This window comes from Caretta caretta, chromosome 3 (genome assembly GCF_965140235.1).
Source record: "Caretta caretta isolate rCarCar2 chromosome 3, rCarCar1.hap1, whole genome shotgun sequence".
In the NCBI taxonomy this organism is placed as follows: Eukaryota; Metazoa; Chordata; order Testudines; family Cheloniidae; genus Caretta; species Caretta caretta.
In genome coordinates, this window is record NC_134208.1 from 20,720,906 (window position 1) to 20,865,084 (window position 144,179).

The window sequence follows — 144,179 nt, forward strand, 5'->3', positions numbered from 1 at the left end:
AGAAGCATGGTATGTGGCGACTGGGAGATCATGGTGGCGTTGAGCCAGGTTCATGCCATGGAACGCTGATTTTGGGCCCAGGAAACAAGCACAGACTGGTGGGACTGCATTGTGTTGCAGGTCTGGGATGATTCCCAGTGGCTGCGAAACTTTCGTATGCGTAGGGCCACTTTCATGGAACTTTGTGACTTGCTGTCCCCTGCCCTGAAGCGCAAAGACACCAAAATGAGAGCAGCCCTCACAGTTGAGAAGCAAGTGGCCATAGCCCTGTGGAAGCTTGCAACGCCCGACAGCTACCAGTCAGTCGGGAATCAGTTTGGAGTGGGCAAATGTACTGTGAGGGCTGCTGTGCTGCAAGTAGCCAACACAATCATTGACCAGCTGCTATCAAGGGTAGTGACTATGGGAAATGTGCAGACCATTCTGGATGGCTTTGATGTGCTTGGGTTCCCTAACTGCGGTGGGGCGATAGACAGAATGCATTTCTCTATCTTGGCCCTGGAGTACCGGGGTGGGCAGTATGTAAACCGCAAGGGGTACTTTTCCATGGTGCTGCAATCCATCCATGGTGGTGGATCACAAGTGATGTTTCACCGATATCAACGTGGGATGGCCGGGAAAGGTGCACGATGCTTGCATCTTCAGGAACTCTGGTCTGTTTGAACAGCTGCAGAAAGGGACTTCCCAGATCAGAAAATTACTGTTGGGGATGTTGAAATGCCTATAGTTATCCTTGGGGACCCAGCCTACCACTTAATGCCATGGCTCATGAAGCCATACACAGACACCCTGGACAGTAGTAAGGAGCTGTTCACCTATAGGCTGAGCAAGTGCAGAATGGAGGTAGAATGTGCTTTTGGACGTTTGAAAGCACGCTAGTGCAGTTTACTGACTCAGTCAGATCTCAGCACAACCAATATTCCAATTGTAATTGCTGCTTCTTGTGTGCTCCACAATATCTGTGAGAGTAAGGGGGAGACATTTATGGTGGGGTGGGAGGGTGAGGCAACTTGTCTGGTGGTCAATTTCACTAAGCCAGACAACAGGGCAATTAGGAGAGCACAGCAGGGCATGCTGCGCATCAGAGAAGCTTTGAAAGCCAGTTTCGTGACTGGCCAGGGTACGGTGTGGTAGTTGTGTTTGTTTCTCTTGAAGTTACCCACCCCCTATACATACGAAAGCAAATAAAGTCACAGTTGTTTAAAAACTGTTCTTTATTATTTTTTGCACAACACATTGAGAGAAATGAGAAGCTAGACCGGGGAGGGTTGGGTTAGGGGGGTGGAGGAGGAGGGAAGGACAAGTCCAGAAATCAAATGAAAATTTCATATATGCCAGCCTTCTGGTGCTTGTGCAATCCTCTGCGGTTGAGTGTGTGGATCCCCGTAGCCTCCCCCGGCATGTCCTTGGGCATCTGGGTGAGGACACTATGGAACTTGGGGAGGAGGGTGGGAGGTTATACAGGGGTTGCAGTGGCGGTCTGTGGTCTTGCAGCCTTTTCCGCATTAGATCCACAATGCAGCAGAGCATGTCAGTTTGCTCCCCCATGAGCTTGAGCATAGCATCCTGCCTGCTCTTATCGCGTGCGTCTCTCCTCTCTTCATGTTCATTGAACGCTTTACAGGACTCCGCAATTGTTTGCCTCCACACATTCAGCTGGGTCCTATCAGTGCAGGAGGACTGCATGAGCTTGGCGAACATGTCCTCCGTAGTTCGTTTTTTCCACCTTCTAATCTGGACCAGCCTGTGGGATGGAGTAGATAGGGGCCACGCTGAAATATTTGCATTTGCGGGAGGAGGAAAAGGGAGGGTAGTATTTTAAAAGACACATTTTAGAGAACAAAGGGGACACTCTTTCTCAGTGAAACAGGTAATTCATAGTACACAGCACATGTTCTGTGTGTACAAGGTCACATATTGCCTCTTATACTGAAGTGCCTGCCACTTTGGTGTGAGTAAGCCATCACACATGGCCGGACAACAGAATTCAGCTTGCAGGCAGCCATGGTGTGCCCTAGGGGCATGCGGCGTTCTGCCTCTTCCGCATTCATTTCAATGCTTTCAAAATGCCGGGCTCCCTTTCCCATAGCAAGCAATGCCTTTTGGGTTTGCCATATAAAAGGAAGGCCTGCGGGCTCTCTGGGATGATCACTTCACACAACCCCCACCCCCACTGTGTGGCTCTGATGAGGAACTGAGCAGGGATTAGCCCTTTAAACTAAATGCGAACAGCCCAGCATGGCTGGGTTTCCCCCCACCCACACCGCATGGTTGCGATCAGGCTCTCACTCACCAGAAGTGCCTTCTTCATGGTCCGGGAGCCCCCGTTGGGAGTGGGGGGGAGGCTATTGGCTCCAGAGTTAAGAATAGTTCCTGGTGGGGGGAAAATGGATTCCCCACTTGCCACCTGTGCACTGTCCTCCTCCTCCTCCTCCTCTTCGTCTTCCAATAATTTATCCTCCTTGCTCTGTGCAACTCCCCCCTTGCAGGCGTCCACGGACAGTAGTGGGGTTGTGGTGTCGTTGCCCCTCATAATCGCATGCAGCTCACGGTAGAAGCGGAACATGGCTGCTACTCTGAAACATGTATGGAGCTGTGACCCAGAGTGCCCATTCGCCTCCCTGGCTTTTTGGTATGTTTGCCTGAGCTCCTTGATTTTTGTACGACACTGCTCTGTGTCTCTGGAGTAGCCTCTTTCCGTCATGGCCCTGGAGACTTTAGCGTATGTATTTGTGTTTCTTTTTTTGGAACGTAGTTCTGCCATAACAGATTCATCTCCCCAACATGCAATGAGATCCAGTACCTTCCATTCAGACCATGCCGGAGCTCGTCTGTGAATATGGGACTGCGTGGTCTCTTGTGATGGTGGACTCTGCATGGTCGCCTGTGATGATGGACTGCGCTGATGGTCACCTGTGCTGATGAGCTCGTCACGGTGACCAAACAGGAAATGAAATTGAAAAGTTCCCAGGGCTTTCACTGCCTACCTGGCTAGTGCATCGGAGTTGACAGTGTTGTTCAGAGCGGTCACAAGGGAGCATTCTGGGGTAGCTCCCAGAGGCCAATATTGTTGAATTGCATCCACAGTACCTGTAACTGCGGTCTTGATTTTAGTGCTACTCCACTTGTCAAGGTGGAGTACAGAAACCAGATTAAAGAGCCCTTTAAATTGAAAAAAATAGTTTGGTCATGTGGACAGAATCAGTTTTATTTTGAATTAACTCAGCTAATTCCAAAATAAACGCATACTGTAGACCAAGCCTCAGGGTGGAATTGGACTCAAGGGTGTAAAAACAATATAGAGATAGACAATACAGATGTGTGTGTACACAGTTATGTAAGGTGTGCATGTGCATACCTATATATACAAACAAGATGCCTCAGTACATTCACACATAATTTTAATAATCTTTGTTATTCCCCCATAACAATTAAGAGTTATTTTAAGCATTGCAAGTAACTATTCAGGGTTGATAATACAAGTAAGTTAAATTAAGTGTCAAATGATTGACTAAAAGCTCTCAAAGTTAATGAATATGTATGAGATAAATCAGCCTGGTTGCCAAGTGCTGTATGAAAAGATACAGAAGATTTACATTTTCAATTGGATTCTCTTGCCTCCTAAAATTACACAGAACATTATGGGTTAGATTGTGGCTCTAAGGCATGTAACAGGACAGTGCAGAGGTCCATTGATCAAGAGGGAGTTACTGGAGCTCCCTGGTGTACAGTGGGAGTGCATGACAGCTACTACAGCCAATTAAAGCTTACTTCCTGACCTGTGCCAGCCCTGCTCCATGGGCAACCCCAAGGGGGTAGATACGTAGGCCTGACTCCTTCCATCCCTATCCCCGATTCAGGTACTGAGCTCCCCAAGAAGATTAAGGAGGGAACTGTTCCACTGCTCTCACCAGGGCAAGGATTGCAGTTCTGTCTGGCCCTTATGAGTCATCCAAGGGGCTGAGGAGGTTCTTTGCCCTCTCCTCAGCACTGTGCATCCACATGAGGCCTAACAGAATTTATCTCTCAGAAAAGCAATATTTAGGAAAAAATCTGAGCATGGCACTATCAAAGCAATGTTAGCATGGGACAGCTCACCTGGCGAACAAATTTTCAAGGGTAGGGCAAGTTTTCATTAAGTTCAATTGCAAATTTTAAAATCTGTATCTCCCCCCCCACACACACATACAGAATAACTAGAACTTACAACTACTTGAACTTGAATTTGTGCAGGGAAATAAGTAAAGAAATGTATAATGAACAGTGTTAGATATAGATATACATTTAATAGTGTTATAAGAAATACAAACAGGATTTTTTTTTTACTTTCTGTATGTGTCCTGTTGACACAGCCCTCAACATTCTGCAAAATGACTTCAAAGGCTGGTAAAATCAGAAATCTGACTTGTGTCTTGGATGGATTCTTGGTCTGTGTAGGTAAAAGGGAAAGCAAAGCTGACAAATGTGTGTGTGACACTACGCCCCATATTCTTCATAGAGATATTGTTATGATATGATTATGGCATAACTATGATGTATTTTATGCAAGACAGGTCATGTGAGATATCAGTGGAAAGGTTATTATTTACTGAATATTATTATCCTATTTGTATGCATGTAACATTTTTGTATCTGAAGTTAGGAATATTGTTAAGCATCTATTACAAATGTGTTTACACCTGGGGAACGCCCACTAGGCAGAATTAAATCAGTCTAGAAGACTGGCTGGGAAAGGCCATAAAGGAGAACAATAGGTCTTAGAAGATGCTAATCTCCCACCCGGAAGTCTTCCTGGGAAGCCTTCCTGAGGACATTACAGACAGCCTCTGTCTCATGACTGTTGTAGCCCTACAGAAGCATGTGACCAAGTCACCTGGTACTAGACTCCATCATAATACTAGTATGAATACTACTGACCGGGCATGGGAACCAAACTGGGAGACAAAGGGTTCCTGCCATATGCTAAAGCAGGGGTCGGCAACCTTTGGCACGTGGCCCACCAGGGTAGGCCGAACATCCTGCTGTGGTTGATAAAATGATTATTCCCATTTTACAGGTGGGTAAATTGAGGTACAGGCATTCTGTTATTTTCTTTGTTGGGCCTGTCTTGTAATAGGTGACTTCTGGGTACCCTTCTGGCTCTGTCAATCTGTTTCTTCACTTCACCAGGTGGGTATTGTAGTTTTAAGAATGCTTGATAGAGATCCTGTAGGTGTTTGTCTCTGTCTGAGTGAAGAAACAGATTGACAGCACCAGAAGGGTACCCAGGCCCAACAAAGAAAGTAACAGAACACTGCTAGCCATCACCTACAGCCCCCAACTAAAACCTCTCCAGCGCATTATCAAGGATCTGCAACCTATCCTGAAGGATGATCCCTCTCTCTCACAGACCTTGGGGAACAGGCCAGTCCTCGCTTACAGACAACCCCCCAACCTGAAGCAAATACTCACCAGCAACTACACACCACACAACAAAAACACCAACCCAGGAACCAAACCCTGCAACAAACCCCAGTGCCAACTCTGTCCACATATCTATTCAAGGGACACCGTCATAGGACCTAACTACATCAGCCACACCATGAGGGGCTTGTTCACCTGCACATCTACCAATGTGATATATGCCATTATGTGCCAGCAATACTCCTCTGCCATGTACATTGGCCAAACCGGATAGTCTCTACACAAAGGAATAAATTGAAACAAATCTGACATCAGGAATCATAACATTCAAAAACCAGTAGGAGAACACTTCAATCTCCTGGATCACTCAATAACAGACCTAAAAGTGGCAATTCTTCAGCAAAAAAACATCAAAAACAGACTCCAACGTGAAACTGCAGAACTGGAATTAATTTGCAAACTGGACACCATAAGATTAGGCCTGAATAAAGACTGGGAGTTGTTGGGTCATTACAAAACCTAAACCTAATTTCCCCAATACTAATTTCCCGCTACTGTTACTCACACCTTCTTGTCAACTGTCTGAAATGGGCCACTCTCATTACCACTTCAAAAGTTATTTTTCCTCCCTTGGTACCCTGCTGTCACTTGAATTGTCTCATTAGACTGACCTCACACTTGGTAAAGCAGCTCACATCTTTTCATGTATTTATACCTGCTCCTGTATTTGCCACTCCATGCATCTGATGAAGTAGGTTCTAGCCCACAAAAGCTTATGCCCAAATAAATTTGTTAGTCTCTAAGGTGCCACAAGGACTCCTTGTTGTTTGAACTTCTAAGGGGTTTCTTGTTCCTGATTGCAGAGAAGTGTGTGATCAGAGTCATTTCTGCAGAGAACCCGACTAGAGTAAGGTGGGGTGAATTGTGCCTCTCTGTGTTTGGGAGCAGCCTGCTTTGTCTCTCTCTCAATTTTGGTGTTCTTGTGTGTTATCATTCTGAATGTTAAGAAATAAAGCTGTGTTACATTGCAACACTCAAGCAACAGTATTTTAAGATTTGTCTAAGTTCTCTGTTTATATGCTGTGAACATAACAATTACTAAGATGAGTGAGAAGTCAAAGAGGAAAACTTAGGCACTATAAGAACTGTGGTATAAAAATAGTCTCTATGTGAGGTTGGGTATGTGTGCTGGGAACCTGCAGTGTGAAAGTATCTCTGATATAAATGAACTAGAAACATTAAAAAAATCATAGAAGTTTGAAGTTTGCTACCATACAATTGACAAAATAACTTCAGCATTCACAAATTAGTACCAGTTTTGCTAGATTCAGAGAAAATGAGAAATCTTACACTGCAGAATTTTTGGCTAATTTCAGGAATGTTTGGCTATGTTACACCTTTGCCATAAGTATTTTGCAAAGTGATGTTTTGTCCAGCTCTCTCCTCTTATCTCTGATTTTTTGTCCCCTTCACATATGGAAGTTTGTCACATGAGTGATGCTATGAGAAGCATAAACAATATGTCACCTGCAGTGTACTGTAATTACAGATCATTTGGGTTGCTTAGCTATCGCCACAGCTTGCAGTGTGCTGGCATTTGGGTGGAGCTCATCCAAAATCAGAACTACCTAGCTGAACCTTTACCCCTGAGAACTGTAGGGGAAGTTGTCAAGTAAAATGGAAGGTGGATGTTAATTCCCCTCCGTCCTAAAGTTAGGGTGTAGGATAAATATGAATTAAAGAATTTGGGTTATCTTAGATTTGGTTAAGAAAATATATGTGTTGTAAAGAAAGGCCCTGATGAGCAAGTAAAAGGAAGGCTTTGAAAATAATAAGTTATAAGGCCAGAAGAAATGTAGGGAGGAAGGCTGGTTCAATGAATAACTAATGACTTAAGAGGAAGTTTCTAAAATGAAGGCCTCGGACCAATAGGGGTGACTGCAGATGTTTTTAAATAAGACAAAAAGAATCTGTCTTACAATGAGACAGCATTGCCCTTCCCAATCCACACACCAATGTCAAAGGCTACATCAACCCAGGTGCAATGGAAAAATCACTGGGCAGCAAGAAGGAGGGGAGGAAAGACCTTGGGAAGAAAGGTTGTAACTTTTATGTGGATTAAGACTGGAAATAAGGGGGAGCTGCCTCAGATTTTTTTTAGCTGAAGTCAGTAATTGACAATGACACCACACTTATTTGTTAAAGGGTAATAGAAAGTAAATTCTTAAAGGGTTCATTGCTAATACCAGTCTGACAATATTGGGCCTAAGCACCCCTGGGTTTAGCCAATTTGTAAGTATCTTGATCAAATGCTTATATTTTCTTACTGTTTTGATTTAATAAATTGCTTATTATTTAGGCTTCTTAAGCATATTTAGAGCAATTGTATAAGTACCATTTGGCCTTTGGATTTAATAAAGGAATTTATAGTTAAATTAGTCTTTGGTAGTTTCCCATATTAATATTAACAATTTCAAATATTATTAATAATTTAAACAGAGGGGTATTTAAACAACATGGAATGTGGATCAGAACCATCATTCAGTTTGGTTTCAAAAAGAAAAATCCAAGCAGTGAAGTTCTTTCTATAGGCTAAAGCCACTCTACCATCTCCTTTTTGCCCATCTCTACGTGTGGGCTGCTCAGTAAGTGGCAGCATAGTCCATGTACTTTAGATAATCTCAGGAAGTATTACATCCAATACCAATTTTTCCCTAGGAAATTAGCATGTCCTGAAATGCCACTCAGATTCCCACATCAACTTGTTGGAAGAATGAGTTAGTTACCCAGGGGTAATCTATCCCTTTAAATGTTCCTAAAATAAGGTATAAGTTTCATGCTCTGTAACCATCCTCAAATGATTTGTCTTATTAAGCACATGAGATAAATCACCTCATTTGTTCATGAATTGTTCATAAATTCTATGCCACAATTCACACATACGTATTCCTTGAAACCAAGACAGCTTGACAGTATGTTTGGTTTTTGTTTCCTTTAATTAACAGGATCCATCCTTGAGTGGCTGTCAAGCACTGCAAGTGTTTTAGGTTCCTGTGTCCATATATTTATATAATCATGAAGCTCAGACAACTAGGTATTCAAGGAGTTCTACAACCTTCCTCTGCATTGTAGGGCATGGGTCACTTGCTGGTTTGAACTGAGTAAATGGTGGATTCTCTGTAACTTGAAATCCTTAAAACAAGATTTGAGGATTTCAGTAACTCAGCCAGATGTTAGAGGTTTATTGCAGGAGTGGATGAGTGAGGTGCTATGGCCTGTGATGTGCAGGAGGTGAGACTAGATGATCATGATGATCACTTCTGGCTTTAAAATGCATGAGACAGATTTTTAAGAATAAAGTGAACCACCATTAAAAATTCATCCAATAATATATTGGAAAACTTTTAGAATCGTTAATTATATACTACTTCACACTGATGTACAATGTTTTTATCCTTCCAATCCTTCCACATTACTTATATGCATCCTATCAATGTAGAATCTAAACATCTCACCATCTTCAGTGTATTTATCTTCACACGGCCTGCATGAGATAGGGCAGTTCAATTATCCCTGTACTTTGTGTTTGCTTTAAAGAATTCCATGTCCCACAATCACAGGTTCATTGCTTGTGAGTACTAGTTGTAAAAAACTGAATTTGCAGTTACCATAGGACAAATGACCTGACCCAAAACTGAGCAGGTTTATCTGAGAGATCATGTCTTGTTACAAAATGTAGTTACATGTAACCTGTTTATTTCACATCCCCAAATTAGAGACATTTCTTTGGGCTTCCAGATTCCAAGCTGGAAGTGCTGAAATTCCACAATAAAGGCTCTATGTGCATCAGTATTCCTGGCCTGACTTAAGACGGAAGCCAGCAGAATTCTCACAAGAAATCATAGAATCATAGAATATCAGGGTTGGGAGGTCATCTAGTCCAACCCCCCTGCTCAAAGCAGGACCGATCCCCAACTAAATCATCCCAGCCAGGGCTTTGTCAAGCCTGACCTTAAAAATATCTAAGGAAGGAGATTCCACCACCTCCCTCGGTAACGCATTCCAGTGTTTCACCACCCTCCTAGTGAAAAAGTTTTTCCTAATATCCAACCTAACCAGCCCCCACTGCAACTTGAGGCCATTACTCCTTGTTCTGTCATCTGCTACCACTGAGAACAGTCTAGAGCCATCCTCTTTGGAACCCCCTTTCAGGTAGTTGAAAGCAGCGATCAAATCCCCCCTCATTCTTCTCTTCCGTAGACTAAACATCCCCAGTTCCCTCAGCCTCTCCTCATAAGTCATGTGTTCCAGTCCCCTAATCATTTTTGTTGCCCTCCGCTGGATTTTTCCACATTTTTCCACATCCAATTTTTCCACATCCTTCTTGTAGTGCGGGGCCCAAAACTGGACACAGTACTCCAGATGAGGCCTCACCAGTGTTGAATAGAGGGGAACGATCACGTCCCTCGATCTGCTGGCAATGCCCCTACTTATACATCCCAAAATGCCTGTTCTCATAAGTTTTCTACCAAATTTTACAAATTTAAGAGGTTCAAATAATGTGGATAATGATCATTTAAGTATCCCAAATTTGGGGTATTTATCTGAACAGAACCCAGACTTTGAATGTTTTGTTCACCTGTATTAAAACAAAATCATATTAACTATTTGAACTATGATGAGATAACATATGGGCCAATAATCTGTGGTGTTGCCAGATTAGTATGCCTGGGGATGTGTATTTGCATCTAATATGTGCTGCATAAGGTTATAGGCTTTCTAATGGTTGGCTACTATATCCAGCTTTCTAAATGTGGGAATGTTATTGTCTAATAATCTTGGTGTTGCTGAATCAAGCCGACTAACACTGTAGTTACTTCCTCACAGGGTTTCTGCTCAAACTGATCCCCTGACAATTTTGGATAGGAATAATACTCCACAAGCTAATATTTTCCTGATCAGCTACAGTTAGGGATACTGCATTAGAAGTGTTTCTGTGAGTTGAAAAGAGGGAATTTAGAAAAACGTGAGATAATTGAAGTATTGATTGTCCATGATGGATTGCAATATGTCTGGTAAAAGCAGAAAACAGGGTGGTTTGTGTTTGTTTCCCATGGTATGGCAGCTTCCAGAAGACACATTTTTGCAATAGATGAGCACCATTCAAACAGCACCATGTGCTTATACGTGCTGCTGGCACACAAGGTTTGCATACACTAATTTCTCATAGCTCAGCAAAGTGCCATCAGATGGCAGTTAGTGACTGCTGCATAGGGCTGGATTTCAACTGGCACTATCCAAATGAAAGCCTCCAAGGCTCTGTTTCCATCTAAGGTAATACTATAATATTTGTACTTCCTTCTCCCCCTGCAGGTTTTCCTGTGGTCTGCAACCCAGAAAGTAGGGCAGGGGAATAGAAAGGTTTACTCCATTAGGTGGAGAGAAGCAGCAGTCTAAGGGTCACCTTTCTTCCTGGGGAAGGAATGGAAGCCTTTAATGTGTAACTCCTCAAACAAAAGTGGGAAGATTGGGGAGGTGGTTGGGAGCATCAACAAAGAGGAAAATGATTGGGGGGAATATGTCCCAACCAGGCCTTCCAGTGGTTACACCTTTGCCCAGGACTGTGTCTTGGACACACAACTAAGTCCTAAATCTTTAATGGATACAGTTCTGCAACCCTGATGCCTTATGATATTTACAGATGTCAGAACTCCTATTGAAATCAATGGGAGTATTTGTGTGTGCACGTGCTTCTTGGCAGGCATAAGAGTTACAGAATCAGGCCATTAGACCCAGATGGTCAAAGCTTTTTAGGTGCCAATGGGAATTAGCGACCTGTATACCTTTGAGGATCTGGGCCTTAGTGTTTGTAAAGCAGCCACGTTTTGGGGCTCAGTGTAGGGTTTGGATGAAATTCTATGTCCCGTGTTATGTGGGAGGTCAGACTAGATGATCTAATATCCCTTCTGGCCTTAAAAATCTAAAAATCTATGAAAAAGCCCTCTGAGATCATCTGATGAATGTTTCAATAAAAGTGGTAAATGATACCATGATGATCCCATTACCAATCCCCTAAGCAATCTAGTCTCTGCCGGTCTATCACCACCTCCGCCATTCGATTCTATGAGACTATACACTCTGTTGAAGTCACTACTGCTAAAGCCATTTTGATAGCTGGCTCCACACAGTCGCCTGCTAAATCCAGGGCTCCAGGACCTGGGAATGCTCACTTCTTAAATGAGGGCACATTTCTCCAAGGTATATTGCATGCTCTCATTCTTTCATTTTGTTCAGCTAAAGGCTTTTTTCGGTCTTTATCAGTTATTAATAATTTTGACGATTCATGGTTTATTCATAACCATTAGCTATTGCCATATGTTGCCTGAGCCCTCATACTGCTCTTTGAACAATGTGAATGTGGAGCTGTGCTTCTGCAATTCACATCCAATAAAACAGGTTATAGAGAAAGATTAATGAAATGAGAAACACAATAAAACATCTTGCAATAGCTTCCATTTTGAACTTTTGAATTAAATATGGCATAGTAATTGCCTTAATTGGTTTTCAAAGAGGCATAATCTAGCAAAGTAACTCTTACGATCTTTTACAGCCCAATTTTGCTACCCTTCTTCAGACTGAGCAGTGCCTTACTCTGTGAGTAGTGACATTGAACAGTCAATGGAATGACTCATATAGTAAGACACTCAGTGCAATAAGAGGTGGTCTGTAAACTTTATGTAGTCTCTCTCCAAGCTTTCATATTAAATCTGTCTACTTTCATTCTAAGCGTGAAACAGAGTAACAGCTATTTTGGTGGTAAATCATTCTTGTAGGTGACATTCTGATAATGACTGACACTGACAACGTAAAAATAGAATGTCACTACTTGAAGTTTATAAATACGGATCTTTCTCCTGATTTTGTTAGCCAAGTGTTCAGTTTTCATAAATGAGGTGAAATTTGACACCTTCTACAACATGCTACATTATTATAAATATGAAATCACCTGGATTTTTATGAAATGATAATTGTTTTTATTTTGAGTTTTTTTTTTTTGAGTTTACAGGTCTAGGTATTCATTAGCACAAAGGATGTATGCTGCAGGGGAGAATGTTCAATGCACTTCAGAAAATGGTCTCAAGGCAGATGGGCAAACTCTTCTTTGAGCTGCAACCTGTCCAGTCCCAATTGCTATTGCATTTTAACTTCACCCTTTGGAAGTCAATTTTTGATTCATTGCTAATTGCACACAATTGACAGCTGTGTATCAATTATATGGATTCACAACTGCCATTCCAAAGGATAAGTTAAAATACATTGGCATCTGTCTATTTACCATGGTATTTGGAAATTATTTTTATTGTTAATGTCTTAAATAGTGCTTATGGGCTGCTTCTTTGGAGTTACTGAGAATCAGTGGGCCCAAACCAAAACTTCAGCTCAGATTGACGCTGTACTTTGAGTGTGTTCATGCTGATGTGAATCTTGCAAACAACCCCTTTAATTAAAACAGGCCTGTGATGGGGGACACTCACTGACCATGCTGCCTAGCAGTTAGTCAGGGTTGTTGCAGGTTGTCTTTCTCCTAGGCATTCTCCTTTCTTACCACAACTCTGCCCTGTGGTGGTCTGTCTTTTCAGTGACTCTGCCATATAGTGAGGTCAGACTTTCAGGTCCACCCCTTTTGGTGTGTATACACAGAGTCCAATAATGGGGAAGTCTTCAGAATTCAACAAGGAATTCAGGGCTTCCCTCAGGGCTTCACTCACGGTGGGGGCCTTGTCATCTGTACCCTTGTACCTACAGAGTCTTCCTCCAACTAGGTTCCCAGCTGAGGGATAGATTCCATCATTTTCCTTCCTTAGGGTTTGGTAGGGGGAACCTGGGCCCACCCTCTCCACTGGACTCCAATCCAGGGCCCAATGGTAAGGAGCGCAGTCCTGCACACGGGGGTGCTACTTGGCTGCCTCCCTGTATCACTTTCTACCAGTCCCATCTCTTCTCACAGGGTACAAATAAATAACTAAACCAAAAAGATACAATCTGTACCCTCGCAAAGTCACAGGTCCCTCCTTTGCAGGCTTGGTCAGGCCACTATTGCCAGGCCTCAAGTAGCTAGTGTTTCTGTGGTGCTCCTTCTCAGGAGCTCAGAGCACAGGTCAGCTCACCTCCACCTGCCACTGAGCTACTCTGCTTCCTTTTTTACGGTATTTCTCCAGCCTGGGCAACTTTGAAGATGCAGTGGAGCAGGGCCGCATGGGCCCAGAACAGCTCCTTACCCCTCTTCTGTCCTGTGTGGGGTTTGTACACCCCACCACGAGGCCAAACAAAAACCCTGATCTAAACTTCCATGATATGTGAGCTATTCAAAGTCAGCAGACGAATGCTATTTACACAAGAAGAAAACTAACTGAAAAAGTCCCCTATGAAGACAAGGAAAGTACTGAACACACAAATAATCAACACAGAGAAAATCTCAGACAGGGAAACTCTGAGTACAGAAAATCCATTAACCAAAGGCCAGATCCTCATCTGGTGTAAACCAGTGTAGTGCCATAGGCCCTTAAACACCTCCATTTAAAAACCTGTGGACTCATCTTTTCATTGGTTCTCAGAGATTGATGCTTAGTTAAGAAAAGAAAAACAAAATAACTTGTTCCCTCCCAAAAAAGAAAACAAAAAAACAAAAAACCCTGCTCCTTCTCCCTGCTCCACTGAAAAGGAAATATTAATGCTTACGGTTAGATAAATGTTCATGTCAAGACTAATCTGTGCGGGGAAAAAAATAAAAAGAATCCTTGACATGACTAATTTAAACACATCAGAAATAGATCATATGCATATGGGTGGGAAAATGCTAATTCATTATTATTTATGACATATATAATTATCATTTCATAAATTCAAGTTAATTCTCATTAATCATGCTGTACCATAATGAATTCTCATATTTTAGCTTACAAATACTGGAGCGAGGAGGGTTCATGCAGAATGTGTATTTTGTGGTATCATTTTATACCCTGTGAGTTAGATCTTATTCGAAAGATATTTTAACAATGGCACTGGCACAATCAGAGAAAATGGACACGCTGCCATTGGACACTAATTGGATATTTTGCTAAGTTATTTCTTGATGGTTTTAGAGACACAAGCAATCTGAATTTTCAGGCCAATTGTCTTTCATTGTCCACGCGAACCAGGACTCCATAGCATCCTGGAACTTGCATTTAATGGAGTATTCAGGCTGAAAAAATTGTCCCCTTTTTCAACAGAAAATTTTAACCAAGCTGGAGCCAGACAAATTCAGAGGAGAAATAAGGTGCACATTTTTAATAATGAAGTTAATTAACTGTTGGAACAACTTGCCTAAGGATGTTGTGGATTCTCCATTTGAAGTCCTTAAGTTTGAATATCTTTCTAAAATATATGCACTAGCTCAAACAGAAGTTATGGGCTTGATGCAGTAATTATTTGGTGAGGTCTGTGTTAAGGAGAAGGTCAAACTAGATTAACATAGTGGTAAATTTTGGCCTTAAAATCTATTAGCTCCCTAAGAAACTCACTGGGTTCGCCATTGACTAAATTAGCAAAAACCTGGATATTACATCTTGCTTAGCACAACTCTCTTGTTTGTCAGCAATATCACACATATGACACAGCTTTTCCTCAGCCATCTCTAGTCTATGCATTCTTAGGAATAATTCCACACAGGAGCTCACTTTTGGGGGAAAGGAAAGAGGAAAGGGTCTATTTACTGCTGTATTCTACAGGGAACAGATAGAAAATTGCCTTGTAAGCTGCCTCTGAAAGTACTGCAGTGCTGTTACTGAAGGGGAAATCAAGTCAGCTTGTGATTTGTGAATCTACATAACAGGGCCAGCCTAAGATCTCATTTACACCAGAGTAACTCACTTGAAGTTAATGGAGGTGCACCACTGTAAATGTGAGCAAAAATTGATCTATTGCCTCTAATGGCACACAGTCCCAAGAGCCATTTGATTTACTTGTGTGTAGGGCTGGCTATGCATGACTGTGTATTATTCATGTCCCCATAAGTTATGTAACATTCCTGGTTTAATGATGCACAGTCTGCAAATATGCTGGAAAGATGCCAGCAGCCCACATCCAAGCACTACTACATATTTGCTTTGTTGACCTATGTATACATTCAGCCGCATGAAGTAGTTGCAGCTGGAACTCCAATAAGAATTTCCAGCTTCCAAAATGTTCCCACTGCCATTGCGTTAATGCCAGCCGAGAGCCTGTAGGTTGTAATTAGCCTAGATTTCCTTACAATATCCAGTTTCACAGGAGTAATCCATGAATATTCATGGACAATCCATTTGAATTACAAACATTCATGAATAAATCATTTGGCTGAAAACAGGGTAGGTTGTGTTTCATGGCTTCTGTGATTTATTCCATGGTGTTACAATTTGTAATATTAGTTGCTATCATAAAGTTTATTTTTCAAGCCTTCCTTTCCAGCTGGGGCAGAGACACTCGGGAGAAAAGCGAAGCCTTTCCTAATATCCCTGTAAGGACAGATCCCTATCTGGATACATGATGTAGATTTACTGCCTGCTATGATACACACTCATTAGTGATTTTGAAAGGTGTCTTTATGTTTTTTTAGTATTTTTTTAGTATGTTTTTTTAGACCTCAAACAAAGGGGGAGCAAAGCAATTTTACAAGACTGCCAGTCAGGAGAAGGAGAACGTGGCTCTGTGATAAGAAGAAATATGCTTGCATCAAAAGACTCTGGAAAAGACACAAAAAAGAGCATTTAGTACTGACTGACAAAAGTCAGGAGATTTGGCCAGTTCCTTCTGACATCCAACCCACACCCTCAAGGTTCCAGAAGCAAGTTATATTGCTACTGTAAACCCAATAAAAACTGCAATATTCAGCTATATGCTGTGCCAAATCGCTTCCTAATTCCAATATTGTGAAGCTCACACTGATGTTCAGCCCTTCCGCCCAATTGATGCAATTTATATTGCCTTTAGTATTTGGAACTACATATGAGCTTTTAGAAATGGGTAAATGACACAAAACCATGAATAGGAGCATCCTTGTGAATGAAACCTGTTAATAGTGTTCTGTTATTAGCAGCTCCTTTTATTCACTTGCTCTTGGACATTGGGGAGAGGTTTTATGTGCAAGGATGCTTGCAGAAAGCAGAAGCAATGTGGCTACTCAGCAAACAAAAACACTTCTGAGAATACATACACTAGAAGTGCTTCCATGGCCATTCCTAAAACCCTATGTGGCTCTAAAAGTGGAAACAGAAGGAGGGAAAGAAGATTGTACAGAAGAGGTCAAAGAAACAGGAGGTCGTGTGGCACCACCACAGGCGAGTATCTAACTTGGCAGAAGGTCACAGTCAAAGATGAAGTTCGACATCCAGCTATCTGCCTGTATATGTGGCCAGACACTGACGTGGGGAATGAACTCCATAGAACAGTTTCCCTGCGATAACAGCTAGGAAGGTGGAATCCAGAGGCATGTGATGTGTTGGGCTTGGATGGGTCATCTCCCAGTCATCAGAGAAAGGTGGAACCAATGCAATGGAGTCACAGGGAGAAGTGGGGAAGGCAAGAATCAATACCGGGAAAAAGCTATTAAGTGCCAGCACTAGAAAAGGTTACTGATGGTACTACGATACCTATCCTAGCTAATGCCATGATAGAGCATTGTTAGCCAATAAATATCATGTCTTTGTCTCTCCCTCTGTTTTGGGGGAATCCAGCCATTTTCAGACAGGCAAATGCAATGCTTTTTCCTGTACAAAAGAGGACAGGAAAAGAGATTTAAATTCCCTTGGACCTCATAATCTCCTGATTTCTCTCTGCCTCTGTCTCCAAGTTACTGCTTTTCCCAGCCTGCCCTCTCCCTGAGCTAATCAAAGTCACAATTTCTTTGGGCACCCTGTTTATAACCTCTGTTCAAGGAGCAGAAACAATATTTTTGATTTACATGCCCAACTGGTGTTTGAATAGCAAAACTCTTGTCGTGGACAGTGCATATGGATATCTTTCTAACAAAGGCTTCCTCTAAAACTAATGAACAGTGAACAGATGCATGGATTACAAGTTTTGTTGATAAAGGTAATTTTTGTTGATGTAATATACGTAGACTTCTGTAAGGCATTTGACTTGGTACAGTATGACATTTTGATTAAAAAACTAGAACGATATAAAATTAACATGATTCACCTTAAATGGATTAAAAGCTGACAAACTGATAGGTCTCAAAATCTAATTGTATACAGGGAATCATCATTGAACGGGCATGTGTCTAGCGGTGTCCCATAGGGTTTGGTTCTTGGCACTGTGCTATTTAACATTTTTATTAATAACCTGGAAGAAAACATGAAATCATCACTGATAAAGTTTGCAGATGACATCACTGATAAAGTTTGCAGATGATACCTGGGGGAGTGGTAAATCATGAAGAGCTCAAATCACTGTTACAGAGCGATCTGGATCACTTGGTAAGCTGGGCACCAGCAAACAATATGCATTTTAATATGGCTAAATGTAAATGTATATATGGAGGAACAAAGAATGTAGACCATACTTAGGGTATGTCTACACTATGAAATTAGGTACAATTTATAGAAGTCGGTTTTTTAGAAATCGTTTTTATACAGTAAATTGTGTGTGTCCCCACACAAAATGCTCTAAGTGCATTAAGTGCATTAACTTGGCGGAGTGCTTCCACAGTACCGAGGCTCGCATCGACTTCCAGAGTGCTGCACTGTGGGTAGCTATCCCACAGTTCCCGCAGTATCTGCCGCCCATTGGAATTCTGGGTTGAGATCCCAATGCCTGATGGGGCAAAAAACATTGTCGCAGGTGGTTCTGGGTACATGTCATCAAGCCCTGCCTTCCTCCTTCCCTCCGTGAAAGCAACAGCAGACAATTGTTTTGCGCCTTTTTTCCTGAGTTACCTGTGCAGACGCCATACCATGGCAAGCATGGAGCCCACTCAGCTCACTGTCACCGTATGTCTCCTGCGTGCTGGCAGACGCGGTACTGCATTGCTACACAGCAGCAGCAACCCATTGCCTTGTGGCAGCAGATGGTGCAATAGGCCTGATAACCATCATCATCATGTCCGAGGTGCTCCTGGCTGCCACGGTAAGGTCAGTCAGGAGTGCCTGGGCAGACATGGGCGCAGGAACTAAATTAGGAGTGACTCGACCAGGTCATTCTCTTTAGTCCTGCTGGCAGTCCTATTGCACCATCTTCTGCCGAGCAGGCAGGAGATGAGGATGGCGTGCAGTCCTACTGCACTGTCTGCTGCCAGCCAAAGATGTAAAAGATAGAATCATAGAATCATAGAATATCAGGGTTGGAAGGGAACTCAGGAGGTCATCTAGTCCAACCCCCTGCTCAAAAGCAGGACCAATCCCCAATTAAATCATCCCAGCCAGGGCTTTGTCAAGCCTGACCTTAAAAACTTCTAAGGAAGGAGATTCCACCACCTCCCTAGGTAACGCATTCCAGTGTTTCACCACCCTCCTAGTGAAAAAGTTTTTTTCCTAATATCCAACCTAAACCTCCCCCACTGCAACTTGAGACCATTACTCCTTGTTCTGTCCTCTTCTACCACTGAGAATAGTCTAGAACCATCCTCTCTGGAACCACCTCTCAGGTAGTTGAAAGCAGCTATCAAATCCCCCCTCATTCTTCTCTTCTGCAGACTAAACAATCCCAGTTCCCTCAGCCTCTCCTCATAAGTCATGTGTTCCAGAGCCCTAATCATTTTTGTTGCCCTTCGCTGGACTCTTTCCAATTTGTCCACATCCTTCTTGTAGTGTGGGGCCCAAAACTGGACACAGTACTCCAGATGAGGCCTCACCAATGTCAAATAGAGGGGGACGATCACATCCCTCGATCTGCTCGTTATGCCCCTACTTATACATCCCAAAATGCCATTGGCCTTCTTGGCAACAAGGGCACACTGCTGACTCATATCCAGCTTCTCGTTCACTGTCACCCCTAGGTCCTTTTCCGCAGAACTGCTGCCTAGCCATTCGGTCCCTAGTCTGTAGCTGTGCATTGGGTTCTTCCGTCCTAAGTGCAGGACCCTTCACTTATCCTTATTGAACCTCATCAGATTTCTTTTGGCCCAATCCTCCAATTTGTCTAGGTCCCTCTGTATCCTATCCCTGCCCTCCAGCATATCATACTCCTCCCAGTTTAGTATCATCCGCAAATTTGCTGAGAGTGCAATCCACACCATCCTACAGATCATTTATGAAGATATTGAACAAAACCAGCCCCAGGACCGACCCCTGGGGCACTCCACTTGACACCGGCTGCCAACTAGACATGGAGCCATTGATCAGTACCCGTTGAGCCCGACAATCTAGCCAACTTTCTACCCACCTTATAGTGCATTCATCCAGCCCATACTTCTTTAACTTGCTGACAAGAATACTGTGGGAGACCGTGTCAAAAGCTTTGCTAAAGTCAAGAAACAATACATCCACTGCTTTCCCTTCATCCACAGAACCAGTAATCTCATCATAGAAGGCGATTAGATTAGTCAGGCATGACCTTCCCTTGGTGAATCCACGCTGACTGTTCCTGATCAGTTTCCTCTCCTCTAAGTGCTTCAGGATTGATTCTTTGAGGACCTGCTCCATGATTTTTCCGGGGACTGAAGTGAGGCTGACTGGCCTGTAGTTCCCAGGATCCTCCTTCTTCCCTTTTTTAAAGATTGGCACTACATTAGCCTTTTTCCAGTCATCTGGGACTTCCCCCGTTCGCCATGAGTTTTCAAAGATAATGGCCAATGGCTCTGCAATCACAGCCGCCAGTTCCTTTAGCACTCTCGGATGCAACTCGTCCGGCCCCATGGACTTGTGCACGTCCAGCTTTTCTAAACAGTCCCTAACCACCTCTTTCTCCACAGAGGGCTGGCCATCTATTCCCCATGTTGTGATGCCCAGTGCAGCAGTCTGGGAGCTGACCTTGTTAGTGAAGACAGAGGCAAAAAAAGCATTGAGATGGAGTGGATCAAAACAAGAAATACACCAGAAATACACCAGAACAATTCATTTGCTCCCCCCTCCCTCCCTCCATGACATCAATGGCCGACAATCGTTTCAGTGAGGTCTCTCACAGGCACCTTGAAAAGTTTAATGGAGATTCAGTCCCTCCTGAAATACCAGGGGGAGGGATAGCTCAGTGGGTTGAGCATTGGCCTGCTAAACCCAGGGTTTTGAGTTCAATCCTTGAGGGGGCCATTCTGCTTGACAGTTGTTTTTGTTTCTTCTTGATGTAAAGCCACCCCCTTTGTTGATTGTAGTTCCCTGTAAGCCAACCCTATAAGCCATGTCGTCAGTCGCCCCTCCCACCATCAGAGCAATAGCAGACAATCATTCCACACCTTTTTTCTGTGCAGACGCCATACCACAGCAAGCATGGAGCCTGCTCAGATCACTTTGGCAGTTAGGAGCACATTAAACACCACGCACATTATTCCAGCAGTATATGCAGCACCAGAACCTGGCAAAGTGAAACCAGGTGAGTAGGCGACATCAGCATGGTGACAAGAGTGATGAGGACATGGACACAGACTTCTCTCAAAGCACGGGCCCTGGCAATGTGGGAATCATGGTGCTAATGGGGAAAGTTCATGCGGTGGAATGCAGATTCTGGGCCTGGGAAACAAGCACAGATTGTTGGGACCACAAAGTGTTGCAGGTCTGGGACGATTCCCAGTGGCTGCGAAACTTTCACAACTATAAGGGCACTTTCATGGAACTTTGTGAGTGGCTTTCCCCTGCCCTGAAGTGCAAGAATACCAAGATGAGAGCAGCCCTCACAATTGAGAAGCGAGTGGCAATAGCCCTGTGGAAGCTTGCAACACCTGACAGCTATTGGTCAGTCGGGAATCAATTTGGAATGGGCAAATCTACTGTGGGGGCTGCTGTGATCCAAGTAGCCAATGCAATCACTGAGCTGCTGCTATCAAGGGTAGTGACTATGGGAAATGTGCAGGTCATAGTGATGGCTTTGCTGCAATGGGATTCCCAAACTGTGGTGGGGCAATAGATGGAATGCATATCCCTATCTTGGGACCGGACCACCTTGGCAGCCAGTACATAAACTAAAAGGGGTACTTTTCAATGATGCTGCAAGCATTGGTGGATCACAAGGGACATTTCACCAACATCAATGTGGGATAGCCGGGAAGGGTACATGACATTCGCATCTTCAGGAACTCTGGTCTGTTTCAAAAGCTGCAGGAAGGGACTTTATTCCCAGACCAGAAAATAACCGGTTTCAGAGTAGCAGCCTTGTTAGTCTGTATTCAAAAAAAGAAAAGGAGTACTTGTGGCACCTTAGAGACTAACCAATTTATTTGAGCATAAGCTTTTGTGAGCTACAGCTCACTTCATCGGATGCATTCAGTGGAAAATACAGTGAGGAGATTTATATACACACAGTACATGAAAAAATGGGTATTATCATATACACTCGAAAGAGAGTGATCACTTAAGATGAGCTATTACCAGCAGGCGAGCGGGGGGGAAAAACCTTTTGTAGTGATAATCAAGGTGGGCGATTTCCAGCAGTTAACAGGAACATCCGAGGAACAGTCGGGGGTGTGTGTGGGAGAAATAAACATGGGGAAATAGTTTTACTTTGTGTAGACACCACTGACTTCCTGAGGAAACTACAATCCATCGGTGATCTTCCTGAAAACAACATCCTGGCCACTATGGATGTAGAAGCCCTCTACACCAACATTCCACACAAAGATGGACTACAAGCTGTCAGGAACAGTATCCCCGATAATGTCATGACAAACCTGGTGGCTGAACTTTGTGACTTTGTCCTCACCCACAACTATTTCACATTTGGGGACAATGTATACCTTCAAATCAGCGGCACTGCTATGGGTATCCACATGGCCCCACAGTATGCCAACATTTTTATGGCTGACTTAGAAAAACGCTTCCTCAGCTCTCATCCCCTAAGGCCCCTACTCTACTTGCGCTACATTGATGACATCTTCATCATCTGGACCCATGGAAAAGAAGCCCTTGAGGAATTCCACCATGATTTCAACAATTTCCATCACAACATCAACCTCAGCCTGGACAAGAGATCCACTTCCTGGACACTACAGCGCTAATAAGCAATGGATGTGCATTTGGACATTTAAAAGTGCACTGGCGCAGTTTACTGACTCGGTTAGACCTCAGCTAAACCAATATTCCCACTATATTACTGCTTGCTGTGCTCTCCACAATATCTGTGAGAGTAAGGGGGAGAAGTTTATGGCGGGGTGGGGGGTTGAGGCAAATTGCCTGGCTGCTGGTTACATGCAGCCAAGACACCAGGGAGGTTAGAAGAGCACAGGAGGGCGCGGTGCGCATCAGAGAAGCTTTGAAAACCAGTTTCATGAGTGGTCAGGCTACGGTGTGAAAATTCTGTTTGTTTCTCCTTGATGAACCCTCCCCATCCCCTTGGTTCACTCTACTACCCTGTGAGCTAACCACCCTCCCCTCCTCCCTTCGATCACCACTTGCAGAGGCAATAAAGTCATTTTTGCTTCACATTCATGCGTTCTTTATTAATTCATCACACAAATAGGGGGATAACTGCCAAGGCAGCCTGGGAGGGGTGGTGGAGGAGGGAAGGACAAGGCCACACAGAACTTTAAAAGTTTAAAACTTTAAAACTTATTGAATGCCAGCCTTCTGTTGCTTGGGCAATCCTCTGGGGTGGAGTGGCTGGGTGGCCGGAGGGCCCCCCACCATGTTCTTGGGCATCTGGGTGAGGAGGCTATGGAAGTTGGGAAGGAGGGTGGTTGGTTACACAGGGGCTGTAGCAGCGGTCTGTGCTCCTGCTGCCTTTCCTGCAGCTCAGACATATGCTGGAGCATATTAGTGTGATCCTCCAGCAGCCTCAGCATTGAATCCTGCCTTCTCTCATCACGCTGCCACCACCTTTCAGCTTCAGCCCTCTCTTCAGCCCTCCACTTACTCTCTTCAGCCCGCCACCTCTCCTCCCGGTCATTTTGTGCTTTCCTGCTCTCTGACATTGTCTGCCTCCATGCATTCGTCTGTGCTCTGTCAGTGTGGGAGGACAGCATAAGCTCAGAGAACATTTAATCGCAAGTGCATTTTTTTCGCCTTCTAATCTTCGCTAGCCTCTGGGAAGGAGAAGATCCTGTGATCCTTGAAACACATGCAGCTGATGGAGGAAAAAAAAGGGACAGTGGTATTTAAAAAGACACATTTTATAGAACAATTGGCACACTCTTTCACGGTAAACCTTGCTGTTAACATTACATACATAGCACATGTGCTTTCATTCCAAGGTCGCATTTTGCCTCCCCCCAGCACGTGGCTAGCCCCTCCCCCCTCCCATGGCTAACAGTAGGGAACATTTCTGTTCAGCTACATGCAAACAGCCCAGCAGGAACGGACACCTCTGAATGTCCCCTTAAGAAAAGCACCCTATTTCAACCAGGTGACCATGAATAATATCACTCTCCTGAGGATAACACAGAGAGATAAAGAACGGATGTTGTTTGAATGCCAGCAAACATACACTGCAATGCTTTGTTCTACAATGATTCTCGAGTACGTGCTACTGGCCTGGAGTGGTAAAGTGTCCTACCATGGTGGATGGAATAAGGCTGCCCTCCCCCGAAACCGTTTGCAAAGGCTTTGGGAGTACATCCAGGAGAGCCGCGATTGCCAGGGCAAATTAATCATTAAACATGCTTGCTTTTAAACCATGTATGCTATTTAAAAAGGTACATTCACCAGAAGTCCCTTCTCCGCCTGGCGGGTCTGGAAGGCAGTCTTGGGTGGGTTCAGGGGGTACTGGCTCCAGGTCTGGGGTGAGAAACAGTTCCTGGCTGTCGGGAAAACTGGTTTCTCCACTTGCTTGCTGTGTGCTATCTACAACTTCATCATCATCATCATCTTCCTCGTCCCCAAAACCTGCTTCCATGTTACCTCCATCTCCATTGAAGGAGTCAAACAACACGGTTGGGGTAGTGGTGGCTGAACCCCCTAAAATGGCATACAGCTCATCATAGAAGTGGCATGTTTGGGGCTCTGACCCGGAGCGGCCATTTGCCTCTCTGGTTTTCTGGTAGGCTTGCCTGAGCTCCTTAAGTTTCACGTGGCACTGCTTCGGGTCCCTGTTATTGCCTCTGTTCTTCATGCCCTGAGAGATTTGGACAAATGTTTTGGCATTTCGAAAACTGGAACAGAGTTCTGATAGCACGGATTCATCTCCCCTTACAGTGATCAGATCCCATACCTCCCGTTTGGTCTATGCTGGAGCTCTTTTTTGATTCTGGGACTCCATCATAGTCACCTCTGCTGATGAGCTCTGCACTCACCTGCAGCTTGCCACGCTGGCCAAACAGGAAATGAAATTCAAAAGTTCATAGGCCTTTTCCTGTCTACCTGGCCAGTGCATCTGAGTTGAGAGTGCTGTCCAGAGCGGTCACAATGGAGCACTCTGGGATAGCTCCTGGAGGCCAATACCATCTAATTGCGTCCACAGTACCCCAAATGCGACCAGGCAAGGCTGATTTCAGTGCTAATCCCCTTGTCGGGGGTGGCGTAAGGAAATCGATTTTAAGAGCCCTTTAAGTAAATAAAAAGGTCTTTGTTTTGTGGATGGGAGCAGGGTTAAATGATTTAATGCTGCTAAATCCAACCTCAATTCCTAGTGTAGACCAGGGCTTAGAGGATGGAGGTCTATACTGGGAAACAGGGACTGAAAAGGATTTTGGGTTGTTGGTGGTTAATTAGCTGAAGATCTACTCCCAGTGTGCCACTGTGACCAAAAGGGTTAATGTAATCCTTGAAAGCATAACCGAGGGAGTTGAATAGGAGTTGAAAATTTATTTTACCTCTGTATTTGGCACTGGTGTGATCACTGCTCGAATACTGTGTCCAGTTCTGGCATCCACAATTCCAGAAGGATATTGGCAAACTGGAGAGTGTTTGAGAAGAACTGCAAGAATGATTATAGGATTAGAAAATTTACTTTATAGTGATAGATTCAAAGAGCTCAATCTATTTAGCTTAAAAAAGAGACTGTTAAGGGGTGACTTAATTACAACCTATAAGTGCTATATGGAGAAAAATATTTAGTAATAGGCTCTTCAATCTCGTAGAGAAAAGTATAACACAGTCCAATGGCTGGAAGTTGATGCTAGGCCCATCCAGACTGGAAATAAGGTGGATATTTTTAACAGTTAGAGTAACTAACATTTAGAACAATTTACCAGAGGTTGTGATGGATTCTCCTTCACTGACAATTTTTAAGTCAAGATAGGTATTTTTCTAAAAGCTATGCCCTAGGAATTATTTTGGGGAAGTTCTATGGCCTGTGATATACAGGTCAGACTAGAAGATCACAATGATCCCTTCTGGCCTTGTAATCTATGAATATATTAATCTCTGACCTGTTCACAGATATATTTATGGGCAGAAAAAAAGAGGCTATTTGTTGAATAAATGATCTATTACCTATTTAGGGTCCGATTGTGCCTGTAGTTACATCCATACAAACTTATTAATGTCAATAGGCCTATTGAGGGCATAAGTTAGCTCACACAGTTCTATGGCCCCTCTACATAGCAACTATAAAGTGGCTTGAAGACACTGCTTCCCAGGACATGATGCCATCTTATTTACACTGCTGAAAGTTAGGGATGATTCCCCTGAAACTGACAGTTTTAGTAGCATAAAATTGGTGTAAGAGGAGAAGCAGCCCCTTTAAAGCTCTTACCTTTGCAAATGATTGGCTTAGAAATAATTTAATGCCATACACAAGTATATTGGTCACCCATGATATAGTATATTAGCACCTGCCACTGAGAAAAAATACCTCAGAGGATACTAGTACTTGGCACTCACAGAGTGCTTTCTGTTTTTCTGTGCTTTCTGTGCAAACATTATTTAATGAATCCGCACCACTGGGAGACAGGTAAGTATTCGTCTCATTTTATAGATGGGGCAACTGAAAGTTTATATGATTACCTCAAAGTCACACACTGTGTCAGTTGGAGGATTAGACCTCAGCAGTTCTTGGCTCCAGCCCTGGGTGCAGTCCACTAGACCATTCTGCCTCACTTGAAAAGAAGCAATTGTCCAACCCTAGGAAAGAATGAAAAGATAGGAAAACAGGCTACGAACACTAGAGACAGATACATTGAGTATTTTCTATGGACCTCATGAGAGCTGTAAAGATCTCAGATGCTCTGTTGGAGATTCTGGAGGAGATAGGGCAACCTTTCTGCACCTACCGAATACCAACACCCATTCACATGCAAACATTGTTGAGTTTTCTTTGTCATGATCTTTAAAAAACTATGGATGTGATTCTCCACTACTTTATGCCTTATGTAATCACAAACCCACTTTGCACTCTCTCTGCACTGATGCAAGGGGACAATCAGATCTATAACTTTTTCTGCATCAGCCTTTTCTAGAGCTCCTGGAACAAAAACTATCCCCCAGTCCCATCTATACCCAGCTAGTTTGATCAGTACTTCAAATACCAGTAAACTTATTTAAGCTATGACTCTGGGCCCTCTCAGCCCATCTCTCAAGCAGTAAAGTTTCTTCATTGCAGCAAATATACAAGTCATGGAGTAAAGAGCTGCTTCTTTCTTCTCCTCACTGCCTGAGCACCAGCAGGGGATACACTGAAGGTATGTCTACACTGCAGTAAAACACCCGCATCTGGCCCATTTCTGCTGACTCATGGGTCTCAGAGTCTGGGCTCCAGCATGAGCCTAAATATCTACACTGCAATTTTATAGCCCCACAGACTGAGTCCTGCAAACCTGAATCAGCTGATAAAGGCCAGCTACTGGTTTTTTATTGCTGCAAATAATGCCCTTGCCCTTTTGCATTGTGTGAAGCCCTTTCCTGCTATGCTGAATTCAGGTGGCTCAGATGAATACACATTAATCTGATAATGGTAAACTAATATTTTATGCTGTTTTCTCTTGCACTATCTCTGTGTACATATCATAACATTTAATGGGGTTCGAAAGAGGCCTGTGTGGTTCTAAACCCAGTAATATTCTCAGCTGAGCACTAGCTGCTTTTATGTGTACTATACATTTCTAAACGTAGCACCCCGTGGAAATGTTGTTTTATACAGCTGATTTGATGGTCCACTAAATCTGCCAACTACCTAGCATCATAAATGGGATGTTAGACTCTTAGATATTCAGAGTGTAGAAGCGGAAATAAAAATCAGCCACCACAAAGAAGACAAAAGATGGAGACCAAGAAGAGCAATAATAAAGCCTCTGTATGCAAATGCAAGTAATCTAGGAAACCAGGAAAATTAGAACTGCCTTATAATCTTGGCAATTGTGCTCTAGTTAGTATAACTAAAACCTGTTGGGATGATTTTTATAGCCAGAATGACAGCATAGGGGAGGGACTGTACCCTTCTGTTCGTACACTATCTAGAACAGTAGGGCTCCTGTCCTCATTCAGGCCTCTAATCGTTACTGCAACATACAGGGCAGATGCTAAAGTGGTATAAATTGGCATAGCTCCATTGATCATAATGATGAAGATCTGAACCTAAAAAAAATCAATGATATTAATTAATTAGTAACAACGAATAGATACAGAATGTATAGGAGAACAGAAAGAAGAGTGGCTCTATGTCTAATGTCAGACCACTACAGATCCACAATGAAGAGAATAGGTCTTAAGTCCTTTGAGTCAGGAAACAAGGAACTGACAATAAAGGCAAAATGATGAGGAGAAGAATGATAATTCGAGAGAAAATTAAAAATTCCTTGGCCAGCTCTCAGGATTATTGAACCCACAGGGAATACTATGTCCAAGGAGGATTTTTAACTACTTCAGTATTTAAGTAATAAATCCAGGGAAATAGGAATTATCAAAGAGGTTCCAAAGTAATAAAGACAACTTTATGATCCAAAATGTGGAGACACCCACTAGAGGGGAAGACAGTGTGGATCTACTCTTATTGACAGATACTTTGATTGAGAATCTGTAAATAATAGGGCAGTATGCAACACCCACTGTGAGCCTCCTGAATTCAGCATAGTAGGAAAGGGTTCACACCACGCAAATTATTTCTGGCAAGGCAATTATAGAAGAACTAAGAAATCTAGATTCTGGTCCATCTACAGCGAGTAGGAACCTATTCATTGATGACAGTGGAGGTAGGATTGTGAGTAAGGTCCATTTAGAGGAGGAAGTATGTTTGATTATCCAGACAGCAGGGTCACATCATATTTGTTCAGACAATTGGGAGTTTGTATAATCAGGAGTCAATGGCAAGGAATAAAAACAGGAAGAAATTACGGACATGTCTTAGACAGAGAGGCTTAGATAATCAAGACACTAGTGTATTAATGTAAAATAACAGGGCGGAAGGGGATCCTACAAGACGCCATAATTAAGTCCAAGAGGCTATCATCATGCCATAAAAGAAGAATATAAGAATTGGCCAATTTTGCTTTATAAGGGGCAGCTCAAGGATCTGAGGTTAAAATGTACAGGGCAACAGTGTCTTCCACATGTTTGAGAGTAAAGACCTCTGAAAAACTGAGACAAAGCAGTAGCCTCATCCAAGCCCCAGCTTGACAAAGCTCTGGCTGGGATGATTTAGTTGGGGTTGGACTAGATGACCTCATGAGGCCTCTTCCAACCCTAATCTTCTATGATTCTATACCCCAGTACTAGCACTGAGTACAGTCTGAACCAGGACATGCGACTCTATGATCAGGAGCAAATACTATTGCTGCTCAAATCTAGGCCAGGCAGAGCAAGCATGAAATCCACTCTGAGGACTCAGACTGTCTGGAGAGCAGAAACTAAACAGGACATAGAACTGATCCCACCAGAAGAAATGGATTGGTTTCCTACAAAAACAATAAAATAAAAATTAATTTCCTCAAACTGAAATTGCAGAGGGAGTTTATTTGTGTAAAATGTGGCATTTCCATTTGCAGAAATGGGGGTAACAGCATCTAATTTTGTGAATAATGCTATAGGATCATTCTTGACCAGGACTTCAGTTATATTCCTTCTATAAAGGAGTTCTATTAAGAGTGACCCCTTTTGAAGATGTGCACCTTATGATTTCAGGTCAGTGGGAGATGCAAGTGCTCAGCATTTCTGAAAGTCAAGCCACTTAATAAGGTGCCTAAGTACAGATTAAGGGGGAGTACACTGTCTCAGGCACCTACAGATAAAAATATTGCCTTACATTTCTAGATCTTACAATTGTAAAGAAAACCACCCAAAACTTGAATGATGACGTCTTGTCCCCTCCTCTGGATAGCAGAGAATAAAAGATCCAAAAGACTATTAAGTCATCTCTAGAACTGGGTGAGAATAGAACTTTCTCATGTTTCTGAAAAAAAAATTATCCTAATTGGGACAAAATGTCAAAACCATACATTTTTCATCAGAAAGAATTTCCAAAAAAAAATCAGCTTTGGGAGAACTGGAAGGCAGATAGAAGTGGAATTGTCAGCCTTCTAGGTGGTCAGCAAGCGAACTGTCATTTCAGTTTTCCATAATGGAAAAAATTCATTTTGACCTGTGCTGATTATCTCAAATTACTACAGTTTCATTCAAAATCAGTCCTAACTCAGGTTCTTATGAAGAAACAACACGCGCACACACACACGGGCATGCACAGGAATTTAAATTTGACTATGTCTGGAGGGGCACATTCTGTATCCCTGCCATGGCCCCAGGACCGGAGGAGCTTGCTCCTCCCTCCCACTTCCCTCCACACGGCCCTGAGGCCGGAGGAGCTCATTCTCCCCACCACATTCCCGGGCCCAGAGGAGTTCTGTGCCCTTGCTGATTATTGGGGTGGGAGGCTGTGCTCCTGCTTGCTTCCCTTTGTGAACGCCTCTGAACACAAGTAAATTTCTTTAGCACCTGTTAGCAAATCACTTTGTTATCAGGTCCTAGAATCTCCATCTGCATCCTCATGTCTGACACAGAAATGATTACAGTATGTCACAGTTATTGCAAGTAGGAAAATATAAAATGTTAGATCACAATATTGCAACAGTTTCTTCACATCACCATGTGATCAAATAGCTGATATAAATATAAATAAGTGAGCATAATACCAGTCAAATACTGTACATATGTAAATAAATCAAAGAAAGCCCCATTTGGATGCTGTAACAGTAGCAACTCTCCGGGTCTAAGCAATAAAATATGCCATATAATTCACAACTCAGAACTCCCAATTGCATTTCTCTGCTATTCACAGTCTCATAATATCCAATTACTATTACAAATGCAATTGCAAAAGTTATGCCAAACAGCTTTACATGCTTGTATCCTCTGAAGATATCTTATAAATTTGCCAATCTTAAATACGTTCTTAATCTCATTAAAAAGTTATCCTGTTACATCGGGAACTTCAGCAAAAGTAACTTTACTTCCTTCAGAATAATATTACTATTACTTCGTTCTTTCCATGGAAACTTTCATTGGAGGATCGCAAAGCAGTTTACAAGCATTAATACATTAAGCTACATATCTCCCTTGTCCCACATATAGGTGTTACTATCTCAGTTTTGTAGATATGGAAATCTGAGGTATAGAAGTCAGTGGGACTATTCATGGGTGGTAAGCATTATGCATAGCAGTGTATAGACACTGGGTCCCAAGTGTGAGTATTTTAGCATAAAGGTTTGGTGCTTATCCAGACATGAACTCTGAACTAGTCCACAATCATATACACCCAATAATGAATGTATATTTAGACCTGGAATTCTCATGAAACAAATATAAAGATCAGTTCATATCTGGGCATCTGAATATGAAGTAGACAGTTTGTTTATGCTCTTAGATAAAAAAATGTCTCTCTCTCCATGCAGAAGAACTATGAGAAGCCAGTCCCTTCTGCCTTCTGCTATGCAAGGAACTCTTTAAAAAAAACAACTAAGCTAAGTAACTAAGTACTGTATTTATCCAAGATGCCAGATGATAAATTTCAGGTTGTTACCTTCCAAGCCATTAATCAAAATTCTTTGCATATTTATGTATAAAATGCCTCTTGCAATTGCACAGAAGACCGGGATTGCTTTAGTCAAGTATTCCCACCCTACCATTTTCTTACTGAAATGTGAAAGCTTCTGTATATTTTGCCTCTGGTGCTGATGCTGATCCATTGTCCCACTTTAATTGTGCTAGATCTGTTCTGTTCTGTTCAGGTTCTTATGCTCTACTCATCACCATATCGTCTTCACAGTAACTAGTGTGAAATACCGCTTTACTTTCATAATCCTATGTGTGCTGCTGTAATGTCCAGTACGGGCTGAATTTGCCAGTGACCAATGCCAAATTCAGAGATTTTGGGTGAAGATGTTGTATGCAGAGATATATTTGTAGAAGATTATAATTTAGAGATGCTCCCTCATAAGGGACAGTATTATGAACATAGGAATTTGGAGATGTGTCCTGAAAACAGGGGCTGGAAACAGCAGTTCATCAGAGATGCTCTCCAGTTTGTTTTATGAAAGTTTGATCCCTTTCTCATTCACTGGTTTGTTATTTAATGAACCCCAAATGCAGAAAAGTCAAGAATATTGAGTTAAAGACAATCTGGTTGAGGAGTTTTTCATTGATGTACTGGGATCTAGCAAGCCTGATGAGAGGGACTGGATTCTGCCTATGACAGTGAATGGAACAATTATTTCACTGAAACTGGATACATGAGCTCAGACTAATATTCTGTCTGAACAAGATTATGAGAGACTAAAAATAAGACCAAAACTGGGACCAACACAAATAAAAGTAACTGTTTTTTCTGGAACAAATATACAAGTGAAGGAGAGATGCACTGTTAGCATCAAACCATAAAAATACCATGTAAAGACTTCCATTCATTTTAGTGCCAAGAGAGGTGACACCAGTTTTAGGCCTGGTTGCATGTGAGAAACTCAGTCTGGTGAAATGGGTGTTCTCACTGAACCTGGCTATGAGGCACTCTTTTGGAAATGTCATGACTTGTTTCAAGAGTTGGGTTGCTTGCGGGGCGAACATACAATCTGGATAAACAAGCAGGTCCCTCCAGTTATCCATCCATGTGGAAAGGTGCCATTTGCACTGTGTGATAAACTCAAGGCTGATCTTGCAAGGATGCAAGCAATGCAAGTGATACAAAAAATTTAGGTGACAGTAGAAAGGGTGAGCACCTTAGTCATCGTGGAGAAAAGTAACGGCCAGCTACACATATGCTTAGATCCCAGAGACCTCAACAAGGCTGTAAAAAGAGAACAATTCAAACTATCAACCAGAGAAGAGATTTTTTATGGCTCAATTTGCAAATGCTTAATATTTCAGTAAATGGATGCATCCTCAGGTTTTTGGCAGCTAAAATTAACTAAAGAAAGCTCAAAAATATGCACATTTAATACCTCATTTGGAAGATACAAATTCTTATGCTTACCCTTCAGCTTTGTTTCAGTGCCAGAAGTGTACCACAAAACCATACATATGATCTATGAACATATTAATGGATATTAATGGATATCTCTGTGGATAACATCATCATCTGGGGTTCAATGAAAGAGGAGCATGATCATAGATTTTGGAAAGTTCTGAATGCAATTAAAGCTGCAAACCTCAAACTAAATAGTAAGAAATGTGTTTTAGGGGTTACAGTACTGACTTTTATTGGGGACACTTCTTTTCCAACAAAGGTGTAAAACCTGATAAGAGGAAGATTTCAGCCATTGAAATGATGCCATGTCCCCATTCAAAGAAAGGTGTCCAATGGTTCCTGGGAATGGTTAATTATACTGGAAAATTCATACCTAATCTATTCACAAAAGCAGCAGCTTTGAGAAAATTCCTAGAGAATAAAAATGAGTGGTATGAGGGTGCAGAACAGGAAGAATCATGGGAAGACAAGAACCAGTGTTGAAGTTCTATGTACCAGGAAGGTCCATTAAAATCTCAGCAGTCGCTTCACAGTCTGGGTTAGGTGCAGTGATTTTATAGAATCATGAGGATTGTTGGCAACCAATGGCATATGCATCAAAATCACTGACTGAGGTGGAAACCAGATACGCATAGATCGAAAAGGAGCTTTTAGGAATATTGTGAGAGATTCAATCAGTATATTTATGGACAGACAGTGGAAGCTGAAATCGACCACAAGCCCCTGATTGTGCTATTTAGCAAACTGCTAAATGACTGTACCTTAAGCATTCAAAGAATGATGACAAAGCTGCAAAAGTATTATTTGGTTGTGACCTACACACCCAGTAAATTCATGTTCACTGCAGATGTACTTTCCAGAGCTGTGGCTTCCACAAAACCAGAGAAGATTTTAAAGACAGAGAAACAAGCTTATGTAGATCTGATTGTAAAATCAGTTCCCATAGCTAACAGAAAACTGCATCAAATAAGAGAGGATACGGAAAAAGATGAATCATTGGGAATTCTTAAAGAAGTGATAATTAAAGGGTGGCCTGAAGAAATAAACAGTTTCTGTCCACGTATAAGAGACTATTGGAACTGCAGACAAAGTTACTGTGATAGATGGGGTGATTTTCAGGGGCAGTAAGGTTGTAATTCCAGTGAGTCTCTGAAAATAAATACTACAGAAGATCCACGAGGGTCATTTAGCAATTGAGAAGTGCAAACAACGAGCATGGAGGTGCTGTATTGGCTGCGGATCAATCACTCCATCTCTAATGTGGTAGGAAACTGCTTTTCATGCTGGAAATACAAGCCATGTCAACAAGAAGAGCCACTGAGACTTCATCTAGTTCCACAAAGACCTTATGAGAAGGTAAACACTAATTTATTTAGCTGGCAATCAAAGGCTTATTTAATAGTGACAGATTATTATTCTCTGTATCCAGAAATCTGAACACTGCACAGTACTAATAGTAAGTCAGTGATAGCCGACATGAAGGGAATCTTCTCCAGATGTGGAATTCCAGATAAAGTCTTTAGCGATAATGGGTTACAATTTTCCAGTGTAGATTTTATATAATTTGATGTAGATTGGGATTTTCATCACAAAACATTAAATACAAATAACCCCCTGTGACAAAGTGGGGGGTAATTTTCCTCTGAATACTGTAGGGGTGCCTCAGTTTCCCCTATGCATTTCTTAAGTCTCTAGGTGGTGGGATAAGGGAGTGTAATTGTTGCAGAGCAAAGGGCCAGGGTACATAAATGGCTGAAACTCTGTCTCCTGGCAACTGATGGCCTGGGTCCTTCCCCCCTGCAAAGTGATAGCTAAAGGGTTGGAGAACAAAGGAATCAGGTGGCCTCCTGGCCTGGGAAAGGGACAAAGCCCAGAGGAGGAGGGGCTGGAGGGTGAGTCAGTTTTGGGGCTGGCTGGGGATGAGGAGTGAAGTGCAGACGTGGTTGTCTGGCTCACTGCCCCTCAAAATGGACCTGGCTGAGGGGTCCTGTTCTCTGTACCTACAAGCTCTGTTTTAGACCATGTTCTGTTGTCTAATAAATTTCTGTTTTACTGGCTGGCTGAGAGTCACATCTGACTGGGAATTGGGAAGCGCACGGAGGAGCAGAGGATGCTGAATGCTCCGAGGTCAGATCCAGGAAGGTGGAAGCTGTGTGAGCTTTTTGCCCTGCAGACAGGCTGCTCACAGAGAGGAGACTGCCCCAGGGTCCTGACTGGCTTCGTAGGGACCAGTTCCAGAGCATTGCCCAGGGACTCCGTGACACCCCCCAATCAAATATCCTTGTGGAAAATATGGATAATATACAGATAATAAAGAACCTTATGAAAAAGACTTTAGACAGTGGGGATGATTGGTATAAAGTGTTACTGGTTTACCGAAGTACACCTCTGGAGAATGGCTTTTCTCCAGCTCAGCTATTAATGGGAAGCAGGATCAGATCTAATTTACCGATTACTGATAACTTCCTGAAATCTCATAACAATGCAACCATACGGAAGATGAAAGAAAATCAGAAATGGAAGCAGAAATATTATTTTGACAAATAGGCCCGTGATCTCCCATCTCTTAACCCAGACAAGAGAGTGGGCCTGAGGAATTGCACCTATAATACTTGGGGCCAAAGGGGTACCATTAAAGAACAGCTGCATCCAAGGTCTTATATAGTCCAGACAGACCGGGGGGACACATTTCAACATAATCTAAGGGATTTACGAGTAAGCTCAGAAAGTTCCAACACATGGACAGTAGATGTGGCCACTGACATTTCTCATCTGACTGATCCTTTATCATCAATGCTGTCAAAGTTCCTTCCCCACTCTGAACTCTAGGGTACCCAAATGTGGGGACCTGCATGAAAACCTCCTAAGCTTACTTTTACCAGCTTAGGTTAAAACTTCCCCAAGGTACAAACTATTTTACCCTTTGCCCTTGGACTTCCACCAAACTTTATCTGGGTTCCTGAGAAACCATTGTTTGGAAACGTCTTTCCCCCCAAAATCCTCCCAACCCTTGCACCCCACTTCCTGGGGAAGGTTTGGTAAAAATCCTCACCAATTTGCATAGGTGACCACAGACCCAAACCCTTGGATCTTAGAACAATGAAAAAGCATTCAGTTTCCTACAAGAAGACTTTTAATAGAAATAAAAAATAATCACCTCTGTAAAATCAGGATGGTAAATACAGGTAATTTAGATTCAAAACATAGAGAATCGCTCTAGGCAAACCTTAAGTTACAAAAAAGACACACAGACAGGAATATTCATTCTGTTCAGCACAGCTATTTTCTCAGCCATTTAAAGAAATCATAATCTAACACATACCTAGCTAGATTACTTACTAAGTTCTAAAAAAGAAAAGGAGTACTTGTGGCACCTTAGAGACTACAGACAGCCCCCCAACCTTAAGCGAATACTCACCAGCAACCACATACCACACAACAGAACCACTAATCCAGGAACCTATCCTTGCAACAAAGCCCGTTGCCAATTGTGCCCACATATCTATTCAGGGGAACCATCACAGGGCCTAATAACATCAGACACACTATCAGAGGCTCGTTCACCTGCACATCTACCAATGTGATATATGCCATCATGTGCCAGCAATGCCCCTCTGCCATGTACATTGGTCAAAGTGGACAGTCTCTACGTAAAAGAATAAATGGACACAAATCAGATGTCAAGAATTATAACATTCATAAACCAGTCGGAGAACACTTCAATCTCTCTGGTCACTTGATTTCTGATCTCAAAGTGTCTATCCTTCAACAAAAAAACTTTGAAAACAGACTCCAACGAGAGACTGCTGAATTGGAATTAATTTGCAAACTGGATACAATTAACTTAGGCTTGAATAGAGACTGGGAGTGGCTAAGTCATTATGCAAGGTAACCTATTTCCCCTTGTTTTTTCCTAAGCCGCCCCCCCCCACCCGTTCCTCAGACATTCTTGTAAAACCCTGGATTTGTGCTGGAATTGGCCCACCTTGATTATCATACACATTGTAAGGAGAGTGATCACTTTAGATAAGCTATTACCAGCAGGAGAGTGGGGTGGGGGGAAAGAAAACCTTTTGTAGTGATAAATACCCATTTTTCACGGTCTGTGTGTATAAAAACATCTTCTATATTTTCCACAGTATGCATCCGATGAAGTGAGCTGTAGCTCATGAAAGCTTACGCTCAAATAAATTGGTTAGTCTCTAAGGTGCCACAAGTACTCCTTTTCTTTTTGCGAATACAGACTAACACGGCTGTTACTCTGAAACCTGTTACTAAGTTCTAAGACTCCATTCCTGCTCTGTCCCCGGCAAAAGCATCACACAGACAGACACAGACCCTTTGTTTTTCTCCCTGCTCCCAGCTTTTGAAAGTATATTGTCTCCTCATTGGTCATTTTGGTCAGGTGCCAGCGGGGTTACCTTTAGCTTCTTAACCCTTTACAGGTGAGAGGATTTTTCCTCTGGCCAGGAGGGATTTTAAAGGGGTTTACCCTTCCCTTTATATTTATGACAAATGCACAAAGGAGAAACTGTCAAGGAACAAGAGAACAACTCAGACTCTAATGAAAGGCTGATACTGAGATGATCAGAGTGAGAAATTAAACACCCTGAAAGACTCATCAAAATTTGCTAACATGCCTGGAGAAAGAGTATTTGAGGAAAGTGAGCAGAAAAGACTCACGTGAGAATGATGTGCTGGTAACAGCTCCTCTCTAGATAGTTGACACATTGGGTTTATGGAAATGTACTACATGGGTTGAGAATTTAATGCATCTGTTATTAGATAGTTACTAGCTGTTTATATATATATATATATATATATATATAAACAGCTAGTAACTATATATATATAGTTTTTCATTCACTGGTTTGTTATTTAATGAACCCCAAGATTGTTACACTGTACAACCCCCTTTGCCCTGCTCCCCTCAGATCCTGCACTGAGCACAGTTTATTGGACAGGAGGATCAAGGCCTTTATCTCAAGCTCTCATGCTTTGTATTGGTCTTTTTAAAATGTCTTGTCCAAGAGTAACGTAGCATGGTCATCATATAGGGTGGTGGTTTCACTGATATGGATGCTTCCTGACTCATTAATGTCTCTGAACATCAGACCAAACCTTTGCATCAGGGGTGCTGGAACAATTTGTATAGTGGGGGTGCTGAGAGCTGTGCACCCTATATAGGATGGAAACCACTTCAAGCACTGGTAGCACCCCCAGCACCCTTAGTTCCAGCACCTATGCTTTGCATTGGTAATTGAAGCAGAGAGGGAGCCAGTAGCAGGATCAGAGCACAGGGGTGGTGTGCGCATAGTGTTTCAGTCCATTGAGGAGGTGGGCAAATGCACTCTGCAGGAACTGGAGTGTCTGCACTGCATCCACCTACAGACCCAGATAGAGCAAATTGCAGTAATGTTCTTTTCAGAGGGGTTGGTGTGTTCACTTCTATAAAGGAGACATTGATAATTTCTGTTAACAGTGAAGACTGTTCCTTCTTACTGGCTTTCACCATTCAGAAGGAAGATGGATCTGTTTCACAGTTCAGTGGACAATCCTGAGGGCTCCTAGAGTTTTACTGTGTAAGATAGGACCAAACTACAATAGGTATATACGGTGCAGTGTAAGGTTTTCTGGTCTTATATTTGTTTTATGTTATCTACATAGCAGGATGAGAGCTCCTAACAGCAGTTGGTGCTTGGGTCCAATATTTGTTTGTACAGTCCAGGATGATCAGCTGGTTCACAATTTGAAATAACTGCACTGGCCAGGATTTCATGGCTTTGATGGTGGAAAATTAGAAAGATATCTTGCCTCCTTTCCCACAACAACAGTCTTGCTGTAATTCTTTGTGCTGCTGAAGGATGTGTTCAGAGCAGGGTCTGCACCTGGCATCTCCAGTGTACTATTCTTCTTCCAACATGCTTCACCTGAAGTAGTTAATTCATGTAGTAGTGAACCATGGTGATCTTTACAGTCAAGGTCAGAGAATGTCCGTTTAGGGCCAAGGCAGTGACAGATATGGTCGTCACGTCAGTATGCTGTTCTGTCTGCTCATCAGCCCTTTGGCCTCATAGTTGGATGGTTTGCCTTTCTCAGGCATGCTGAAAACCTAGAGCATTCAAAAGTTTTCACATGCAAAACAGCTGTGTCTGCTCATTCCCATGGTGGGATGGAGGGTAGGTTGTAATCAACACCTGGATTTAGTGGGGTCAACACATGAAACCGAACATCCTGTAGATCTCTTCTGTCTAGCTGTGATCAGCTGTAACCATCTGATGGCCTGGGACTGACCTATTCCTATACAAACTTGCTCATGTCTACACTACCAGCTAAGGGTGTGATTGCCCTGCTCATGCACACATACTCATGCTAATAGCAGTGTAGCCAGAGTAGGACCGGTAGTGGCAGCAGGGGCATGGCTGAGCCGTGCTGAGTACAAACCCACCTGAAACTGGGGGTATGTACATGGCATGGTTCACCCATGCCTTCACTGTCACTGCCTATGGTGACGCTGCTACACTAGCTTGATGGGAGCTAGCATGAATATGGGTACGTGAGCAGGGGAATCACACCACTAGCAGCCTAGACATAGCCTTAGTAATCCTGAATGTTTCTTTAGTCTCACCTTGCCCCTATTCCCGTAGTTTTGCATAGAAAATACAAATACCATGTCTGCGTTTGTCTCAGCTCTCCCTTAGCATGCACAATGAGATCAGAAAGCACAAAAAGAAATCACCTTCACTCTTTGTCCTCTTGTTTGGTCCTAACAGCAATGGCATTTGTGTTTCTATTCTCCCACTCAACCAGAAGTAACAGCTCTTAACTGTTAGATTATACTGCTTCATTTTGAAAGCTTTTGCGAGCCTCTGAAGTATAATAATTTTACTTTAGAGAGCATGTACTTTTAAGCTCTTGCATAACACTGCACATTTTTATAGTGTTACTAAACTTTGTAATTTTATTTCCCTATGAAAATTAAGTGCACACTGATGTTATGGAATTTTTCCCTCAGTCACAGTTGGATGAAATTGGAATGGGGTATTATATGGTAGGTTGGGAGTACTGATCTTTGCAAATGTAAAAGATTTTCTAGTTCCCTTGTTGCATATCCATTTCACACATAACCAAATCCATCAAATCGTTCATGTTTCCCTTCAGCAACAAACAATCTGTAACCAAAAAAAATGTAAAAAAACCATGTTCACTGTGCATTTTTTTTAATACATTCCCTTTGCTACGGGTAGAGTTTACAGTGTAGAAGACCATTAAATTTGATGTTTCACAAATCATATCTGCAAAAATGAATCTGTTTCCAAACATTGGCAGCCTATAGAGGCCCCTCAAGGTGGACAGGGTAAACAACGCCTTTCCTGATTTGAGTTAGACACAGTATAACCTTTACTAGCTGTCATAAGTAAATGAAAGCACAACTTTCAGAAGCAGTTTGTTTTTATATAAAGTAAAGGTGATGTAATGGTTAACACAGTGCACTATGATTTGGGTTCAATCACTGGCTTTGCTACAGATTTCCTATGTGACTATAAACTAGTCATTTAATCCCCTGAGCAATCATTTCCTCATCTGTAACGCATGTATAATAATAGCTCCCAGTCTCACATGTGTATTGGCAGGATACATTCATGACCATGTGAGGTGCACAAACACTGTCGTGGTGAGGGCCATATAAAGTACAGAGATAAAAAGTCTCCAGGCTTTTAAATACCATCTACCTTCACTGAATGCCTCCATTTTTTCCCACTTACAGTTTCTTTTAGCGCCTGATCCTGAGAGGTGCTGGGAATTTGTATCACCTGTGAATTTCACTAGATATTGCAGCTTTTCAGAATCTTTCAGATTTTGATTTTTAATTAAGTACAGAATCATCCATCAATACATTGCACCCTTTATTGACCAAAATTAGATTCAAGCATGAGCTGCTGCCCCTTTCTACATTATTGGGGTAAGATTTTCTTCTTCTATCTAGCTATCTATTCAGATAGATCTGCAAACTAGGGACTACAACAGCTCCCAACAACTCCCATGGAATTTTCCTGTCCCCTGGCCAAGGAAAGGGAGAGATGCTGAACCAGGAAGTGGCTGGGGTCTGTTTGGAAGCTGAAGCAGCAGCCACATGGCAAACAGGGGGCTGGAGAGAAACTGGAAGCAGGAACAGATGCAGAGCCACATGTGGAGCAGGCTGCGAGTGCCGGACGTTACAGCTGGGTGCATGCCTTAGTGGGACTTATAGAAGAGCAGTAGTGGCGGGGCAGGGAGTCGGTGCAGAGGGGCCCCAATGAGAGACACTTAACTGAGCCTGGCCTGGAAACCTTCAAGCACCTATTTCCTTGGAATAGAGACTGGCCTGAAGAGGGCATCCCAGGCACTAGGCCTGAAGAGCAGGGCTGGCCTTACCATGAGGCGAACTGAGGTGGCCACCTTAGGTGCTAGACTGGGGGTGAGGGGTGCCACGACAACCCAGAGTGTAGAAAATTGTGTCTGCTGCTGGTGCATATATATTCTCTCTGCTCTAGATGCACAGAGATGGTGGAGTGCTGTGGTGGAGGAAGGAGGGCACAAGAGACATAACAGGCAGGCAGGCAGGAGAAAAGGTGAGAGGGAGTAACAGAAAGAAGCAGGAGCTGAAGGGAGAGAGAGGAGGAGGAGCCTCTTATGTACCTTTCTAGCACCCCCAGGAGCCTGGACTGATTAACACCTGCTTCTCAGGGAGCTTCCTGTTTCCTGCTGCTTCCCTGAACTCACTTGAAGAGAACAGGCAGACAACTGAAGTAGTAGGAGCCAGTTAGGCCCTTAAGACGCTGATATCTTCCCTCACTCAGGCCCTGCTACAGCCTGCTTATTTGTCCCCTTCAATTGAGTGTTGAGAGCCACTATAGCTGGCACAGCACAGCAGTCATGAGTGAAAAACACCCCTCTGGGGCAGCATTCTGAAAAAGAAAGAAAGCAAAGGAAGCTTTTCTATCTAAGCAGGAAGGAGCTCTCCTGAGATACATACACACAAATATTCACGGTGAGCCTTCCAGCCCCAGTGAGGATGTGAGTGGTGAGGAGATGCCTGATCTTCCAGTTAGTCAGAGTGCAGGTGACCTGGCAGCTACTGCAGCCTCCATATCTCCATCTCAGATGGATGTAACCATGCATGTTCCTGAAGAAAAGTGTAGATCAGAGAAGAGTGTGGTTGAGGTGGAAGAAACAGCTGCTGCTGAGTTTAGTTCCTTAAGTCTAGATGATCCAGGACTGTGGACCCACTTGAGCAGTAGCCTGAGGGACTTCCTTGTACTGCATGGGCCACAGCAAGTGAAAAACTTCACGTTTCCCAAAGATAATGAAAATAGAAGTTTCCATCCAACACATTACTGGCATGAAATCCCCCATGGTGACAAAGTGGAGAGGCCATGGCTTATGTGCTCAAAAACTGAGAATGCTGCATACTGTTTTTGTTGCAAACTCTTCCAGTCTAATGTTCCAGCCACATTGGATTCTACAGGAACAAAGAACTGGAAGAATCTGGCTAGAAATCTGGCATGCCATGAGAAGGCAGCAAATCACCAGAGAGCATTCCATAGGTGGAAAGAGCTTGAGATGAGATTAAGGTTAAAGGCCACCAGAGATGATCAGCATCAAAAGAAGGTTGCATCAGAGTCTCTTTACTGGCAAAATGTTCTGAAAAGGCTCATTGCCATTGTGAGAATGCTTGCTACCCAAAACCTAGCACTGTGTGGCACTTCAGATCAGCTGTATGTGCCAAACAATGGAAACTTCCTTAAAACTGTGGAGCTGGTGGCTGAGTTTGATGCTGTATTCCAGGAGCATCTAAGAAGATGTACACACACCACTACTTTGGAAAAACAATTCAAAATGAGATCATGCAGTTACTAGCAACAAAAGTCAAACAGAAGATTGTGGCAGATCTGAAGTCAGCAAGATATTGCTCTGTTATTCTGGACTGCACACCTGACATCAGCCATATGGTAAATGATTTTAATGGTGCGTTTTGTAACAACAACAACAGAACCTAGTGAAAATGTCTCTGCAATGGTGACTGTCAGAGAGCATTTTCTAGAATTTATTGACATTGATGATACTAAAGGAGCTGGTATGACAAATGTGCTTCTTAAAAAGCTGGAAGATATGGGAATTGCGATAGCTGACATGAGAGGTTAGGGTTACGATAACGGTGCCAACATGAGAGGAAAGAACAGAGGAGTGCAGACACAGATCCGAGAGTTAAATCCTCAGGCTTTTTTTGTCCCATGCAGTTCTCATTCATTGAACTTGGTGGTCAGTGATGCAGCATCAGCTTCTAGTGAGGCTGCTGAATTTTTTAATTAATTCAAAGCATCTATGTATTTTTCTCTGCATCAACTCATTGATGGCAAATTTTGAAGCAACATCTGGGAACATCCTCTCTGACACTGAAACCACTGAGTGCCACATGATGGGAAAGTCCAGTGGAGGTGATAAAGCCTATCAAACACCAAATTGGGAAGATAGATGATGCCATATTTGCCATTATGGAGGAAAATGCTATGACAGGAACTGTTCATGGGAGAACAGTGGCAGAGGGAAACGAATCACCAGAAACATGCATAATTCAAATTTCTGTGTGACTTAGTATTGTGGCACGACATACTGTTTGAAATAAATGTTGTAAGCAAGAGACTCCAAGGTGTTGACCTTGATATATCTGGAGCAATGGAACAACTGAGCAAAGCAAAGTCAAACCTACAGTCTTACTGGTCAGATGAGGGATTTCAAAACATTCTGAAGAGTGCACAGAAGCTATTTTCCCACCCATTCACGAATACAAGAGTCACCGAAGAAGAAGACATTTTGATTACGAGGCACGGGATAATCCCATAAGAGACCCCAAACAACAATTCAAAGTTGAATTCTTTAATCAGATGCTAGATTGTGCAATATAGTCAGTTGAAGAACATTTCATGCAGCTCAAGGAACACAGTAGTGTATTTGGGATGTTGTATGATATTCCAAAACTCCTCACTATACCTGAAGAAGACCTACATCAGCAATGCTGGGCACTAGAGACAGTGTTGACACATGATGACATGCGCGATATTGATGTGAGTAATTTAGGTGATGAACTGAAAGCCCCTTCAAGATACACTTCAGCAGGATCAACTCCAAAGACTGTTATGGAATATATGTGCACAAGTAAGATGATCACCCTTGTCAAGGTTCCTCCCCCACTCTGAACTCTAGGGTACAGATGTGGGGACCTGCATGAAAAAACCCCCTAAGCTTATCTTTACCAGCTTAGGTCAAAACTTCCCCAAGGTACAAAATATTACACCTGTTATCCTTGGAATGGCCGCTACCACCACCAAACTAATACTGGTTACTGGGGAAGAGCTGTTTGGACGCGTCTTTCCCCCCAAAATACTTCCCAAAACCTTGCACCCCACTTCCTGGACAAGGTTTGGTTAAAAGCCTCACCAATTTGCCTAGGTGACTACAGACCCAGACCCTTGGATCTTAAGGGCAATGAACAATCCTCCCAACACTTGCACCCCCCCTTTTCTGGGAAATGTTGGATAAAAAGCCTCACCAATTTGCATAGGTGACCACAGACCCAAACCCTTGGATCTGAGAACAATGAAAAAGCATTCAGTTTTTACAAGAAGACTTTTAATAAAAAATAGAAGTAAATAGAAATAAAGAAATCCCCCCTGTAAAATCAGGATGGTAGATATCTTACAGGGTAATTAGATTCAAAAACATAGAGAACCCCTCTAGGCAAAACCTTAAGTTACAAAAAAGATGCACAGACAGAAATAGTTATTCTATTCAGCACAATGCTTTTCTCAGCCATTTAAAGGAATCATAATCTAACACATACCTAGCTAGATTACTTACTAAAAGTTCTAAGACTCCATTCCTGTTCTGTCTCTGGCAAGAGCAGCATACAGACAGACCCAGACCCCTTTGTTTCTCTCCCTCCTCCCAGCTTTTGAAAGTATCTTGTCTCCTCATTGGTCATTTTGGTCAGGTGCCAGCGAGGTTACCTTTAGCTTCTTAACCCTTTACAGGTGAGAGGAGCTTTCCCCTGGCCAGGAGGGATTTCAAAGGGGTTTACCCTTCCCTTTATATTTATGACAACCCTCTTTCTAAATGCTTTTGTTGCTCTACGCATACTTTTAACACTTCCTGTAACAGTTGCCAGTGGAGAACGCAGTTTCTCCAAGCTAAAGTTAATAAAAACACATCTATGCTCCACAATGACACAGGAGAGGCTGGTTGGCCTTCCAAACATCTCAATAGAGCATGAGCTGGCCCAGACTGTGGACCTTCAGCAGGAAGCAGTTCAAATCTTTGCAACCAAGAAAGCACGGAAAGCACCACTTTGATTATTCAAAAAGATAAAAATGCCAGTGTTTACTATGCGGACAGAAAAGTTACATTTGCTGTTCAGGCTTTTGAATTGTCTACAGCCAAGCTCTACGATACAAACGCATTTGCTCCAACCCCTCAGACAGAGACAAACACCTACAAGATCTCTATCAAGCAATCTCACAACTACAATACCCACCTGCTGAAGTGAAGAAACAAATGGACAGAGCCAGAAGAGTACCCAGAAGTCACCTACTACAGGACAGGCCCAACAAAGAAAATAACAGAATGCCACTAGCCATCACCTTCATCCCCCAACTAAAACTTCTCCAACACGTCATCAAGGATCTACAACCTATCCTGAAGGACAACCCATCACTCTCACAGATCTTGGGAGACAGGCCAGTCCTTGCTTACAGACAGCCCCCCAACCTGAAGCAAATACTCACCAGCAAACACACACCACACAACAGAACCACTAACCCAGGAACCTATCCTTGCAACAAAGCCCGTTGCCAACTGTGTCCACATATCTATTTAGGGGACGCCATCATAAGGCCTAATCACATCAGCCACACTATCAGAGGCTCGTTCACATCTACCAATGTGATATATGCCATCATGTGCCAGCAATGCCCCTCTGCCATGTACATTGGCCAAACTGGACAATCTCTACATAAAAGAATAAATGGACACAAATCAGACGTCAAGAATTATAAATCAAAGACCAGTCGGAGAACACTTCAATCTCTCTGGTCACTCAATTGCAGACCTAAAAGTGACAATACTTCAACAAAAAAACTTCAAAAACAGACTCCAATGAGAGACTGCTGAATTGGAATTAATCTGCAAACTGGATACAATTAACTTAGGCTTGAATAGAGACTGGGAGTGGATGGGTCATTACACAAAGTAAAACTATTTCCCCATGTTTATTCCCCACCACCACCCCCTCACTGTTCCTCAGACGTTCTTGTCAACTGCTGGAAATGGCCCACCTTGATTATCACTACAAAAGGTTCCTCCCCTCCCCCCCGCTCTCCTGCTGGTAATAGCTCACCTTAAGTGATCACTCTGGTTACAGTATGTATGGTAACACCCATTGTTTCATGTTCTCTATGTATATAAATCTCCCCACTGTATTTTCCACTGAATGTATCTGATAAAGTGAGCTGTAGCTCATGAAAGCTTATGCTCAAATAAATTTGTTAGTCTCTAAGATGCCACAAGTACTCCTTTTCTTTTTGCAAATACAGACTAATACGGCTGCTACTCTGAAACCTGAAAGTTAAATGTTACTTAAAATTTTTGAACAAGGCATTTTAAGTTGTTAGTTCTCCTTTATTGGGGTAGGTAGCAGTACCATGAGAGGAGTAGAATAGGAAGACGGCAGAATTAAGACCTTCCAAAGTTTTGGCCCAAGTGAGGGTGTATGGGGGCGTCATTTGAGCTCCCTGCCTCAGGTGCCAAAATGTTGTGGACTGGCCCTGCTGAAGAGTCCTGACTCTCAACTGGATTGCTCCAAGGGACCCAAACAAGAACCATTATAACTCATTTTGAACTGTAACTGTTTAAGCCTCTGAGCCTAGGGTGTTTGCAACCTTTCCCCTTTCCTGACAGCTCTAGTAAAAATTTGTCTGAGTTATTGGGACCCGTGAGGGCTAGCACACACAAGGCCTACCTGCAGTAGCACTGAAAGAGCTTGCCTCCGAGACACAGGGCACGGGGCATGCTACTGGTACCCTAGGGTTTTGGGGTACAGAGTAACCCCAGTAATTATACTATCTGTCTTAGCTAATAAAAAAACAAAATTTGTGTCCCAAGGGAAATGTTGATGTTTCAAAATGTTGAAACATTTTATTTTTGTTTTTTGACCGAAAAGAAAATGTCGAGTTCTGGGTTGGATCTCTACGTCCATCTTGCTGCCTCACCATCTCCTAGGAATTGTAGTTGAGGTGGCTCATGTCTCCCTTTGTGCCTATTGGCCAGGTTTGCCAGCCAGACTACAACTCCCATAATGCCTCAAACTCCTATTTCAACTCTAATACTTTTCTCTTATTTGTTTCCATCCCTTCTAACAAATCATTCCAATAAAAGTTTTCAGACCTAATAAAACTCTGTGTATCATTCTCACTGTAGCAGCATCTCAAATCAAAAGGTGAAATCTGAGAATTCTACATATTAAATACTTTGGGAAAATGTAGGGTGATTTTTCACTATCAGAGGAAAACATAAGTTATCCTGTCCAGTGAGACCAACCCCAATATGTTATGCTGTCAAACCACAGACACAATAGAAAGTGGTACCAAATCATGTTTAGATATTGTTTTTCCCACTCATTACCTAGCTATTGCATACATTATTTAAAATAAGCAATTATTCCATGAAAAATAAATGAGGCTATTCCTCTGGGGTGTGTTTGCACCTCCAAGCTAGCTAATGTTGTATAGTCTATAACTATCATTAGGGAAAAAAAGTCAGGAAATGTATGTCCTTAGGGAAATATTCCATTACATTAGTTGTAAATCTATACTGTGCGTAGGCTGAATTTTTTTGAACAGATGTAGTAGATTGTAGTAGTTTGAGGATGGGATTGTGAATCAGAACTTCTGGGGTTTGAGTCTCCTCTCACACCAGTGTAAAACAGTATTTAGCTACAGTGAAATCAGTTTTCAGAGGGGTAGCCGTGTTAGTCTGTATCAGCAAAGAGAATGAGGAGTCCTTGTGTCACCTTAGAGACTAACACATTTATTTGGGCATGAGCTTTCATGGGCTAAAACCTACTTCATCAGATGCATTTAATCAATTAAGGTGGGCTATTATCAGTTGGAGAAAAAAAACCTTTTGTAGTGATAATCAGGATGGCCCATTTCCAACAGTTGACAAGAAGGTGTGAGTAACAGTGGGGGAAAATGAGTATGGGGAAATAGTTTTTACTTTGTGTAATGACACATCCGCTCCCAGTCTTTATTCAAGCCTAATTTAATGGTGTCCAGTTTGCAAATTAATTCCAATTCTGCAATATCGCTACAAAAGTTTTTTTTTCCTCCTGCTAATAATAGCCCACCTTTTTTTTCATGTTCTCTGTGTATATATGTCTTCCTACTGTATTTTCCACTGCATGCAACCAATGAAGTGGGTTTTAGCCCACAAAAGCTTATGCCCAAATAAATGTGTTAGTCTCTAAAGTGCCACAAGTACTCCTCATTCTTTTTTTTGTGAAATCAGTGGGGTTACGCAAGTGTAAAATTGGTGTAGATGGAGGGAGAATCAGATGACTGGGGTTTATGCTTAGCTGAGCAATGATCACATTATGATCCTGAACAAGACACGACTTAACTGTTACTCAGTTTGCAATGTTTACTACTAAATATTATTAATTAATTTGAACACACAGAAATGTCCATTCTAAGGTCTAGTTACGTTGGCATAATTTAATATAACAGAAAATATAAAATGGACTATTCCTCCCATCTCTGAATAAATGCAAACATGCCAAAAACTCCCACAACAAACAAAACTTCTTGACCACAACTCTCTACCTTCTCAAATGCTTAAAAGATTGGTCATGCAGCATGCCCTAAAGTTTAAGAGATTGGGAGTAACATTTTAAAAAAAGACAGCCAAGGTCCAGATTTTTTAAAGTATTTAGGCTCCTAATGGGACTTTCAAAAGTGCTTAAGAAGGTTAGGGGCCAAGTTAATGGGAATAAGGTGCTTAACTCATGTAGGTGCTTTTATAAATGCCTTCTTGCTGCAAAACTTGGCCAGAAAAGATTTCTCAAGATATTTTTGGTACTGTACTTTCTGATTCAGGTCAGGTCAGAAATCTCATGTCAGTAATTTGGAACTTCTGCCTCCAATACCAGCTGGAATATGAATCACAGAAACCAATGAGATAAATAAAAAAGTGAAGAGAAAACAATACCTGTACTTTTTCAAACTTGAAAAAAAAACAACCTCTGCTACAATATGAAGGTTTGCAAATGTGGGGGTTAGTTGTGCTTTTAACTAAACCAGTTCAACCATCTCTAGTAAATTAACAAAAACAGAGCTGTGAGCCTCGAAACCCAGGTTTAGGACTGGTTCAAAAATAGTCCATCAAACTTGTTTTTTAATGCAAAATTGGGTTTTTGACAAACTTTTTTATTTTTCAAAATCTGTATGTGTTCCTTGGAAAATTGACCTTTTTAAATTGAAAACTGAAACTTTTTGGCCACAAAACTGAACTAATTCTATTTGGATATGTTACTACAGTGCCTCATGGAAGCAATAGTTCTGTTTCCGCATGTCAATATTCTCTTCTATGGGCTGACTCACTGGCCAAACTACATTTCCCATGATCCACCACAACCAGGGACCCCTCTCCTCTCCCAGAGGGAAAACCGTGATGCATCATGGGAGATGTAGTCTAATTGGGGAGCCCAACCCATAGAGGAGAATGGGGAGATGAGAAAACTGAACTATAACTCCCTTGAGGCACCACAGCAACATTTCCAAATCTAAATATTAAGGTTTTGGACATTTTTCAGTATTTGAATTTTCACTGAAAAAATATTGTTTTCTTCAGGAATAAAAAAACGTAACCAACTCTACTTAGGGTCTGTTCCTGGCATTGTCACTAACCTGTGGGTGAGCTTGAGCAAAAACCCTATATCTCAGTACAATAAGAATAATTGTTAACTACGTTTCTTTCATAGGATTATTAGATCTATGAATGAAAGCACTATAAGGCCCTGATCCAGCAAAGTGCTCAAGAATGACCTGAAGAAAGGCTCTGTGTAAGCTCGAAAACTTGTCGCTATCACCAACAGTATTATCAATATTACTTTAACCATTTCAGAATCTGTGAGAGTTGCTTTTTAGATTATATGCTTAATAACAGGCTTTACTTTGACATATTAAAAGGAATTAATTATTCAGTTTAAATTCTGCTGAGCTAAAATAGTGAAGCTTTCTGTGCATACCAGCTTATTTCTGTTAACATGATCTAAAGCACATTTATTTCCATTGACCTGTATGCTAGCATCTTGTTGAAAAATGTCACAATTAGAAAAAGAACTCTGCTGAGGGTTTGATGGCACAGTAAGTGGCTAGCTTTGCACCTCTGGAAGTCTGTCTTTAAGTGAAAATGTCTCTGTTGCTCTCAACTTATTCTCTACTGAGCATTTTTCTATATCACAAAATCGCTGCAAAACTTAGCATGATTAACACTGCAGTCTCCACTGAGGGGAGAACTGGGAATGAGGGAGCTGCAGAATTGATCATCAGTGCTTAGGCCTAGATTGTGTTTAGGCCTAGAAAGTGCTTAGGCACCAAAGGGAGCAGGCTAGATTATATGCTGTTTGATGCGAGAGAGTGAAAGAGAGAGAGAGAGAATGGAGATCAATTTCCAGAAGTAGGTAGGGAAGCTTGCTCCAGTAACTGCCTAAGAACCTGATTGGTGAGTTCCTGAGCCTGCTGGAAGGTGCCAGTACCCTCATCACCCAATGGGAGTTGAATTCAGGCAATTGGCACCTTTCAGATTTGGGAATTAAGGACTGGATACTCCCTTCTGCTAACATGTGTGAAGGTCACAGCCAGAATAAAGCCTATGTAAGACCTGCCAGCATGATGGCTTTGTGAACAATTGCAGAGGGAAACAGAAAGGTCTGTACTTGGCTCTAGCCCATGCTACTAGCCCTTTATTAGTCTACTGATTAAATTCACCTACAAAACAAAGCATTACTTATATTCCTTTAAAAATATTTTTCTAACAATCCCATTCTCCTACATTAATGATCGCATGTTCTGTTTTGTTTTTTCATGAGAGTCTTTTGAAGACAATTGGGAAATTATTTAGCTTACTGGAAGATATTAGAATTTGTCAAGATCTTTGCTGCTGGTGGTGTTGAACTGTGCCCTATTAATGCAGATGAGCAACAAATGTGCTTCTATAAATCGAATCTGACTCTGATAGCCCCAAGAATAACCCAAGGCACAAAACTGGGGATCTATGCATATATAGAGAGACAATCTCTCTCATTGCTTTACTATACAAATCCTAATTAGTCCCAAAGGTTTTTGTAATAAATTCAGGTAGGTAAAGCATAGAAACTTTTTGTCAAGCAAATTATGCAAAAAGTAGGACAGTGACAAGAAAAGAGCTACAAACAATTCTAGGCTTTTATTCTAAAAAGTGAAATATTTATATACCAGCAGAGCTATCCATCCACAGGACAGGGATAGTTACTGTAAATAAGTTAAAAAGCAGAAATTAATACATTCTTTTTAATTGAGTTCATCCTTATAAATTAACACAAATCCACCAATCCACAAGGGAAAAATAGCACATTTGTTTCATTATTTATCCAGATAGGGAGATCATTACCACTTCACAGTAAGAAAAGGAGTACTTGTGGCACCTTAGAGACTAACCAATTTATTTGAGCATGAGCTTTCGTGAGCTACAGCTCACTTCATCAGATCTGATGAAGTGAGCTGTAGCTCACGAAAGCTCATGCTCAAATAAATTGGTTAGTCTCTAAGGTGCCACAAGTACTCCTTTTCTTTTTGCGAATACAGACTAACACGGCTGTTCCTCTGAAACACTTCACAGTAGTGAAGTTGCCAGTTAAATAAAGAACTTTGCAGCTATTTGAATATCTAGGTGAAGTTACTTTTCCCTATATATCTAACACAATCTCAGCTCCCAGGACTGTGAGCCAGGTCATGGGGCTTTTACTCGCACTGAGTATTACCTTACTTTGCAAGTTATCCCATTGTAGCCAGTGAAAGGATCCAATTTTAGGAAAGGACAACAGTGCAGAATAGCTACCAGTATCTATAGCTTGTTCATTTTCTGTAATGTGCCATGCACAACTATACATAATAATCATCATCTTTTAGAATATATGTTATTATTTACTTGTATTTTGGTAGCATCTCAAGGCTCTAATAAGGAGAAGTTTTCTATAGTGCTAGATTCAACAGCCTACCTGTTGAAGATTGTCAGTAGGAAAATAACCCTGGATCTTCAGCTTCAAAGCATTGACTTCTGTCAGTGGAGCTAAGGAAATATTTTGATTAAGTGGCAGCAGTTGTAGGATATTGTCCTCTATGTGGACCAGCCACTATATGGGGATATGACACAGTGAGTTACACTGGTGTTGTGCAAACACAGAGATATGTAGACACATTTGTTACCTCACAATCTAAATGTATTTTACTGGAAATCCCAGTAAGCTGTACAAAAAGGTAATATAGTATAAGGATGACATTTCAGCCTTTATAATATATGTATAATATACAAAGAAAGGAACTACACATTTAAAACATTTACTGTACATGCCATTTTTAATGCTGGTAACATACAAGTTCAGTATATCTTGATGCTTATGGAAAGCAGTTGTGTAAAACGTCCCTAATTAAATATAAAACCATGAGAAACTTATCAAGTTCTGGGTTTTGTTACAAACTCAGACCATGCTCATGAAAACTTCCACAAATATTATTGAACCCAAGCTGGGCCAGCTGACAATATAATTCAGTTACTTTGAATGAGTGCGGAAGGTTTAGATTGGATATTAGGAAAAACTTTTTCACTAAGAGGGTGGTGAAACACTGGAATGCGTTACCTAGGGAGGTGGTAGAATCTCCTTCCTTAGAGGTTTTTAAGGTCAGGCTTGACAAAGCCCTGGCTGGGATGATTTAACTGGGAATTGGTCCTGCTTCGAGCAGGGGGTTGGACTAGATGACCTTCTGGGGTCCCTTCCAACCCTTATATTCTATGATTCTATGAGTATCACTGTGCGTTTCTGGGCTTGTTGAAACTTGCAACTCGGAGCAGAACTTAGTTACAAAACCAGGCCGCTCAAAACCAGTGCTACTATGTCACAAGCCAGTGTGAATTTCTGGATTTTTCTCATCTCTGAAACAAGATTCTACATCAGTTGTTGTTGGGTCTACCAGTGTGGAACAACAGAGGCTTTACCTAAGATAATGTAGCCACCAATTGCTTTCCCTCTTTGGTAAGGCTGTGCTGGTTGGTTTTGGTTTTGTTTATTTTAAATACTTTTTAAAAAGTATCTTCTTTAAAAAGTTTCACTTTCAAAAACCATTTCAAAAGACCCTTGTGTGTCAATTTCAAAGACACTGTAAACATAACTGGAGGGTCTCAGACTAGTGACAGAAAACAGTGTGTTCTTTTTAAAGTCAATTAAGTGTAACACCAAAAATGCTTTTTTGCTGTTACTTCCTTCCCTTCCCCTCCCTTGTTTTCCTAGTATTCTATTGCTTACACATATTGCTGAGTTGTGAGCCTTATAGGATGCCTCAATTTGATTTTCTTCTTGTGTGTTGAGTTTTCTTCTCCCCCAATGCTTCACCCCATGTGTAGGAAAGATGTGGGATTTCATCTCAGCTCACCTCCATTAGCCTTCTCTGGCTGCCATATGCCCCTAGTAGGACCCAAACTGCTTGTCCTGGGACAGAAGAAATAATCAGAAAAAGGTAGATTCCAAAACAGAGGGAAAGAGAGAGAGAGAGCAAATGGGAGGAAAGAAAGAAGTGGAGACTGGGGTGGATCTTGCAGTCTCCTGATAGTTGCTTTTTCTGCTATATTACCCTTCTTCTCCCTTGGTGTATAAGTTGCACTCCTTTTACATACCCACTGGTTACCTGATCAGTGCAAGTTACACTCTCTTCAACTTTCTCATTTTCTGAATAATTTATACATGATCCACATGTTACACAATTATTTATTCACTGCTAGGTCTGGCTGAGTTATTAGTTGCAAAAATTTCAATCAGATTTTTCAAATTAACACTTTAGCCACACAGGTTTTTAAATTGTCATCTCAGCCTTTTTTTCTGTGAATAGTTAAAGAAACTTTCTTCATTTCTGTGAATCTGTAAGTAATAATTCTCCAAATAGTGTTCGCAAACAAATTTCAATCTGGGTTGTTCATAGTGTCACAATAAAATGCCCCCGCATAGGATCCCCTGGGTCAGCACCAGTGTTGTATATTGCTAACGCCTTTATATGCATTGGAAAGTATCTTGGGAAGGGTTGAAGGTGTGAGTGTGGAGTGGAAAATTCCTTTGCAGGTTACAAGAGGACGAAGGGCGAGGAAGGCAGAAAGGAACGGGTTAACTCAACGATCCAGGTAGTCACGAAGATAAGGAACGAAACTGCAGCCCAAGGCCAGTGCACACAAGCAAGCTCTCTGCTGCCAAACAGCCAGAAGCCTGTATCTCAGTCCTGCCCAGCCGTGAGAAAGGAGAACTGAACCAAACAGAACTGAAGGGGTTGCAAAACTAGTAAGATTGGGAAGGTCAGTGAGTTGAAAAACAACAGTCTCACGACCCTGAAACCAGTGTGTTTTGGGGAGACTAAGAGAGCTGTGGAAGGCCGGTTCGGACTGGTACCAAAAGCATAGGGGACGAGTGTCCCTGGACGAAAACATCCCCGGAAGAACCCATCCTTAAAACCCTCCTGAGAGCTGAAGCAAGTCAGAGGTTTACTGCGGACCCTAGACTACCTGTGCACAGGGCGAGAACTTTCATCTACCCTTCCCCCTCTTTTTCTTATGTTACACCCAGGCTTGGCCAGCCTTGGGTTGTGCATGCGTAAGTATGAAAGTGGGTTAGGGCTCAGGCACTAACACTTTCTTCCTCCCTCTGAGTGACATGGGGCACACCCAGCACTCACCACTGTTATTTGGTTAATAAAGCTTTAAACTTAGTCACTTGGTGTGCTCCTTCATCTCCTCCCCTAAAGATCCTGTGGCTTCAGCCTGATCACCTGAAGCCCCAGGCAGATTGGTAACATAAATCTGTCACAATGGACTGTTCACTATTTTTAGTGTGTCATCTAAGTCATATAGTATTGTACCCGGATTGGTTGGCTCTTTTTAAATAGGAAATGTGACAAAGTTTCTCCTCTGCCTTGGTGGGTCCTGTGCTTATTGGTGGATTTGCTCACCTCAGAGATTCACAGCAGCCCTCAGTTTGGCCACTTTTGCTAGTGGCTCAAACCTGCTGTTTACTCAGCTAACCGCATCACTGGCCAGCATGGGGAAAGGGAGGAGAACAATCCCTGCAGTCTCTGCTGACCCACCTAGTGGGTTGGGGTATAGGCCAGGAACCTTCCCCTCTGATGGGACCCACTGTCCAGGTCACCTCTTCTTGTCTCAGATAGGGAGTTGAGAGGGATGGGGGGAACCGGGTCCGCCCTCTACTCTGGGTTCCAGCCCAGGGCCCTGTGAATTGCAACTGTCTACAGTTCCTCTTGTAACAGCTGTGTGACAGCTACAACTACCTGGGCTACTTCCCCATGGCCTCTTCCCAACACCTTCTTTATTCACCACAGGACCTTCCTCTTGATGTCTGGTAATGCTTGTACTTCTCAGTTCTCCAGCAGTACACCTACTCACTTTCAGATTCTTGCGCCTCTTGCTCCCAGCTCCTCACACACGCCTCACTAACTGAAATGAGGTCCTTTTTAAAACCAGGTGCCCTGATTAGCCTGCCTGTCCTAATTGATTCTGGTAGCTTCTTAATTGGCTCCAGGTGCCCTAATTAGCCTGCCTTAATTGGTTCCAGCAACTTCCTGATTATTCTGGAACAGCCCATGATCTTACTCAGGGAAAAGGGACCTGCTTAATATGGAGCTAATATATCTACCTTCTATCACTCTCCTGTAGCCATCTGGTCTGACCCTGTCACAGAGAATAAGGAATAATTAATAGCAAACAAATCACTTCCTGGTATGAATTTTCAAACAACTAATTTCCTGTGTTAACAGTTGTAAAATAAAGGGGTTTGTAAATATTTTCATTAAGCCCTGGGGGTTTTCTTAACACTCACATACCATAAATAATAATAGGACCCCACAAGGAATAGTGAACAAAGTTGCTTATTTTCAAATTATTTTTCCTATATCTCTGTTCCCTGCTGAATTTAATTCACTGTCTCCTGTTCCAAAAACACTGGCATGCGAGTTTATACTAACTGAACTCTTAAAGGGAACATGTAAACATCTGACCAGTACATGCTAGGCGTGTATATACAAAGAGACCAAAACATTACAGAAGTAGCATTGAGAATCTGTCATCCCAAGAACCTTGATGTCTTTGAATAAGTTTAGAACCATTACCAAGAGCCTCACAATGTTACCTTCTGAAGTGCCAGTCAGTCTTTTTTTAATGATTATTACTGAGTCCCAGTCATGGACCCCATTCTGCGAGGTGCTGTATAAACTCTGAACAAAATGACAGTTTCTGCCCCAAAGAGCTTATAATCTATGTATGAGACAAGAGACAACAGATGGATACAGACAGACTGAATGGGGAGTACAAAGAAACAGAGACTACACTGGTCAGCATGATAGGCTGTGGTCTCAACACACGAGCAGACTAACCACTGTCAAGTTTTTTGTAGGCCCTAACCACACCAATAAGTGCTAGTTACTGTACAGACACAAAGACATAGCCCTATCTCAAAGAGTATCTTTTATTATTTTTCATTCATTATTATTCAAGATTTTGATACCCTTCTATTGAACAGTCCATGAAGAGTCACATTGAAATGAATGACTACTTGTGGATTAAGCTGCTACTAAACCAGAGTACGGATGTCAGACTCTTGCCCTATATGGCTGATTTATTAACTTAGATCACATTATAATCAGCTGAAATAAAAGACAGACGACTGACATTTAAAACCCTCTCTGATTCAGTGTAGATAAAGGATATTTTATAACTATGATTCAGACAGACTGCAGCTCAAGTTGAACACTTTCACATATTCCATATGAAACAAACTGTGCATTAAATTGGGATGAACTACAGAATTTCACAGTGGGAAGAATGCATTAGATTAAAATTGTGCATAGTCTTAAATATAAGCTTAGAACCATAGAGTGTTGCAAGAGAGTTAAGTACCATACAAAGTTATTTAAAGTGCTAGTAATTGACTTTATCATTTACAAACACATGAACAAATACAAATACTTGCACTCTCCACCAAATTAATTCTCAGCTGAGAGCTCATTTGTGTTAAGGTACTAAGTTATTTGTATTGAATTACCAGACAAAAAGTTATCTGTCTGAAGAACTTGTAAGTCTAAGGTTATCTAACAAACATGAACAAAATGGTATTTGTAAAGTGGATCATGATAAGAAATTTGTCACTGCTGCAATCCAAATAAATTACCCACTTAAAGTAGAAATCGGCAGGATCACCATAGCTCAGGCTGAGTGTTTGAAATGAAGTAGGGAAAGAAGGGAGACTTCCCCAACCCTGCTTAGCACAGCCCCATCTCTGGATACTGATAACCCATTCTTGCCATTGATGATTTTGCCTGATTAAGCAATACAACACACCTATGAATGTAAGTATTCTCTCCATATTATAGATAGGACAACTCAAGCACAGAGGATCTTAATTTTCAAAGGGCTGGGTTGGCTCAAACAGGTACTGAGGGGGCCCAGAAGGAACATGAGCATCCAACAGCTCTATTGTCAGTTGTACACATAACTTATTGTCTCTGCTATCTCCATTTCTACTTATACCACTTCTCTATCAGCTCAGGGGATGATGATGTCATCCTACTGTTCTCCTGGAACACAAGGACCATGTGATGGGATTGATAAAGTGTCAGAAGTGACCTTAGACAGTGCAGTTTGAAAGTATAAAATTTTGAAATGGGCATTAGCACATTGGCTGGAAACAGTGGTGAGGTTTTGAAAATCCTATTGCCCAAGTGCTCTACTGGCAGCCAAGAGCACATACCCTTTTGTGCACCCAATAAGGACAGAAGATTTTCAGACCACTAGCAGTAGCTACACTTTTACTTGGAAAATTGTTCAGTGGCTCCCCACACTTTTGCTTTTCAAATTCCCAAATGGCTTCCCGAATCCTCTGCAGAATGCCCTTGATGGAGCCCTTTGAGAATTCCTGTGCAAGTGACTTCCACAGGACCATACAGTGTATCACTGGTAGAGCTGGGTTTAAAACAGAGGTGCTACTACTCTTCTGCTTAGAGCTCTAGACCAGCAGGCCACCTTTGCAAAAGTTGTTGCTATTTTTGTTTTTACTCATTTCCTTTTTACAAAAGCACAGATCTGATTTTCAGAAAGGGTTGAGCACCACCCTTTGATAGTGAGGCTCCTTTAGGATGACTCATGTTCAGCACCCAAAAATTGAGGTATTCAGTATCACTAATTACTTTGGACATTTTTGTCCATAATTAATATGTATAACTTGCAATGCCAAGATATGCACATACTTAAGCAGAACAAATGAACAATCTCCTTGTTGATAATCTCCCTTATCCTTCCTCTCTCCTTCCCATTTTATCATCACTGCAGTCCACCAGGTCCATTATTAAATTGAAAGCTCTTCAGGGCAAGAATAATATCTGTGTGTTTGTACTATCAAAAGACCATCACTTGGGCATGGTAAAATAGATGATAATGTAGATCTATGATATTCAGGCAGCACCACGCACTGCAGGATCTATCATCATATTGGACTAGATGACCTCCTGATGTCCCTTACAAGCCTGATATTCTATGATCATGACCATCTCCATGTCTCTCTCAACTGATGTCCTTGGAGCTAAGATTCACAATGTAACAGAGAGACTGCCGAGACTCATCAAGCCCTTGGATCGCTACCCCTTCCTGCTTCTCCACGTGGGCACCAATGATACTGCCAAGAATGACCTTGAGTGGATCACTGCAGGCTACATGGCTCTGGGAAGAAGGATAAAGGCGTTTGAGATGCAAGTGGTGTTCTCGTCCATCCTCCCCGTGGAATAAAAAGGCCTGGGTAGAGACCGTCGAATTGTGGAAGTCAACGAATGGCTACGCAGGTGGTGTCGGAGAGAAAGCTTTGGATTCTTTGACCATGGGACGGTTTTCCAAGAAGGAGGAGTGCTAGGCAGAGACGGGCTCCACATAACAAAGAGAGGGAAGAGCATCTTCGCAAGCAGGCTGGCTAATCTAGTGAGGAGGGCTTTAAACTAGGTTCACCAGGGCAAGGAGACCAAACCCTGAGGTAAGTGGGGACGTGGGATATCAGGAGGAAGCACAAGAAGGAGAGCGCGAAAGGGGAGGGCTCCTGCCTCATACTAAGAAAGCAGGACAAACAGCAAGTTATCTCAGGTGCCTATACACAAATGCAAGAAGCCTCGGAAACAAGCAGGGAGAACTGAAAGTCCTGGCACAGTCAATGAATTATGATGTGATTGGAATAACAGAGACTTGGTGGGATAACTCACATGACTGGAGTACTGCCATGGATGGATATAAACTGTTCAGGAAGCACAGGCAGGGCAGAAAAGGTGGAGGAGTTGCACTGAATGTAAGAGAGCAGTATGACTGCTCAGAGCTCCGGTATGAAACTGCAGAAAAACCTGAGTGTCTCTGGATTAAGTTTAGAAATGTGAGCAACAAGGGTGATGTCATGGTGGGAGTCTGCAATAGACCACCGGATCAGGGGGATGAGGTGGATGAGGCTTTCTTCTAGCAACTAACGGAAGTTACTAGATCGCAGGCCCTGGTTCTTATGTGGAAGAGCAATACAGTGGTGCACAGACAATCCAGGAAGTTTTTGGAAAGGGTAGGGGACAATGTCCTGGTGCAAGTGCTGGAGGAACCAACTAGGGGCAGAGCTCTTCTTGACCTGCTGCTCACAAACCAGGAAGAATTAGTAGGGGACGCAAAAGTGGATGGGAACTTGGGAGGCAGTGACCATGAGATGGTCAAGTTCAGGATCCTGACACAGGGAAGAAAGGAGAACAGCAGAATACGGACCCTGGACTTCAGAAAAGCAGACTTTGACAACCTCAGAGAACTGATGGGCAGGATCCCCTGAGAGAATAACATGAGGGGGAAAGGAGTCCAGGAGAGCTGGCTGTATTTTAAAGAATCCTTATTGAGGTTACAGGGACAAACCATCCCAATGTGTAGAAAGAATAGTAAATATGGCAAGCGACCAGATTGGCTTAACAGTGAAATCCTTGCTGATCTTAAACACAAAAAAGAAGCTTACAAGAAGTGGAAGATTGGGTAAATGACCAGGGAAGAGTATAAAGATATTGCTCAGCCATCTAGGAGTGAAATCAGGAAGGCCAAATCACAAATGGAGTTGCAGCTAGCAAGAGATGTTAAGAGTAATAAAAAGGGTTTCTTCAGGTATGTTAGCAACAAGAAGAAAGTCAAGGAAAGTGTGGGCCCCTTACTGAATGAGGGAGGCAACCTACTGACAGAGGATGTGGAAAAAGCTAATGAACTCAATGCTTTTTTTGCCTCTGTCTTCACGAACAAGGTCAGCTCCCAGACTGCTGCACTGGGCAGCACAGCATGGGGAGGAGGTGACCAGCCCTCTGTAGAGAAAGAAGTGGTTCGGGACTATTTAGAAAAGCTGGACGAGCACAAGTCCATGGGGCCAGATGCACTGCATCCGAGAGTGCTAAAGGAGTTGGCGGATGTGATTGCAGAGCCATTGGCCATTATCTTTGAAAACTCATGGCGATCGGGGGAAGTCCTGGATGACTGGAAAAAGGCTAATGTAGTGCCCATCTTTAAAAAAGGGAAGAAAGAGGATCTGGGGAACTACAGGCCAGTGAGCCTCACCTCAGTCCCTGGAAAAATCATGGAGCAGGTCCTCAAGGAATCAATTCTGAAGCACTTAAAGGAGAAGAAAGTGATCAGGAACAGTCAGCATGGATTCACCAATGGCAGGTCATGCCTGACTAATCTAATTGCCTTCTATGATGAGATAACTGGCTCTGTGGATGAGGGGAAAGCAGTGGACGTGTTGTTCCTTGACTTTAGCAAAGCTTTTGACACGGTCTCCCACAGTATTCTTACCAGCAAGTTAAAGAAGTATGGGCTGGATGAATGGACTATAAGGTGGATAGAAAGCTGGCTAGATTTTTGGGCTCAACGGGTAGTGATCAATGGCTCCATGTCCAGTTGGCAGCCAGTATCAAGTGGAGTGCCCCAAGGGTCGGTCCTCGGGCCGTTTTTGTTCAATATCTTCATAAATGATCTGGAGGATGGTGTGGATTGCACCCTCAGAAAGTTTGCAGATGACACTAAACTGGGAGGAGAGGTAAATACACTGGAGGGTAGGGATAGGATACAGAGGGTCCTAGACAAATTAGAGGATTGGGTCAAAATAAATCTCATGAGGTTCAACAAGGACTAGTGCAGAGTCCTGCAGTTAGGACGGAAGAATCCCATGCACCACTACAGACTAGAGACCGAATGGCTCGGCAGCAGTTCTGCAGAAAAGGACCGAGGAGTTACAGTGGATGAGAAGCTGGATATGAGTCAACAGTGTGCTGTTGTTGCCAAGAAGGCAAATGGGATTTTGGGCTGTATAAGTAGGGACATTGCCAGCAGATCGAAGGACGTGATCGTTCCCCTCTATTCAACATTGGTGAGGCTTCATCTGGAGTACTGTGTCCAGTTTTGGGCCCCAAACTACAAGAAGGATGTGGAAAAATTGGAAAGCGTCCAGCGGAGGGCAGCAAAAATGGTTAGGGCTCTGGAACACATGAGTTATGAGGAGAGGCTGAGGGAGCTGGGATTGTTTAGTCTGCAGAAGAGAAGAATGAGAGGGGATTTGATAGCTGCTTTCAACTACCTGAAAGGGGGTTCCAAAGAGGATGGCTCTAGACTGTTCTCAGTGGTAGCAGATGACAGAACGAGGAGTAATGGTCTCAAGTTACAGTGGGGGAGGTTTAGGTTGGATATCAGGAAAAACTTTTTCACTAGGAGGGTGGTGAAACACTGGAATGCGTTACCTAGGGAGGTGGTGGAACCTTCTTCCTTAGAAATTTTTAAGGTCAGGCTTGACAAAGCCCTGGCTGGGATGATTTAGTTGGGTATTGTTCCTGCTTTGAGCAGGGGGTTGGACTAGATGACCTCCTGAGGTCCCTTCCAACCCTGATATTCTATGATTCTATGACAGCCTCGTGATTTGCCCAGTGAGTGAAATGCACATAGACACAAAGTCCCTGACTCTGCAATTGGATTTGTAAAGGTAGACTCTATGGCTACTGTGGGTCTGATTTGTCAGTATTGGGCCAGAACAGCAATGCAAAGTATAAATTGATGCTAGCAAAGTCACAACACAGAGACACACACATACACATTATCCTAACCCGAACATTTCCATTAGCACTGCATTAATAGCCCTAAGTCAGTGTTTCCAACTATTTCATGGCCATTACATTTCTGAAATTAAAATAGACCACAGCCTTTAAAAGAACATCATAAACATTTTAAAGAATAAATATGGACATCCATAAATGTATGGGATTAGATTTATTGAGGAAGAGCTGCCACATAGAACATTATGCTGTTAAAATGAGTGCAAGTACCTCTAAACTGCTGAATATTAATATGGATTTCACTGAATTAATCTGTGCTTTCAGCTACTTGTTTAAATACAGCCATCAGGTCTGCAAAAGAATAAGAAGCAATTTTGCAGATGTTCCCTTTAAATGTGTCTGCTCTGCCCCAGTCCTAGCATCTCTGTTTTGCAGCCATTTCACAACACTGAATAGGTTAAGGCCTAGGATTTTTATCTGTGGAGAGGGAGGCAGCTCTTTTTGGGGAGGGAACGTCTATATGAGGGGAGGAGGCAGGCTGAACATGGATGGCAAGGGCATAGAGGAATGAGCATCCCCCCAAAACAACCTGGTGAAAAAAATACAGAGCTAGGCCATTTTACTAGAAGTCTTTTCACAATGCAGAACAATTGCCCTCCTTAAAATGTGCTTGGGTTCACGCGATTGCGTGAAGCTGGAAATTGCTGGAGCAATACCGTTGACCCAAGAAGTGAGGGTACATTGTTCCAGGGATTGTATTATCTCTAGCATGATTCCTTTCCCCCTGGGCTCACTCTCAAACTTTTCCTCCTCTCCACTTGTACATCCCTGGCCCAATGGGGTCCAGAGCAAAGGAGAAAAAAAAACCCAGGAGCACCAAGAGGGCTGAGAGAATAATAATTATACCTAGCTTTTATAACTGAGTGTACAAAGGAGAGCAGTACCGTTATTCCCATTTTACAGATGGGGAAAGCGAGGCACAGAACAGGGACATGACTTCCCCAAAGAGACCCAGCAGATCAATGACTGAGTAAGAAACAGAACCTAGGCCTCCTGAGTCCCAGTACAGTGCTCTAACCACTAGGCAGCACTGCTTAGATGTTTATAGGTGACGGGGTGTGGGACAGGTGGAGGAGGGTTTTTTTTATTCTATATTATAACTGTAGCACAAAGTAGTTTCTTCATTTTGTTTCTGTTACTATTTGTAATCCCTTCCTCTCTCCCTCAGCTTTCTTTACAAATAGGGATTAGCTCCTGCCGGGAAATTCTTCCTGAACCTACAAGTAAGTATATGAATGAACGAACAACAGCATTTCATTTCATTAGTCTTTGCCCTTTCCTGCACAAAAAGCAACTAATAAATAAGTTACAGAATGTAATCCTCATAGACACAGCCTCCAGCACTTCTCATTTGGAGTCTGACTCATCAAAGGGCAGTTTACAATGGGGCATGGGTTCAGGTCATGGTCCAGGGGAGAAGCTTTCCTCTTCGTACAGATAGATGAGAAAAGTGTTCCATGGCTGCTGATTCAGTGAGAAAAATAGATTAAGATTCTCAGTTATTTTCATATTCTGAAATGTGTTGTCAGATGCCTGATTTTAGACAAGCAATACTGCTTTCCCGTAGCTGTGTAAACATTTGTATGGATAGGAAACTGCTGAATTCTGCAGGGTTTTCTTAAATTACCATTACATACAAATAAAACGAGGGCCAGCACCTCATCTGCTGTAAATCAGCAGAGCTACACGAATATACATCAGCTGAGGATCTGGCCCATAAGCTTATACAAAGCAGAGCAGTAAAAAAAGTACCCTTCCCCTCTACTAAATAAAAATACATCATCCAGAGCTTTGCTCCTTTGCTTCAGATGCTTTCACACTACTCAAAATCTCATTTTTCTGCCACTTTTTGTTTGTGTGTTTTGCTTTGAAACATACATGCAGCCAACTGCTGCTGCTCAAGAAATTTTACCCATGAAATTTCAGGTGAAATCAAGATGTTGGCCACAGTTATAATATTCCCTTTATGTTTTGTAGGAGAGGGGAGAGAAGAATTTATGCTGCTGCTGCTGCTACGGCCCCTTTTTAGTTCTTTCCAAGTTCTCTTTTCCAAAATATGGTGGATATTGACTCTCCAGGCCGTTTCACGGTATGCGGCCATTTAGAACCCTTCCAGAGTGGGTGTACAGTGTGTATGGAATGCTGCTACCAGTGTAAGTAAGTGGAAAATTCTGATTTGGAAACATTTTACCCCTACCTTGTACTCAATATGCACAGGAGTGCACGCCCACACCAGCTGCAAGGTAGTGCAAAATCAGGCCCTGTGTCTGATCTTACCATTACATTAGGAACTAAACTTGATCAAGAATGTATATAGTCATGTAAACACATAAATGGGGAGACAATCCATTGCCATATTATGTTTGTTTTACTCCAGATTTGCGGATCAAAACCAGCATCTATCTTAGTCTTTGATCAGGAACATCCCTAGGTTTTATTCCAGAATAGGATTCAATTCAGTGCATCTTCATGGTGTTGGGTTTCCCCCACCCACCCCTTAGCCCTACATTTTCAGTTCAAAGGAGCACCTAGGAGTGTCACTTTTATTGTTTTGGGGCCAGATCCTCACCTGATACAAATCCACAAGTTCCACTGAATTAAACGTAGCTAAACTGATTTACAGCCATGGAGGATCTGGCCTGTTATATTTTTGCTGGCACAACTAAATATGATAGTTAATTGTCATTCCAGAATCATCCAAATAGTGGTAGTTATCCTCACTTCTGACAAGCTGAAGAAAAGTTTGTTCATTCCTCCTATGCAAGAAAAATGACTGAATGCCATCACTGGAGCCTGTATGCCTGCTTTGTTTTATGCACAGGGTGTTATGTTTTTGAATAGGGAGTTCACTTGCAAAACAAACTGCACTTGCAATTCATACAGGTAATGCCACACACGACATCATCTCTCATGGCCAAGCTCCCAAATCAAACTGTTCTCCATTGCTGTGTAGAATACCTCCCATCAGAAAGCCACCCTACCCCCCACCACCCCGACTGCATGGACGCCTTTTGATTTCAGCGCTAAACACGGCTTTGCCAGCTGGTTCATCGAATTCTTGAGTATATATAATACTACGCAGTTCCCTGTATTTGTACAAACTTTTCTGTTGCTTTTTAACTTGCATCCATTTCATAGGCATTCATCAACTTACTTGCAGAATTCCAGACTGGCTGCTAACCTAATACTTACTCTTCATCTTGTGATGTTACTAATTTTGTTCTTCTGACTCCCCAGGGCTGGTGATTTGCATATGGTTGACAATTTATGTATGTGTTTCTGTACCATGTTAGGGCTTAAATCTGTTTGGAGTTGTTTGTATGCAAGGAGAATTAGTTAACATCTAACTCTGAATCTTATAATTACAGATGAATGAGTACATGAGTAACCATGCTCACCTCAGGCTTTCTGAACCAGCAGAATAATTAACCAAGCACCTGAGGCACACTTGCCTGAAGAAGAAGGTATCTCCAGAAACATAATGTAACAGATCTGGGAGGCATTGAGGCTATCTAGCCTAGCTGGGGAAAAAAATGTTTTTCCCTCTTCAGTTCGAATGACACTTGAATTCTATCTAATTGCTTCTTTTTCTCTTAGATCTTAATCACTTGTATCATGTTGTACAGAAAAAGAACCTCTTTTTGAAATAGTAGTGAAGATCATAGGGTAACAAGATAGGGAATGGTCTTGTTGTCTGGACTATTGTCCTACAGAGATAGGAACATGAAAGGATAGCCCCATTGAAGCTTCTGTCCCTGCCAGTAGTGAAATTGGTAGGACAGGGCTGAAACACAATGACATGAGGCAAGGTTTCAAGTGATGCTTTGTAGGTTTTAGCTGTTCCATGAGTGATCAGAGGGCTTGAGGCTGCAGATCTGGCAATATTGCACCTTTCATGAGCAATAAATCCATTAAAAGCACCAAGCATCTTACCTGTAAATTGTTTTGTGTCACTCACTCTGTCCTTCGCTAGAGATCAGGTTTAGAAGAAGAGAGAATTTTATTAAGAAGGGATAGAAAAAGAGAATGTGAACAACCCCCCCCAAAATTATTGTACAATAAAATCCTAAATATATATGTATATTTCCAGTAGTAAGGAACATCTTTGTGACCTCAATCAAAGGCGGAAGGACATTAACAAAAAACATTGAGTGTATTTTATGTGTCAACATCTGCTTCCTGCAGAGCTCTCGTAACTCACAAGTGTAGTTTACATCACATAGCTGACAGCCTATCAAGGCCCCTAAAGTGTGATATTAGCCTTTCAATTGTGTAGCAAAGACCAAAACAAAACAAAAATAGCAGTAGCAGCAGCATGAGATGAAGATCACTTCTTTTTCATGGATACAACAGATTGGCCATGGGGAACAAGGAAGGCCTGCAAAGGGAGGCATTGCCTCTGATGTACTAAATCTATGTGCTGAAGACAACAGCCACTGTTACAGTTACAGCTCTGTGCCCTTTCTGGTCTCTCTGAATGTGTTTCCCCTCAGGTCTTGGGCCACTTGATCTTACCTGTCTCAAGGTAGAATCTCGCCATTCTTTCACACTTAGACTCGGACCCGGGTACACTATCCTGTGTATATTAACCACCTAGCACTCTGCAGATGCAGCTGGGCTTTGGGCATTTACCTTTCCTCCCACTGGAAGCCTGTAATCAGTGCCACTGAGAAACAGCCTCCTTGAAACAAAGTATTTTTATTTAGCAGTCAGAACAAATGAACCAACCAACCAACCAAACAAACAAAAAAAAAACAGAGCGAAAGGATTTCAAAACAAAAAACAACTTGTATTCACATCCACTGGATGGTGGCTCTAATGAGGGAAAGGCAGCAAGACCACAGACTGCCACTGCAGACCCTGTATAATCGCCCACCCTCCCTCCTCCCCAAGTTCCATAGCCTCCACACCTAAATGCCCAAGAACATGGGGTGGGGGGATGCTACGGGGACCCACACATTCAATCCCAGAGGATTGCACAAGCAGCAGAAAGCTGGCATATCCAAAATTTTGATTTGTTTATGGACTTGTCCTTCCCCCTTCCCCCTCACCCAGTACACCCCTCCCCCTCCCGGTCTAGCTTTTCATTTCTCTCAATGTGTTGTGCAACAAACAATAAAGAACGTTTTTTAAACAATTGTGACTTCATTTCCTTTCATATATAAAGGGGGTGGGTAACTGCAAGAGAAACAAACACAACTATCACACCATACCCTGGCCAGTCATGAAACTGGCTTTCAAAGCTTCTCTGATGCACAGCACGCCCTGCTGCGCTCTTCTAATTGCCCTGTTGTCTGGCTTAGTGAAATTGGCTGCCAGGCGAGTTGCCTCACCCTCCCACCCCATCATAAACGTCTCCCCCTTACTCTCACAGATATTGTGGAGCACACAAGAAGCAGCAATTACAATTGGAATATTGGTTGTGCTGAGATCTGACTGAGTCAGTAAACTGCACCAGTGTGCTTTCAAATGTCCAAAAGCACATTCTACCTCCATTCTGCCCTTGCTTAGCCTATGGTTGAACAGCTCCTTACTACTGTCCAGGGTGGCAGTGTATGGCTTCATGAGCCATGGCATTAAGGGGTAGGCTGTGTCCCCAAGGATAACTATAGGCATTTCAACATCCCCAACAGTAATTTTCTGGTCTGGGAATTAAGGCCTTCCTGCAGCTGTTCAAACAGACCAGAGTTCCTGATGATGTGAGCGTCATGCACCTTTCCCGGCCATCCCACGTGGATGTCGGCGAAACATCCCTTGTGATCCACCAGTGCTTGCAGCACCATGGAAAATACCCCTTGCAGTTTACGTGCTGGCCGCCCCGGTGTGACAGGGCCAAGATAGGGATATGCATTCCATCTATCGCCCCACCGCAGTTAGGGAACCCCAGTACATTAAAGCCATCCACAATGGTCTGCACATTTCCCAAAGTCACTACCCTTGATAGCAGCTGGTCAATGATTGCGTTGGCTACCTGCAGCACAGCAGCCCCCACAGTAGATTTGCCCACTCCAAACTGATTCCCAACTGACAAGTAGCAGTCGAGCGTTGCAAGCTTCCACCGGGCTATGACCACTCGCTTCTCAACTGTGGGGGCTGCTCTCATTTTGGTGTCTTTGCACTTCAGGGCAGGGGACAGCAAGTCACAAAGTTCCATGAAAGTGGCCCTACGCATACAAAAGTTTCTCAGCCACTGGGAATCATCCCAGACCTGCAACACAATGCAGTCCCACTAGTCTGTGCTTGTTTCCCGGGCCCAGAATCGGTGTTCCACGGCATGAACCTGGCCCAACGCTATCATGATCTCCCAGTCGCCACATACCATGCTTCTAGGAATGTCTGTGTCCATGCCCCCATCACTATTGTAATCGTCCTGTCGTCGCTTCCCCGCCCGGTTTTGCAGATACTGCAAGTACTGCTGGATAATGCGTGAAGTATTTACCATGGTCAAAACTGCAGCGGAGATCTGAGCAGGCTCAGAAAAAGGGCGTGAACCATAGGAGAGCAGAGTGGCAGTGGACAAGGTGCTGTTCGGTTCAAGATAGCCAAAAAAAGGCGGGAAATGGTTGTCTTCTGTAGCTTTCACGGAGGTGAGAGACCGGGGCAGACAACATGGAGAAGATCGGTAGTGCGGCAAGAGCGGGAGAGCAGAGTTGGCGGTGGAAGCTGTGCTGCTCAGTTCACGATGGCTGAGCAGAGTTGGCAGCAGAAGCGGTAGATGAGGAAGAGAAAGATGAGAGGAAATGCGAGGTGGATTCATAGTACCAGGAGAGTGCACTGTACTGCACCGTCTGCTGAAAGCAGGATGCAAAATGATTGTCTGTCATAGCTTTAACGGCGGGAGAAGCAACTGACGACAGACACACAGAAACACTCGCTAGAATGTTTTTGCCCCATCAGGCACTGGGAGCTTAACCCAGTATTCCAATTGGCAGTGGGGACTGTGGGAACTGTGGGATAGCTACTCACAGTGCACCACTTTTACATTCGATGCTAGCCTCGGTACTGTGGACGTACTCCACCGAATTCACTTGCTTTAGTGGGGACACACAAGACCGAATGTATAAAATCGCTTCCAAAAAATTGAATAGAATAATTTTGAAATAATTTCGTACTGTATCTGTACCTCAAGTGTAGGCTTGTGTAGCTACAGGTGCAAGAGAAAAGCAGGTTGTGACCACACCACAGGGAAAGGCTCTGGCAGTGGGGAGGCTGCTGCACTGCTAAATCTAGTGTGCATGGGGAAGGCACGGATTGGACACATAGACAGCCACGTAGGGTACATACCCTAAGGTTCTGGCATATCTTTACATAACTAAACAGTGCCTCACCATCTACACTGCCATTTATGTCCGCACTGTGTGCAGTGTATGTATTCTATATGCTGCTTTAAGTGTAGACATTGCCTTATTGTCACGGTCAACAATAGATTACATGGGGGTTGGGGGGTGAGAGAGACAGAGGGAGTCGGACAGGCCCGTGGCACTCTATCTTACATGCCATTTATACAGATTTAATAACTCACAGTAATATGTGTAAACATTGTGCGGCTATCTGTGGACATTCTCCTGCCCACCAATGAAAGGAATGAGGCTGTGGGAGTTTCTACACATTTCATTGGCAGCAGCCGCTACTCTCTTCAGCCAGATTAGCATTAACCAGGTGAATGCACAAGGGTCCAGTCCACATTGAACCCAACCACCTTTAGTCTACATATGTTCAGTTTAATTAGCACACACACATCTACTTAAATTATTGATGGGGCATAATTAAGAAGAAGTATGGGAGATAAATGTGCTACTCAGTCTTAGCTCAACCTTGTGCAAGGGTATAAGGGAAGTGTTATATGTTGCAATAAATATTATGTTTAGGGCAACATAGGCAAGACAAGGTTAAAGTGGCTGTTTTAATTTTGGTTTCCTTTGCTGCTCATTTAGAAATTTAAATGTAACTGCCTTTTATTGTATACCTGTAAGAAAATGAACCTGGTATGGAATCAGATAGATTGATCAATCTATCCCATCTTCATTGCTATGGTGTCCCCTCACCCACTATTAACAGGTAGGTCCCCAAGAAGTTAAATTTTCAATTAAAAAAGAGCAGTGTTAACAACTTTAAGTTAGATCTTGCAAGACAGTAAAGACCACTGAACATCGACAGCCGCTGTTCATGGCAGTGGATTTGCAGCTGTTCAGCAGTAGCCCAGCACATTTTAGGATTCAGCCCTTCCTGAACCTGTCATAAAATGGTTTGAAATTTCATTTATAGCTGTCTATTTGAGGCTGAAATATATAAATTAGTAAGCATTAGACAGGGCCAGATTTTCAGCTGAAGTGAATTGGCCTTCCCTCATTTGAGGCCTGTACAATATGCCGTACCTGAGATTATACAGGTAAATGATGTAAAGAGAAAGTAGCAGAGGGGTACAACCAGGCCATGTTACACTGGTAGTTGGCTATCAGGCTGGCATCTGGGTCAATAAATCAACTTGTAAACATTCTCCATTTCTAATTGCTATTGCTTCAAGGCTATTAGCAATGCAATATTTGATTTAATTGTATAATAAATTCAAAGTTCAATAAATAAAGGCTTTAAGAATAAACTTTAAGGTCTTTTATTAACTTTAAACATATGAATACAGCTTTTAACCATTAATTTTGTTTCTATTTAAATGAAAATGCCTAGAGAAGAAAAAAAAATCACCCGTGTAATAGGAATGGCAAACATGTCTATCAGTATATACAGCAAACAGCACAGAGGCACCTTCACAGCACTGCCTGTTTTCTCTGAACTGACTGGGTTGTTTTAGTATCGTTTATCAATCACATCATGCCACTCTGACTGAATCTAGTCAGTATATCCCTTAAGAGCAGATAAACAAGGATGTTTTGTCTTTTCCTACTTTGTGCATAACTTCAGAGAGCTTTACCCAAAATATGGTCCCTGCTGGCTAGCTGAGAAATATGTACAAGCTTTTAATCCAGACACTTCTTGATGTACTTTATGGATTTTCAACCATTCAAATGACCTTCTGTAACTTACTTTTCATAGTGTGTTACGCATCTCCTTCTATCCCCATTCTACACAGTCTGCTAGGGGATTTAGTCTTTTACTTCAAGAGGTAGAGACTTATGCTTTTAACTCTGGAGTTTCTGGGTTCCATTCCTGGTGATGACCAAGATCATGATCTTTCCAGCTCCACTCAATACATCGACAAAGAGAGGATATCTACAGCACAATTGTAAATCTTCCTTTAAAAGAGTGGCTCTGGGCAATTACATGTAGTAACAGGTGCAGATATACCTACCATCCAACACTTTTAACAAGTTTCAGAGTGGTAGCCGTATTAGTCTGTTTCAGCAAAAACAATGAGGATTCTTGTGGCACCTTAAAGACTAACAACTTTATTAGAACATAAGCTTTCCTGGGGTAAAACCCACTTCATCAGATGTATGGAGTGAAAATTACAGTAGGCAGGTATAAATATACAGCACAAGAAAAGATGGAGGTGCCTTACCAAGATGGGGGTCAATGATTCATCAGGATGGATCTGTCCCATACTTATGCCTGCCTCCTGTATATTACTGAAATAATTCTTAGTGTAATTCAGCTAGTCTTTTATTTACAGAATTACAGGAATTATAGATGGATAGGACCTGTTGGGTATCTTTGTTCCAATGCACAGTTTGAGTTTGTGTTGCATTTTCACAGATTGCCTTTTTTTGCGGCTGCCCATAGTTACAGCTAAAGTAATTAAGTGCCTCACCCTCATCTCTAATTTAGATAAGAATTTCTTGATTCTGTAGGATGCAGCTTCCAGTTAATTTTAGAACTAGGTTGATTCAAGCACCTTCCAACTTCATGAAAAACAATCACTTCAGTGGAGAGATCCTATCAATCATAGTAAGATTTTCATGCTTATTTAGCCGGCTTGTAATTAAAGGCAGCTAAAAATATGCATGAATGGCAAGTTTATTTATTTTTATATAGCTCACCTCCTTCACAGGGAAAACACAAGTCCCATCAATCAAACAGTTGGTAACTGAAGTCATTATAACAAAAATTAAGGCAATTATATATGAATGAATATTAATGAAGCTTCCAGTCAAAATCAGGGTCAGTTCCTAACATTGAATAAAAATGTAGAGAACTCCTCTCTCCAATTTAATCTTTTGTAAAATAACCAGTAAAGAAAAGGACACACCTTTTGTATTAAGCTAACATACCGAGATCATAGTTTTAATGAAGTTAATAGCACTTTTCTGTGGCTTGGTGCAGAGTGATGTGTTAATTAATATTGTTCTGCCGCAAAATGACTTCCAGTAGCCACTGTGTCTATTATTAAAGGGATAATAATGGTGTAGCATAAGGAATAGCTCAATGAATGAGACCAGACTGTTTTAAAACCCTACACTCATGCAGCCAGAGCCTTCCCACACCAATTCCTGTACCCCCATAACAAGAACACTTTCCATTTCCCCCAGCCATGTCCATCTGCAACCCAGCTAATGAGGGAGGGGAAGTCCATCAAGGTGTCTTACATTTATAGTGTTCTTGTCAGACCAAAGGATCCCGTATCACTTTATAAGCTGTAAGTCCCACCCTGCCCCTGCTGCAGCAGTGTATCCATGAGGGAACAGAATGTAGACAACTACCCCCCGACCATGAACCCACTAGGCGGCATCAAGGCAAAATTCTAAACAAACACTTCAAAGAGCAGTAGGGAGAATGACAGCTCCTGCACTTGTCGGTATGGTGACCCCAAGGGGACATGGTCTGCAAGCCAAGGAACATGACCAGCCTCCTAGCTGACCAGTAGAATTGTTATTCTGCAGCACACATTATTTTCGGGAGACTCCCAACCGAGTGGACCACCACTGGGCACATGACCTCCTTGTGCCATTGCCTGTCATGAGTCTTCCTGCTATACCCTAGTAGGGATGTTCTCGTAATTATACAAGGGTCTGCAGAACTATGTTTTACCTCAGCTCCCCAGCATGACTCCTACTGTTATGAGAAAGAACTTCACTTTATCTCTTCAGGAATCCCCTCGGCCACTACAAAAATGCATGCAGCTCGGAGGTGGCTTACGGCAGCACCTTAACAGAGCAGAGCTACACAGCACAATGGTGTCTGACAGGAAGCTTAGAATCCTCTGTATCCAAAGAAAACTGCACGAGTGATTTAGGGAGATACTTCACCCAGCTGATGACATAGTTCTCAAACTTGCAGATCTATATTTATATGAAAAATTGCCAGCCACAAGTGTCAAACTCTTGTTTTTCATCATCAATAAGATGTTCCCTCACAGCTTGGTTTAGATGTTTTTGGCTGTAGTTTTCATCTGTAGCTAAAGATACCAGCACTAATACTAATGATAACTTACCTTTGCAAACCTTCTTTCATCTTTCTATCAGTTCAAATATTTAAAAAAAATAGGGAATGTTTTATCCACCAGTAAAATGCAACCACCTCTGGGGTGAAATGTGGCTATGGTTCAGAACACAAAGAAGAATACTGGGCCTGAGTTTGAAATAATTTACACCAGATTTACATTTTTGCCTAACTCCATGTCTTAGATGGAGTCACTGTTATGCAAATTTACCTTGGAATGAGAAAGATCAGATTCAAACTCATTATTAATTATTACTATAAATGTAGGGGGGATTTATGTAGTCAGAACATAATCACCTAAGTTGGTGTTTGGTCAAGATACAGGAGTGGACAAAATAACTGTTTAACTTGTTGAACAGTACTCCTTCACTAGTCTGGAATTACCTTAAACCCCAGCCATAGCAACAGATAGCTGCAACATGCAGTTAAAGAACAAAGAATTATACTTTTATAAAAGAATCCATGGGCAGAGAGACATTTTATTGATTGAAAATTGCTAAAATCTCCAGAATAGGGATGGAAGGGACTTCAAGAAGTCATATAGTCCAATTCCTTGCACCGAAGCAGGACCAACAAACTTAGACCATCCCTGACATCTACTTGTCCAACCTGTTCTTAAAAACCTCCAATGATGGGTTGTCCACAACCTCCCTTGGAAACCTATTCCAGCGCTTAACTACCCTTATAGCTAGAAAGTTTTTGCTAATATCTAATCTACATCTCCTGTGCTGAAGATTAAGTCCATTACCTGTTGTCCTAATTTCACTGGACATAGAGAACAATTGATCACTATCTTCTTTCCCATTAAGATATTTGAAGATTGTTACTCAGTCCCTCCTCAGTTTTCTTTTCTCAAGACTAAACAAGGGCATTTTTTTCATCTTTCTAATCTTTCTTCATAGGTTAGGTTTTTTAAAAACATTTTATCATTTTTGTTGCTCTCCTTTGGACTCTCTTCACTTTGCCCACATCTTTCCTAAACTGTGGTGCCCACAGTTGGACACAGTTCATCAGCTGAGGCCTCACCAGTGCCAAGTAGAACAGAACAATTACCTCCTGTGTCCTACACATGACACTTGTTAATATACTCTTGAATGGTATTAACCTTTTTCACAATTGCATCATATTGTTGACATATTTAATTTGTGACCCACCATACCTCCAGATCCTTTTCAGCCATACTACCACCCAGCCAATTATTCCCCATTTTGTAGTTGTGCATTAGATTTTTTCTTTCCTAAGTTTAGTACTTTAAACTGGTTTATTTGAATTTCATCTTGTTGATTTCAAATCAATTATCTAATTTGTAAGAGTTGTTTTGAGTTCCAATTCTGTTCTCCAAAGTGCTTGCAACTCCTCCCAGCCTGGTATCATTCACAAATGTTATACAGATACTGTCCACTCCATTTTCCAAGTCATTAATAAAAATATTGACTAGTACCGGGCTAGCACCGAGCCCTGCGAAGCCCCACTAGATATGCCCTCCAAGTTTGACAGTGATTGATAACCTGAGGAATTGCTCAACCTTGCCTGGTGACTCAGCAATGCCCACCAGACATGCCTGGACTTATGTTCTCCAAGCACATGGACTAAGGGTATAAAAGAGAACACAGTGGCATCATGCTTCACCTTTTGTCCTCCCCGCACCTATGCTGCAAGCAACAACGATGCTCAGAAGGCTCAAGACTCCAACAGAGGAGATTGGCCCAGGTTTCAAGGGTGAAACCTGTATATTGTGAACTGTAACATCCAGTGGGATGAGAAAACTCCTTGATTGAAATACTGCCTAGTGTCTTATAAATTTAAGATGTAGATTGTGCACTTATTTTGTTTTCTTTGGTAACCACTCTGAATTTTTGCCTATCACTTAAAATCTATCTTTTGTATTGAATACACTTGTTTTACTATTTATCTTTACAAGTGAATTTGCCTGAAGTGCTTGGTAAATGTGCTCAGTTTTACAAAGGCTGGTGTATATTCACTTTCCATTGATGAAGTAGCAAACCAATTAATAAACTTGCATTGCTCAAGAAAGGGTCCTGAGAAGTGCAAGACGGTATATTCCTGAGGTACAAGGCTGGGAGCTGGTGGGATTTGGCTGGTGCCTTTCTCAGAGGAGTGAAGTTCTGGAACAGCCTTCCAAAGGAAGCAGTGGGGGCAAAAGACATATCTGGCTTCAAGACTAAGCTTGATAAGTTTATGGAAGGGATGATATGATGGGATAGCCTAATTTTGGCAATTAATTGATCTTCAACTATTAGTGGTAGATATGCCCAATGGCCTGTGATGGGATGTCAGATGGGGTGGGATCTGAGATACTACAGGGAATTCTTTCCTGGGTGTCTGGCTGGTGAGTCTTGCTCACATGCTCAGGGTTTAGCTGATCGCCATATTTGGGGTCAGGAAGGAATTTTCCTCCAGGGCAGATTGGCAGAGACACTGGGGGGTTGTTGCCTTCCTCTGCAGCATGGGGCACGGGTCACTTGCTGGAGGATTCCCTGCACCTTGAAGTCTTTAAACCACATTTGAGGACTTCAATAGCTCAGACATAGGTTAGGGGTTTGTTACAGGAGAAGGTGGGTGAGATTCCGTGGCCTGCGTTGTGCAGGAGGTCAGACTAGACGAGCATAATGGTCCCTTCTGACCTTAAAGTCTATGATTCTATGATTCATGCAATCTAGCTGGATGTGGGGCTCCACATGCAGTTGTGCTGAGTGATAACAGCACCTGGATTCACTAGCAAAGCATCGCGAGAGACAGCTCAGGCTGGAGAATTCAGGGGGCACAGCAGTCCCACAGTCTCAGGCTGCACCCCAGGGATTCCGTCACTGCGACTACAATGGGTCATAGTGAAAGGTGAACTGTTAGGCTGGAGGAAGGTTACAAGTGGAGTTCCTCAGGAATCAGTGTTGTTTAATATTTAATATTTATATTACTGACCTTGGCACAAAAAGTGGGAGTGTGCTAATAAAATTTGCAGATGACACAAAGTTGGGAGTTATTGCCAACACAGAGAAGCCTGGGATATCATACAAGAAGATCTGGATGACCTTGTAAACTGGAGTAATATAAATGGGATGAAATTTAACAGTGAAAAGTCAAGCATTTAGGGATTAACTAAAAGAATTTGTGCTATAAACTGGGGACTTATCAGTTGGGAGTGACAGAGGAGGGGAAAGACCTGGGTGTATTGGTTGATCTCAGGATGACTATGAGCCATCCATGTGATGCAGCCATGAAAAAGGCTAATGCAGTCCTAGGATGCATCAGGCGAGGAATTTCTAGTAGAGAGAGGGAAGTGTTAATACCATTATACAAGGCACTGGTGAAATCTCATCTAGAATACTGTCTGCATATTTGGTCTCCCGTGCTTAAGAAAGATTAATTCAAACTAGAACTGGTACAGAGAAGGTGCATTTCCAAGGAATTGAAAACCTACCTTATGAGAGGGGATTCAAAGAGATTGACTTGTTTAACCTAATCAAAAGAAGGCTATGGGGAGATATGATTGCTGTCTATAAATACATCAGAGGGATATAAACAAGGGAGGGAGAGGAGTTATTTAAATAAAATGCCAATGTGGACACAAGGGCAAATGGTTATATACAGGCCATCAACAAGTTTAGGCTTGAAATTAGGCTAAGGTCCCTAACCACCAGAGGAGTGAAGTTCTGGAACAGCCTTCCAAAAGAAGCAGTGGGGGAAAATACCTAATTGGCTTCAAGACTGAGCTTGATAAATTTATGGTGGGGGGTGGTATGATGAGGTTGCCTACAATGGCATGTGGCCCATGGGTGACTGCCAGTACCAAAAGTACCCAACTGTTGGAGACAGGACACTGTATGGAGAGGGTATGAGTTATTACAGAGAATTCTTTGCCAGATATGTGCCTGGCAGGCTTACCCACATGCTCTGGGTCTAACTTATTGTCATATTTGGGCTCAGGAAGGAATTTTCCCCAGGTCAGATTGACAGAGACCCTGGGTTTTTTTCTCCTTCCTCTGCAGCATGGGGCACAGGTCACTTGCAGGTTTATACTAGAGTAAATGAATTCTCTGTAACTGAAAGTCTTTAAACCATAATTTGAGGACTTCAGTAACTCAGCCAGAGATTAGGGTTCTATTTCAGGAGTGGGTAAGGTTCCTGCAATGTGTAGGTCAGATTAGATGATCACAATGGTCCCTTCTGATCTTAAGGCCTGTGAGTCTGTGTGTCCACAATTTCAGAAGTCCCCCCCCACACACACAAATCGGTAGATTCATCAAAAGTGACCTTTTCCTACACTTAGTTTCAGTTTCAATGAATTGACATTTTCCTGATTAAAAAAAACATTTAATCAGAAATGCCCCAACAATCTCTAGTGTAAAAGACTACACAAGAAGTAGGGAAACAGCAAATCATAACACACATGCTTAATAATTGTTACAGCCTGACATGTTTCCAAGAAACTCAGCTGTGATAAATTTAATAAGATTATCAATTATTCTATAAAATGTTTTGGTGCTTGAACTGGCAACTAGTTTTAGTTAACTTAAAATGTTAAGTCTGATGTTTCTTTGTTTTAAAAAATGGAATGTATATCATCACCATATGATCTATTTGGAAATGCACACAGCATTTTGAACTTATCCTTCGGACTCCTTTTGTGATCTTAGCTTGGGTACTTAGTGATGCTGACTTTATCTCAGTTTCCTGTTTTGTAAAATGGCCTTAATGATAGTGATCTATTTTACATATATGTCGTGAAGCTGTTTTCTTTAACATTTGTAAAGTGCTTTAGAATCATAGAATCACAGAATATCAGGGTTGGAAGGGACCTCAGGAGGTCATCTAGTCCAACTCCCTGCTCAAAGCAGGACCAATACCCAATCCTCTAATTTGTCTAGGACCCTCTGTATCCTATCCCTACCCTCCAGTGTATTTACCTCTCCTCCCAGTTTAGTGTCATCTGCAAACTTTCTGAGGGTGCAATCCACACCATCCTCCAGATCATTTATGAAGATATTGAACAAAACCATCCCGAGGACTGACCCTTGGGGCACTCCACTTGATACAGGCTGCCAACTGGACATGGAGCCATTGATCACTACCCATTGAGCCCGACAATCTAGCCAGCTTTCTGTCCACCTTATAGTCCATTCATCCAGCCCATACTTCTTTAACTTGCTGGCAAGAATACTGTGGGAGACCGTGTCAAAAGCTTTGCTAAAGTCAAGGAATAACATGTCCACTGCTTTACCCTCATCCACAGAGCCAGTTATCTCATCATAGAAGGCAATTAGATTAGTCAGGCATGACCTGCCATTGGTGAATCCATGCTGACTGTTCCTGATCACTTTCTTCTCCTCTAAGTGCTTCAGAATTGATTCCTTGAGGACCTGCTCCATGATTTTTCCAGGGACTGAGGTGAGGCTCACTGGCCTGTAGTTCCCCAGATCCTTCTTCTTCCCTTTTTTAAAGATGGGCACTACATTAGCCTTTTTCCAGTCATCCGGGACCTCCCCCGATCACCATGAGTTTTCAAAGATAATGGCCAATGGCTCTGCAATCACATCTGCCAACTCCTTTAGCACTCTCGGATGTAGCGCATCAGGCCCCATGGACTTGTGCTTGTCCAGCTTTTTAAATAGTCCCAAATCACTTCTTTCTCCACAGAGGGCTGGTCACCTCCTCCCCATCCTGTGCTGCCCAGTGCAGTAGTCTGGGAGCTGACTTTAAGATCATTGGAGAGAAGGTGCTATAAAACTGCTTAGCATTGTTATATGTAGGCATGCAGGGACACATTGTTCTGGGCCCTTGGGTGCAGAATGCAGAAGGATGTACTTTCTTGTCTCATTATGTATTGTGGTCTTCTCTGAGTGCAGGGAATGTATCTCAGTCAGCGTGAGGAAGGGGATGTGTAACAAATTCTTGTGCTGCAAACACGCACATGGGCCCAGGTGGCAGATAAAGAGCACTATCCTGCTGGAAGGGCTGCCTTTGAGATGACATGATAAACTGAGGTCCTATTAGGTCCTGCCTTTTTCACTTTAAGAACCTGTGGCATGTTTTCTCAAGGGGATGGATGTTAGCACTGTTCAGATTCCAATTTGGAGGATTAAATTCTCTGTGTCCTTTCACTTAGTCATAGTATTCTTCACTGTCTGAGCAGTTGGCACATTTCACAGATGGCTGCATGTCAGTGGTGGGTACAGTGCTCCTTTTATATATTTTGTAAAGCAGTTTTGGAACCCTTTGGATGAAAGGTACTAGAGAAACATAAGTCATCATCATCATCTGTTATAACTCAACTACAGCGAAGAGCTGAGAAACTAAACAATGCTGTTAGAGACCATCTTAGTACTGATAAAGGAAAACAGTTGACATTTGCTGCAGGTAGTTCTACCTAGAGATGTGTCTCCATGTCTAAGAAAGATATAATCAGCTGTGTGAAGTCTGAGTGATCTCAGAGGAAATAGAGAGAAGAACAGTCCTGTACAAGACTGAAGTATTTTCCTTCCATGCTTAGAAAGGGAGATAGATTTTGAAGTACTAAAACAATCAGTGGGACTTACTGGCAGACACTGGTAAAGAGACTGCAGAAAAAAGATGATCTGTCATAGAATATCAGGGTTGGAAGAGACCTCAGGAGGCCATCTAGTCCAATCCCCTGCTCAAAAGCAGGACAAATCTGCAATTTTTGCCCTAGATCCCTAAATTGCCCCCTCAAGGATTGAACTCTCAACCATGGGTTTAGCAGGCCAGTGCTCAAACAACTGAACTATCCCTCCCCCCCAAATGACCTTGCATCTTACAGCTTCTGTATGCGTAACAGGATAGTTGTAAATAGTACTGATACTGATGTAATATTGGTATTTAATTCAACATAGAGAGCAAGAGAGAGTGGGGAGAAACAGATAAAGAGCAAATTCATCCCTGCTATAACTCCTTTGAAGTCATTAAAACTAAAGCATGGATGAACTTGGTCCAAATACACATCAAAGTTTAGCACTATGAACGAAACTTAAGAAATATCTTTTGTACTGAGGAAGAGGAAACTTATAAAAATACATTTTGAGGGGAGAGAAACATTTTAAATATCTAGTCTATATACCTGTGTAACATCATTACCCACATGACACTTCATCTCTTGGGCAATTATTTTCTGACAACCTAAATTTCCCCTAAATTTTAACTGAAGGAGTGACTCATACTTTCTACTTCAAAACTCTGTTTCTGCGGATAGACTGTTTGCTTAGCTCTACCTCAAAGATGGCTGCATTTCAGTGGCAGGTGGGTGTTTCCTGTAGAGTGTCAAGTTTTCCAGTAGTGTAGGTACTGTCCCTTTCATTCAGTGGAGCTGCATCTGCTTACATAAAAGACAGCTTGTTCCACTATCTCTCCTCTATTCAGGTTTCTCTATTGCACCCATCACTATGGTATCTGGGATACTTCTGGATGAATGGTACCATAGTGTATAATTGTAAAGCGCTATTATTCTTTTCCCCATGGCCAAATTAACATTATCTGGGGCCCTAACCATACCCCCGTGGGGCCTCTCTATCCTGAACCATATGCAGTTCCTTCACCTTTTCGTTGCTTAGCAGCAGGCTTCATTAAATGAATGAGGCAGATCACAGCTCTAGGAACTGTTTCAAATTGTCTGCAGGTGTATCAGTTACACTCCAGTCACATTTTCAAGATTTTTTTTGCATACACAAGGAGTAGAAATGTTCTTGTTTAAAATGAAAGGTGAGATTCTGATCTCATCTTCAAAAAGGAAAGGAGGACTTGTGGCATCTTAGAGACTAGCAAATTTATTTGAGCATAAGCTTTCGTGAGCTACAGCTCACTTCATCGGATGCAGTCAGTGGAAAATACACTGGGGGATTTATATACATAGAGAACATGAAACAATGGATGTTACCACACACACTGTAACGAGATCAGCAGGAGAGCAGGGGGGCAGGGGGGAACCTTTTGTAGTGATAATCAAGGTGGGCCATTTCCAGCAGTTGATAAGAACGTCTGAGGAACAGTGCAGGGTGAGGGGGAAATAAACATGGGGAAATAGTTTTACTTTGTGTAATGACCCATCCACTCCCAGTCTTTATTCAAGCCTCACTTAATTGTATCCAGTTTGCAAATTAATTCCAATTCAGCAGTCTCTCCTTGGGGTCTGTTTTTGAAGTCTTTTTGTTAAAGAATTGCCACTTTGAGGTCTGTAATCGAGTGACCAAAGAGATTGAAGCGTTCTCCGACTGGTTTTTGAATGTTATAATTCCTGACGTCTAATTTGTGTCCATTTATTCTTTTACGTAGAGACTGTCCCATTTGGCCAATGTACATGGCAGAGGGGCATTGCTGGCACATGATGGCATATATCACATTGGTAGATGTGCAGGTGAACGAGCCTCTGATAGTGTGGCTGACGTGATTAGGCCCTATGATGGTGTCCCCTGAATAGATATGTGGACACAGCTGGCAATGGGCTTTGTTGCAAGGATAGATTCCTGGGTTAGTGGTTCTGTTGTGTGGTGTGTGGTTGCTGGTGAGTATTTGCTTCAGGCTGGGGGGCTGTCTGTAAGCAAGGACTGACCCGTCTTCCAAGATCTGTGAGAGTGATGGGTCGTCTTTCAGGATAGGTTGTAGATCCTTGATGATGCGTTGGAGAGGTTTTAGTTGGGGGATGAAGGTGATGGCTGGTGGCGTTCCGTTATTTTCTTTGTTGGGCCTGTCCTGTAGTAGGTGATTTCTGGGAACTCTTCTGGCTCCATCAATCTGTTTCTTCACTTCCGCAGGTGGGTATTGTAGTTGTAAGAATGCTTGATAGAGGTCTTTTAGGTGTTTGTCTCTGTCTGAGGGGTTGGAGCAAATGTGGTTGTATCTTAGAGCTTGGCTGTAGACAATGGATCGTGTGGTGTGGTCTGGATGAAAGCTGGAGGCATATAGGTAAGGATAGCACTCAGTAGGTTTCTGGTATAGGGTGGTGTTCATGTGACCATCGCGTATTAGCACCATAGTGTCCAGGAAGTAGATCTCTTGTGTGGACTGGTCCAGGCTGAGGTTGATGGTGGGATGGAAATTGTTGAAATCGTGGTGGAATTCCTCAAGGGCTTCTTTTCCATGGGTCCAGATGATAAAGATGTCATCAGTGTAGCGCAAGTAGAGTAGGGGCGTTAGGGGACGAGAGCTGAGGAAGCGTTGTTCTAAGTCAGCCATAAAAATGTTGGCATACTGTGGGGCCATGCGGGTACCCATAGCAGTACTGCTGATTTGAAGGTATACATTGTCCCCAAATGTGAAATAGGTATGGGTGAGGACAAAGTCACAAAGTTCAGCCACGAGGTTTGCCGTGACATTATCGGGGATACTTTCCTGACGGCTTGCAGTCCATCTTTGTGTGGAATGTTGGTGTAGAGGGCTTCTACATCCATAGTGGCTAGGATGGTGTTTTCAGGAAAATCACTGATGGATTGTAGTTTCCTCGGGAAGTCAGTGGTGTCTCAAAGATAGCTGGGAGTGCTGGCAGCGTAGGGCCTGAGGAGGGAGTCTACATAGTCAGACAATCCTGCTGTCAGGGTGCCAATGCCTGAGATGATGGGGAGTCCAGGATTTCCAGGTTTATGGATCTTGGGTAGCAGATAGAATACCCCTGGTCGGGGTTCCAGGGGTGTGTCTGTGTGGATTTGTTCTTGTGCTTTTCCAGGGAGTTTCTTGAGCAAATGCTGTAGTTTCTTTTGGTAAAAGATCTCGTCTTGTGGCTCCAGGAGCTGGGGCCCTAGATTTGCTCCTATTGTGCCTATGCTTAATCTCATTTTGGTTCTTCCTAGAGTCTCTTTCTCATCTGCAGTTTCTCTGGGTCTTCACTGAACACCTCCCTTAATACACAATTAACTTGCAGAACTCGTTGCCCCAAAACATTATTAATACAAACGTGAGTATAAATTTGGATGATATTCCTACTACAGAGCACATATATCTGCAGTCACATTAGCTAAGGTACAAAATTAAGGGATATGATTAATCAGATCAAGATTTTCCAACTTCATGCCTCCTGCCATCATCCCTCAAAAGGTAACAGCCTGAGATTTGGAAGAAACTCCCAATTGAGGTATGTTATTGCAAGTTTGTCAACTGTAAGAGTTTTATTCTTTCCTCCAGATCATCTACTGGGAACACAACACTAGACTAGGCAAACTATGGGCTGATCTGGTCTGACAGTTTCTATATTTTTTTCCCTACCGATTTAGGAGCCGATATTGAAACAGGTTTCAGAGTAACAGCCGTGTTAGTCTGTCTTCGCAAAAAGAAAAGGAGTACTTGTGGCACCTTAGAGACTAACCAATTTATTTGAGCATGAGCTTTTGTGAGCTACAGCTCACAGATGCATCCGATAAAGTGAGCTGTAGCTCACGAAAGCTCATGCTCAAATAAATTGGTTAGTCTCTAAGGTGCCACAAGTACTCCTTTTAATATTGAAACATTATGCAAATAAACCTAAATCCAGCAAACCACTTAAATACATGCTCATGCTAAACTTTAAGCATGTGCATAAATCCATCCCTATTCAGCAAAGCACTGAAGTATGTGCTTAATTGTAAGAACATGAGTATTCCCACTGAAGCCAAGTACTTTGCTGAATTGGAGTCATAAACCTTATTTATAACAATGGTCTGATTGAAGTCACAGGAACTACTCACATGAGTAAGGCCTACCTATGCAACACAAAGTAATGGTTTTTAGGATTAGATAATTATTTTAGAGATTATGGTACGCTTTAGTATTTCAAACAATATATAGTCATCTCCTTTTCAATAAAATACACTATGAAAGATAATGGGAGGAATCTGGATTCTCCATTACGTTCTCTTTAGCTTCCATTAACAATAAATCTTTTTTTTTAAAAAAAGCATTTTCCTGGAATTCTTTCTTAAATAACCAATGATATCAGCCCTGCTCAGGGACCATTGGCACTACCAGCTATTGCTTTGAAGAGATATTACTAAGCCAGTATTTCATTACAACACCTTTATGGGGATCTCTGAGTTTTCTCATGAACAAAATGGATATTTACATTTCTTGTATTTTAATAATCATATTTAAAAATGGGACTTAATGAAAGACAGGGTGTGACCTTTTTAGTTGTCTCACTTCCACGGCAGTAGAGTCTGTTTTATGTTATTGTAATAATAATGTTAGAAAAAGCAAAAGGAAAGTTACTAATTGATGGCAACTAACAATAGGAATACAGTATCATCCTAGGAGGCATCACAGCTGCCTAGATCCATATTCAGCATATAGGCTGGAGGATCATATTCAGCCTTGATGTAAGTATGCATATTTTAATTATCCATTATAATTTATTATTTGTGAAGCACTGACAGTCTCCTCTATGCTGACCAAAGCCAAAATACAGACAGCACTTTCTCCGAAGTATTTAAAGTCTGAGGATGCAGTTGTGCAATCCCTACACTCATTGCTTAGCACATACACACCAGATTAATCCAGTTGACCTAAATTTGAGCCTGGACACCTATGTTAGGTTCCCAAATCCATGTTTAGGCATATCAATATAAGCCTCCTGATTTTTAAAATTGCTGAGCACCCACAAATCCCACTGAATCCATGATAGCCTGCACGTGGTGTTCTGAAATGAGTAAAATTAAACACAGAAATGATCTTACCAAGGATGGAAAAGAATTGTCAAGGATGGGAGTGCCCATTTATTGGCAAAACAGCTAGTAAGCCATGCATTTATGTCATGAATTAGCATGATGGAGAGCTGTGTGCCCGTAAGTATTATGCATAAGTGTTAAGTCAGGTTAAGAATATACTTTAGCTGGGCCAGATTCATTACAGGTCTTAAGTCAGTGCAAGCCATCTACAACTGTTCTATTTCATATTCAGATGTGCAAACCCCACAAAAGAATCAGCTGAGAAAATCTTCACAGATGCCCTAAAGACTAAATACATGCATGCAGCAGTACTGTCTAGGTGAAAGGAAGCTATGGAAACACTTTAGCTTGATCCCTAAAATGTCTTGAACTCAGCCTGCTTGGGGTGGTTCTACTTTGCAAACCTCTCTTTCTTGCAGCACAACCTCTCTTTGTTTTGCAGACATATGTTTCAGTATATAATTGGGACATAATGAGCAAGCAGGGTAGGTAGAGACCTGAGGGCTATTTATGACCTTATTGCATTTTTGTCCTTTCATATTTTCAGGGAATAGAATAAGACTGTAGTTAGAATGCATCCAATGATCTAGCCAGCTTTCTATCCACCTTATAGTCCATTCATCCAATCCATACTTTTTTAACCTGCTGTCAAGAATACTGTGGGAGACCGTATCAACAGCTTTTCTAAAGTCAAGATATATCATGTCCACCGCTTTCCCCATATCCACAGAGCCAGTTATCTCATCATAGACGGCAAGCAGGTTGGTGAATCCATGTTGACTGTTCCTGATCACCTTCCTCTCCTCCAAGTGCTTCAAAATGGATTCCTTTAGGGCCTGCTCCATGATTTTTCCAGGGACTGAGGTAAGGCTCAGAAGCTGGGAATTAGCAACAGGGATAGATCACTTGATGATTTCCTGTTCTGTTCATTCCCCCTGCGGCACCTGGCATTGGCCACTGTCAGAAGACAGGATACTGGGCTAGATGGACCTTTGGTCTGACCCAATATGGCCATTCTTATGTTCTTGTGAGGCTGACTGGTCTGTGGTTCCCCAGATTCTCCTTCTTCCCTTTTTTTAATGATGGGCACTATATTTGCCTTTTTCCAATAGTCTGGGACCTCCCCCAATAGCCACGAGTTTTCAAAGATAATGGCCAATGGCTCTGCAATCACATCAGCCAAATCCCTTAGCACCCTCAGCACCCTCAGATGCATTAGATTCGGACCCATGGACTTGTGCATGTCCAGCTTTTCTAAATAGTCCTTAACTCGTTCTTTCACCCCTGAGGGCTGCTCAGCTCCTCCCCATACTGTGCTATCCAGTGCAGCAGTCTGGGAGCTGATCTTGTCTATGAAGACCTAGGCAAAAAAAGCATTGAGTACTTCAGCTTTTTCCACATTATCTGTCACTAGGTTGCCTCCCGCATTCAGTAAGGGTCCCACACTTTCCCTGACCTTCTTCTTATTGCTAAGATACCTGTAGAAATCCTTCTTGTTACCCTTCACATCCATTGCTAGCTGCAACTTCAATTGTGCTTTGACCTTCCTGATTACACCCCTACATTCTTGAGCAATATTTTTATACTCCTCCCTCATCATCTGTCCAAGTTTCCACTTCTTGTAAGCTTCCTTTTTGTGTTTAAGCTCCCTGAAGATTTCTCTGTTAAGCCAAGCTGGTCACCTGCCATATTTGCTATTCTTTCTGCACATCAGGATGGTTTGTTCCTGTGCCCTCAATAAGGCTTCTTTAAAATAGAACCAGCTCTCCTGGACTGCTTTCCCAGTCATATTAGCCTCCCAGGGGATCCTGCCCATCAGTTCCCTGAGGGAGTCAAATATGGACAGACCCCTTTCTGAAGTCCAGGGTCCGTATTCTGCTGCTCTCCTTTCTTCCTTTTGTCAGGATCCTAAACTTGACCATCTCATGGTCACTGCTACCCAGGTTGCCACCCATTTCTACTTTCCTATCAATTCTTCTCTGTTTGTGAGCAGCAGGTCAAGAGGAGCATGGCCCCTAGCTGGTTCCTCCAGCTCTTGCACCAGGAAGTTGTCCCCAACACTCTCCCAAAACTTCCTGGATTGTCTGTACACTGCTGTATTGCTCTCCCAGCAGATGTCAGGGTGATTGAAGTCCTCCATTAGAACCAGGGCCTGTGATCTGGAAACTTCTGTTAGTTGTCCGAAGAAAGCCTCATCTACCTCATCCTCCTTGTCTGGAGGTCTATAGCAGACTCCCACCACAACATCACCCCTGTTCCTCTCACCTCTAAACTTAACCCAAAGACTCTCAACAGGCTTTTCTTCAGTTTCACACTGGCGCTCTGAGCAATCATACTGCTCTCTTACATACAGTGCAACTACTCCACCTTTTCTCCCCCTCCTGTCCTTCCTGAACAGTTTATACCCATCCATGACAGTGCTCCAGTCATGTGAGTTACGCCACCAAGTCTCTGTTATTCCAATCACAATATAGTTCCTTGAAAGTGCCAGGACTTCCAATTCTTCCTGCTTGTTTCCCAAGCTTCTTACATTCTTGTACAGGCACCAAAGATAACTAGCCGATTGCCCTACATTCTCAGTATGAATCAGGAGGCCTCCCCTTTGCACCTCCTCCTTGTGTTTCCTCCCAATATGCCACTTCCCCACTTACCTCTGGGCTTAGGCCACTGTCCCCTGGCAAACCTAGTTTAAAGCCCTCCTGACTAAATTAGCAAACCTGCCTGCGAAGATGCTCTCCCCTCTTTTCATTAGGTGGATCCCATCTCTTCCTAGCAATTCTTCTTCCTGGAACAACATCCCATGGTCAAAGAATCCAAAGCCCTCTCTCCAACACCACGTGCGTAACCACTCATTTACCTCCACAATTCAATGGTCCCTACCTGGGCCTTTTCCTTCAACAGGGGGGATGGACAAACACACGACTTGTGCCTCAAACTCCTTTATCCTTCTTCCGAGAGCCACATAGCCTGCAGTGACCCACTCAGTGTCATTCTTGGCAGTATCACTGGTGTCCACATGAAGAAATAGGAAGGGGTAGTGGTCTGAGGGCTTGATCAGTCTTGGCAGACTTTCCATCACATCCTGAATTCTAGCTCCAGGGAAGCAGCACGCTTTGAATCTCCCAGTCTGGATGGCAGATGGATGACTCCATCCCCCTTAGGAGGGAGTCCCTGACCACCACCACCTGTCTACTCCTCTTGGGAGTGGTTGTCATGGAACCTCCATCCCTAGGACAATGCATCTCATGGCTTCTGGTTGATGGGGTCTCCTTCTGAACCCTTCCCTTAGATAACTCTTCCAAACCATTCTCTGCTGTTGTACCTGTGCAGAGAGCCTGAAAATGGTTTCTTACCTCTGTCTGCACTGGGGGTATATGGGTTCTCCTCCTTCTTCTGGAGGTCACATGCTGTCAATTTTCTTCCCCGTTCTGTAGTGCCCTCTCTGATTCTTCAGCATGCTGTACCTGCAGTCACCTTCCATCCAGAAAGTCTTCATTTTCTCTGATGCAATGCAGAATTGATATTTGGGTCCCTAGTCCTTTAGCCTTCTCTTCCACTATGGAGACCAGCTTGCAGTTCATATAGACAAAGTTGCTTCTATCCTCTGGGAGAAAGACAAATATGGCACATCCTGTGCAGGACACAACAGCTGATCACTCACTATCCATAATGTCATCCTTCTAAGAGCCTCTTCAGATGTTGTCTTTACTGTTCACAGAAACCTGAAAGGCAAAAACACGCTGTGGGAATTTCCTCCAGGTGAACTCCCAGGCTTTTTTATAAGGCTGCTGGCTCGAAGCCTTCCCTCACACCCTTATTTCACACCCTGTTCTCAGAGGCTTTATGCCACCTTAGCAGTGGCTGGTAGGTAAACTTAGGCCTGCCTGCTACACTGGGTTCCAGCCCAGGGACCCTAGGACAGGCAGTCAAAGTTTATTCCACCAGATTCCTTGCGGCCATCTCCCTGGATTTCTTCCTAACAAACCTGTCAGCAAGTATCCCCCACAGCCGGTCTAAGTTCATCCTTCCTCTGTGGCCAGAACTCTTAGGGCTCTCCCATGGAATCTCCCAATAAAATTACCAACTTAAACCACATTCTGCTCTTCTTGGGCTTGACCTTTTATCCCTCTTATGCTTCCCTCACTCAGTTCATCACGTAAACACTTCCCAGGATTCACCACCCAAGTTTGCTTCATGCTTTCACTTCTGCTCTCCTGGGCTTCTGCAAGCCTTTGCTAGTCAGGATGTGATCCCACGGCCAATTATCCCCCTGGGCTTCCTTCTTTTCCTGTCATTTTATGATACAGCAGCCTCAGCATAGGTGGGTATGATGGCCACCTACTGCAGTTTTTGCATAAGCAAAACTCCATATACTTTCACCCAGGCCTGTATCCTTAAAAAAAAGCACAATAATGTTTCAGTGTTACCCCACTTTCATCAAACCTTTCAGACTAAATCTGTACACCCTGAGGTATTCCAGTTCTTCGTAAGGAATTTTTCTTTGTGTAAGTCTCCCTGCATTGCCACAGCAGATACTCCACTGTTTCTTGGATGTTGCATGAGTCACACAACCCATCTTTGTGCTTGTTTAGCAAATATAATTGATTGTTCAGGTCACAGTGATCAGTTAGCACTCCAAATATAGTTACTTGGCTTCTTCTATCAGAGCAATTAAGTATACCTTTATCCTCAAGTTTAGAACATATTTCATTTGTCTTTTTCCTCTTGACATTTTTCTTAAGTTCTCTTTTAACCAAACTTTTGAAGCCCTGTTTACTCAGAAGGAACTGTGTAACACCCTCATTTTAAAGGCATTTTTTGCTGCTTTATCTGTCATTTGATTGCCCAGTATCCCAATATACACTGGAATCCACACTATTACTATAGGAATACCTAATTGTACATCTTCGTAGTTAGGAACAATATTTCATTGATTAAGTCATTCCTGCTTTTCGAGGCCCCCTTTCTAATTTAAAACCCCAGTTAATTTCCCTAAGCTGGTCTGCTTAGGCAAGTTTTATCAAAGTCAACAGAAAAATATAAAGATGGTTGTAAATAAGGCTGTCAAGACATATTTATATATAGGGAGATACAGCTATACGGCCCAATGTCCCTGACTTAAATGAGAGTTCTACATTCACAAGGCTTAAAGGATAAGGCCTTTTTAGTTCATGTTCTTGATAATACAATGCATTTCATTTCCTGTTTGTGGCCTTTAATCAGCTTTATCAGCCATTAGACCTGATAAAGTGTCAGATAGGATAGCAGTCATAGTTGGATGTACATCCCTTATACAGGTCAGTGCCAATAGTATGCACATCAATCTGGCTGTCATAATGGCCTCAAAATTGGATTGTTTCAGATCTCTTAATTCCAAATTCAGGGATACAAGAGGTCATTCCTACTTTATCTGCATTGAGCCATCAGTATAGATTTGGCAACGCTGACCCCATTTGCCATGTATTAACTCATAAACCTTAGTCATCATATATGATGGTTCTGCTCTTCCCTTTGGGTTATTGTATAATTCCAAATGCACAACTGGAGACAATCGTCCTGCTTTAATTTGAGTTCCCATGGCTAAAGATTTTAATTTCTTCCACTCCTTCCTCCTCACCCAAAGTTTTGCCCACATTTGATCCTGTTAGCATTTGGGAGTTGGTGGTACCCAGTTACTTCTTGCCTAATTAGTTCCCAACAGTCTTCATACATTTGTTCAGTACTGCTATCTTCACTATTTCCATTCACCTTAGCCCAAAAGGTTAAATCTAACAATTGTCTCCCCTAGATTTATAGACATTTCCCTAGCTGGTACCTGCAGCACACAGAGAGTGTAATACTCACACCACATGCGATTTGCAGAGTTTTGGCTTGGATCTGCTCTAATTTTTTTAAGTGTTGATTAAGAAGCTGAATTAAAGGTGTGGCATCCATAATCTATAAGTGGTCTTATTAGTGCCCAAAGCAGCATCAGCATTGTGTTCTTATTTGCGTACCAATTGTTCCTAGCAATACATTTAAGCAGATTCATCCTATCTGTACATTTAGTCTTGATGTTATGACCCTTCTAAGTTAGTCTGTCATGGACCATAATGCCAAAGAACGTCAACTTTTGAACTAAATGTATTTTTTTCTGTGTAGAGATATAGTTTCCATTCTTCCCCAAGCTGTCTTTTTGTGCAGATCATTCGCTTTGTTTTAGCAAATGAGAACTGAAATCCCCAAGTGTCTCCCCATTCTGAAATCCCCCTGAGTGCCCCATTGGTTCACTCCACAGCTATCTTAAGACTTCTATGTTTGACTCAAATAGCACAATTGTACACAAATAGGATAATACCTATTCCTGTCTGTATACTCTCCGGGAGATCATTAATCATAATGTTAAACCGGGTTGGGCTAATAACACTCCCCTGTGGAGTGTCATTAGTAATTTTATAAATATTCAGCAAAGCCACCCCCAACCTGACATGTATGGTTCTATCACTTAAGTCGTCTCTTAGCCACCAGAACATTCTTCCTCTTATTCCAATTGCAGCTACTTTATTCAGCAAGCCTACCCTCCATAGCATGTCATATGCTTTTTTCAGAAGTCAAGAAGCTAGCTAACAAACCCTCTGTTCCTCATGGTTTTTTTGTATTTCTGTTTCTAATCTTACAATATAATCAGCTGGACATCTTCTTTTTTCTGAAACCACTTTGTACACAGTTTATAATTTCATTTTTTCTAAGCATGCTACTAATCTCTTATTTATCATTCTTTCCATAATTTCCCCCCTGTGACAGGCATCGGTCGGTCCTCCGAGCCCCTAGGGGCGATGGAGAGCAATGGTCTCCGTGGCAGGCCTCGGCCCCACCTCCCGGGCGTTGGGGAATTATCGGGAAGGTGTGTCGGCCGGAGTCAGTAGCGCGCCCCTCAGGCAGGGGAGCGCCGGCAAGAGTCAATAGCTTGCCCCTCAGGCAGGGGAGCGCCAGCAAGAGTCAGTAGCGCGCCCCTCAGGCAGGGGAGCGCTGGCAAGAGTCAGTAGTGCGCCCCTCAGCAGGGGAGCGCTGGCAAGAGTCAGTAGCACGCCCCTCCGGCAGGGGAGCACTGGGGTAGGGGAATGCAGGCCCACCCAACTCCACTGCGTTCCCGCCCAGGGCCCTGACAGTGGCGGGAGGCGAAGGTCCCGCCGCTGGGTCAGCGGGACAATCCGCACCCGCTGACCAAACACACCCACCCCACGGTGTAGTTGGGCCCCTGGGCTACTTCCTACCCGGTGTCTCTCAGGCGGGTCGCTCCGGTCCCTCCATCTCGTCCGGGTATTCCGCTGCGGGCAGCTCCGGATCCTCCATCTCCTCCGGGTAATCCGCTGTGGGCAGCTCCGGTTCCTCTGGGTATTCCGCTGCGGGCCACCCCCGCTCCCTCTCGGTATCGGACTCACGCTGGTCCGGGCTGCAGTCAGGCCCCTCCAGGTCCTCTGGGTATTCGGTGGCCAGCAGCCCTGGTTGCCACAGGCCTTACCCCCGGTCAGGCTCCTCCTTGCCCAGGGCTTCGCCTGGGTCAGCAGCAGGATTGCGAGGGAGCAGCCAGCAGCCTGTGTCTGTCTCCCTCCCTGGTGCTCTCTTCACTGGGCAGAGGGCCCCGCCCTTTGTACTTCCTGTCCCACCCTTCCCCTTCCGGGGATTGGCGGAAGCTTGGCCTGGCCCTGCCCACTCAGGCTCAGAGGGTGGCTCTTTACCCTCTGGTTCGGAGGGGAGCCACCCTGGCTCCCTACATACCCCACCCCTCAAATCCAGCTCCCGATCTTCGGAGCTGGCATCCTCACCTTCTCCGAGGCGAGATAGGAAATCCGCATTGGCGTTGTCTCGTCCTGCCCGATGGTGGATCGTGAAGGCATAGGGCTGCAGAGCGAGATACCATCGCATCAGCCTGGCATTATTGTCTTTCATTTTATTGAGCCATTTCAGGGGTGCGTGGTCCTTAACCAGTATAAAGGGGGCCCTGAGGAGGTAGTAGCAGAGAGCATTGACTGCCCACTTAACGGCTAGGGCCTCTTTCTCCACGACGGAGTAGTTCCGTTCTCTGGGGAACAGCTTCCGACTGAGGTAAACAATCGGGTGTTCCTCCCCGTCCACCTCCTGCGAGAGAACCGCCCCAAGCCCAACACCTGAGGCATCTGTCTGGACAATAAAGTCACGATGAAAGTCGTGGCTGAAGAGTATTGGATCGTTACACAGCCGTTCTTTGATGGTTCAAAAGGCCGTCTCGCACTCGCACCGTTGGACCAATGCACCCAGCGGGGACTGTCCTTCGTCAAGAGCTCTGTTAGCGGGACCGTAATGCTTGCAAAGTGGGGTACAAACCGCCGGTAATAACCAGCTAATAAGCCCAAAAATTGACGTACTTGCCTCTTCGTGGTTGGCACCGGACATTCCTGGAGTGCTTGGACCTTCCCGATGAGGGGGCGGACCTGTCCCCGGCCCAAGGTGTACCCCAGGTAAGTGGTTTCCTCCCGCCCGATTCGGCATTTTTTCGTGTTGGCCGTCAGCCCGGCTGCGCGGAGGTCCCGGAGGACTGCCGCTACTTGGTTAAGATGCTCCTCCCAGTTATTGGCATAGATCACAGAATCATAGAATCATAGAATATCAGAGTTGGAAGGGACCGCAGGAGGTCATCTAGTCCAACCCCCTGCTCAAAGCAGCACCAATCCCCAATTAAATCATCCCAGCCAGGGCTTTGTCAAGCCTGACCTTAAAAACTTCTAAGGAAGGAGATTCTACCACCTCCCTAGGTAACGCATTCCAGTGTTTCACCACCCTCCTAGTGAAAAGGTTTTTCCTAATATCCAACCTAAATCTCCCCCACTGCAACTTGAGACCATTACTCCTTGTCCTGTCCTCTTCTACCACTGAGAATAGTCTAGAACCATCCTCTCTGGAACCACCTCTCAGGTAATTGAAAGCAGTTATCAAATCTCCCCTCATTCTTCTCTTCTGCAGACTAAACAATCCCAGTTCCCTCCGCCTCTCCTCATAAGTCATGTGTTCCAGACCCCTAATCATTTTTGTTGCCCTTCGCTGGACTCTCTCCAATTTATCCACATCCTTCTTGTAGTGTGGGGCCCAAAACTGGACACAGTACTCCAGATGAGGCCTCACCAATGTCGAATAGAGGGGGACGATCACGTCCCTCGATCTGCTCGTTATGCCCCTACTTATACATCCCAAAATGCCATTGGCCTTCTTGGAAACAAGGGCACACTGCTGACTCATATCCAGCTTCTCGTCCACTGTCACCCCTAGGTCCTTTTCCGCAGAACTGCTGCCTAGCCATTCGGTCCCTAGTCTGTAGCTGTGCATTGGGTTCTTCCGTCCTAAGTGCAGGACCCTGCACTTATCCTTATTGAACGTCATCATATTTCTTTTGGCCCAATCCTCCAATTTGTCTAGGTCCCTCTGTATCCTATCCCTGCCCTCCAGCGTATCGACCACTCCTCCCAGTTTAGTATCATCCGCAAATTTGCTGAGAATGCAATCCACACCATCCTACAGATCATTTATGAAGATATTGAACAAAACCGGCCCCAGGACAGACCCCTGGGGCACTCCACTTGACACCGGCTGCCAACTAGACATGGAGCCATTGATCACTACCCATTGAGCCCGACAATCTAGCCAACTTTCTACCCACCTTGTAGTGCATCCATCCAGCCCATACTTTTCTAACTTGCTGACAAGAATACTGTGAGAGACCGTGTCAAAAGCTTTGCTAAAGTCAAGAAACAATACATCCACTGCTTTCCCTTCATCCACAGAACCAGTAATCTCATCATAGAAGGCGATTAGATTAGTCAGGCATGACCTTCCGTTGGTGAATCCATGCTGACTGTTCCTGATCACTTTCCTCTCATGTAAGTGCTTCAGGATTGATTCTTTGAGGACCTGCTCCATGATTTTTCCGGGGACTGAGGTGAGGCTGACTGGCCTGTAGTTCCCAGGATCATCCAGGTAGGCCGCCGCGTATTTCGTGTGTGGTTGCAACGCCCGGTCCATCAAACGCTGGAAAGTTGCCGGGGCCCCATGTAGGCCGAAAGGCATCTGGGTGAAATGGTATAACCCTGAAGGGATGGCAAATGCGGTCTTCTCCTTGGACCTCGGATCCAAGGGGATCTGCCAGTACCCTTTGGTGAGATCTAAAGTGGTGATATAACAGGCCTCCCCGAGCCGGTCGAGGAGCTCGTCGACATGGGACATCGGATAGGCGTCAAATTTTGAGATGGCGTTGACCCTCCGGAAGTCAATGCAAAACTGCCGGCTCCCATCGGGCTTCGGTACGAGGACGACGGGGCTCCGCCACTCGCTCTGGGAGGGCTCAATAACACCCAGCTCCAACATCACCTGGACTTCCTCCTCTATGGCCTCCCACATTCACCTCGGCAATGGCCGGGTTGTCTCTCAGACCACCACCCCGGGTTCCGTCTGGATCACATGGTAGGTGAGCGTAGTCCGCCCGGGTTTCATGGTGAACATCTTGGGGAACGCCCTCACTAAGCAGAGTGCCTGTTCTTGCTGCTCAACAGTGAGTGTCTCTGCTAGCTGGGGTTCACCATTATCTGACTCCTCAGGTGGTTGGGGCCCCAGTTCCGGTTTGGGGTGATATGGGGCCACTATGAGCCCTTCCCGGTCCTGCCAAGGTTTTAAGAGTTTCACATGATAAATCTGCTTTTCCTTACTGCGACCAGGTTGCCGAATCTCATAAGTTAGCGGCCCTACCTGGCGGAGGACCTCATACGGACCCTGCCAGCGGGCAAAAAGCTTTGATTCCTCCGAGGGGAGCAGGAGGAGTACTCAGTCTCCTGGCCCGAATGATCGAGCCTGGGCGCCCCAATTGTAGTGTTGCTCCTGGGCTCTTTGGGCGGTGTTTAAGTTCTCCCTTGCGAGCTCGCCCGCCCGCGCCAGCCACCCCTGCAGTTGTAAGACATATTGCAAGAGACCCTGTGTTGCGGACGGGTTGTGTTCCCAAGTCTCCCTCAAGAGGTCCAACACCCCGCGGGGTCGCCGCCCATAGAGGAGCTCGAACGAGGAGAACTTCATGGACGCCTGTGGGACTTCTCAAATCGCCATTAGTAAAGGAGGGAGCAGGTGGTCCCATTGGCGGAGATCCTGGGTGGGGAAACGCCACAACATCCCCTTCAGGGTCCAGTTGAACCGCTCGACCAATCCATCAGTCTGGGGATGGTAGACCAAGGTCTGAAATTTCTTAATCCCCAATAGGGCACATACCTGGTGGAACAGCTTAGATGTGAAGTTGGTCCCTTGATCAGTGAGTATCTCCCGTGGGAGGCCCACCATTGCGAAGATCTTCACGAGCTCTGCAGCGATAGTGCGGGTGGTGATATTTCTTAAGGTGATGGCCTCCGGGAAGCGGGTGGCATAGTCCATCAGGACGAGAATGTATTGATGGCCCGCCTTGCTTTTTGGGAAAGGTCCATTGCTATCCGCTCAAATGGCACACCTACGACTGGTAACGGGACCAGGGGGGTCTTCCGTACCCTGGCCAGGGCTGCAGTCCGGGCACGACGCACAATACTCCTTCACCTCACAGTGGACGCCGGGCCAGAAGAACCTGGCCAGAACCCTGGCCACAGTTTTTTCCTGCCCTAAATGGCCGGCAGCCGGGATGTCATGTGCAAGCTTCAGGACAGCCTGACGATGGATGCAGGGGACCACGAGTTGGGTCCGGACCTCTTGGGTCTGGGGGTCTCGGTCAAGGCGGTAGAGCCGCTCATGGTTGAGTTCAAACCTGGGCCACTGGGTGGTGCGCTGTGCCTCCACGACCTCACCATCCACCCGGGCCAGCTGCTCGTAGGCAAACTGGAGTGTAGGATCCTCCCTTTGATCTCAGCTAAAGTTCACCAGGTCAGGAGGGGGCCATTTCCAGGCCCTCCTGCCCGGGGGTGGGGCCTGGTTCTGCTCCAGGATCGGAGCTCGAGTCAGGTCCTGTCCTCTTCTCAGGCGGGGCTCCCTCGAACGCCTCTTTGGTGGGTAGGGATTGGAGCACCTCAACGAAGTCTGGCCAGTCCCGGCCCAGGATCACTGGATAGGCGAGGGATGACGCCACCGCCACATTCATTAACTGCATTACTCCATGCACCATAATGGAGACCCGCAACGTGGGGTACGATTTTACATCTCCGTGGATACACTGAATCCGTACTTCCCTGATGGTCCGCTGGGGGTCCGAGAAGAGCGCCTGGCGGACAAGGGTCTGCCCACAGCCTGAATCGACTAGACCCACCACGGGGACCCCGGCGACTTCCATGGGAGCTGTCAGTTTGGCCACGGAGGGCAGACAGGCCCGTCGCTCCCCGGCGCACACCAGGCCAAAGTTGCAGTCCATTGCCGGACAGCCCCATTGCAGATGCCCATACTCACCACATCGGAAACAAGGTCCTACCTCTGGGCGCGCCGGCCGCGTGGGGGCACCAGTGGGGCCATAGAGTGGGCTGGGGCCTGGTGGTCGGGTTAAGTGTCCAGGGCCGGAGAGTGGTGTTGACTCAGGCCGTTGGGAAAACTCGGCCCTGCCGCCTTCTGGTCATTGGGTATGGTGGGGTGCGTTGGTTTGGGAGGTGGGCCCCCTCCGTTCAAGTTTCTGTGCATTGGATCCAGGGTTTGAGGGGCGTGCGGCCGGTCCTATCGGGGCCTCAGTCTCGAGAAAGTCCTCCATAAGCGCAACGGCCGAGCTTAGACTTTGTACCCGGTGCCTTAACACCCAAGCCCTCCTCTGGGGTGGGAGGATGTGAACGAATTGCTTGAGGATGACCTGTTCTGTCACCTCAGCTGCGGTTCGACGCTCGGGTTGGAGCCATCGGGTACCCGCGTCCTTCAGTTCCTGGGCCACCGCCCGGGGTCTGGCACCCGGTGGGTAGACCTTTTCCCGAAACCGTCACCAAAAGGTTTCCGGGGTAATGTCGAAGGCATCCAAGATAGCCGCTTCCACTCGAGCATAAATGTGGGCCTCATCATCTGGGAGCCCACGATAAGCCTTCTGGGCTAGCCCCGTCAGATATGGGGCGAGGAGTGTTGCTCATTGGTCAGGCGCCCAACCAGCCACTGAGGCCACCCGCTCGAAGGTCACTAGGTAGGCTTCCAGGTCATCCTCAGGCCCCATCTTGGCCAGATGGATCGGTGGGGCGGGAGGGGTCGGGGTGGCTGCCCGCTCCGGTTGAGCACCACCATGGCCTGACCACAGGGTTGCAAGCTGCTGGAAGCACTGGGTTTGTTGTTCCTGGTGCTGGGCCCCCAGGGTTTGGAGCAACTGCTGCTGGTGGGCGCCCAGCTGTTGCATGAGTTGGTGCTGCTGCTGTTGCTGGCTCTCAGCCAGGAACTTGAAAAGCCTTTCCATCTCCATCTTTCCAGTAGGGGAGCTTCAGAGGTGCCCTCGCACTCACCCCTTTCGGCAGGGGTTGGGATCGCCTGCCCGCATTCTCCACCACTTGTGACAGGCGTCGGTCGGTCTTCCGAGCCCCTAGGGGCGATGGAGAGCAATGGTCTCATTGGCAGGCCTTGGCCCCACCTCCCAGGCATTGGGGAATTATCGGGAAGGTGTGCCGGCCGGAGACAGTAGCGCGCCCCTCAGGCAGGGGAGCGCCGGCAAGAGTCAGTAGCGCGCCCCTCCAGCAGGGGAGCACTGGGGTAGGGGAATGCAGGCCCACCCAACTCCACTGCATTCCCGCCCAGGGCCCTGACAGTGGCGGGAGGCGAAGGTCCCGCCGCTGGGTCAGCGGGGCAATCCACACCCGCTGACCAAACACACCCACCCCACGATGTAGTTGGGCCCCTGGGCTACCTCCTACCCGGTGTCTCTCAGGCGGGTCGCTCCGGTCCCTCCATCTCGTCCGGGTATTCCGTTGCGGGCAGCTCCAGTTCCTCCGGGTTATTCCGCTGCGGGCCACCCCCGCTCCCCCTCGGTATCGGACTCACGCTGGCCTGGGCTGCGGTCAGGCCCCTCCAGGTCCTCTGGGTATTCGGCGGCCGGCAGCCCTGGTTGCCACAGGCCTTCCCCCCGGTTAGGCTCCTCCTTGCCCAGGGCTTCGCCTGGGTCAGCAGCAGGATAGTGAGGGAGCAGCCAGCAGCCTGTGTCTCCCTCCCTCCCTGGTGCTCTCCTCACTGGGCAGAGGGCCCCGCCCTTTGTACTTCCTGTCCCCACCCTTCCCCTTCTGGGGATTGGCGGAAGCTTGGCCTGGCCCTGCCCACTCAGGCTCAGAGGGTGGCTCTTTACCCTCTGGTTCAGAGGGGAGCCACCCTGGCTCCCTACACCTCCCCCGCCCCCCCCCCCCACACACACACAGTAGGTCTATATGCACCAGGTTCTGTGCATATTTTCCCAGGTTTTTATATCGATATAAACACCACTCACTTCTATTCTTCCAGCAGTATTCCTTTCCCCATATATTATATAATTTCAATAAAGCTCTTAAACTCCCTTCTGGTAGGTGCTTAATCATTAGATTAATATGTTATTTTTACATGGGGCAGTATTTTTCTTTTGTCTATACTTTTTTGAGTTCCTGTATGCTGCAATTTTTATTCAGTACATCATCTTATGGGTTTCAGAGTAGCAGCCGTGTTAGTCTGTATCCGCAAAAAGAAAAGGAGGACTTGTGGCACATTAGAGATTAACAAATTTATTTGAGCATAAGCTTTCGTGAGCTACAGCTCACTTCATCCAGCCATGCAAGAGCTCACAGTTTTCTTCGCAAACATTTTCACAAAACTTTTTATTTCGATTTGTTTCACTATTAACTTTTTGGAACTCTTTTGCTAAATTGTCCGCTTTCCCTAAATTAGAACTTTCAGCATGATACTTTCTATAAGACCAGGTATAAATTTGTTTTTACTGTGTATTCCTTTGATTCTTTTAACTTGTTTATATATTTCTGAAACCTTGGAAATTTTGGTTATTTTCCCACATTACTTTCTCCAACTCTTTCTTTGCCTTTTTAACAATTCTTTGTGCCACTGCTTTACATCTTGTATAGTTCATTAAGTCTTTGCTATTCATTGTAACTTTTATTTGTTTGTGTGTCTTATTTCTTTCTTTAATTGCTGATTTACATTCCACCGGGGAACATCTCCATTCCACCTGGGAACTGCACTTCTGAATTTGCAGCAATGGAATATCTTACATATAGCTGGATTGGCTGCTCTTACACCTTCCCTATATTATACTACGATAAAATTCCTCTAGATTATCACTTATACATTTGGTATTTAGATACTCACCACTCTTACACTTAAAGAGTCCACAATTTGCTTTCCTTTGGCTCCAAGTAGGAATTCCTTCAGTGTTTTCAACATTTCCTTGACCTTGATATATAATTAGCATAGAGAAGTGATAACTTCCTATTCCATCTTCTTTATAGATTGCCCAGCTGCATTTACTTGCTATATTGCTTTTTGGAATCCCCAGCTCTGAACAGGAAAAGGTTCCATCCACCAAACTAAATTTAGTAGGTGCTCCAGTATTGAGCAATGACAGGTTGTGCTTGTCAATTAATTGTTCCAGGTATTTCCCATTTTTTAGTCAGTTTTCCTGCTTCTCCATAAGTCATTATGGCTATTAAGGTCCCCACAGATGTACAGGCCTTTGATATCCTTAACTAACTCTCCTGATTCTAGATTGCCTAATTATTTTACTTGAGTTGCAAACACTAGATTCATATAAAGGTGCTACTATTCTGCACAGGAATCTCTTACAGTGTTGTACTCAAAACTTAAGTTTTGTACATCTATGTCAACATAACTAAGACCTTCCTTTAAAAATATACAGACCCCCCCCCCATTATTACTCTGTCACGTCTGATTACATCATATCTTGAAAATCTAAACATAAGCTTTCTCACCTGCCATGTTTCTTGTACACATCGTGTCAGGTTTGTTTTCCATTTAAAAACCAGTTTCTTTAGTTTAATAACACATGGTCAGGAGTTATGTGCATTCCAGCAAAAATAACCATTAGAACCATGTTTAAACTACATTATTACCTTCATTTAAAATGTTATGAATGCAATTTATCGAGAGATTGCCTATATGCAAATGTTTCTCTACTGCTTTTGTTATACTTTTTTATCCTTTCAATCTTCTTCCCTGCCCGTAAAGCTCAATTAATCACTTCTCTCATAAATGGCATACATTTCTCTTTGCCTGCAAGCAGTACATCTTCATCTATTCTCCTTATATTATCTTCCCTGCCCTGAACTGTGTGTTGTGGTACCAATAGCTCTTTTCCCTCACTGGCATTTTTCCTCCTGTTCCACATTCTGCTATGAATCTCTTTTGATAGCTTCGGCATAGGATATTTTATGGATAGTTGTAATTTTCTGTATCTCTCTTGCTTGTTCCACTGCCACACTCCTTTTGTATGATACACTATATTTACCCCCACAACTGAGGTATTTTAGTTCTCTTCCTTCCATACAATTCTCATACAAGTGTTCTCTTCCATATTCATGACACCACATTTTCCTCTTATAGCCAGCCACCTTTCCATACAATTCTCATACAAGTGTTCTCTTCCATATTCATGACACCACATTTTCCTCTTATAGCCAGCCACCTTTCCATACAATTCTCATACAAGTGTTCTCTTCCATATTCATGACACCACATTTTCCTCTTATAGCCAGCCACCTTTCCATACAATTCTCATACAAGTGTTCTCTTCCATATTCATGACACCACATTTTCCTCTTATAGCCAGCCACCACATGCCCAAACCTTTGACATTATAACATCTCAGAGGGGCCAGGATATATGGTTTAACCCAGAATAAATGATATCCTATATTAACCCTATTGGGTACCATTGAATCTTTAAAAGATACTCGGATGGCTCTGGATGGCTTGTGTTCTCCCCGTTTCCTCCTAATTAGCTGCTTAACAAACAGCACTTGGTCCTTACCTATCCCCTTTTCAATTTCATCCTCAGTCATGCCTAGTGGAACCCCATTCATTATCCCTTTTGCTTCTATCACAAATTTAGGTAGCTGATAAGTTGTAGTTTTAATAAGTTCTTCAGCCTGTTCCTTATGTGTAAATGCTTTTAATAAATCTCCATGCTGCATTCTTTTTGCTCTTAATATATCTGATATCTTGCCTAATCCATTCCACTTGTTTCAAGTGAATAACGTGCACTATATTTACATCTTCACTTACACTTTTTTCCATCCCTGTCTGCTGCCATTTCTTCAGATACGGATATTTCTAGTCTTTTCTTCTTCCTAATCTGAAGCATTTCTCATCCCTAGCTTCTTCTCCCTCATTTTCCAACATAACTTTCAGCCTCTCCCTCTCAGTCTGTATTTCCAGCTCTGTTCAGCCACCTATCTGCCACTCAAAGCCCCAGTTCTCAGACTCTCTCAGCCTGCACAGCCAGCCTAAAGCTTCGCCTGACCAACTTCAGCCCCAGCTCAGCCAGCCAGCTGCCTTCTGCTCCAGACTTCCTTTAAAATCACCACTCAGCTCATCTCCCAGGTGGAACTCATCTTTAACTGTGGCTGACCCACCCTTCAGATTCAGCCAGGATGGGGTATATACCCCATCACAAGACACCAGAAATCATAGATTCATAGATTTCAAGGCTAGAATGAATCATTGTGATCATCTAGACTAACTTCCTGCATAACAAAGGCCATAGAACTGCCCCAATATAATTCCTAGAGCATTTCTGTCAGAAAAACATCCAATCTTGATTTAAAATGGTCAGTGACGGAGAATCCACCACAACTCTTGGTGAATTGTTCCAGTGGTTAATTACTCTCATAGTCTGAATTTGTCTAGGTTCAACTTCCATCCACTGGACCTTGTTAGGCTTTTCTTTGCCAGATTGAAGATCCCATTATTATATATTTGTTCCCTATGTAGATACTTATAGACTGTAATCAAGTCATCCCTTAGCCTTATCTTTGTTAAGCTAAATAGATTGAGATCTTTGAATCGAACACGATAAGGAATGTTTTCTAATCTTTTAATCATTCTCATGGGTCTTCTCAAGATCCTTTCCAATTTATCAACATCCTTTTAAACTGTGGGCACCAGAATTGCACACAGTATTCCAGCAGTGGTCACACCAGTACCAAATATGGAGGTAAAATAACCTCTCTGCTCCTACCCCTGTTTATGCATCCTAGACTCACATTAGCTCTTTTGGCCAGTGTCACATTGGGAGTTCACATTCAGTTGATTATCTATCACAACCTGCACATCTTTTTCAGAGTCACTGCTTCCCAGCATAGAGTCCCCAATCATGTAAATATGGCTGACATTCTTTCTTCATAGAGGTATACATTTAGCCATACCAAAATGCATATTTTTGCATACGCCCGGTTTACCAAACTATCCAGATTGCTTTGAATCAGTGGTGACCTATCCTCTTGATTATTTATGACTCCCTCAATTTTTGGGTCAGCTGCAAACTTTACTAGTGATGATTTTGTGTTTTCTTCCAGGTAATTGATAAAAAATGTTAAATAAGGGAGGGCCAAGACCCAATCCCTCCTGGCCCCCACTGGAAACACATTTGCTTGATGACAATTCCCCAATACAATTGCATTTTGAGACCTATCAGTTAGCCAGTTTTTAATCCATTTAATGTGTGCCATGTTAATTTTATATCAATCTATTTTTTTAATCAAAATATTGTGACGTAGCAACTCACATGCCAGACAGAAGTTTAAGTATATTACATCAGCACCATTATCTTTATCAACCAAACTTGTAATCTCATCCAAAAAGATATCAAGTTAGTATTACAGGATCTATTTTCCATAAACCCACATTGATTCTCATTAATTACATCATCCTCCATTAATTCTTGATTAATCAAGTCCCATATCAGCTGCATCTTTACCTCATCTGAAATTGACGTCAGGATAACAGATCTATAATAAGCCACATCATCCAATTTACCTTTTTTTAAAAAAATGCCACAAACATTAGTTTTCTTCCACTATTCAGGAACTTCCCCAGTGGTCCGACACTTATTGAATATATTAATGTTAAAGGTCCAGAAAGCTCCTGAGCCTTCTCTTTTAAAATGTTTGGATGTGAGTTATGTGGACCTGCTGATTTAAAAATGTTTGGCTTTATTAGATGTTTTTTTTAACATCTTCCTGAGATACTCGTGGAATGGAAAGATTTTATCATCACTATATGTTGAGACTATATCATCTGTTGTTTCCCCAAATACAAAACATAAATATTTATTAAACACTTCTGACTTTTCTGAATAACTGATTATTCTATCATTTCCATCTAGTAATGAACCAATACCATTATCAGGATTCTTTTTCCAAATATTTTTAAAATTTCCTTCTTATTGTCCTTAAGTATTCTGGCATAGAAGACTCTGTCCTATTGCTTCCCTTATCAATTTTCTACAATTCCTAACTTCTGATTTATATTAATTATTATCAAATTCCCCTTTATTCCATTTGTTAATATATATTTTTATAGCTTCCTTCACTTCTCCTCTACGTGAGGTAGTTTATTTAGGCAGCTCAATCTTCTTAATCAGTTGCAGGATTGTGGCTTGTTAGGCATCTAGTAAGGTGTTCTTAAATGATTCCCAAATATCATTCACGTTTTTTTTTATTATGTTCTTCATCTCAGTTGATTTGGCTCATAATTGTTTTCAGCTTTGTGAAATATCTGTTGCTATAGGTATTAGAATAGCTAATAGCCTTGTAGTTAGGGCACTCACTTGGGATGCATATAGAACCTGCATCTTCTACACGCCAGTTGAGTGCCCTAAATCCTATACTTTGGCTATTCTGGGAAAGGTCTCCCTTTCTCACTTTTCCATGACAAATTTTGAAAGGTGTCATTGTATCCTGATGGAGAACAGGAGCATTTCTTGAAATCTAAAATGTTTATGAGTTAGTAAAACTCTTTCACACCCAGCTCTAGTCTAGCCAGTATATCTAGAAACACTTTTACATATCCAACTAACCAGGAATCTGTGTAGGATTCAGACCTTGACACAGTGATGCATGAGTTCCTCACTTCCAGGCTTGGCTGCTGGTGATGTGAGTGAAAGCCAGGACAAAACTTCAGCTGATTCACCAACTTATCTACCACTTCATTGCAGAGGCCTTCTGAAACCCAGTGGCCTATGAGAATAAAGCCAATGAAGATAATGTTTAGAAGCCACTCTAGGTCATTGAGAACAACTTATTAAAATGGACTGCAAAATCATTGACATAGAAGTCTGTAGCATTATGACATGGCCTTTCATTCTAAAAAAGACCCCACTATTTGCAGATGCTACAATATTACAATGGGGTAGGAAAAAGTACTCTCTCTCTCTCTCTCACTTGCATTATGAGTGACATTATCCATTCTGCAGTCTGCATTCATTCTGCACTGATCCATGATCTGAATTGGAGAGGAGACACTGGACCTCAACCTGGGTTGAAACTTGGCACCTAAATCCTCAGATTTTTTTTTTAGCCTATTCTCTAAATTTTGTACATCTTGGTGAATTTTTATCCACCTATTAAAAAGAGAATTTATCAGAGTATGCTAAAAGCAGAATTGTGACACAAAGCCATATGAAAGGAAATTCTAAGTCAAGAAAGTAGGGCTACCACATGTCACCCTACACCTAGTCACAACAGGGTGTACTTTTCAAATGTACTGCATTGTGCCAATGTGTTGTAAAGCATATGGCAAACATTGCTCTTAACTAAATTCTTTCACATTTATTGTTTTGCATCACATCCTTAATGTTCTTTTAATGTATTTTCATGGTGCGTGAATAATCCTATTGTTTTTTGAAGGGCTCATTATCTTTAGATCCGACCGTTTATTTTATTTTCCAAAAGTGAATTTAGGGCCTGATCCAAAGCCCACTGAAGTCAATGGGAGGCTTTCTGTTGAGTTCAGTGGGCTTTGGATCATGCCCTCAGTATTCATTAAAGGTTCCAAATAGAGCCTTGAAGATTGAAATGTTCTGTTTTGCAGTGGAACAGGTATAAATCAGAGGCAATTACAAGTGCAAGGTTTTTCAAATTTGTGCATCTCCTATCCTATGAGTAGGATTTGTTTTGGGCTGAGACGGTCCAGGCATAATCTAATCTCCATGTATATTCAAGCTTCAGGGGAAAATCTAGAAAATTTTATTCATGAGAGTCCCACTAAGGTGATGATTGATGCAAATACTTTAGTTGTAACTAATACTTTAGTTATTAGAGAATGACCATTTGGTGCAAAAATGTCTTCAAAAAATTGACTATGTGAAAAACAGTACCTGCTTATCCACCAGATCATAGAATTACAGAATCAGAAGTTATATATGGAAATGGTCAATTAGACTACCCTGTCCATGTCTATCAGTGCAAGATTATTCCCCACAGAATAATTTTATTAATATTTTTGCCAGTGTTTTGTCCAGTCTAGTTTTAAAAGACTCAGAAGGTGGATCCTCCACCACTTGCCTTTGGAATCTATTGAACAGAATAATACATTTCAATACTTAAAGCTTTTCCTGATAGTCAAACTAAGTTTTCTTTACTTTCATCCCATAATCACCACTTATGTCTGCATACCCCACAGTAAATAATTCCATTCCCTCTTTAACATTTGCACACTTCGAATATTTGTAGACTGATAACATTTCCCATTCTTATTAGTTGTCACCCTTCAGCCTGCCAGTCATTTTTAGTTCTTCTCTCAACACTTTACAATTTATCTGTCATTCTACTAATGTCTTGTCCAGAGCTGAATGATATATTGTTATCTGTGGTAGGATATATCTGTGTATGCAACATGAAAGTTCACTGGTATTTTTTCCTAGCCTATCAGATTGTAATTTCAGACATCTAGGAGCAAAGAAAGCAGGCCTCAGCTACACAATGGGGAATTGTCTCATGGAAAGCAGGGACTCTGACCAAAAAAATAGGGGTCATAGTAGGCAAATTGAACATGAGCTTCTAGTGAGATGCTCTGGCAAAAATATGTGATCTTTGGATGTATAATTAGGGAAGTAGTGAGTAGAAGTAGGGAGATTATTTTACCTAGAATAGTGCCTGCAGTTTTGGTATCCACATTTTAAAAGAGATGTGAAAAAAATTGGAAAGAGTGCAGAAAAGAGCCACTGTGATGATTGGAGGCCTGGAAAAAAAGTCAGTAAGAGATGGAAAGAGCTCCATCTGTTTAGCTTATTAACAGAAGACTAAGAATTGACTTGGTGATGGTGGACATTAAATAGCTTCACAAGGAGAAAATACCAGGTACTAAAGAGCTCTTTAAATCAAAAGAAGAAAGGCATAACAAGAGCCAACATCTGGAAGTTAAAGCCAGGCAAACTCAAGTGAGACAGGCACACATTTAACAGTAAGCGGGATTAATCATTGGAATAAGCTACCAAGAGAAGTGTTGGCTTCTCCACTCCTGGAAGTCTTCAACTCCAGAGCAGATGGCTTTCTGGAAGCTATGCTTCAGCCGAACACAAGTTATTGGTCCCTATAAATGAATAACTGTATTATGTAGGAAGTTAGACTAGATGATCTATGGAAAGCCGTGTCTAATTTGCCGTCAAGTATTCTATTGCTGCCTGTTCTGCATGTTGTCCGTTTAGGGGCATCAAATAATGCCACAGATGCCCCCCCTCCCCGCTACATTTTTGAGGAATGGAGGTCAATAATTGGCCTGAACCCTTTCTCTTATGCTCCAGGAGAAAGAAACACACTCTTGCTGCAGTCACTAAGCAAGGACTAAGAGGCAGATAGTATTTTGAAGGTTAGCATGCAAAAAGCTGCAGCATTGCTCATCATTTCCACCCAAGGAGTCGGGGGGTGCAGGGGGCGGGGAGTCTCAAAGAGAGGTTTGGATCAGCTAAATGTAAAGGATCTATAAGCTAGCTATTCCTCACAGAAGTAAGAAAATAAGTTTATATGGATTCTATCTATAGGCAGATAGGAAAATGAAAGTAGACTGTACTGGGTTCATTAGGAAGTTATAAGTTAATAAATATATAGGCATTTTGAGTCCCAAATCATCCAGCTAAAGAATCTTTGCAGCCCATGGAGCTTTCTCAGAGTATGAGAAGCAAGCCTAGTATAACTGACTTTCAGATCCTGGTGTCTCTGATCCCACATGATCCCAAACCCATGTAGTGTGTTGTATACTAGAGCTGGGTAAATTTTTAGCTTTCGTGTTGTTTATTCTGATTTTTTTTCCAGACACAAAGTAATCAAACTGACTTTAGATAAGATATGAAGAAGCAGAGAGATTTTTATTACTGACGTCGCTGTAGCTTATGCTTAGGGCTGCGTGTCTGTCACGGCGGAAAGGGAAGTCACAGATTCTGTGACTTTCTGCGACCTCTGTGACTTCTGCAGCGGCCAGTGCAGATGTAGATATGATCCCTATGAAAAGTAAGGTTTTTTTTTTCTTTTCAAAATAAGAAACCATGTAAAGCACTTTAAAAAAACATACACTGCTAATTTATCCTGACCATCGAGATAATAAATAGCTTTTGCTGGTACAGTGCAGTAGTTAAGTTAGCAAACCAGTTTGTGTTATAAAAGTTTTATTTACTTACCCATAATTTTTTTGAATTCTCATTTTAGGGCTCAAATTTCCCATGTTTAGTCTAATTTTTCAAGTTATTTTTATAATATTTGAATATATTTTTTCAGTTTATCTAGAACAAAGAAAGCACAAAAAATACCAATTTCCCAATGTAGTGAATTCTGGCCGCTTCTATTTCATATAGATAACTCAAAGAAAAAAAAAAGCAGCCCATTTCGTTACCTTTTCTTCTCTGCCTAGTTGTATTTTTGTTTAATAAACATATTTTTGTGTCTTTTAAAAATATCTTATTCTAATGTTTCCTCTTATATTTTTCTCTAACCCTTTGTCTCTTTTTTCAAGACTTTTTGGATAAGGTTTGATTAAAATGGACATCTAACGTTACAGTCTTAAATCCATACTTAGGTATCTAAATAGGCAGCCTAGTTTTTAAAAGTTAAACATTCTGCGGCTTCTATTAAACTTGAATGGCAGCTTCTGGATGCTCAACGCTTTTGAAAAATCAAGCCACCTTTATTTAGATCCTCAGTATGGACTTAGGAGCATCAGCTTTAGGCAAGCAGGGGGAGGTATACATGGGAGTTAAGGCTTCGATTTTCAGACAGACTTGGATTTAGGTGCCTTTAAGAACTTTGAGATTCCCAGCTGAGGGGCCCAACTCTCTCAGTGGGAGCTCAGCGCTAGAGTCACAGAGAGACTTAGGCGTTGTGATACTGAGCATTGCAACATCTACTTTTAGGTGCCTAGAAACACTGCACTCTGTAAAGCCTGATACACACTTAGGGTCCCTTTACAATGAATGGGGAGAGATAGGTGCCTTAGACTGCAATTCACAAAAGACATGAAGCTAGGCAGGGATTCACCTAAGCTAGCCAATGGGAGATGCTGATGAGAGGAGTGTGCCTAAACCCCATCCCTCTCTCAGATAGTGTTCGCTGCTAGCAATTCACAGCTGAGAACCTCTCTCCTGGAGTCAGGTGCCTCAGGTTCCGAGGACATTTCTTGTGTGAATGAGTTAGGCTTCTGCCTCAGTCCATACAAATTGGAAGCAATCGGGGTGATCTTTTAACTCAGTGGTTCGAGCAGTCACCTAAGATGTGAGAGACCCAGATTCATTTCCCCCTCTCTGCCAGGAGCAGAAAAGGTGTGAACAAGGGCTGTCCTGCTCAGCTCTAACCACTGAGCTACAGGATATTCTGATGTAGAGATCCCCCAGTTTCGCCTGTTGAAGCTGTTCCACTGTGGCTAAACAATTGGAGTAATTTGAACAGGGGTACTGGACCTTGAGTTGTCGTGCCTTGATGCACGAATCACCAAGCTAAAGAGGCATTCTCTGACTTGATCTACCTCTGGCCCAATGACTCTTTAATTATAAATAATTAATAATAACAATTAAATCATCATTGGGCCCAAGCAAGTGCAAGAATGATTCTTATAGCTTAGCAGTTAGGGCACCCACTGAAGAGGTGGGTGATGCCTGTTCAAATCCTTTCTCAGCCAGGGGGAAGGGACCTGAAACCCAGACTCCCACATCCCAGCTAAGTGCTCCAACCACTGACCAAAAAATTATAAGGTGAGCATCAATGAACTCCAGATCAAAGACCCCCAAACTTTGTAAAGGATGGACTAAAATTTTCATGGGCGGGCTTGTTCTGAACAGAAGCATTTATGAACTTGTGACCACAAGAGACCTTCTTTTGGTTTCTTAAAAGGAATCACCTGCCAAGCCCATGATACATAATACATTTTACATTATCTCATTCACTTATTTATATCCTAGTGGGCTATGTTGTTAGGTTTCACCAAACACCTAGAAAAGGTAATATTAGAATACTAGACATTAGAGCCCATTAGGCCTCCTAGTCTATTCTCCTGCTATTGTGTGACTTCTCTGAAGAAGTCACACAATATTCTTGAGGGCTTTGTATAACCCAGTTTTAAGTGAGCTTAGAGATGCATCTCTGCCACTGTTCTTGCTAGGCTATTATATAGTCAAATAAATCTCATTGTCACAAATCTTCTCTTAGTATTCATTCATCATTATTCTTGGCTTAATTTCAGACCATTATTCTTAGTTCTCCCTTTATCTACCATCCTAAACATATTCTACTGAGGGATTTTTTGTAAGGTTTGAATATTCATGAAAATATCTTTGAAATATTTGACGAACAAAGAGGAAAATACATTAACCTTCGAAATAATTTATGTGCTTCCTAGGTTACTGATTTATTAAGACACTTTCTGCACCTGTTCCAGTCATTAGTGATACGTTGTTCCATAGTAAGCATTCACTCGATCTTAGTTAAATGGGTTAATGCATTTATCTATTCCCCTCCATGACAAGTTCCCCATGACAAACACAGTGCTTGCCCTTTCTGGGTCAAATAGTTCAGACTCCTTGGCTGAAGGGGTAATGAAGGGAAACAGAAAGGAGGAGTCTGGAAAGATTTCAGAAGACACTTTCTGAATTAAGCAATCTTCCTTGACTCCTTAGCATTGCTGGCCACCATTTTATTTGTACTCTTCTCAAGCAATCCCACTGTAATCAATGTCTTTTCCTACTATATCCAGGGTGAAAACAGAGAAGATTGCATTTATCCCTACTCAACCTGGATCAACAGCCAGGGAAGTGACCAATATAAACTAGTTCCAATTATTTTACCCACAAATTAGAAAACTCCACACAGTCAACTCTTCTTCTGGTAAATACAGCTTGAGTTTACTAAGCTGTCCGCTGCCTGGAAGTAATCTGCTGATCAGCTATGGAGAAAGAAAAAATGTGGTCTTTGGGTAAAATTCTCAAAACATCCAAAGGAACATAGGCATCTAAATCCCATTTTCAAAAGTGCCTAAGTGATTTAGGTACCAAGTTCCCACTGAAAGGCTTGACAGTCCTTTAGGTGTTTTTGAAAATTTTAGCTCTTGTCTCCAGTAATAGAAAGGTGTTATGAAAACTCAGGAAATACAGAGCCCAGAGAAGCATATGTATTTATAAATTTATTCCAATATTACATCTGGACGAATCAGTTATAATGGTGCCCTTTCTCTTCCTTTTCACAGCAGGGTTCAGGACCACTAGAAAGAGTGAATAATTTGTAATTAATAATTGATTCAGAGAATTTTGTAATTTTTGTTGTTTGCAAATTGTTTGAGAAAAATGCAACTTTCCCAAATGTATTCATTATTTACCAAACACAATTAATCTTTTAATGTGTAGCTTGTTCACAACCAGTTCCTGGCGAATAGTTTGACTGGACTCTGTTTCCTGGCTGTAATTAGGATAACTCTTAGAAATGAATTTCCAGAGCAATTGCTAATGATTGCAAACACAAAAATGTCACGAATGAATATTCTACAATATTAACTTTAAAGTTTTCCACATCTTGGGTGGGTGCTCTAATCACCAGCTTATATTCCTGTTCATGCTTGTGCTTTCTCTCTCTCTCTGGCCCCAATGATTCTTTAAGAGAGGCACTTAAAAGCCAGGTGTTGTGACACTCAGCACCACAGTACCCAACTCCTTTTGTACATTTAGGCATAAGTGACTTGCCCAAGTTGACACAGAAAGTCTGTGATAGAGTCAGGAATTGAACCCAGGTCTCCTAAGTCTCAGTTCAGGGCCTTAACAAAAGGGCTTCTTTCTTTCCCCTCCAAAACCAAATATTTGTTTGGATATTTACGCAGAAACATTTTTGCAGCACTCACCCAACTCCAAGGGTGTGCATTCACTTTGCTTCTTCAATCTCTTCTTTACGGCTGATATTGAACACGCCACTAACACTCTACTGACAGGAGTCTGCTTCCAATTTCAAGAAGGCAAATTCTTCAGTCTCTCATGCCTGAAGGCAAAAGCTAAAATCACTGAACAGCTTATTTAAGAACTACTTTTTGCTGAGGCAGCTCCTTTTGTTTTCCATTCAAAGCAGGAACTCAGGAAATGGTATTGTAACTCATTTTAATATAACAACAATGAACTTTGGTCTCCTTCTCAGTGAAAAAAAAATACCGCTTATGACTAATTTCCAGCTGGAGGGGTTTATGCTGAACCTCATGTTTTTCTTCTGCAATCAAAAGCCTCTAGTGGTGTCACATTTTACCTTTCATGGCAATGTAATTTTATATGAGACACTGTAAGTGATGTTGAAATTATACGCGGAATTAGCAAACTACATAGCACATTTCTCAAGCTTATAAAAATGTGTGGAAAGTCAATGAACTTCCTAAAAACACTAATCTTGGGGTATACCACATGGTTGTCCTGACCACTTTGCCATATGATCCTGGACAGGTGTCAATCCTGGAAGATTATTCAGTTTCATAGGTTTTGCCTGAGAAAGCTTCTCAACAGCAACTGATATCTGACTGCTTCCAGTTTCAAAGTTCTTAATCAATCAAAGCTATTGTATACTGAAACTGCCCGTCTTTCAGGGGGTTCAGATAGGCTGAGCATAATGTTCAAGAGCCTCCTGAATGTCTGTCAAAGAAGGTCTTTGACAGTCAACAATTTGAGAGTTCCTAAGAGGTCAGGGCCAATGAGTCAGCAGGAGATGTAGGGACATGCCTGTGGACAAGTGACTCCAAGAGCTTTTCCATGCCTACGTGCTGTGAGCTTGTGTTTGGGACAAAGGGTGCACAAGCCACATGGCAAAAGAGAAAAAAGGAAGCTGTATCTTCTCCATTTTCTCTTCAGTCCTGCTTCTCACTTCTGGAGTAACTTATCTACAAACTGAAGCTTTGAACAAAGGACTGATAAAGCCATCCAAGCTTTGGATGTGTTCCAGAGGGATTTTACAAGCCAGCCAACTCAACAATGCTGCTAAGAACCTCATATATGGACTCCAAAGTCATATGTAATTATCTGATCACTTTGACCATTTAACAACTCTCTTCTCTTTCTTTTTGTTTATATAAACCTTTGGTTTAAGACACTAAAGGTTTGGCTGGCAGCAAGGTATTTTGGATAAGATCCAAATGAGTATTGATCTGGTAATGTGGCTGGCCCTTTGGGGGTCAGAAGAACATTTTGTTTTGTGAATAGAGTTTTAAATAACTTCTCACTTTACTGACTGTGAGAGAGAGACTGGAATTTAATGAAAGGGACTGTGTGGCTTCTTTTTTCAGCTTCTTGATAATGAGTGTGGGGGACCAGGAACAAAGTTTCTGACTGGTTGGAGAATCTGACAGTGTTTATCCAGCCTTCCCTGCCCTTGGCATTTTCACTGTGGGCTATGCTACGCACCTCCGATCAAAACTTATTTACCCCATGACTCTTACATGTGTATAAATGTCTGTTTGTGTTTGTGTGCATGGGTACACTTACAAGTGGATGGGTGTGAGTGCATTTGTCATATTAAAAATAAGATAGAACCACTGAGAGTTGGATAAATAATATGAGACCTTTGGACATGCTAGTTGACTGATATTTCAAATGGTTATAAATGAATGCACTTGTAAGCAACTGCAGGATCTTAGAAGAAAAGACAGACCTCAAAATAATAGTTAGGATGTATCATTCTCTCACAACTAGAAGGCCATCAGGAAAGCTTTTTAAAAAAACCAAGCACATGAGCAGTGAAGTACGGAAAAAGTATTATGTACAGACAAACACATTGGCAACGTGTTATTCTAAAAGCAGTGAAGGTCGCAGAAGAACATAATGTAAGTAAAAAGAAAAGAAGTACTTGTGGCACCTTAGAGACTAACAAATTTATTTGAGCATACGCTTTCGTGAGCTACAGCTCACTTCATCGGAAGCTTATGCTCAAATAAATCGGTTCGTTTCTAAAGTGCCACAAGTCCTCCTTTTCTTTTTGCGGATACAGACTAACATGGCTGCTACTCTGAAACCTGTCATAATGTAAGTAATTGTCTTTGCACACAATTGTATTTAAGAGTGCATGTTCATGTAGATATGCTGCATATACTTAACCAAGAACAGAAGGCTTTCACATCTTAAATAAATTCATTGCAAAGAACAGCTGCTTGTTATAGTTTCTGCCTCAAAACTGAAGCTGTATGTCATTGAAAAATGTCTATCCATTTCTTTCCTTCCAACCTTGATAGATAAACTTGTTTGGTTTTTAGTTCAAAGACGTTTCATTGACAAAAAAACAATTCTTTCTCATATCAAAATGAAACAAATACCCTGAAAGTCTGAACATTGAATACATTTTGCCTCTGTATTACTCTACAATGGATAGAAATGTTGAATATGGTTTAAGGTTAAATTTCTCCTTATTTCTGTACATGTAGATTAGTCATGGAAGCAGTGCCTTCCCTTAGATGTAGGTGCAATATTTCCATGCTGTCTGGAAAGAACAATTGGAAAATCTCAGTTATACAGTCCAAGAAGAGCTGCACCTTTCTTCTTGCCTCGTGTTGGACTACTGTGTCCAGTTCTGGTGTCCATAGTTCAGTTTTGGTAAATTGGAGAGGTTTCAGAGAAGATCCTGAAGAATGGATAAAGAACTGGAAAACATGCCTTACAGTGAGAGACTCAGGGAACATCAACTCAATCTGTTTAATTTAACAAAGAGAAGATTAAGGGTGATTTTTCATCACAGGTGATAACTAACTAGAAAGAAAAGAAATTTGATAATAGAGTCTTCAATCTAGGAGACAAAGCTATAACAAGATACAATGGCTGGAAGTTAAAGCTAGACAAGTAAGCCAGAAATAAAGTTCAAATTTTTAACAGTGAGGGTAAATAAGCACTGGAACAATTTACCAAGGGTCAAGATGGATTCTCTATCACTAGACATTTTTAAACCAAGATTGGATGTTTCTCTAAAAGATATGTTCTATTTCAAACAGGAATTTATTCAGGGAAGTTCTATGGACTAGGGTCAGACTAGTTCATCACAATGGCTTTATAATCTATGAACAGTGTTATCATGGGTTTCATAGACTTTTCACACTCGGGAGGATTTCATTGAAGGCCCTATCCTATATCACTGAAATCAATAAGACTTTTCCATTAACTCCAGTTGGAGTAGGATCAGACCTTAGGTGAATAATTAAGTTACTTTTGATCAAGAAAGGAAAGGGATTTAATTTAAAAATGTAAGATTATTGGGCAACACCAAATGGTGCTAATGCAGAAGAATTTGCTAGTTCCATTGTTTCTGAACTATCAGGATTATTTTTGTGAAGAAATGCTGTCATTAGCAGTGATGCAATTCTTTAGAAGTCCAGCACAACACCAGGAGAGTCCGCTTTGCCCTCACCTCACCAAAGTCACTTTCTTAGGTACAGAGTGCTGCCTGCAGGCTGTACTCATGCAAGCAAATAACATCTTACACAGTGCCAAAATATTGCAACAAACACCTTATACACCTTTCTATTCTATAAATATTGTGTTAATCACCATATATCAGCTGACCTCTAAGCTTAGAGGCTAGTGCTTCGCCTTACTATGAAAGAGATCTGAATTTGGTTCCTTTTATCTCAATAGATGTATGATGCTGATAAGAAGCTCAGCCCAATGAGAAAGCCATATGCCATTCTGTAGTGCCTCCCTGGCCAATTTAGAATTAGGGCCTGATTTTTAGATCTTCTGAGCACTAGAAACCCCAGTTGAAGTCACTGGGAATTATAGATCTTCAAAACCAGAGGGAGTCATTTCCAATCCTTCACAACCAGTAGGACACGAGCTTCAGCTTAGGGTTACCTGGAGAACAAAGGTTATAAAAGCTATTAGTATAATTTATATCCCAAAAGGACAACAAAAGATAAGGTAATCTTCATGCTTTCTCTGCTTGTACTTCTGTGTGTCTGTTTGAAATGGATGTTCCATTTAAATAAGTATCGACCTCCATTCTTTTATGAAACTTTGAGACCTTCACTTAAAGGTTCGTTCTGAAATGTGAGAACATACTTTTAATTATTTACAACAGGTGGAAGCCTTATGTGGCTGAGGGGACTCAATTCTTTGTTCCCCACGGTTCTGCCAGGAGTACTGGTTGACTGTTATACACCACACAGAAAGAGTGACCTGCCCCTCCCCATTTGTTTTTGGAGTGGATAGAAGAATCCTAGGAGAGGCTAGCAAAGAGCAATCCCCACGGCACTAGTGGTGTAAGAAAAAAAGATGCTCCATGGAACCTCATCCCCCTCTTGAGCACCTTCACAATCTGAGTCTAAAACAGGAGAATTACATGCTGAATACCACCCTGCCAATCAGGTCATTTGGGCTTGGGAGCAGCGTCCTGTCCTGTAGATAGTGGTGTATGCCGCATTACTTGGGACACCTTCAACCATAGATGATAAAACACCAACAGCACATCTTCAAAAGTGGCCACTGATCAAGGCTGCTTCATCTTCTGTTGCCCAACATGCTCAGGGGCAAACTTTGAAATTGATGAGATCAATAAATTACAATAGTGCAATAGTCCAATGCCAGCATGGCTTTGCTCATCTGTGCCATTTTGGGGAACCATTAACTAGCTGGTTAAGATGGCTTTCACTAGCTGCGCATTGTGATAGTAGCTCAAAGCAATTGGAACTGAACCATGAACTGACCCAATATAGAGGGTAGAAAATAGTCTTTAAATAACATTGTTTATTTAGACTTCGGTATGTGTTATCAGTGTTTACCTTTCATGCTTCTTTCTAATTAACTCTTTTTGGAGTTAAAGGGTGTCTAGGCAGGGGTTATTAGAGCAAGGAGCTGGGACCCCTGGAGATAGACCCTAGCTATGACAATTTACACCAGCTGAGGATCTTCCCCTGGGATTCTATTCCTCACTCTGCCACTGTGTTTTGACATGACTGTGGGCATGTCACCTTACCTTTCTTTTCTTCAGTTTCCCCTGTATATAATAAAAGGCATTACACAAATAAAAAGTGCTATTAATCATTATTATTCAGATTATCAGAAAACAAACCATAAGTTTTGCTTTGTGGTCCCAGAGCTCTGTTTCAGAACTGTTCTTTGGATACATGTGTAAACTCGCCCCTTTATCCTGCCTCCCAAAAGTCTTATATCTCTTGAAAGCCCACCATTTATTCTCACAGGAAATAGCGATTACTGTAAATATGTTCACACGAAAACACAGGGTGTAAAAAGATCATCTAAAGATCACTTATTTTGGTTTTGACTCAGTAACTCCAAATTAGTATTCATGATGGACTCTATGACAAATAGGGTTATTATTAACACATGCTGTAAACATAAATCAGGTGGATATCAATAAAATTGTATTTTTGTTCCAGTCTTGTTTACAGATCTCTGTTCTGAATGGCACATAAATACATAGAATGCTTTCAGGAAGCATGCCACTCATGTTATTTGCTTTCTCTGGCTTACTGCACGGATACTGATCATTTTCTGACAATATTTACCCGCAACAAAGGTGTCCTATTGATCACACTTGCCTTTCTTTTACAATCCTTTATGTCCATGAGTGTCTTACATCACTTTGCTTTAAGTCAAAGTGAACTATAAAAACACTGCGCACAGCAAACAATGGAAACAGCCATTAAGGTTACAGTTTGATATTATGAACAATAGCAACAAATCACTGCAGGAATAGCAAGGTATTCATGATTTTAAATTTCAGGAGAGCATATTCAAAGAAAAAAAAAACATTTGCAGCCTTAATTTTCATGATTCAAATTCCACAAACTCAAGAGGCATTTAGGATTTAGTTATCAGAGGGGTAGATTCTGCCAACCTAACTCACACCGCGTGGTACCATAATCCATGAGTAGCCCTGTAGAAATGAATCAGGCTACTTGTGGATTGCCGTACTCCTCAGCATGACTAAGGGGTGGCAGAATCTGGTCTGGAATGATTTGCAGAGGCTCAGATTGATTTATATGAAACTGCCACACCAGTTAGTTTGTGAAAAAGCATGTTCCTGAAACTGCACTCGCAGCTGGCTTGGGTTTTGTCCTCCTTTATACTGACAGCATTAGAGACTTTTTATATTCCATGATCATTCTTCTCTTTTGGCAAACCATACATTTGTCATTCTCCTTTTTTCTTTTAGACAGATACAGTGTAAGGCTGCATTTCACAGAATCTCAGTTTCTAGTAAGCCACAGTATTACAGGTTTGGGTCTTCAAAAATATGTATGCATTCTGTGTATGAAAAAACACCTAGTTTTTGTTTTGTTGTTTTACAATGTACAAATTGTGTTTTATATTTCTTTGTTTGTTTTTTTCTGGGGGAGGGGTGTGTGTGGAGAGCAGGAATTGAAAGCCATTTTCTCCATTAACATTTTTTTCTCAAGGGTTTCCTTAATGCCCACTGTCATTTTTGTGACTCAAACATAGAGTAACATGTAGGCGACCCTGCACAAGTAGTCTGTAATGTGTTGGTATTTTTAATCTGAGATCTTAACCTTTCTTTTAATAAAATATTTCTGTGCAGTTCTGTCATTTCATCTCTCTGGCCTCCATTCAAGAAAGCCCATAAACAAGTGCTTAAATCCATCCCCATTCAGGACAGCATTTAAGCACACACTTAAAAGTTCATCACGTGTATAAGTGCTGTGCAGAATAGGGATGCTTTTCTGAATTGAGGCTTCAGTTTAACATCTCCTGTCTGGGTGATCAATCTGTCCAACTTGCAGCTAACTTAAATTGCCCTGGATTTACAGTTTGATCAATTTGAAGGAATAAAGACAAGAAAAATTTGAGAAATCGGTCAAAACTTAGCAAAGCAATGTAGCATTTGCTGTATTATATTTGGTGCCATTCATTTAAAAAGGACACAAAACTTTACATAGTCTTAGAATTCATAAGAAGGTGGTGGGATCTTCTAGCAGGTTTGGGGTGAATGACCTGGGTACTGCTCTTGATGTCTTATGGGGGAGTTACTGCTGTAATGGATTCCTAAAGCACTGTAGCTTTCAGAATCACATGAAAAGTGGAAACAATGGGTGAAGGGACACTGTCAAATTAGGTCATTTTTTCACCAACCAAAAACTTCTTTGTTACTTCAGAGTTAAGGTTGACTGGCAGTGGCTTGTGCCTTTCCAGTGCATGTAGACTTACACCTCTGAAGCCAGTAAACAAACAGTTAAGGTAAAACCATCTTAAACTTCTGAAAATCCAGAAAATCAGATGGGCCAGGTAGGTTCAGAGTAGGGAGAAATAAGGGTCTCTCCCACCCTTTGGGATCAATGCTGCCCTGGTGGGGGGATGTTATATTTGTATTTCTCTCAACTTGAATTATGAAAATAGATTAATCCATCAGATCCCAAATTTTGGCACGCAGGGGCGGGATTAAGAAAATTATGGACCCCACGTACACCCACATGCCCCGCATCCCTGCTTCCATATTCTAGCCCTACTCCCATACCATGGCCCTGTTCATCGCTGGGTTGGCAATGAAACTGGCCGCCTAGACAAGCACCATTTGCTGGACTAGTGAGGGATCCTGGCAATGTTTCCCTTTAAGCAGTCTGGGCCTCCCTGTATCACTGGGCTGTCTTCAGTCAGGCTGGGATCTGTCTCGGAGGGTAGAGGACTCAAGCCCAAATTTTTTCGGGTATTTAGGTGTTTTTCTGCTCAGCATTGTAAGTCCTAAAGGCCAGCTTTTCAAAGGTATTTAGGCACCTAAAAATGCAGGTAGGTGTCTAGAGTGATTTTCAAAAGCACTTACATACCTAATATCCACTGATTTGATCAGACTGCATCTTCGGTTGCATAAATACCTTTAAAAATGTGGCCCCTAAGTGAGGGGTTCTCAACCTTTTCTTCCCTGAGCTCAGCCCTTTCCCCCAACATGCTTTTGAAAATGGGACTTAGCTGTCTAAATCACTTAGGCCTTGCACTGCTCAGCAGAACAGCATATAAATCCTCTTGAAAATCTGGGCCTTGGTCCTTACCCAAGTGAGCAGAGGGATCTGCGTTTAGGGCCTCTGTCCACACGTTGCAGCAAAGGGACGGCTTCAGCATGGGCTGCCAAACAGTGTCCTCTGCAGGAATGGTGTTGGTAGGGCCCGCTCACAGCAATGTACTCAGAATTAGCATCACGTGGAGATGAATGGGGCAATGCATGTCGCTATCTGCCTCAGGGATTATTACACCTTCCCCTGAAGAAAATGGTATTGACCACTGCTACAGACAATATGCTGGGCTAGGTAGACCACAGGTTTGATCTGGTATGGCAGTTACTGTGTTCCTAAATTGGTTACCATCCCTGTCCAAAATCATGAGATCCCCCACTAAAAGATTCATAATTCTTACAAATCTAAATGTGTATATCAATTAAAATTGGAATCCTTCTGTGGTGCATGACTATTCTGTACTGCCACATAACTGAAAGGAACAAGTAAAATGAAGCACTAAATAAGAACAACTGAGAAACACAGATCAATTCGAATTTTTCTTAAAATAAATCAGTATTATACTGCCAAAATATAAGTGATATCTCAGCAACAATAGCATCCTCAGCAAACTAAGTCATTTCAAGCTTCAGAACTTTTTGCTGTCTCAGAGACTGGAAACGTCTGGGACCTGAGCACTTCTGTTTGAAATGTTAAGAAATACAAGTAGGTGAATAAGTGGAGGTCAGCATTCATTTTGCAAAACTCTTAATAGGCTGTTACTCTTACGTCTGAGACAGCAATATGTTATGAAGCTTGAAGTATCTCCAAGCATGTTTCTGACTGGACTGCATTTGTAATAGGACATCTGCTTTCCTTGCTCCTCTGTTTGCTTAGTCTGTGATACTAGGGATATGGTTTCTGGCCACTTGGGATCCAGCTGCTTGTCTAAAAGTGGACACACAAATCTTGAGTAGTCATGAAGACTGTGCTTTTTGGGAAAAACACAGGGCTAGACTGTCACTCTGCTGCAAGCCTCTGGCAAGCACATAGTGGGTCTGTTACAGGAGCAAACATGGATCTAAATAATGACTCAGAGTTTGGTCCTTTGATCCTCTATTGCTCTAGAGGGGAAGGTGAGTTAAATGTGCCATCCCAATACTTTGCACAGATTACTCTTAATAGGCTGTTACTCTTATGTCTGAGACAGCAATATGTTATGAAGCTTGAAGTATCTCCAAGCATGTTTCTGACTGGACTGCATTTGTAATAGGACATCTGCTTTCCTTGCTCCTCTGTTTGCTTAGTCTGTGATACTAGGGATATGGTTTCTGGCCACTTGGGATCCAGCTGCTTGTCTAAAAGTGGACACACAAATCTTGAGTAGTCATGAAGACTGTGCTTTTTGGGAAAAACACAGGGCTAGGCTGTCATTCTGCTGCAAGCCTCTGGCAAGCACATAGTGGGACTGTTACAGGAGCAAACATGGATCTAGATAATGACTCAGAGTTTGGTCCTTTGATCCTCTATTGCTCTAGAGGGGAAGGTGAGTTAAATGTGCCATCCCAATACTTTGCACAGATTACTCTTAATAGGCTGTTACTCTTACGTCTGAGACAGCAATATGTTATGAAGCTTGAAGTATCTCCAAGCATGTTTCTGACTGGACTGCATTTGTAATAGGACATCTGCTTTCCTTGCTCCTCTGTTTGCTTAGTCTGTGATACTAGGGATATGGTTTCTGGCCACTTGGGATCCAGCTGCTTGTCTAAAAGTGGACACACAAATCTTGAGTAGTCATGAAGACTGTGCTTTTTGGGAAAAACACAGGGCTAGGCTGTCATTCTGCTGCAAGCCTCTGGCAAGCACATAGTGGGACTGTTACAGGAGCAAACATGGATCTAGATAATGACTCAGAGTTTGGTCCTTTGATCCTCTATTGCTCTAGAGGGGAAGGTGAGTTAAATGTGCCATCCCAATACTTTGCACAGATTACTCTTAATAGGCTGTTACTCTTACGTCTGAGACAGCAATATGTTATGAAGCTTGAAGTATCTCCAAGCATGTTTCTGACTGGACTGCATTTGTAATAGGACATCTGCTTTCCTTGCTCCTCTGTTTGCTTAGTCTGTGATACTAGGGATATGGTTTCTGGCCACTTGGGATCCAGCTGCTTGTCTAAAAGTGGACACACAAATCTTGAGTAGTCATGAAGACTGTGCTTTTTGGGAAAAACACAGGGCTAGGCTGTCATTCTGCTGCAAGCCTCTGGCAAGCACATAGTGGGACTGTTACAGGAGCAAACATGGATCTAGATAATGACTCAGAGTTTGGTCCTTTGATCCTCTATTGCTCTAGAGGGGAAGGTGAGTTAAATGTGCCATCCCAATACTTTGCACAGATTACTCTTAATAGGCTGTTACTCTTACGTCTGAGACAGCAATATGTTATGAAGCTTGAAGTATCTCCAAGCATGTTTCTGACTGGACTGCATTTGTAATAGGACATCTGCTTTCCTTGCTCCTCTGTTTGCTTAGTCTGTGATACTAGGGATATGGTTTCTGGCCACTTGGGATCCAGCTGCTTGTCTAAAAGTGGACACACAAATCTTGAGTAGTCATGAAGACTGTGCTTTTTGGGAAAAACACAGGGCTAGACTGTCACTCTGCTGCAAGCCTCTGGCAAGCACATAGTGGGTCTGTTACAGGAGCAAACATGGATCTAGATAATGACTCAGAGTTTGGTCCTTTGATCCTCTATTGCTCTAGAGGGGAAGGTGAGTTAAATGTGCCATCCCAATACTTTGCACAGATTACTTCCACTGGCATAGGGGAACCAAGGTTCTGTCTGCTCCCTGCCCGTAACCACCTAATCACCTGTCTTCATGAATGAGATGTCCACCCATTACAGGCAAACTATGATCTTTATTTTGGTGTGATATTTGCAAGTCATCAGGCTGGGATATTTCAAATTCCAACTGAACAGTTTTCTGGTCTCTCTCTTTCTGTCTCAAATATCTGTTTTAGAGTAGCTGAATAACATTGATCTTGACTGTTAGAAAAAGTTTGGAACACTTCATATCAACATTTTGTCTTCCAAGGAGAAGATAAAAACAGACATTACATTATGACACTAAAGTTCAAACTTCACTCTTATTGCTGGTCTATACCAGCAGCAAATTACTTCCCCTTCTGCGCTGAATTTGCTCTACTGGCCAGCATGCTGGTGGAGTTGGAAGAATTCTGCATGTGCCCCCCAGTCACACGTGGATGCATTCGCAGGATCTAGCCCTGAGCATTCCCATAACAATTCCCCCCCATGAGCTCTACTCACATTCACGACTTATACAACCTGAAGAATTCAAGGATACTCTGCAGACATGGGCCCCAGTCCTGCAATTCACCCACACAGCACCCCATTCAATTCAGTGACTTTCTGGGAGGGCACAGTATTGTGCCTGTACCCACTGAATTGCAGTATCAGGGCCTTGCTTAGCGTGACGTATGAGGTGTGTAATAGCCACCAAAACTACAGGTTCCAAGTCCTGCACAGTAGATTAGCCTTTTAGCAATCCAATCTACATTAAATTGAATTCTATACAGTGTACAGGAAGCATTTGAATGAAACCTTATTAATGAAAGACTTCTCTGCTCTGCTCGGACATTGAAGTGCCTATGGCACTTTTCACAGAAAGATTTCCGTGAACGTGTTCAAGATTTGGAACATTTTCCCCATCTCAGGTCAGGACAAAAAGTCAAAATCTTGGAAATGTTTGTGATCCCCAATTTTTTTAAGAAATAGGTCAATCAAAATGCTCTGTTTTGATTTTAACCATTTTTATTTTATTTTTTAAAAAACGAGAGTTAAAGCTTACATTTCTAAACAAATAGTTGTGTTGAACTGGAAAACCAGAATTTTTCATTCTGGAATTATCAAAACAAAATGTTTTGACAATTTCAGAACTCTTTTCCCCAAAATTTTCAACTTGAGAAATCCGTCAAAACTGAGCAAAGTTTCAGTTTGAAGAATCAGCATTTTCTGATGAAAAAACATTTAGATGAAAAATTCCCAACCACCCTAAGTATTATTGCCGGAAAAAATTGCCAGTTCATAGTAATATCTGAGTGACTCGCTGTGAATTTCTTAATTTGGTGAATTAGTGACCAGACATTAAGCAGGATGATTCCTGATAAACTTAACTCTGCTCATTTATTTTGTCAATTGCAGCTTCATTGTAATTATTTATACTATTTTATTCTGTTTTAGCCAATGTACGACATGAACATTTTGTAAAAATAATGAAATCAGGTGTTACGATTCCTCGTTACACAGACGAGGCTACTAAATCTTCTCTGAGAACTGGGGAAGAGCCTTCCATTTTTCACAAAAATTATAAAGTGAGAGGATTAACTAAATGCATATTAAAAAACTTCTTTACTGAGTTATATATTTTAAACCATTCAGTTAACTCTTTGAATCACCGTGTGACATACCCAGGGTACAATCTAGACTGATGAACAGCTGCATCACCTCAGCCCTCCTATCTGGGTTGCTCTTTACACTGCTTTTGCTGCTGTAGCTACCATTCTTGGTTTGCTTACACCCCTGGCTATATTGTATGACTGCTGCAGCCAGCCACTCTTGAATTACACTGCAGAACAACCGCATAAAACTCCCAGACTTTCCTCAAAAATGCACATCTTGTACTGCCCAGTTTCTCCTGAACAATACAAGCTCATGTAAAGTCCATCATTTTATTAATAGAAAATGATATGCACAAATCCTGTTATCCCAAATGGAGTTTCCCAAACTCTTCCATTCAAACACAGTGGTTTAGATAAAACAATAACATAAAGATATTAACTGCAGAGAGATAGATTTTAAGTGAATACAAGTAACTAGGCATAAGAGTCAGAATTGATTACAAGAAAAATACAAGTAAAATGCAACTAATGCCTAACTTAATGAACTACAGTGAAATCAAAGCAAAGACTCTCTCACCACATGTTTCAGCATTCCTACTGGTTGAACTTCTTTCCATCAGGATCCCACCCTCAGTCCTATGCTGGTCCCTGTGTTTTTCAGGTGTCATGGGTGCTGTGGGCAGAGAGAAAGGGAGGAATCATTTGGAGTGTCAGCCCTTCCTTCTTATGGTCCTTTCTCTTCTTTGAGAAGCATCTCCAGCTAAGATTTAGGAGACACAAAGTCTGTGTGGATGAGAACCTCATGCTGTTTGTTTTTAAGATGTAGATTTTCACCCATGTCCCCTTTCCCGCCAATGAATAGCCATTTAGCAGGTGATAGCCCATTTGACCTTGTTTAAACCTAGCTAAGGAGTCAGCTTGCCCTTTGTTTCTGAGGAACTGATCTGAACATTCCCCTGACTTGGAACATGCTTCACGAACACCATACAGTGGAACCTTATAACTTCACATACAATGTTGCACAAACATATTTTTCTGGCCAATACTGACCAGCGAGTTATGAGTTTTCAAATGAGACCTCACAAGGCATACTTTGTACAAAAATTATTATAATAGTGTGGAAGGGGTGAAAACAGGGGTAAAGACCATCAAACACAGAGGCAGTATCTGGTTTAGGAATGTACAAGTCTTTCAATGTACTTTCAGGAGGCTATTTGCAAAGGCACAAAGAGAAATTAGGTCTCCAGCTCCCTTTGAAAACCAGCGCATGGGAATCTCACTTTCCCCCTGGGATGCTGAAAATCACCCCCTTAGTTCAAAACTCAGACAAAATTGAGTTTCAGCTGCTTTTGCAGCAAAAAACATGAAAAGCCATGAGCTTTGTGTGATTTCAAGGCAAAATCATAAAACATCCTTGCCCTGCCTGGTTTGCTCCAAAGGTGGCCCATATTTTCACAAAGTTTTTAGAACCTTGGAGGAGATACCTTCCTAGTGGCTGACCTGAGTTTTTCAAAGTATTAGTCAGCAAAAAATATCCCATACTTCAGCTCAAAATAAAAAAAAAATTCTTTTCAGGAATTTTACATGCCGTTATGTCTTTATCCTTCCCATTCCCACTTTCATTCCCACATCCTTTACTTCAATTAGAAAATGGAACTACTAACTATACTGTCTTGCAATCTTATTTACATAGTCTAAAAATAGTGGTGGGTCTGAGTAGTGAACTTAGCGGGATGTTGTCTAATGTCTGCAAATTGAATAACACCTGTTTCCACAAGTGCTATCTGTATCTGCGCATCATGTGTTTACCCTTTCCTGTGCTTTTCCTTGTACATAAGTTAGGATTTAAATAAAAGCTTTCTGTCTAAAACTGTTTTAAAGCTCTCCTGAAAAAAATGTCTATAAATGATCATTACCAAACTTGGTTTATCTTCTTCCATCAGGGAAAAAAAGATAACTTAAAACTCTGTCTCTCCACTGGCTCCTCTCTCCACAATTTTTGAATCTGCACTCTGTTGTTTCCATCCAAGTCATTGTACTATTATTGTTCTAGGCAGCTACTTGCTCTAATTATGTTTATTTCTTGTTGCTGGAGAATAATTGTGAGTCAAGTATGTGGGAAAAAATCTAATTTGTTATTTTACATTTCCGGTATGCATGTGTATAAATAAGTATATGTAACTTTGGAGTCAGCCTTTTCATGGCACTATAAGTAAGTGGTGATATGATAATGGGTACAATTTTCAAAAGAATCTAAATGATTTAGGAGACTAAGTCCCATTTTCAAAAGCGACAGACATTTAGGGCAATATTTTTAAAGGAATTTAGGTACCTAAAGATGTAGATATGTGCCTTAGCACCTAACTCATTGAAATCAGTGAGAGTTAGGTGCCTGACTAACTTAAGCGGTGTTGAAAATCTCACTAAATGGCCTTTCTTTAGGAGACTAAATACTTTGAAAATCTGACACTTAAGAACCTACATTCCACTAAGACTAATTGCTTAGATGCTTTACATTTTCCCCCTATAACTTACATTTACATTGTGCCTTTCACACAAAAATTTCCAAAGTTCTTAAGACACTGTCTTATAGAAATCACTTCATTCACCCACCAATAAAATGTGACTGCCTGAAATATAGCAGCTGTTTAACTACCAGTCCTATCAATCTGTTTACTACCTGTCCTGCCACTCCCACCAATAAAATGTGACTGTCTAAAATACAGCAGATGTTCAACTACCAGTTGCTCTCTCTCTCTCTCTCTCACTTTCTCTCTGTATTTGCTCCTAGTGCCTTATTTTCACAAAACTCTCCTCTATATAGTCCCAAAGGTTCAACTTCTCATAACTGCAAATAAAATAACCTTTGTTTATTTACATTTTGAATATAGATGGTCACATATTGTTGCAGGCTTTTTGTTTATAAAATTGAAAATTTTACTGAAATTTCAAAATGTGAACAATTTATAGTGAGTCAAAACTTTTGCAAATATTTTTTGCATATTTGTTAGTGTTTCTTTTTGAAAAACATTATTAAAAGCCAACTTTCATGAAATTTTGACTGTATCTAACATTTACACAGCCAGTCTGACCTTTTAGGATCATTGTCTAAATTAGACGACCATATTCAATACAAAATATTAGTCTCAGTTTTTGCATCATAATACAACAATTATGTGGCAAGGCAAAAAATTAAATGTTACACCTTTACAATTTTCAAAAATCAAGTAGGACTTCAGAATTTATCTTATTATTATTAATTACTATTAGGTCTATTATACTATTAGGTCAAGCAATTAAAAAAATTAATCATGATTAATTGCACTGTTAAACAACAATAGAATATGATTTATTTTAAATATTTTTGGATTTTTACTACATTTTCAAATATATTAATTTCAGTTACAACACAGAATTCAAAGTGTACAGTGATCACTTTATATTTATTTTTACTACAAATATTTGCACTGTAAAAAAACAAAAAAAATGTATTTTTCAATTCACCTCATACAAGTACTGTAGTGCAATCTCTTTATCATGAAAGTTGAACTTACAAATGCAGAATTATGTACAAAAAAAACCTGCATTCAAAAATAAAAGAATGTAAAACTTTAGCGCCTATAAGTCCACTCAGTCCTACTTCTTGGTCAGCCAATCACTCAAACAAACAAGGTTGGTTACAATTTTCAGTAGATAATGCCGTCTGCTTCTTGTTTACAGTGTCACCTGAAAGTGAGAACAGGTGTTTGCATGGCACTGTTGTAGCTGGCATTGCAAGATATTTACATGCCAGATGCGCTAAGGATTCATATGTCCTTTCATGCTTCAACCACCATTCCAGAGGACATGCTTCCATGCTGATGATGGGTTTTGCTTGATAACAATCCAAAGCAGTGTGGACCAACGCATGTTCATTTTCATCATCTGAGCCAGATGTAGATGGTTGATTTTCTTTTTTGGTGGTTTGGGTTCTGTAATTTCTGCATCAGAGTTTTGCTCTTTTAAGACTTCTAAAATTATGCTCCTCACCTCGTCCCTCTCAAATTTTGGATGGCACTTCAGATTCTTATACCTTGGGTCGAGTGCTGTAGCTATTTTTAGAAATCTCACATTGCGTTTTGTCAAATCTTCTTTGCGTTTTGTCAAATCTGCTGTGAAAGTGTTCTTAAAACGAACATGTGCTGGGTCATCTGAGACTGCTATAACATGAAATATATGCAGAATGTGGGTAAAACAGAGCAGAAGACATACAATTCTCCCCCCAAGCAGTACAGTCACAAATTTAATTGATGCATTATTTTCTTAATGAGCATCATCAGCATGGAAGCATGTCCTTTGGAATGGTAGCCGAAGCATGGAAGGGGCATACCAATGTTTAGCATATTTGGCATGTAAATATCTTGCAAAGCCAGCTACAAAAGGTGACGTAAAGAAGAAGCAGACAGCAGTATCTCCTGTCAATGTCAACAAACTTGTTTGTCTTAGAGATTGGCAGAATACGAAGTAGGACTGAGTGGATTGTAGGCTCTAAAGTTTTACACTGTTGTTTTTGAGGGCAGTTATGTAACCAAAAAAAATCTGCATTTGTAAATTACACTTTCACCATAAAGAGATTGCACTTCAGTACTTGTATGAGGTGAATTGAAAAATACTATTTCTTTTGCTTATCATTTTATACTGCATATAGTTGTAATAAAAATAATAATATAAAGTGAGCACTGTGCACTTTGTATTCTGTGTTGTAATTGAAATCAATATTGAAAATGCAGAAAAACATCAAAAATATTTAATACATTTCAATTGGTATTCTATTGTTATAAGTGTGATTAATTTATTGGAGTTATTCACATGAGTTAACTGCGATTAATTGACAGCACTAATTACTATTATTTACTGAGGGCAGATTTTGTCACAAAATCACTGTCTATCATTAGGAGCTACACCACCCCAGGAGGATCACAGGGAATTGTGATTTAGGGTGTCCAGAGTTTCCTCTCTTCTTTCCTTTGTTCCAAGGGGGCATTAATTTGTTGCTGGCCTATATAGGAGGCTAGGCTCCATCCTCACAATGCACCAGTCAACACAAGTACATCAGAGTGAATTGGGAGAGAGTAATTTGCTGCTGCTGTCCTATACCATGTTCATGGTGAAGCGGGAAATTATTGAAAATTATTCAGAAGAAATCAGAATATAGGATTAACTGGGCGTAGCGGGTGTTTGGAGAATAATGAGGGGTCACAAAAAAGATAGAATTACGTCTTTATGCCTGGTTAAGATGGGAGAATGAAAGGAATAGAACAAAGCAAAAAGAGAGGATGAAAAGCTTTGGGGTAAATTCACGTGAGCTTAGAATAACCATGCAAACTTTTACTTCTTACACAAAATGAACTTGCAAACTTTTTCAAGTTTGTGCTTTTAGTTGTCACAAACTGTAACTCAGCTAAATTGATGGCAGAATATATCATACGGGTGTGTGTATTTTCTGCCTGCATTTGAAAATAATGTATTGTTCTATTCCATTTGTGTATTTTAATAAGCATCACTATGGGACAGTATGCCTGCCAATTTATGTTTACGAGACTGTCAACAGAATTTACATGCCTAAGAAAATAAGATACAACATTGCCAAAGCAACATTGCCTGTCAAATGAGGTTGTCATGGAGAAATGAGACAGGAAAGCTCCTACACAGAGTGGTATGTAGAAAATGCCAGAGATGTTTTGCCCTATTGAGCACAATAAATGTTTATTCTAGGGGATAAAGAAATGATGAAATATGGGCCATATTGTGCCACACAGTTTTCAAGGAGAATTTCCTATTGAAACCAATTCTGGAGGAAAGCATAGTAATAAAGTACTTGTTGTGTTTATTGTACTTTTAGGGTCTGATTCTCCCACCTTTACTTGTATTGGGTAGTACTTACTTTCTTGACTATTGTAGTCCCAGTGAAGCCACCATATCAGCTCCTACATCATCTCATCTGCACATCCACTGGCATAGAGGATGAGGTCAAGGAGAAAGGGGCATGACTGAGGTGTCCCCTTAAGGCAGATGATCACTGGCTGCTGGAATGGTTTGGTGATGGGGGTGGGGTAACAGGCAGTTGATATTAATTAGAGCAACCTTCCGGATGCTCTAAACTGCAGCACGGACCTGGACCAGCACTGAGGATGGCTTAAAGACTTCTTTGAATTCCTGTTCTTCATCTGTACTGAGTGCTCCAAGGCCACAGCAGAGGACTGGGGCCCTGATCTTTATCCATCTCAAAGAGGAGATCATCTATTAAAGTAGCCAGTAGAGTACCTGTGTAGTATCCACACTGGTACTCAGTGTGACAAGGCTTAAGGGGATGGGAGGCAGCCAGATGCTCTGAGGAGGTTGTGTCATTAGGCAAAAATTAATTAGAAGCCCATTTTGATTTTCAAAAGCAGAGTGAAGCCTTCAGAATTTATCTATTCAGGGTTAGATTTTGTCACAAGAAGTACACAGCCTGTTGCTGCACTACCCCAGGAGAGCATCACAGGGAAGGAATTGTGGCTCAGAGAGGCCATGATTCCATCCCTGCTTCCCCTTGCTCTCAGGGGGTAATAATTTGCTGTGGTCCTACACAGGGAGCCTTGGCTCCATCCCTACAATGCACCACCTGCACAGCTCATTCAGCATGGGGCAGGCAACGGTAATTTATGGCTGGTTTGTACCTGTGGTAAATTACTACCATCCATCTGGTGACAATAGCTTTGCTGAATGCAGCATTCAAATGACAGGCCTTAGACTGCACCCAGTTGCCCACTTCCCTCACTCCCTGTCCATCTCCTACCAGCTACAGTTCCTCTTGATCATTTTGTGCCTAGACTAACGTACAGGTAGCCTACAACGGAGGTTCTTTTTCCTCCTTACCTCCCTTCATGGTTATGTAGCCCATGTCAAAATCTCGGTCTAAGTGTACACAAAAAATAAGCGACTTTCCAACATTTGGAGGATGAATAATCTGCTACTGATTTATTTACAGAATGGTGAGAATACCTACAAGTTTGAATCTCCATATTCCTCAGGGCATTTATTTACATTAAATAACTGACTGAATTCATGTGCATGGTAAGAAAAGTACAGTAGGTTACCCTCAACATGAATGTACTGTATACCTTTTGCAAATCCTAATGGTAAGCTAGCATGTTATAAATACTCCAGAATGATTTATTTATTATATTCCGTTAGTGTATTTTAACAAACATTGGTGTGGGATGGTATGCCTGACAATTTATGTTTATGAGGCTGTCAACATCATTTACATGCCTATGAAAATACACAACATTGCTAATGCAAGGTCTGCTTGTCAAATGATCTTGTCAGGAAGAAACGAAACACTACACCAGCTGAAGAGTAAAGCATATTCATTAGTGCTGGCTACACAGAATTCTCAGTGACACACTGAAATACATTTGACATTTTTCACATATCGTACTAATAAAAAAAGTGAGCAAGTGGGGTACTTCTGGCTGCCATATTTTGTACTGTACAAAACAGATTTTGCACTCAATCATTCTTGTTTCTTCCGAATAAAAATATAAGAGCAATACCCAGGCCACAATAATGTTAGTGTGTACAATAAAATGTATTATTCATCTGGAAAACTGAGGGTGCTATGAAAAATCATGAATATTTCACAGTGGTTAAGCGGAAATAAAATAGCCACAGGACTGTCTGAGATGGAAAAGATTTACTTGAAAGTATTCATTCCAAACTCCTGACTAGATAATTTTGGAGCTGCACTGACAAACTACACTCTCCTGCCAATTACACCTTGTACCCCATGGCTTTTAGAATAATTGAAAGCATGGAGTTTTAGAATCTCATTCTTATAATTCCCTATTTAAGGCCAAATGCTGCAGACTAGACTTTGCGAAAGTCTCTCTTCCCCCTCTCTCCCCTCCCCCAAAAAATCCACATATGTGTAAAACTCCCCTGGAAGTCAGTTGGGCCTGACATTGACCTTACAGAGTAAAAAAAAATACCCGAGGGAAAAACATAGTCCAAAAATTACTTCAAAATTGGACAGTGTTTTTCTTTATGCTGTACCTAATTCTTCCACTAAATACTCATGAATGATCAGTGTTAGTAACAACCAATAACTGTGGTGTCAGTGGAAATGGATAGGAAGTATACAAAGATAGGTTAATGTTTGTGTAAATGAAAACGCATAGAGTGATTGCCTCTATCCATAGCAAACTGTTCAGATGTGAATAATCTCTACCATGCATTGTACACAGAGCATTGGTTAACCGATGGTATCAGCAGAAGCAAGCAGACAGACAATAAGGGTACAGATGGTGAATGGAGAATGGAAATACAGTCGAGAATCTCTAGAGAGATAATAATTCAGTAAACTGAGATAAATTGGAGAGATGCAAGAAGAAACACTTACCTGGCTCAGATACATTCATGCACAGCACAAAACTGTCTGTTATATACCCTAATAATGAATCACTTTATGATTACATGTTCTGTTCATTCCCTCTGGGGCACCTGGCATTGGCCACTGTCAGAAGTGAGGATACTGGACTAGATGCACCTTTGGTCTGATCCAGTATGGTCATTCTTATGGCTGTTTATACAGGACCAGACTGGAACTGGTTCTTAGTGGGGTGGACGGAGGAGGAGAGGAAGAGCTTGGATGCAGAGTATTTACCTCCCCACTTGCTTCTCCCATGCCTGGGTCTCTATCAATTGCCAGGGGAATACAAGCATGTCAGAAGCACAAGGGATTGGGATGGTGCAGACTGCTCAGTGCCACTACACACCAGTCCCTGTGGGAACGATACTTCTGGTGTCAGTGCAGTGCCACACCACCCCCTAAAGCAGGCCAGTGGCTAAATGCCACAATTTGACCTATCTGTACCCCTCACAATGATACACAGGAATGGCAATGGAAAACACTTGTTTGCCCGAAAAGCAAAGTCATTCCAACAAGTATTTTCTGCTAGTGGTGAGAACTAATAAAACAATGCTTCACTGAGCCTGCTGGTGCATGCACATTCAAGATGGCATCTAAGCCCTTTTGCTGGCAGTTTGCATCTCCTGGATGAAATCCCAGCCCACTTAAGTCAATGGCAAAACTCTCATCAATTTCAAAGAGGCCAGGATATCGCCCCTTAGATTTTAGAGCTCCCTTAGCAGTAGAACAAAGGCATGTTTCTGATAACAAAGTCATATTGAGATAAAATTTTGCAGTTTTGTATGGAGGCCTGAGAATTCAACAGCAAACAAAAAATCACCTGATTACTGTGTGTCCATTAAAGCCATGCTGTTCAGATAGATCCAGCATTCAAAGAAACCTGGAATTTAGACAGAAGAAGTTTTTGTAAAGAGCAAAACAGTTTAAAAGTTCCAGGATCTCATCTGTAAGGAAATCCTACTCTCTTACTCACTTCTGTGCACCAACTTTAATCCGAGAATAATGTTAGGGTATAAATTGGTTTTTAGAAATACAGGCAAAACGCTGTTATTTTTAATAACAGTTGGATTGAGACCATAGCTGGTAAAATCAGGCGTTGTGTATGCATGTGGTTTAGCTGATTCATCAGATGCTCTGCACTAGGCTATGTAATGATGAATGTAAAGGCAAGATCAATTGTGTGTGCATTTTATGCTTTCAGTAGTGGGGGATTATCAGTAGCAAACTAGGGATAGTTTGAGGCAGGCGAGGTGCACGATTCCTTCGACACCTTTGACGACGCACATCAATCCTGATCTATAATAGCCTCTGCACTTCCAGTATTGGGCCTCTTGAGCCATTGCTGCAAATTGTGCAGTGGTTTCTGATTTGTGCTACGAGAAATTGCATGGTACACACTATCACACAGCCCTGTGATTTAATTAGCACATTTCTCTTTTCCTCTCTTAACTTCCGTGTTCCATATTTTGCCACAGAAATATTATTGACTCCAAAGTTCTGTAAAATATTTCAGCTCTATTGCATCAAATGTAAAAGAAACACAAATCAACCTGCCTTTAGCTTTCTCAGGCACTTATATACAGTATTTTAATGCTCCTATTTATACTGCTCTCTAATGCGTCTTCATAGTGTTGGCTTAATCGTGAATGACAAGAGTTGAAAATGTAATAAAGATAGGGACACATTAATCCATTTTGTATGAAAATTTGAGAAGGTAACCAGATTCTGAATGGCTGTGTGCTTTAAAAATACACTTGCTGAAAAAAAAAAAATCCAGTAGGGATTCTCACCAGAGATTCTGATAAGAAAGATTTCAGTATAAAATGGCCTTAAAATATTGCAATTGGGCAAAATGCACTGAGGTCGTTTTATAAAATGAAAGCTGAATCTAAATCAGTAATGTGATGACCCCAAAGCTCCTTCTGAAACACTGTAAACAGTCAGTGAAGTCTATATTCCTCATATTTCATAGCATCTCGTTCACCTTTGTTGTGGGTAAAGAGGGTCAAGCTCTGGATCTATTGCTATTGTTTCCCCTTCTGAACCTCCAATGCCATTAGCTGTGATAATTATACCATTCTCTAAAGACAGACAAGGATACGTGGGTTCTGAAAAAAAAGTATAGAAAGATGCCATCCTATTTTTCTGTAAAAATAAGGACTAGATTGTGTGCTAATCGTCTGTTCTGATCAAGGGATCAGCAGTCTTCCTGCTGTTCTGGGGAGAGAGTAACTTTTGCTGAGTCTGCACATAGCGCAGCATATATCTGCCAATGCGCTGGTGCAGTTATGCTGCCCACCACGGTGGCATGAGAAATGGAGCCAAGACTCTGTCCATCCCCCCCCACCACCACCAAGTTGACTTATAGGGGAGCACAGAGGTGGCTCTGAAGAGAATGCTTACTTTTACTACCTTGCGTGGCTGTGTGAGCCAGGGCAAAGTAATGTGCTAAAACTCAGATTACCAAACTCAGTAGCCTAAAAGTAGGACCATTAATCCACATGCTGGTTGCACTTACGAATTTTGTTCTTTTGAGAGATTTTACTTTCTGCAGCTATATTGGAATTGTAGAAACGTAGGGCTGGAAGGGACTTCGAGAGGTCATCTAGTCCATCCTCCCACACTGAGAAAACATTAAGTATACCTAGATCTCTTCAGACAAGTGTTTGTTTTATGTGTTCTTAATAACCTCCATTGATGAAGATTCCACAGCCTTCCCAGGCAACTGCGTATAGGGAATCTCTCTCAAACTAAGGAACACTTCAAAACCAAAAAACTTTTAAAGTATGACCACTCTACTGAGGGATCTAAGACCTAAATAAAAGTGGCATAATTTTCAGAGTTGCTACATTGCACAGAAGGCTAATAATTGAACCGCTTTAATTTATATATCCAACTTCAGGCAACCAATTAGAAAAATGTAACCTAACTCTTCAGTGACTTATGGTGACCTTTCTGAACAACTGGCAATAAATAAAATCTTTACAGCACGTCATCAAAAATTCTGTTTTTCTTACATATTTATTTCCTTATGTTAGGTTGTTTGGTATTATTTATTTATTTACTTACTTATTTTTAGTTTGAAGTACTTCAGGGCTAGATTTCAAAAGAGTTCAAGGTCAAATTTTCCAGTACCCTGAATACCCAACTTAATTCTGGGACCTCCATGACAGCTGAGCTCATATGAACACAGTGAGGGTAACCAACAATCGGAATAATTTACCAGAGGTTGCGGGGGATTCTCCATCACTGGAAATTTTTAAATCAAGATTGAATGTTTTTCCTAAAGATCTGCTCTCGTTCAAACAGGAATTGTTTCAGGGAATGTATGAAAACCTGGCTATCTTTGTGGGAGTTGAACACTTTGGATAATTTGGCCCTTATTGTTTCATCACTGTGTCCAAAGTAACTGTTCTATCTTGTTGGATGTGACTAAACTCTTTCAAAGTCACCTGGCAAATTTTGGCACGAAAACCAAGACAATATAAAATAATCTTCTCCAATACAGTAACTCCTCACTTAACGTTGTAGTTATGTTCCTGAAATATGCTACTTTAAGTGAAAAGATGTTAAGCGAATCCAATTTCCCCATAAGAATTAATGTAAATGGGGGGGTTAGGTTCCAGGGAATTTTTTTCACCAGACAGAAGACATTATATACATATACAGTATAAGTGTTAAATAGTTTAAACAATTTAATACTGTACTCACAAATGATTATTGTGAAGCTTGGTTGAGGCAGGGGCGTAGCGGGGTTGGGGCACTGGGGCTTGCCCCGCTCTGCCTGCCTGGCTTTTCAGCCTGGGAGTGGGTTCGGGGCACGGGCACTTGCCCTTCTCCGCCTGCTTGGTGCTCCCGCCGGGAAGCGGGGTCAGGGGCTTGCTTGCTCCCTGGCTGGAACACTGGCGGGAGGAGTGGGGCGAACCGAACAACCTTACAACGGAACATTGCATGACTTTAAATGAGTATATTCTCTAATAAAAAAAACGTGTTAACCGGGACTACTTTAAGTGAGGTGTTACTGTATATTAAAGGCATATGCATTACACACTGTGCATGTAAACAGTGATGGGGAAAAAAGTTAGTATGTAAAACTATTTGATAGCAGTCAGTCCAAAATATATCAGACCCAACCACAATGACTCATACCAAATATTTCTTACTTAGTAGTTTCAATTAACTTTAAATACTATAGGATGCCAGTCTAGATGTACCATCTGTTCCACTAGTGTAATCCAAGATGGTAGATTGTTCACAAGTTGGAATACACAGGCCAACATTACTTGACAAATATGAGCTGCTGTTGGGGGTACAGATGTGACTAAGGATTCCAAGAGATGAACTGATTCAGTATAACCTCTGGGTAACCTCTACCAACAGATTGCCTATGTAACTTCAAGCTGCCCCTCTCCCAGCAGAACCCCAGAGGAAGGGTGATAGAGGATGCACTCTCTTTCTTCATCTGGGGATAACTCATATATGCAGTTTGAGGGGCAACCCTCACACAGAGAGCTGCTGTACAGTTAGCGCCATCCTGTGCCAATGGAGGGCAACTTCAGTCTCACCGATTTCTGGAAAAAATAGTTATTTTATTTTTCCCAGCACTAAGGCCTTGGCTTAATCTTTATCTTGTTCATAATTAACCAGTGTAGATGTGAATAGCATCCAGCTGATAAAAAGCAAGACACCCTGTCCAGATTTGCCATCTGAGGAAGTGGCGTTTCAGAATTGACAGAGGTGAACAGAATATTCATTTATCTCCAGAACAGTGACTGTTTCCCTGAATCACAAATAAAGGTTACAAATGAAGGAATGCGGGAAATCCACCTCCAGATCACTGTTTCTTAAAGGATCTTTAAATAGAAACAAAAATGTCACTTTTATACACAATGCACTTCACTCCTTTCCCCTTTAATTTCTGAAAATGCTCAGCTTTATTATAAGGGTTAACACAGTCTATCATTTCTTGAATAATAACCTTAAACAAATACCAAATGCAAAGGTCTACAATTATTTTTGCCTCAATGCATCATTTAAGTCCTACTTAATAACTTCATTATCAGTGAGAAAGAATGGAATTCAGTAACTGCAGGGGCAAATACTGATCCCATCACCACAGGCATCTTGTTTGTTCTGCCAGCTGTGTTTGGAGGAGAGGACAGATGCCTGGAAACAATGCAAAGCATCCACTGGAGCCCAGCTCTGGGAAGTGGAGGGTGGTGTTCTTTCCACGGCACTAAAAGTGTGGGTCTATGACAATATAAGGACAGCTTCAGGATTAGGGACAAGAATGGAGCAGATTCACGAATAACTATGCCCAGTATCCCCATGTAACAGGGTGTTACTTGGCCCTCCTTCCTTCTGCCACTGCTGAGCCCACAAACCAGCCAGAGACCTCTGCGTTGGTGCAATCACCCGTGATCTTTATTTACAGTGTGCTTTCCAACCATCTTTTAGCTACAAACAGCTTCAGTATTACAGCCGCAAGGACTGCTAGCTCCTGCAGCCAGCAGAGAAGAGCTCCGGCTTCCTCTGATTCTCTGGCTCCTCCCTTTCCTTCTTCTTGGCTTCTTTCCTGCCAGTCTTTATGTAGCCCCTGGCTAACGAGGCCGGCAGCTGTTCCCCGTTTGCCAATCAGGCCTGGACTTACTCAGCCAGCCCCAATTCCCCTTTCTCGACTGGAGCTGAGGTGACAGGAGCCTGGCTGAGATTTCCTTAGCCAGCGCCCTGTCACATCCCACAATGGAGAGCGAACTCAGGAGTTGAGGATACTGTTTCTACGCTACTTTCAGGACAAAGTGGCAAAGTGGCTCTGCTGCTGCTCCACAGCCCGTGTGCACGGCTCCCTGCCCCTGGCCCGCTCACAACATCTCAATGCACAGCCACTGCAGCAGGGGCAGGATGCGTCCCTACATGAAAAATACTTAAATTTTTACCTGGCTCCCATGTCAAAAGGAATTACCTGCTTCTGCTTTGCTGAGCTGGTGGTTACTAAGAATATTCGGTAAGTCACATGGCTGCTGACAGGGACGGCCAAACTTACACACTTAATCATGATGAGATTTAAAGGGGAACATTGTCGTTATTCACAAGGGGTGAGATCCACTTCCCCTGCAGAACGCCTGTGGACTTGAAGTGTGAAGCAATAGGGGCAGCCCAAAGCAAGGATGAGGGAATGCTCTGCAGACACCTTCAGCTGCTGTTTCAGCTCATGTGCCACAGCCTTTCCACATGAGTTATGCGGGCTTCTCAGACCCACTGTGCTGGTGCTCAGACAGCAGACCTGCTGCACAGCCCATGTGCAGGGCTTGAGAGGTGCAGGGGGGCTTGCGTCAGGCAGCCCTCCAGAGAGAGCCGTCCCTTGGGTAGGGCGAATCGGGGCGACCACTCTGGGTCCCACGCTTTGAGGGGGTCCCGTGGGCCAGTGCGGTTGGCCGGCACAGTCAGTCATGGAAGAGACATGGAAAATCCCTCACTTCTGCCCCAGCCTCACCCGCTCCAGGCCCTGTGCTTTGGGGGGCCCCGCGGGCCGGTGCAATCGGCTGTCATGGTCGGTCTCAGAAGAGACAAATCCGTCACTTCTGCCCCGGCCCCGTACCCCGCTAGGGATGGCTCTGCCTCCAGATGCCAATTTATTTCAAGTCAAGTCTATTCTGTTCAGTTTTATAACATAATTTCTGCTTGTGGGGTTCATTTTTTGTTGCTGCAAGATTTTTCACTCCTTCTAAGACCTCACGCATGACAAGGCAAATGTTTATTGTCATCATGATAGACCTGGGCCTACTTAAGTAACAGTGGTCAGAGTTAAAATGTGTTATTTGACCTTTTTATTGGTAGACAAGAAAGTTCTGGTTTGAGCAGATATCCTTATACTTAGAAAGGTTAATCCTGCTGCAACTGGTAATATCTCGTCTAGTGGTAAGATTGTGAAAGAAAACAGGTTTCATGTAACTGTGGCTGTTTGAGTCAGGGTTGTTTTGTCATTGTTTCTGGGTTTATATGGAAAATAATTTGGCCCATTGTTTGTGAAATGCCTTCAGTATAGAATTTGCCATATAAAAAACCAAATTTTACCCTACTCTTTAGATCCTCATCTGGTTAGGTCTGAATTTGGTCCTATATCCTCTAGATCAGTGGTGCCCAAACTTTTCCTGTCATGCCCCTGACCCCCATTACTGGACAGCCAAGGCTTCCTGAGCAGCAGAGTTTGGGCTTAAGGTGGAGCTGGGGGGAGAACTGGGGATGGAGGAGGAGCTGGGGAGGAGCAGACCTGCGTCTGGGGCTGGAGCTGGGCTGGGGATAGAGCAGGGGGCAGAGTGGAGCTGCATCTGGAGGTGGAGTTGGTCTGGGGGCAGAGCAGGGCTGGGTGGCACTCCCTCCCTGCCCCCCATGGGGGCTGCCCTGGGTCCCACTGTGCACCCTCCTACATGTTCCTCCATGCCCCCTTTTGGGGCATGCCCCACAGTTTGGGAACCATTGCTCTAGATTAATCCTCCATTGGACTCTGGAAAATAACTGACTACAGGCAACTGGCCAATTCAGACCTTGTGTGAACAATTGCAGCTTGGCTGAAAATAGCCCTCTAGTTTTTGTCACACTTGTGCACTAACCACATATCTGAGGTTTTATAAGGTCTCCTGCTACCATGGTAACTGCATCTAGACACAAGGACTCCTTAGCTGCCTTTTAACTAAGGTACAGTAAAGACCAAGCTGTCCAACAGGAAAAAAACTGTTCTCAAATGGGAGAATAGAAGTGTTGCTAGAATCTCTAATTGTTTCCCCTGATCCAAATAAATTAGGTGAAAATAGTCCACACGTGATTTATATGGTTTCTGCTTGGGACAGGCTCACTGTTTTAAAAGGATGCTTGCAACCTGTACAGCATTTAACTGCACAGGACACAACACAAAGACTCTCTTTGCTCCAATTACAACTATTTTAGATAGTGCATGCTACAGCAATCAGAGTTGTACAAGCTATAATGCTTATTTTCAAAGCGTCTGAGCCTAAAATTAGATATTTTATTTCAAGTTAAATAAATAGCATCCAGCATTGATAACGCTACAAATCGCTATATAGAATGTGATAATTGTCTATTGAAATGGCTTAGGGCCAGATACTGACACCTTTACAGAGGACTAAATAGTTCTTTACTGCACAAGTAGTCCTATTGATTTCAGTGTGAGTAAAGATATTGCAGTCTAGCCCTTAATCATTCTACATTATGTCTTTATTATTTTTAAAGTTAGGTTTCCAAATTTATATTTAGGCACTCAAGAAAAGCAGGCTGATTTTCAGAGGTGCTGAGAACCCATTGACTTCAGCATTGTGGCTGCCTACAATCTCTGAAAACCAGGACACTTTTTTAAGGGGCTTGCATACAGAATTAAATCCCTAACTTTATGCTCTGAAATTCAGTGTCGCAATGGGGGATTCAAGAATGAATGATAAATCCAGATTACTAGATCCCTAGCTCCGGATCACCAGCATTTAATATTGGCCACTCAATATATCTAATACAGATCTTTTCTCTATATCTCTGCCTGCCTGCTGCATCACTCTACTCAACTCCTACTGAAGTTGAGGGTACTTAGCACCTTGCAGGATAGGGCCTGGACAAATTATTGTATCTGAGCTTTGCTCTGAAAAGCATTTTAACTGCTTTCATCTCAAAAACACAGCAATTGTTTCATCTTTCACAGGTACAAGATATGAATGTGATGAATGATGTATAACGGAGTTATACAATGTATGTTTCACATATCCTTTATTAACTATGGTACTGTATATAATTAATACACACACAACAACCATGTTTAAAAAACATCATAAAGGCTGCAAAGTTAAGTGCTCAAAAGTGCCAGAATTAAGGTCGCCTGTGCAACTTTAATTCAGCCCCTTTGTGCATATGAGTAACAATAGTCTTTAATTACATGATGAAATACTATTTTTCCATGTAAAAAGAAAAGGAAAACACAATGCCATCCACAGCCTCAGAAACAACTCTGACATCATAATCAAAAAGGCTGACAAAGGAGGTGCTGTTGCCATCATGAATAGGTCGGAATATGAACAAGAGGCTGCTCGGCAGCTCTCCAACACCACTTTCTACAAACCATTACCCTATGATCCCACTGAGAGTTACCAAAAGCAACTACAGCATTTGCTCAAGAAACTTCCTGAAAAAGCACAAGATCAAATCCGCACAGACACACCCCTGGAACCCCGACCTGGGATATTCTATCTACTACCCAAGATCCATAAACCTGGAAATCCTGGGCGCCCCATCATCTCAGGCATTGGCACCCTGACAGCAGGATTGTCTGGCTATGTAGACTCCCTCCTCAGGCCCTACGCTACCAGCACTCCCAGCTACCTTCGAGACACCACTGACTTCCTGAGGAAACTTCAATCCATCGGTGATCTTCCTGATAACACCATCCTGGCCACTATGGATGTAGAAGCTCTCTACACCAACATTCCACACAAAGATGGACTACAAGCCGTCAAGAACACTATCCCCGATAATGTCACGGCTAACCTGGTGGCTGAACTTTGTGACTTTGTCCTTACCCATAACTATTTTACATTTGGGGACAATATATACCTTCAGATCAGCGGCACTGCTATGGGTACTCGCATGGACCCACAGTATGCCAACATTTTTATGGCTGATTTAGAACAACGCTTCCTCAGCTCTCGTCCCCTAAAGCCCCTACTCTACTTGCGCTATATTGATGACATCTTCATCATCTGGACCCATGGAAAAGAAGCCCTTGAGGAATTCCACCATGATTTCAACAATTTCCATCCCACCATCAACCTCAGCCTGGTCCAGTCCACACAAGAGATCCACTTCCTGGACACTACAGTGCTAATAAACAATGGTCACATAAACACCACCCTATACCGGAAACCTACTGACCGCTATTCCTACCTACATGCCTCCAGCTTTCACCCTGACCACACCACATGATCCATCGTCTACAGCCAAGCTCTGCGATACAACCGCATTTGCTCCAACCCCTCAGACAGAGACAAACACCTAAAAGATCTCTGTCAAGCTTTCTTACAACTACAATACCCACCTGCGGAAGTGAAGAAACAGATTGATAGAGCCAGAAGAGTTCCCAGAAGTCACCTACTACAGGACAGGCCTAACAAAGAAAATAACAGAACGCCACTAGCCGTCACCTTCAGCCCCCAACTAAAACCCCTCCAACGCATTATTAAGGATCTACAGCCTATCCTGAAGGATGACCCAACACTCTCACAAATCTTGGGAGACAGGCCAGTCCTTGCCTACAGACAGCCCCCCAACCTGAAGCAAATACTCACCAACAACCACATACCACACAACAGAACCACTAACCCAGGAACCTATCCTTGCAACAAAGCCCGTTGCCAACTGTGCCCACATATCTATTCAGGGGACACCATCACAGGGCCTAATAACAGCCACACTATCAGAGGCTC

The 144,179-nt window shown here is 42.5% G+C and overlaps 1 long non-coding RNA gene across 2 annotated transcripts; it reads right to left on the reverse strand.

The window, feature by feature from the left end:
* Positions 1 to 21,827: 21,827 nt before the first annotated feature.
* LOC125634621 (uncharacterized) lies at positions 21,828 to 112,903 on the reverse strand. 2 transcript variants are annotated; one of them, XR_007355976.2, is made up of 5 exons: positions 112,753 to 112,903; positions 105,488 to 105,623; positions 26,448 to 26,564; positions 25,313 to 25,416; positions 21,828 to 23,628 (listed from the first exon to the last, which is right to left on the reverse strand). It is a non-coding gene; the product is annotated as an uncharacterized LOC125634621 (long non-coding RNA). The 2 variants fall into 2 exon arrangements; XR_012667414.1 differs by having other exon boundaries at positions 105,464 to 105,623.
* Between the last annotated feature and the right edge of the window lie 31,276 nt (positions 112,904 to 144,179).